At 44.0% G+C, this 108,854-nt stretch overlaps 3 protein-coding genes across 4 annotated transcripts; 2 read left to right on the top strand and 1 right to left on the bottom strand.

Moving 5' to 3' along the window:
* The first annotated feature begins 1,295 nt into the window (after window positions 1–1,295).
* Window positions 1,296–41,538, top strand: Cse1l (chromosome segregation 1 like). Of its 2 annotated transcripts, none has more exons than XM_051186068.1 (25): window positions 1,296–1,437; window positions 7,580–7,674; window positions 12,163–12,305; window positions 16,726–16,827; window positions 16,914–17,059; window positions 17,353–17,443; window positions 20,140–20,247; window positions 22,266–22,358; window positions 23,019–23,186; window positions 23,291–23,420; window positions 24,355–24,420; window positions 24,931–25,133; window positions 26,074–26,158; window positions 27,126–27,187; window positions 30,732–30,868; window positions 32,458–32,561; window positions 33,928–34,025; window positions 35,888–36,038; window positions 36,155–36,363; window positions 36,889–36,986; window positions 37,080–37,165; window positions 37,516–37,597; window positions 38,632–38,778; window positions 39,387–39,618; window positions 41,018–41,538. In XM_051186068.1, the coding sequence occupies exons 2-25, from the start codon at window positions 7,590–7,592 to the stop codon at window positions 41,105–41,107; spliced, it is 2,916 nt and encodes a 971-aa protein (XP_051042025.1). In that variant the 5' UTR covers window positions 1,296–1,437; window positions 7,580–7,589; the 3' UTR covers window positions 41,108–41,538. The 2 variants fall into 2 exon arrangements, with proteins under 2 accessions (XP_051042025.1, XP_051042033.1); XM_051186076.1 differs by lacking the exon at window positions 1,296–1,437 and adding an exon at window positions 1,736–1,788.
* A 4,060-nt stretch (window positions 41,539–45,598) lies between these two features.
* Stau1 (staufen double-stranded RNA binding protein 1) lies at window positions 45,599–80,949 on the bottom strand. The gene is given in 15 exon segments (XM_051186057.1): window positions 45,599–46,890; window positions 47,460–47,545; window positions 48,133–48,255; window positions 48,729–49,048; window positions 49,226–49,301; window positions 50,294–50,440; window positions 51,094–51,237; window positions 51,649–51,861; window positions 55,484–55,582; window positions 58,357–58,522; window positions 59,851–59,982; window positions 60,579–60,585; window positions 80,649–80,746; window positions 80,748–80,821; window positions 80,824–80,949. Coding segments are annotated over 15 exon segments (1,812 nt in total). The 5' UTR covers window positions 80,935–80,949; the 3' UTR covers window positions 45,599–46,874.
* A 10,142-nt stretch (window positions 80,950–91,091) lies between these two features.
* Window positions 91,092–108,290, top strand: Ddx27 (DEAD-box helicase 27). Its single transcript, XM_051185981.1, is given in 22 exon segments — window positions 91,092–91,130; window positions 91,132–91,269; window positions 93,296–93,442; window positions 94,913–94,972; window positions 95,175–95,331; window positions 95,822–95,862; window positions 95,954–96,040; window positions 96,811–96,916; window positions 98,529–98,702; window positions 100,061–100,211; window positions 101,558–101,657; window positions 101,759–101,900; window positions 102,149–102,302; window positions 103,449–103,530; window positions 103,625–103,802; window positions 105,040–105,146; window positions 105,256–105,358; window positions 106,983–107,077; window positions 107,158–107,281; window positions 107,457–107,544; window positions 107,952–108,023; window positions 108,139–108,290. Coding segments are annotated over 22 exon segments (2,364 nt in total). The 3' UTR covers window positions 108,158–108,290.
* Window positions 108,291–108,854: the final 564 nt, after the last annotated feature.

Raw genomic sequence — 108,854 nt, 5'->3', positions numbered from 1 at the left:
AAAAAAGATACAGAATGCCCAGTTCAATGGGAAACTTACATAAACAATGCATGCTCTTCCAGTGTAATATCTATTGAATAAGTGTTTGTTTCCTGAAATTTGTGTCAAATTGGGCAGCCTGCCTTTTACTGGCTAAATAAATGGTGTACTGTTGAGTTAAAGTTAAGGTGGAGTAGGCAATTTCAGAGAGTGGTAAAGCATCCCTGAGGAGCTATCATTGTTCTGCAACCAAACGCAAAGGGAGCCAGCCATTATTAGATGTAGAAGAGCATCCAGTCAGAGGTAGGAGCAAGTATCAACGCTGTGAAGTGAAGTAAGCTTGGAGATGGAACAGAGAAAGCAAGCTGAGCTGGCTGCTGAGGCCCCTCAAGTAGCCCCGGTCTTCTCTTACTACATTTCACTAGCTCCACCTGGTTTCCAAGCCTTCACCATTTTCCCCAATGCTTGCCAGCTGTCTCCTGGCTTTTGAAAAGGTAAGTTGTCTCTTGTTCAGGGTCCTCCCCTGTTCATCCCAGTTATCTTCAAGTTGCTACCGGTTTACATCATCTGAAAAAAAAAAAAAAAAAAAAAAAAAAAAAAAAAAAAGGCATTTTGAGAAAGGATCTCAGTCCCTAGCTCTGACAGGCCTCAGATGTGGTGAATCTCCTGCCTCTGCCACCTACAGGCCAAGTGATAGGATAATAAGCGTGTGCTATCATTTCCAGCTCCTGCAAACTTTTATAGGCTTCGTGTGTGTGTGTGTGTGTGTGTGTGTCTGTCTGTCTGTCTGTCTGTCTGTCTTCCTCAGTTCCTCCCTACCTTAGTTTTTGAAGCAGGATCTCTCATGGAAACAGGCGCTCACCGATTGACTACACTGGCTGGCCATCTGGCCCCAGGGATCTTCCTGTACCTGCCTTCCCAGATACGGGATTACAGTCAGGCAGCCCAGGAGGACTTTTATTTGACTTCTGGGGGTTCGAACTCATATCTTCTTAATTTCATGGCTATCCCTTAACCAACCAAGCTATCCCTCAGCTTGAAAGTCTTACTCATGCGGTTATTCTGCTTGTCCTAGAATGGACTGTCTCTCCCTTCTCTGACGGAAACGAGCATAGTCCATCCCACAGTTGAAAGTCTCTAACAGCCACTTGCAGAACATGCCTTGGTCTGAGCAAAGAAATCCAAACCAGCGGCCTGCGTCAAAGGACGCGGTCTCTTGCGTCGACACAGCAGAACAGAGCGGGGTTCCGATTGGCCCTTCCAGCCGGGGTGGAGCCAAAAGCATCCGTGGCCCCGCCCCTTGCCTCGGCCTCTCTCGCACATGCGCTGTGGCCGCCACCTTCGGCGCCGCGCCATTTTGCCGGGGTTTGAATGTGAGGCGGAGCAGCGGTAGGAGTGGGTAGCGTCGGCTGCAGCTCTTGCCTGGGATTCCCTTCTCGGTCTCGGTGTCCCCACGAGGTGAGGCATGGAGTGAGCAGGGTGGCCGTGGGGACGCGGCGGAGGGAGGAGACGAGCGCTGGGAAGTGGGTCCGGGCCTCCGCTTGAGGCCGCGCTCCGGCGCCTCCCCGCACGCCGCCTCAGGGCTGGGCCTGACCGCTCCGGGAAGCGAGGGCAGCTTGAACTCGGCCTCACGCTAGCTCCTTTAGCTCCCTCCCCTTCCCTTCCGGCGCCGCGCTGATTGGTCGCGCCGCCGCCCTTCGTTCCGTGGATGTTCCCTGATTGGTCGCGCCCGCGCGTCCGTTCTCGGCGCGCCGGCCCGGCCCGCAGCGTGAGCGGTGTTCGGCGCCGAGGCCTGACTTGGCCGAGCAGGTCCGGTCCCTGGTTTTGAAGGAGGCCGGAGCTCACCACTTTGGCTTCGCGGGTCTTCGCCCTCCGCCGCAGTGGACCTGGGTCTCGGGGTCTCACGTGGCTGGATCCTTCGTGCTCCTAGGACCTAAGGGACATACAGTCAAACGGGCTTTCCCCTTCGGGGACGCGCTGGCTTTCGAGTTGGATAATCTGGCCTCTTGCATACATAGTCTCTCCCTAGGAGTGTAATCCAGGGCCAGTCGTTGTCCCCATGACAAAGTTAATGTTCCAGTAACGTGATGCTGGTCCGTGTTCTCGCACATGTTGAGCAGTCTCTTCCACTGAAGTGGAATTCCTATCCTCACCCCAAGCTTAGAGTCATTACTCGCACACTTGGTCGAGTGGCTTTAAGGTTCCCCTGGTTGTTGACTGTGCTTCCCAGTGGTCTCACCTGAACTGCCGTCCACCTCCCATCCCTCCAGAAGCATGGTAGCCATGCTGACCTGCTCCTTTTTAAGTATTCCCAGTCCCGTCCTGCCGTGGAGTCCCCGCCTTCCCGATCTTAGAAGCAGCTAGCCTCTAAGGCGAGGCTGCCTCTCTGCCTTTCAAGTTCCCCTCTTAGGCATCAGTTCTCACTTCTCCGCTTACATCATCCGGGTTTATTTGCTCCATAGCATTGGCCTTATAGGTAGTTCTTACTGCTTGTTGCTGTCTTTTTCATCTGCTCTGATGTTAGCTCTTCGAGGATAGCCTTTCTTGTCTGTTGCTGTGTCCTATGTTTTCGTGCCACATGATGAATGCGCCTGTCATTCCATGAAGACATGGAAGCCCCCCCTTAAGTTTTGAATAAAGGGTCTTGCATGGCCCAGGCTGACGAATCTTCCTACACGTGTAGGCTACCACACCCCAACTCCCTTTCACCCTCTTTCCATTTGCACATAGGAATTTTACCCCCCTCTGGCTTCTTTGATTTCTAATTGGGATTTGGGGAGCTGTTCTCTGCTAGGGATTGGATGGGTGAGAGCAATACTCTTAATTGTGGAATTGATTTATTGCTTTGGTTGTTTAATAACTTCATTCTAGTTAATCTCTGGGAATATAGTGGAGAAAAAAATGGACAAGGTTTCTCTTTGGGGTTCTTATATTCTAATTGTGGGGAGAACATGAATTAGATTTTTCAGATAGTGACAAGTGACAGAAAGGTGACAGAAGACAATTTCTCTGAATAGGTGCCATTAGAGCAGAGACTATCCAGGGGAAAGTGAGGGAACAGTATTTCAGGCAGAGGGACTAGAATGCACAATTTCAAGGACAGAAACTGACTTGGAATGTTAGGACAATTTAGGAAATCCCAGTTAGGATGTGTGAAGAAGAGAGATCATATGGGTCTTTGTAGGTAGTGTAAGGAGTTCAGATGTGATAGTGGTAGATTACCGTGATTGAGTAGAAGCGGAGAAAGGAAGTAAGTACTCAAGATACTGCCCAGCCTACTGTTTTCTTGAAGTGTTGTTAATAATTGTTCTTTTAAAAAAAAAACTAAGGATAGAGTAGGCAAGATGGATTGATAGTAAGTAGTCCTTACCTAGCCTAATAACCAGGATTTGTTCCCTGGGATCCACATCGTGGAAGGAGAGAACAGACTCCTACACGTTGTTTTCTGACTTCCACACATATGCTGTGGCACACATACATACAATAAATGCATATGATAAAAATTTTGGGGACAGGAGAGATGGCTCAGGAGTCAAAAGCATGTATTCCCCTTGCAGAGGACCAAAGGTAGGTTTCCAGTACCCACAGGTGGTTCACTATTGCCTATACTTCTAGCTCCACGGGATCTGATGGCCTTTGGCTTCCTTGGACTTCAGCTGCCAGGTATACATACATAAAGGCAGAAACATAGAGATACACACATACATATACATTTGTTAAAATTTTTAAGTTGAGTGTAGGTGTTAAGGTATGCTCTTAATATGTATTATGGGTTTTCATTTATTAGATTTCTTTCCCTCCCCCTAGATGTAAGGAAGGCCTCAGAAATGCTTATCTCAGTGCAGTAGACATATCTAAGAAAAAGGCAAACATCTTGGATCATTTTATCATTGGTGTTTGTGACAGGGCCATAGGAAACTTTATTCCCAAAATCTTCATTTGTAACTGAAGGCCTGTAGGAAGAGGCTAGACTCATTCTACTCATTCTAGTTTAAAAAAGATGTATTCAGTGTGTGTGTGTGCAGTGTGTACCTGATGCCTGAGGAAACCAGAAGAGGGCATCATTCCCTGGAACTGGAGTTGCAAATGGTTATGAGTTGCACTGTGGGTACTGGTAACTAGTCAAGGTCCTCCTCTTATAGCAGTTTGTTCCTTGACTAAGCAAGAGTCATCTAGGAAGAAGGAACATTAGTTGATGGATTGTCTCCATCAGGTTACCTGTAGTCAAGTCTTTGGGATTATTATTATTATTAATTGATTACTGGTTAATATAGGAAGGCTTAGCCCACTATTTGTGATACCACTCCTGAGCATGTGGTTCTAGGTGGTATAAAAAAAGCAAGTTGAAATCCCAGCACTTGGGAGGCAGAGTCAGACAGATCTCTTTGAGTTTGAGCGCAGGCTGGTCTACAAAGCAAATTCCAGGATAGGCTCCCAGAGATTGATCTTCTCTGCCTCCCAGATCCTGGGATTAAAGGCATGTACCACCACTGCTCAGTTTTGAACATGGTATTTATCATAGCAATAGAAAGCATACTAAAGCAAGCAGCAAATGCTCTTAACTGCTGAACCATCTCCCAACCCCAAGATTTTTGGGAGAAGAGCAAACATGAAGACTAGAACTCAAATCCCAAGCACTTACTTAAAGTCAGGTGGAACATGAATGCCTATAAGCCCTGCATTGTGGGTGGGAAACAAGCGATCCCAAGATTGTATCAAACATGTGCTCCCAAGTTACGTTTGGTTACCCATCCTGAAGCTCAGTATTGACTCACCTTGGGATAAGCCCTTTTATAGCTAAGGGAAAAGGACTTCCGGTAAGAATACAGCTAGCATAGTTTTGGGGTTTTGTTTGTTTGTTTGAAGATCTTGGTTTCTGGCTTTTGGTCCATGCCCTGCCAAGGCACATTAGGGAGTAGTCCTTGCCTTCACTTTTTCTGAGTGTGTAATCCCAGCAAGGAAGATTGTTCAAGGCCAGTTTGTGAGACCTTGTCTCTGTTATTCGCTCTTTAGAATGTCTGATCATCCTCTTTAAATGCTGCTTCTTTCTCCAGCTTCTAGGCTGTCTTCTTTTTACCGCTGGGCTTTCTGTTGTGTTCTTAGTTCAGCCTTGTCATTTCCACTTAGAGGCTGCCCCGGGGAGCAGAAAAAAGTATCATGAATCAGGCAGGTTTATTTGAATAAGACCTGTCTCTATCGACATGGGCTTGCAGATGAACCACAGAGTTCTCTTATTGTTGTTTGAAATGAATGGTGCCCAGGGGTGGTACACGCTTTTAATCCAAATGCTTGGGGGTATGTAGAGGCAGGTGGATCTCTGAGTTCAAGACCAGTCTGGTCTATACATTGAGTTCCAGGACAGCCAGGACTACACAGAGAAACCCTGTCTCAAAAAACAAACAAAAAATTTTTTTTTGTTATGTGCACATCCATGCATGTGCCATGACATTTGTGGGGAAATAGGACAGGTTGAGGGTGTTGGTTCCCTTCTTGTACTGTGTTGGTCTGGTCATTAAAACTTAGGTTATCAAGCTTAGTAGAAAAAGTGCCTTAACTCATGAAGCTATTTCACTGGTCCTTGTAAATACATATTTGGGGGAATCACATACTATGACACATGTGGGTATCAAAAGATAATTTTGTTTTGTTTTCACCTTTATATGAGTTCCAGGGATCAAACCTAGATTCCCCCAACCTTCTTGTTGACCTATACATGTGTTTGCTTGTTTGAGCTTTATTTATTTATTTATCTTGTTATTTTGGGACAGGATTTCTCTAGCTTTGGAGCCTGTCATGGAACTGGCTAAGTAGACCAGGCTGGGCTGAAGCTCACAGAAATACAGCTGTCTCTGCCTCCTGAGTGCTGGGATTAAAGCTGTGCACTACCACTGCCCAGCTTTCATTTTATGTTTAATTAATAAAATAGTTGTGTGTGTGCCAGAAGAAGGTATCAGATCCATTGGAGCTGGAATTACAGGTAGTTGTGAGCTGCCTGATGTGTGTGCTGGGAACTGAACTCACATCTTCTGCAGTAGTATAGATATCTCAACTGCTGAGCTATCTACCCAGGCCATTTTTAATTTTTACAGCATATTGTTGGTGTGTGTGTGTGTTTGCATCTCTTTTTTGGTTATTAATATTTCAGGCAATAAGATTAATTTTGTTTAAAGTTTTAAGATCCACTAGGGAGGGGGCAGAGGCAGGGGATCCCTGTGAGTTGAAGGCCATCCTGGTCTACAGCGGATGTTTCAGGACAGCTAGGGCTACACAGACATTGTCTCGAGAAGCCAAAAAAAGAAAGAAAATGGCTTTCAGACCATACTCCCAACTACCAAGAATTACTTCCTTAAATGCAAATTTTGAATGTGTAGTTTATAGTAAATACTTAGCAATGTGTGTTCTGCATGAAGGAATTCTACTTTAATCAGGAGTTTTTGTTGTTTTTCTTTGATGGGGTCCCATGTAGCATAGGCTGACCCAGAAATTCTTTATGTGGCTAAGGATGACCTGGAACTCCTGATCTTGCCTCTACTACAGTTTTTGGTTTTCTAAATATTTATTTACTATGTTTACAGTGTTCTGCCTGCACACCAGCCACCAGCAAAGGGAACCAGATCTCATTATAAATGGTTGTGAGCTACCACCATGTGGTTGCTGGGAATTGAACTCGGAACCTCTGGAGAACAGCCAGTGCTCTTAACCTCTGAGCCATCTTTCCAGCCCTGTTTTTGTTTTTTGAGACAGGATTTCTCAGTATATATCTCTGGCGATCCTGGAATTCAACTCTGTAGAGATCCTCCTGTATTAGGCTTTTTAAAAATAGCATTTAATTTTCTAAAAATTTTATTTTGTATGTGTATGATTCAGGGAATGCATATACCATACTACTTGTGGCTTCTGGGAATCAATCTCTCTAGTCACCAGGCTTTGCTAGAAGTGCCTTTACCTCCTGAGCTGTCTCAATAGCCTTATGTTTTTGTTTTTACATTTTACTTTTTTAAAATTTTTATGTTATTTTAGTTTTTCAAGACAGGGTTTCTCTGTGTAACAGCTGCAAGAGCTGTCCTGGAACTCCCTCTGTAGACCAGGCTGGCCTAAACTCAGAGATTCACCTGCCTCTGCTTCCAGATTGTTGGGATTAAAGGTGTGTGCCACCACTGCCAGGCTTACATTTTACTTTTATGAATACACAAAATAATAACATTTTTAAAAAGGGTTGGGATTGTTATCAGCTAAACACCTATTTCAGGGATAGACTAAGCTATATGAATCCATCTCAAAAAGCTCCTGCTCCCACTATCTCAAAGAACAAAAAAAAAAAAAAAAACCCAACAAACTACTTCAATTGTATAAATAGGGTTGTAATACAAAAGTATTCATAGTTGGGTTTGCTGATGCATGCTTGTAATCTCAATACTTTACAGAGCAGGATTATGGTACAAGTTCAAGACCACCCTATCTGTCTAAAGAGTTTTGGGCTGGCCAGCTAATAGTGAGACTGCCCTTTAAAGCAAAATAGAAGAAAACAGAAACAAAAAGATTCATTTGTGTTGTTTACTTTCTCCTCAAGAGATAATTATTCAGACTCTTTTATTTTTAGATTCAGAGCAATGGAGCTCAGCGATGCAAATTTGCAGACACTGACAGAGTATTTGAAGAAAACCTTGGATCCAGATCCTGCTGTTAGACGTCCAGGTAAAGATGCCTTTGTTCTTTGATTGATTCATTCTTTGACACATGACGGAAATCTTTTGTGCAATCTGCCTGGTTGTAAATAATAATTTTTTAAAAATCCAACATACATGTAACATGGTTGGCTGCTTATAGTAGCTATAACACATGATGGAGTATTTGTTGTGTGTAAAATAGCTTTTATTTGACATCTTCTGGAGTAAAAATACTAGTGTGTTTAGAAAGCTTTGTCTCATGAACTTTCTGAAAAAAATCACATTTAAACTTTATGAGCACAATAATTAAGGCATCAAACTAGACGTAATTCCCAAGAGGTGATTAAGTGAATGAATTCAAGTAATAAAATTATTCCCCTGGTAGCTTCATTTTATTAATATGGTCAAAGACCTATTATAAACTTGGAATTTCAACCTCAGATGCTCCTAAGAGTCAGATGTGAAAGTAAATGAAAGAATTCTAGCCAGGTGGAAATTAGTGGTCTGTAAAGATGTGTGCTTGTTAAGGGTGGGTAAATGTTTGGATTTTTTGTTGTGATGGTTTTGTTTTTATTTTTCAAGGCAGTTTTCTGTGTGTATGCTTGGCTGTCTTGGAATTTGCTCTGTAGACCAGGCTGACCTCAAACTCACAGAGATCCACCTGCCTCTGCCTTCTGAGTACTGGGATTAAAGGTGTATGCCAAAACCTCCTGGCTTTTTGATTTTTAAGACAGGATTTCTCTCTATGTAGCCCTGGCTGTCCTGGAAAGTCTCTCTGTAGACCAGTCTGGCCTCAAAATTCAGAAGTCCACCTGCCTATGGCTCCTGAGTGGTGGGATTAAAGGAGTGTGCCATCACCACCTGCCTTGTTTGGAATATATTAACTATAAGGATGATGCAAGCCAGTTTTTATGTGGTCAAATTTGCAACTTTGCTTGAAAAATAAAAAGATACCAATATGAAGTACCCATATTTTTGAATGATGATAACCAGCTTCAAAAGACTGGAAATGTGGGGGTCAGAAAGTTCTTATGAAGAGACAGTTGGTGATTCTTGATACCAGTGTCTGTGTGAACCAGAAAAACCCTAATCATCTTTAGGATGGAGAGGATTTATCTTCAGAGGATCTGAAGGCACAACTGTTAGAGGGAAAAGTTGTATACAATAAATAGAATTGCAACTGTGTGGGTGGTTTGTGTCCATGCCATCCCCCCAACCTGCATTCTTTTGTTTGCTGGGTAAGAAATCCAGTACCAGGAACTACTTCTGAGTAACTTCTGAGTTATAGCCCTAGCTTCATCCTATTCTAGAGAAGTCTGCATGATTTCTTTTTCTAGTTATTATACAGTGTTATTAAAGCCATTTCAAGCCAGTTTTACAATGTACTTTGAGCATATGCTCCCCCATTGACTACCCTCTTTATTATCCCCATCCTGTGTGATATCTATGTGTGTATATGTATGTGTGCATGCACATGCAGAAACCAAAGATAATTGTTGGCTATCTTTTTTAAAATTTATTTTATGTGTGCGGCTGTTTTACGTGTGTGTGTGTGTGTGTGTGTGTGTGTGTGTATGTATGTGTGTGTATATGCACTGAGTGTGTGTATATATACCTTGTGTGTTCTTGGTGCCCAAGGAGGCTAAAAGAGGGAATTTTATCTCGTGGAGCTAGAATTACAGATGGTTTTAAGTTGCCTCATGAATGTTGGGAACTGAACTTGGGACTTATGGAAGAGTGTCAAGGGCTCTCTGACCCCTCCCCATAATATTTTTTCAGACAGGGTCTGTGAAACAGGAGTTCACTGATGTGGTTAGACTGGGTGGCCAGCAGTCTCCAGGGATCCACCTACCCTGAGATTACAACTATGCTCTCCTATACCCCATTTTTATGTGGGTAATGGGGATGGAACTCAGGTCCACATGCTTGAGTGACTAATCACTTCCCTGGCCCAATCTTTTTCTGAGAGGTCACACTGATGTCCTGATGTGTTCCTGGGTATAGGAAAATTAATTGCTCTAATCTTCTTAGAATTTCCCAGAAAGCCTGTACCAATACTTTTAAAAATTTTTTTAAACATGTCCTTAAAATTCAAGGATGCTAAAGCTTTATAACCCCAGGAGAAAGTGTAGAAATAAATTGCCTTTTTCACAGAATCAGTTTGTATGTATCTGACTAGACTTACTACCACCCTGTCTCAGTGCTGAGGATGGAACCCAGGACCCCATACTTGCTAGACTATCCTCATCTTTATGATGTGATAGAGACAAATTATGTGCTGGATCCCTGCTTTGATAGAGATGTAACAATTGCATGGATGTACATAGATAATTGAAAAACATAGCTGGGCGGTGGTGGCACGTGGGAGGCAGAGGCAGGCTGATCTCTGTGAGTTTGAGGCCACTTGGTCTACTGATGGAGTTCCATCCAGGCCAGCCTCCAAAGCTACAGATAAACCCTGTCTGGAAAAGACCAAAAAAAGAGACTGTGTGTGTGTGGATGTGAGAGATCAGTATCATATTTCTCCCTCTGTCATGCCACCTTGTTAATTTTTTGAGACAGGGTTTCTCTGTGTAGTCCTAGCTATACTGGAATTTGCTCTGTAGACCAAGCTGGACTTAAACTCACTGCGATCCACCTGCTTCTGCTCCAGAGGGCTGGAATTAAAGGCATGTACCACTACTTATTTTTTGAGACTCTTTTGAACCTAGCTTACCCATTGACTAGACTTGCTTCCCATGAAGCCCCCACAGATCCTCATGTCAGTCTTTCAAACACCATAATTACAGGAGGAACTCTGGCCATCACCATGCTTACTGCTGTACTGACAGAACCATCTCCCCCGCCTGGAATTGGAAGGCTTTTGAGGTTCTTTGACTATGTAGATACAGGTCAACATGGAAAACTTTTAATTAAGTTAATTAATTTAGAGGGGGTAGATAAGATAATGTTGCAGTGCTTGTGGCAGAGGACAGCTTTGTAGAGCTGGTTCTTTCTCCCTGCCTTTACCTGATTCCCAGGGTTGTTAGGCTTCTGCAGACATGTATGATAAGTGCCTTTATTGTATAGGTTAAAGTAAACACAAAAATGTTGATTTAAACTTTTGAGAAGAATGCTTGAGAGCTAAGGATGGATATAGATAGAGTGCTTATCTAGCATGCTTGAACCTGGAGATTCAATCCTTAGCATTGTATAATTAGGGCATGGTAGCCCATCCTTGCAATCCTAGTCTTTGGGAGGGGAACACAGCCTGATCAGATACTCAGGTTCATCCTTGGCTACATAGTGAATTAGAGGAAACATGAGACCCTGTCTGTGAATGAATGAAGGTAGATGAGGTAGGTGGCTTAGTGGGTAAAAGTGCTTGCTACTAAGCTGGATGACTTGGGTTCGATCTCTGGAACTAACATGGTAGAAGAAGATATCATCACACAAAAGCTGGGCAAACAGATACACGGCTTAAAAGTAAACAAATAAATAACAAATTTTTAAAAATCACATAAGTACATGTCTTTTCCTGAAAACTTCTCAATTCAGCAGTCTGAATTCTTCATGAAGGACATGGTAGATGCAAAACAAGGTTAGGGGAAGCCAGTGTGGTTACTGCATTCACATATATATATACATGAGAGGAAGGAAAATACTTATACTCATTAAACAAACAAAAAAATCTTTTTTATTTTCCTCCTAAACGTGTCTCCCCCTCCCTTTGTTTGCTTGTGTGAGACAGGGTCTCAGTATGTAGACCAGGCTCGCCTGGCACTTACAGTGTTAATCAAGTTGGCATGAATCTCAAAGAGGTCCACCTGCTTCTGCCTCCCAAGTTCTGGGATCAAAGTTTTGTGCCACCAAGCCTGGAACATAAGTCTTCTTTAAAGGATTATAGTAGAAGTCTTTTGTCTTTTGTGATCTTAGATGAGCTAATGGCAGGCTTTATGGGTGATAGTGACAACTTAGCTCATGGGTAACAGCTGTTCACATAAATGAACTCATTGGTACTCCTAATAATCTTTGTGGAAGGAGTTAGGGTATGTAACTTACAGTAACATCTGCTACATTCCTGGGAAGCACTGACTTTGGCTGCGCAATCATCTGAGTAGGCTATCCAGAGATGTGGGAGAATTGAGTGAGGTCATTTGAAAACTGTAGGTTTTGTATACATTTCATCTAATATTATGTGTAAGCCATTTAATCGATAAAGCAAATGTCCTGTAGGAAAAATGTTCTAATCTTTGCATTGGTTAGAGTTGGTTGGTTGGTTGGTTGGTTGGTTGGTTGGTTGATTTCAATGTATCCATCTGGGTTGTTTGTCTCCAGTTGGCCTAAAGTTCAGTTTCTAGCCTGGGTTGCCTTAGACCCTTTTACAGGTGTTCAGATTAAATCCCAAACCATCATTTGTCATGTTCTCTTTCCTGGTTTTGTATTTTTATGCTTTTAAATTTAGACACAGTTCATTATAAGTATGTAGTATAAATGTTTCTATTATAACAAGTCTAACATTAAAATTCTTTCACAGCTGAGAAATTTCTCGAATCTGTAGAAGGAAATCAGAATTACCCACTGTTGCTTTTAACATTACTGGAAAAGTCACAAGACAATGTCATTAAAGTATGTGCTTCAGTAACCTTTAAGAACTACATTAAAAGGAACTGGAGAATTGTAAGTATTATGGGAATACATAATTAAATACTCTGTATATTTGTATGGTTTATATACACTCCCTTGGTATATTTAGATATAGATTAATGATAAATAGTTCTTTCTCCACAACTTCTGTTATTTCATTTAAATTCCACATAACATTTTTGGTTTTTTGAGACAGGGTTTCCCTGTGTAATAGTTCTGGCTGTCCTGGAACTCAATCTTTAGAGCAGAATGGCCTCGAAGTCACAGTGATCCACCTGCCTCTGCCTCCTGAGTGCTGGGATTAAAGGTGTGCACCGCTACTACCTGGGCCACATAATTTTCTGTGTTTTAAAAGTCAAATACTTATTTGCAATCTTTTTTTGTTGACATAAAAGTGTATAAAAACAAGTTTGTAGAAGACAGGTGTTGGTGGCACACACCTTTAATCCCAGCACTCAGGAGGCAGAGGCAGGTGGATCTCTGAGTTTGCAATCAGCTTGGTCTACAGAGCTAGTTCCAGGACAGGCTCCAAAACTACACAGAGAAACCCTGTCTTAAAAAACAGACAAAAAAGAAAGACATTTGCAGTGTTTTTAGCCCATTAATGTTTGGCAAATTGGAAGAAAATACTCCATTATTTATTGGGTGAGTCCAAAGTTTTGTACCTGATTTATTTTCTATCAAAACTCCACAAAACTATAACTCTCCAATCATCAGCTCCATCAGAGATCCAAGAAGGCCATAGTATTACCCTCTTAAACATGAAGTGCAAAGTAAACAACTTCCAAAAGTATAGAAATGGCAGGTGCACCTGGGTGCCTGGACAGTCACCCAAGGTTCCTCTGCAACATTGGGGCATCCATTGGCCTTCAGGCCTAGAATGTCTGACAGACTTTTCTATGAAGACTGTCCTAACTTGTCTTGGCAAAGTTCCGCATTCACTTTCTTTTGTGTCCTGCTCTTCCAATTTGGACAGCATATTGTCAGCAGTTGAGGCAAGGGCAGTTTCTTGCCCGTTGGCTAACTTTGCCACACCAAAAGCATGTGGAGTAAATTGGAACTATCAGGAGCAGAAGTATCTCATCATACAAAGCCTGAGGTTATTAAAACATCTTAAATACCATATTCTGTAGGTCTCTGGAATGTTTGAAGATTACCTGTCTATCTAAAATATTTCTCTGTTTAACCTTGAAAACATGCCCTAACTACAAGTGTTTGTGTGCTTGGTACTTTTTTTTTAAGCTTTCTCGGGTCCCATGTGGAAATAATGTCACCACTTTGGGTGCCATTAAAGTTTATATTAATTATTAAATATTCTATGTGTGAAGAAATAACTTTAAATCTTAGAATGTCCATCTTGTTTACAGGCATGCTCTTTTCTGTAGGCTTGGAGGGATGGAAGGGCTTTTTGAGGCAGTCTGTTTTTGTAGCTTAGGCAGTCTTCCAAACTTAGGAGCAGTCCTCCTGCCTCAGCATCCTGAGTGTTTATCTCTATCTTTATGATAAACAAAACCAGAATGAGTCTATAGTACCTGTAAGAAGTGTGTCTCAGGGTGTGCTCTTAACTAATACCAGACAAGAAGTTTTCATAGGGTAGATCTTTAACGTGAGAATCAAGTTGAAACTTAAAGATGACTGATTGGACAACCATGATGGCATGTGCCTTTTATTTCAGCCTCGGGAGGCGGAGGCAGGTAAAACTCGAGTTCAAGGCCAACCAGAGCTACATAGAGAGACCCTGTCCCAGAAACAAACAACCCTCACACACACATAGACACAAAAGACGTCTGATTAACATGCATTGATAGATCTATAGATTTTAACCTCATGCTAATTAGTTTACGTAGAGAACTGAAATCTCCCTCCTTCCCTCCATCCCTTCCTTCTTCCCTACCTCCTTTTTGGTGTACTAGAAATCAAAAACAAGGTTTTAAGCATCCTAGCCAAGTGTTTTCCAGAATATACCTATAGTCCAGACTTCAGATTCTTTTCTAGTTGCTTCTTTCCTTTTTGTTCTTGGTTTTTGAAATAGGGTTTCTCTATGTAGATAGCATTGGTTGTCCTGGAAATTGCTTTGTAGACCAATCTGGCCTCAAATTCATGAGATTCACCTGCTTCTGCCTCCCATGTGCTGGGATTAAAGGCGAGTGCTAATATTGCCCACCTGGATACTAAATTTTTAAAATAGTTTAAGGGTGACAAACTTTTTCTTTTCTCTTTTTGATGTACCTTTTTGTTATATAGACTAGGCAGGCCTTGAGCTCAAAGATTACCAGCCTGGCCTCATGGTACTGAGATTAAAGACATGCTAAAAATTTCTTTATAGATGCATGATCTTAATTATGCTCTGAAAATTATTTGAATTTATAAGAAGTAATGGAGTAGGTGGGGCATGATGGTTTGCACCTTTAATGCCAGCAGGCAGAGGCAGGTGTGTCTCTAAGTTTTAGGCTAGCTAGGATTGCATAGTGAGACCCTTTCTCTTAAAAAGTGAGCTAGTACTTTTTTAGTTTCAGTTTTTCGAGATAGGGTTTCTCTGTGTAGCCTTGCTATAGACCAGGCTGGCCTGGAACTTGAGATCCATCTGCCTCTGTCTCCTGAATGCTGAGATTAAAGGTATGTGCCACCACCACCTTGCTCTTTTCTTTTTTAAAAAAATGACAGGGTCTCTTGTATGTAGCCTAGAGTGGCCTCAAAATATGCCATGGCCCTGAGAATGACCCTAAACTCCTAATCTGTCTTCCTGTACTTCCTCAGAGCTAGGATTATAGGAAATTAGGCATCACCATGCCTAATTTATTCAGTATTTGAGACTCAACCTAGGACTTTTTATTTGCTATGTAAGCATTCTACCCATTATCTGTGCCCTCAGTCCTCTGTGTGTGTTCATGTGCTATGGGCTCAAGCATGCACATGCAAGCATACCCATGCACTTATGTATAAGTGCATGTGCAAGAGTGCCATGATTCACATTTGGAGGTCAGGACTACATCTGAGTTTGGTCCTTACCTTCCATGTTGTTTGAAACATGTTCATTTTGTCATTTTTCTTCTATGTGTTCTACTGGCTCTAGGCTTCTATGGCTTCTGTCTCTGCCTCCCATCTCAATGTAGTGCAAAGATTACAGGTCTTCATGCTACAGGTCTGGCTTTTGTGTGGATTCTGGGGATTTGCTTGGACTGAAGTCCTCACAATTGCCTGGCGAGCACTTATATCTACTGAACCATCTCCATCCATCCATCCATTCACTTATTTAGGGACAATATAGCCCTTAAACTCACTCTTCTGTGTAGCAGGCGCTATTATTTTTTAATGTACTGGAACAGGTATCAGTCTCCATGCTTCACCTAAGAACTAAAACTTTTTTTTTTAAATATATTTGGATGTTTTGCCTACATGTGTGTCTGCATATAACTTGGTACCCAAGGAGACCAGAAGTGAGCATCAGATCCCTGGAACTAAATTTATAGATGGTTGTAAACTACTACTATGTGTGTTGGGAACCAAGCCTGAGACCTGTGAAAGAGTAGTACATACTCTTACCTGCTAAACCATCTCCAGCCCAGAACCAATATTCTTTTGTTTCGTTTTGTTTCTTCAAGACAGGGTTTCTGTGTAACCCTGTCTGTCCTGAACTCACTCTGTAGACCAGTCTGGCCTTGAACTCACTGAGATCTCCTTGCCTCTGCCTCCCAAGTTATGGGATTAAAGGGATGTACTACCATGCCTTGCAAGAACCAAAGTTTTTTGTTTTTTGTTTTTTTTTTTTTCTTTCTTTCTTTCTTAAAGATTTATGTATTTATTATGCAAACAATGTTCTGCTGGTATGTATGCCTACATGCCAGAAGAAGGCACTAAATCTCATTATAGATGGTTGTGAGCCACCATGTGGTTGCTGGGAATTAAACTTTGTCTTAATGACATCAGGGAGTAAGAATTAGAACCCCAGTGGTTTTTATGTCATATATTACATTTAGAAGGGAATATACATTTCTTTTTCTTTACTTTTGATGCAGAATTTCTTTTAACATATTTTGCACCAGGTGGTGGTGGAAACACATGCCTTTAACCCAAATATTTGGGAGGCAAAGGCAGGCAGGTCTCTGAGTTCAAGGCCATCTGGTCTATATAGATAGTTCCAGGGTAACCAGGACAGAGACACCTGTCCAGTCCCATCTCCCTGGTGTGTCCCCCTCAACTTCCCCTCTACACCCACCAGCCAAAAAAAAAAAAAAAAAAAAAAAAAAAAAAGATATTTTAATCCTGAACATTAACTTTTTTATATCACCAAATACACATGTTGTTATTCCTGTAGGAGGAGACTGAGGAGTGGCAACTTCCTCCATTTTCCTTGGTAATCTGAGATAATAAAATTAGTTGTATTTCATCTGTGAACCCAGATAGATGTGAAAGTGGACCCTATGTCACTTGCTCATTGATGCTTCTCTTTTAGGTTGAAGATGAACCAAACAAAATTTGTGAAGCTGATCGAGTGGCTATTAAAGCCAATATAGTGCATCTGATGCTGAGCAGCCCAGAGCAGATTCAGAAGCAGGTAATGTTCCCTACTTCTGAGCTAGGCCCAGGGAGGTGGGTGCTCCTTTGTGAGGCTCTCTGCTAATTAAACCTTTACTTCCCTAGCTGAGTGATGCTATTAGCATCATAGGCAGAGAAGATTTCCCTCAGAAATGGCCTGACTTGTTGACAGAAATGGTGAATCGCTTTCAGAGTGGAGATTTCCATGTTATTAATGGGGTCCTTCGTACAGCACATTCACTTTTTAAAAGGTATTAATATACAACTTTGTCTTTAGTATGCTTTTTCTGTTACATTAGTGTAACTTACTGCTGTGTAACTTCTTACTTCTTTGAGTATGAACATCCTTGAGTGACAGATTATTATTGTGTTTGCTTCTTCTCGGTAAGAACTTTCATTTCACACTGCCCTCTTTTCTGTGAGGCAGTTAGTTACTTGTACTTAGACTTTAGAAGGCTGTCTGGTTGAAGGTGTCTACTTATCCGTCCTTGATCATCTAAATTAGCAGAAAGTTGTACTCCTGTACTTCCTTTCTGTTTTCTAGATATCGTCATGAGTTTAAGTCAAACGAGTTATGGACTGAGATTAAACTTGTTTTGGATGCCTTTGCTTTGCCTTTGACTAATCTGTTTAAGGTATGGTATGTCTTGAAAATTACCTAGTATTTTACATTACTTAAATATGTATATAAATTTGTTTGTTTGTTTTTTGAGACAGGGTTACTCTGTGTAGTTCTAGCTGTCCTAGAATTCGCTGTGTAGACCAGGCTTGACTAGAACTCACAATGATCTGCTTGCCTCTGCCTCCCAAGTGCTGGGATTTAAAGGCACACACAGCACCACCACCTAGCAAGATATTTTTTTAAAAACTTGTTTGATAGTGCAGCATTTCTTTTAGAAGAATTGCAACCCTGTGCAGAAATGGACATGGTGAATTTTTTTTTTTTTTTTTTTTTTTTTCAGTTAGGTTATAGAATAAAGTTGGAGAAGGTGGCAGGGTGGTGTCTCGTGGGAGAGCATAGCAGGTTTCATGTCAGGAGAGGGTAACCTTTGTGGAGGAAATAACACGCCAGGCAGCAGAGCGTAAGTGAGAAGTTAATTTAGAAGAGGAGTTTATTTAGGAGGAGGAATGAGGGAAAAGAGACATGGAGACACCGGGAACAGAAGGGAAGTGAGGCGAAGAGCCAGAAAGACAGCAAGGAGCAAAGAAAGCAAATAGAGCATAAGTGGGCGGGGTCTATCTTTTGAGAGTCCTTTGCATGCAGACTAGTACTCATAGAACCCTGGGCTGACCAGAGAGTACTGCCTGAGTGCATTCTGCCAGGTGACAGGGGCAGGCCAGCATAATGCCTGAATCCTTACATTCCTACCTTTACTTATTATTAAAAAGGTAAGGAGTTAAGGAGAACATTAATCATCTTTGGGGGACCTGAGAAAGCCTAGGTACTGCCACATCCTGGCAGTAGCTGGTTGTTTCATCTCAGTCCAGGCTGTGTGGAACTCTTTGAGACCTAGCAAGATGTTGACAGAGTAGAGGACAAGGTTAAATTTAGAAAAAAAAGTTTTTTCTAAGGTGCTGGTACTTAAGGGGGGAATTGTAAGATGAGGAAGGGCTCCCAAGGGGGTCCCAAGATAAGGGAAGGAAGTCACAGGACCAGGAAGAGGTTGAGTAATATTTGTTTGGAATGAATCTGATCTGTTTAGGTGGGTAAAATTTGGCTCCCTGGAACTTACAAGAATCCTTTATCCTTTGAGTTTGTGAAAACATAAATATTAGGCACATTAGCAGCACACTCGTGTCAGAAATGACTTGACTGAAAGAATTAACATTTTAAAAACTGACAGATATCTTTAGCACAATGATCGTATAGTATGAACACCTCCCAGTCAGTTTGGTTTCTATGGTGAAACTGTCTGGAGAAGAAAAAAATCTTTATCCAGATATAGTGAATGAAATGAACATACTATTCTAAATATTCTGTTAAAAATGCCGCCTTTCTTGGTGGTGGCAGTTCATTGAGAAAACTTTAATATTTTTAATTCTAAATTCCAGAATAAAGCAAGTAACATTTACTTACATAGTAGGTGTGCAAAGTACAGGAGTTTTTAGTATATAAAAATCCTGTTTGTGGCCAGGTGTTGGTGGTGCATGCCTTTGATCTCAGCACTCTGGAAGCAGAGGCAGGCAGATCTCTGTGAGTTCGAGGCCAGCCTGGTCTACAGAGCTAGTTCCAGAACAGGCTCCAAAGCAAAACAAAGAAACCCTGCCTTGAAAAGAAAGAATCCTGTTTGCTACTTACATTCTGCATAATAGGCATTCTTTTGGGAATTTTAAGACAGGGTATCTTTTTAACATTTATTTATTTTGCTTTATGTATACAAATGTTTTGCCTGTGTGCATGTATATGCACCATGTATAAGCCTGCTGGGTTACCTGGAACTGTAGGTTCTTAGCCTCTGTAATCCTTTTAACCACTGAGTCATCTATATAGCCCTTCTCTATGTATGTACCTCTAGCTAGCCTGAAATTCACTCTGTAGGCCAAGCTGGCCTCAAACAAAAGAGATCCACCAGCCTTTGAGTACAGGAATTAGAAGTTAGGTGCCACCACATTTTTCCTCCCAGGATCTCACTATGCTCTGGCAGGTCTAGAATTTAGCATGTAGACCAAATTGGCCTTGAACTCAGTGACCCACGTGTACTCTGAGTGCTGGCATTAAAGGTGTGAGATATGCTATACCTGGCTCTTGTTTATTTTTAAGATAGTCTCTAATAGTTCAGGCTATCCTTGAAGTTACATTGTGTACATAAATGCATTGCTACCATTAGGGTAATGCTCAGTTGGAAATTATCTCAGTACCAAACAGTAGAAGACTTGTTTGGTTTTTTGAGACAGCGTTTCTCTGTAGCTTTGGAGCCTGTTCTGGAACTCGCTCTATAGACTAGGCTGGCCTCAAACTCACAGAGATCCGCCTGCCTCTGCCTCCCAAGTGCTGGGACTAAAGGTGTGGGTGGCCGCCGCCACCCAGCAAGACTTTCTTAATGAGAGAGTGTGGTAACTCTTTTTGTGTAGCATTTATATATGTACACATAGGTGATGGATAGATGTTCAGAGGGTTAAAATTTGGATTCTTTAGCAGCGCTGTTACAGTCAAATTAAAAATACATTAACTTATTTTTCAGAATCTCTTAAGCAAATATATGCTACTATTTAAAGGCCTCATTTGGAGAAGAAATTTGAGCAGTCTCAGCATAGTGCAAGGCTATTTCACTAAGTTCAGCATGCTGGCTTTATGACCTACTAAAACCATGTTCCTAAATTCCTTCCCAAGGCTACCATTGAACTGTGCAGCACCCATGCAAATGATGCCTCTGCCCTGAGGATTCTTTTTTCTTCTCTGATCTTGATCTCAAAATTGTTCTACAGTTTAAACTTTCAGGTAGGTTTCATTTGATTTCTTGATTTTGGTTTTCTTTCTTTGTGTCTCTTGTAACTTTAAATAGACAGTCTACCTGACAAGACTGCTTTTCCTAAGCCTTCTTTCATGTTTTGTAGGGATTTTTTTCCCCCTCTCTATTCTTTACACATCCACAGGGTTGTATTTTGGTAGTTCTTGGAGGCAGTAGTAATGGGGGGGGGAAGGCTACTAGTAAAGCTGCTGTCAGACCCTTTTCTCTGTTGTGGGTCTACAATGAAAACTACTTTGAACAAGCTATAAAAATAATACTAAGAAACTGAAGTTTAAGGAAGATGTCAAATGTAACATTGTTTTAAAATTAGGGGTTGGAGAGATGGTTGACATCAGAACTAGAATTATAGGCAGTTGTGAGTTGCTTTGAGTATTGGGAACCGAAAATCACTTTGTGATCCCTTTAGCATCTCCTCTCCCCCACCCCTGCCCCAATTTTTAAAAAAGTATTACAGAATTAGATTTCTGAAGGCCAGTAAGGTATCTCAGCATGTAAAGGTGCTTCACTGAATTTTATGCCCAGGATACAAGTGGTGGAAGGAGAAATCCAGCTCCCAAACATGTCTAACCTCTGTGTATCTGCTGTGCCCTATGTATTTACACAAGTGCACACTGAGACAAAAATTAAAAAATAAATACAGGTTTTAACTTTTAAAAGGTTTTGTGTGTGTGCATGCTCTGATTGGTTGATTGATTGATTGATATATGCTATGGGGGGGGTGCCTGTGGAGGCCAGAAGTCGGCTGGAGTTACAGGTGCTAGGGACCAGACTGGGGTACTCTGGAAAAGCAGCAGGTGCTCTTTTTGGTTTTTTTGCAGACAGGATTTCTCTGTGTGGTTTTGTAGGCCAGTCTGGCCTCGAACACACAGAGATCCGCCTACCTCTGCCTCCCGAGCGCTGTGTTTAAAGGTGTGTGCTACCACATCTTATGTTGTTAACAAGATACTATCTCTAGTTATTCTTTATGCTCTTTTAAAAAATTACTTTTTTTTTTTTTTAAATTTATTTATTTATGTGTAGTGTTCTGTCTGCATGTGTGTCTGCAGGCCAGAAGAGGGCATTAGATCTCATTACAGATTGTTGCTGGGAATTTGACTCAGGACCTCTGAAAGAGCAGCCATTGTTCTTAACTCTGACCCTTCTAAGAGCAACATGTTCTCTTAACCTCTGAGTGTCTCTTCAGCTTTTTTAATTTAAATTTATTTTTCTGTGTGTGTGCATGCACAAGCTATGTATCTTGTTCTCAATTCAAAGATTATTGATTCAGCGCTTTAAGACAAGGAGGGGATGTGGTTATTACCTGATGCACAGTCATGTACCAACATAGAGGAACTGCATTTGGCTTTTGATCTGTATAGTCTGTGCCTGTTCTTATATTCAGAGCATGTTAGTATTTGCCGTGGTTGGGAAAGCCTTAACCAAAGGAAATTATTTAGGTGAAGGTGACAAATCTCCAAATAATAGACCCCATGTATGTGTTGAACTGACTAGCAAAGTCCTTAAGTGTGTACTGCTGTGTTTCGTTGTTGTCATTTTGTTTTGATTTTTTTTTTTTATCTGAAACTTCAGGAAAAAATAAGCTCGTGTCACAGCTAGGAAGCCAGTGCATCAGAAGATAGCACTGTATAATAAATCAGTCTGCACTGGTGGTCATCTTATAATAAGCTCAGTAGTTGGGAGGGAAGGGGGATGTATTGGTAATGAGTATGCTTTGTAAACGTGGGCTTCATGCCAATCCTCACTGAACCCTTAAGGAATAAATAGATGTAGACTGAGGCAACATGGTGGGATTTTCACTATGAATGCAAGACAGACATCGGACTGTCAGACCAATTCTTCAGCTGTCACAGTCACAGATGAAGCAAAATTATCACGGACTAAAGTCTACACTTGAGCCTATAGGCATGGGCAAATGTTTGTCATAGTGGGAAGATTGGTTAATATAGTCATTTTAATCAAAAGTCTCAAGTCCATGATTATCCTTCAGGATCTCCCTGAATTCTTCGAAGATAATATGGAAACTTGGATGAACAATTTTCATACCCTCTTGACATTGGATAATAAGCTCCTACAAACTGATGTAAGTATTTAAAATAGTGTCTAAGTTTTTAAGAATTATTTTTGCTATATAGATAAAATGCAGTGTTGAAATGTTTGTTTAGAATGAGTGGGCTTTGGGTTCAAAACAGCACCCAAAAAAAAATTTTTTTTTTTTTTTTTTTAGTCTGAAGACTTTCCTTGGATTGTTTTTTGTTTGTTTTTGAGACAGGGTTTCTCTGTATTGCTTTGGAGCCTGTCCTGGAACTAACTCTGTATATCAGGTTGGCCTCAAACTCAAAGAGATCCACCTGCCTCTACCTCCTGAGTGCTGGGATTAAAGGTGACCAGGCACCATCACTCAGCAAGGCTGTTAAGGGAGAACAGGCAGTATTGGCACACGCCTTTAGGGGGCAGATGCAGGCATATCTCTATGAGTTAGAGACCAACCTGGTGTAAAGAGCTACCTTGTCTTGAAAAACTGTAAGGTGTGAGGGGTGGGGGAAGTTGAGAGTTACTGTCAGTGATTAATAAGTAATGATTTTGTCACTTGTTTATTTGAAAACCTTGCATTAATTATTAATTGATGGTAGCACAAATGCAGTGGTTTGGATTTAAATTTGAAAGGTGCTTCCTTTCTTCTTTTGTAGCAACTTAAAAGTTGTATGCTGTATGTTGAGTTTTGTCTTTTCTCTCATGTGAGGATGAAGAGGAAGCAGGCTTATTGGAGCTTTTAAAATCTCAGATTTGTGACAATGCTGCTCTGTATGCACAAAAGTACGATGAAGAATTTCAGCGGTACCTCCCTCGTTTTGTTACAGCCATCTGGAATTTACTAGTTACAACAGGTCAAGAGGTTAAATATGATTTGGTAAGATGATGGTAGAGACAGGATATATTCGTTTCCTGTTTATTTCATAACAATAAAATTAGTTTTGTTTTTAAATATGTACCTATTTTTGCGTTTTGTTTCAGTTGGTAAGTAATGCAATTCAATTTCTGGCTTCAGTTTGCGAAAGACCTCATTATAAGAACCTGTTTGAGGACCAGAACACACTGACAAGTATCTGTGAAAAGGTTATTGTGCCTAACATGGAATTTAGAGGTAATTATGCCAAAGTGGAAAGGGTCTTCAGGGGAGTAAAAGCTGTTCTTTAAAGTGTACAAACTGGGTAAATGGACGTGAAATCCACACCTCTCCTGTTTTAAAGGTGTTTAATGTAAATAAGATGTAACAGCTGTGAAACTATTGTTCCTATGATTTGTGTTTGTTGTTTATTTATAAAAATAGAAATAGTTTCAAATTCATGAAATTGTTTAATTTTAGTATTGTAACTACTTTTGATGTTTCACTAAGATAAGTAAGGAGTTCCCAAAACAGTTTTCCTTGTCTGTTTAAAGTGGAGCCTGTGTTTACCTCTTCGTTAGGAAGGTACATCACCCAGGCACCCAGTATTTCTCAGGTGTCAGTTGCAAAAGCAAGAAAGCTGAGGACAGTATAATGTGGGACTTTATTTCATTTGTGAGTTTTCAAGCCACATCTGAAAGCAGATCTTTATTCTGGTAATGTCTGCTTTACAAATGAAATGGTTTTTATTTCGTTTGTTTTTTTTCTAGACAGGGTTTCTCTGTGTAGCTTTGGAGCCTGTGCTGGCACTTGCTCTGTAGACCAGGCTGACCTTAAACTCACATATATCTACCTGCCTCTGCCTTCCGAGTGCTGGATTGAAAGGCATGGGCCACCACCGCCCAGCATTCGGAGATATGTTTTACCAAATAATAGTGAATACAGTTATGTTTTGTTTTGGCAAAATAGAATGTATTCTTAGAATGAAGCTAAACTTTTGACTGATGTTGGTGAAAGTGAATTTTAGGAACCTTTTTCTTTATTACAATCATGATTTGCCTAATATTAACTTTGTGGAGTGTTCACTAAGTCATAGTAGAAGAATACTTGTAAGAAGCAGTTCTGATGCTCTGGTGTAGAGTATGGTGACTTGTGTTCTCTGGGCTATCTCAAATTATAATTTTCTCTGTAGCTGCTGATGAAGAAGCATTTGAAGATAATTCTGAGGAGTACATAAGGAGGGATTTGGAAGGCTCTGGTATGTATGGGGTGTTAAGTTGAAAGTCACCTAACAAGTCAATTTTAAGTCTTTTTTTCTATTAAATGTGGGAAGTGGCTAATAGTATAGTTTCTGGTATTATTATGAATGTTTTCTCTAACCACCACCCTTGTGTGTGTCTCCTTCATCTCTTGCCTCCTCTTCCTCTTTCATACTCATATAAATGCAAATAATTTTTTCTTTGTTTTTTTGGCTTTTTGAGACAGTATTTCTTTATGTAACTTTGTAGACCAGGCCTGCCTCTCCCTCCCAAGTGCTGGAACTGAAGGCATGCACCACCACCGCCTGGCTCACACAAATAAACCTTTTGTCTTTTCAAGATATTCTTTGTAGGATTTATGATATTATGACCACTTTAGTTTCACTCTCATTTTTTGTTTTATAGAGGAAAAAAGTGGGTTCTTTTTGTTGTGTTGCTGATAGTGTCTTATTAGAAATTTGACTGGTTGCTTCTTTTTCCCAAGATATATTTTTCTTTTGATTTTATAGATATTGATACTAGACGCAGGGCTGCTTGTGATCTTGTACGAGGATTATGCAAATTTTTTGAAGGTCCTGTGACAGGAATCTTCTCTGGTTATGTTAATTCTATGCTCCAGGAATATGCAAAAAATCCATCTGTCAACTGGAAACACAAAGATGCAGCCATTTACCTTGTCACATCTTTGGCATCAAAAGCCCAAACACAGAAGGTAAATTTTTTCTTGACGGTTTTACTTCTGAAACACTTTGACAACCACAGGACTCAAAAAGGAATAATGTATTTCTGCTTATGCAGTCTGTTTCTTAATATACTCCTCCATAAAGCTTCATGTGGATGAACAGAGTACTCACGTCTTGATCCATTTTTGCCTCGTTACCTTAGCAGAGACAATGTAAAACACAATTAACTAAGCTAATCTTAGTTGTAAGACAGTTTTTTTTTTTTTTTTTTTTTTTTTTTTTTTTTTTATCTAAGAACTTGGGTATTGAAATGTTTATCTCTGGGCTGAAGAGATAATACCAGCACTCAAGAGACTAAAGAGGAATCGTGAGCTCAAGACCATCAGGGCTACATAGTGAGACCCTAGCTCAAAAAAGAAAAAGGAGAAATAGAATGGAGAGATGGCTTTGTGGTTAAGTGCACTGGCTATTTTTCCAGAGGACTTGGGTTCAAATCTAGTACCTACATAGTTTGGGTTCACAACCATTTATTACTCTAGTTGCATGGGACCAGATACCCTCTTCTAACCTCATGTATCTGAAAATACATCTGGGGCATAGACATACATGAAGGCAAGCATTCATACTTAAAAACAAAAATAGAGGGTTTTTTGTTTTGTTTTGTTTTTTACAAAGTACTCATCTCTACTTTTGATGTGGTTTTCTTTCTTTCTTTTGGGGGGCTTTATTTATTGTTTTTTGGGACAGGATTTCTCTGTGTAGTTTTAAAGCCTTTCCTGGAATTCACTGTGTAGACTGGGCTGTCCTCACACTCAGAGAAATCTGCCAGCCTCTGCCTTTCCCAAGTGTTGAGATTAAAAGCGTATGCTACCACTGCCTGGCCTTGATGTGGTTTTCTAAAATTGCTTAAGTTTTTGATATGATATGCAGATATTTTGTGTTATTTTAATGGTATATATTTCCTTTCAGCATGGAATCACACAAGCCAATGAACTTGTAAACCTAACTGAATTTTTTGTGAATCACATACTTCCTGATTTAAAGTCAAATAATGGTGAGTTCTGTGAAATTGTTTCTTTTCTGTAACTTATAATGTTATGCCTTCACTTTTTTGCTGCAGTGATGTGGCAGAAGTCAAGAGCTCTGTGTCACTGCAGCCTTCAGAGAGGCAGTGATGATGTGTTTGTTTCCTCAGCTCCTGTCTAAGGAAAATTGACTTGACAATACATTTGTTTTTCTTTTTCTAAGGAGAAAGTAGGGATAAGGAGACAAATTAAAGCTCAGCCTTGTTATCCTGGTATATTTTATTTTTATGTTTTCATATAGGAAGGAAAAGAAAGTAAAATAAAGGTAAATTGAGAGTTTTAAGTTTGGCATGGTGATGAACATCTAATCTCAGCACACATTTAAATGCAGGCAAACACATTAAATAAAAATTTTAGCCAGTCAGTGGTGGTATGTGCCTTTAATCTCAACACATGAGGCACCAGGTCTCTGCGTTCAGTCATTGCCCAGGTATGGTGGCATATTTCTACAATCCCAGCATTTTCAAAGCTGAGGTAGGAAAACAGTTGGTGGACATATAAAGGAACAGGACAAGTTTAAGGCCAGATGGGGATGGATCATATTCTGTCTCAATAAAAAAAAAAAATCGTAGAAATCAAGTTTAGTTTCAAAGTATGTGAAATTGATAAGGAAGGTTTTTTATGTTTATGAGTGTGCTGTTATAAATTGAAATAATTCCTTAAATTGTTTTGATAAAGGGTATGTATATAGGCATGGTGGAACATAATGTTTGTGGGTTTTTTTTTTTTTTTTTTTTTTTTTTTTGTGGCATCAGTGTTTTTGGAGGATGATGTGAGTTCAGAACAGCTTAGTTTTTGGGACACTTGACATACATTGCACAGCAGCCAAACTCTAGTCACTTGACCAGTAGTAGCTACATTGTTTAAGCTCTGATGTCACTGGTTTGTGAGTAATCTTATATAATTGTGTTTTTCTTTTTTTTTTTTTTTTTATAGTGAATGAGTTTCCTGTTCTTAAAGCTGATGGTATCAAATATATTATGATTTTTAGGAATCAAGTAAGTAGAGCTTTTCCCCCACTTGGCACTTAACAGTTTTATACAGTGGCTTCTCCAGTCTACTGTGTAATCACTATTTGACATCTGCATCTAATCAAAAAAAAAAACTTTTAATAACCTGTTATTCCAGATGATGCTTAATTTCCTTTAAATGTCTTGTCCTTTTCTTCTTCCTATTCTGAATTGAACCCATGGACTCACTTGAGCTAAGTAGGCATTCTTTTTGTTTTGTTTTGTTTATTTCAAGACAGTGTCTCTATATTGTTTTGGGGCCTTCCCTGAAACTAGCTCTTGTAGACCAAGCTGGTCTCAAACTAACAGAGATTTGCCTGTCCCTGCCTCCTTAGTGCAGGGATTAAAGGTGTGCACCACCACTGCCTGGTTTAAGCAAATGTTCTTATGTGTTATCTTGTAATTTTAAAAAATGGACTTGAGAAAGATGCCATGCCACAGAGTTCAAGTCAAGGGATTATGGAAAGGGGATTGGGGAGACCGGCCTCCAGGAACAGAAGCATTGGGGAAGAGGGACCAGGTATGGACATGACTGACTGACTGACTGACTGACTGACTCACAGGCAGGCAGGCAGAGAGAGTGAGAGGTATGGGAGGTGGGCAGGGCCTTTTCACAAGGGAACATAATGAATTGGCACAGGTGGTGCTCTTAGTGGCAGCTGCTGAGGGTGTATCCTGTTAGAACTCCAAAGTCAGGCCAGTATAAATGCCTAAATACTAACATCTCTATAACCCACCTCAGTATCTAGTGTTTTTAGAACAGTTTTATTAAAAATTGGATCAGGCGGTGGTGGTGCATGCTTTTAATTATAGTACTTGGGAGGCAGAGGCAGGCTTATTTCTGTGAGTTGAAGGTCAGCCTGGTCCACAGAGTGAGTTCCAGGATAGCCAGGACTACACAGAGAAACCCTGTTTTGAAACGAAAAAAAAAAAAAAAAAAAAAAAGACCCAAACTATGCCCATATGTTGCTTGTAGTTGTCGAGTCTGATGTGTCCTACTTTGTAACAAAGCTTGCTCTATTTACCTTATTTGTCAGAGAATAGTCACTGAAATTGCAGAGTGTATGTCACACATTCTGCTTTTTTGCTGATTGCATCCTCATGGTAGTATCTTGTTCCTCTAGTCTCTGTATTTCTGTTTTGAATAATGAATTTACTTGGTAGATGGGTATGCCACAGCACAAATACAGAAGTCTGAGGATAGCTGACCTGAGTGGTCCTCTCCTGCCACGTGGATAAAATACTAGGCATGGCTACAAGCACCTTTACCCAAGAGTTGATCTGTAACTTGATCTTATTGGCGCTGGTAGCTGGATTGGATGTGGCCTCCCAAAAGAGGAGAAATACATTATAGATCTATTTTGTTTTATTCCATCAGAACAGGCACACAGCAGCTGTCCACTTTTAGAAACAGCATGTTATCAGTGAGTTCAGGTGAAGAAAAATTGCTAACATCAATCATTTTTTAATAGTATTTTATCTTTTGAGATATGGTTTGAATAATTTTAATTTACTCTTATACCCTCATGATTTTTACTGTATTTTAACATCACCATTATTGTATCCGTGGGTAACATAATTAGGGTTACACGGGAAGCCTTTACAGTGTTTTTGCTGCCGGTTTTTGGCTAACAGGCCTCTGCCATGTAGGTTTTTGTTAGCCTTTGAGGATTTTTCTCAAATGACAAGATGTTCCAGGTTCATCTTGTACATTTCCTGGCTAGACTTGATTACCCCTTCTCAAAGGTGGAACTTTTATTTAAAGACCACCATCTTAAGCCAGGAATGGTTACCTATATCTATAATTCCAGCACTAAGGTCTGTGAGGCAAAAACAGATTTGGTCTCCATGAGCAAGGCCCATACCAGCTAAGACTCCTTAAGGATATTCTGTCTCAAACAACAACTTTGAGAAGACCACCAAATGGCTCCAGGGATACTGACACCAATGAGGTGTCATTGGGGCTAGGCTTTTTTGCAGGGAGAATTGGAAAGGAAATGAATAGATCCACCATAAGACAATTTTTCCCCTTGTTTTGGGCTTTTGTTTTTGTTTATTTTTGCTTTGCTGTTACAACAGTGTTGGACTATTTGCCCAGACTGTCCTGGGACTTACTGTGAGACCAGGCTGGCCTTAAATTCCTGATACTTCCTCCAGAAATTATAAATATGCATCATTATACTCAGCTTTTTGTTTTAAAAAAATTATTTATTATGTATATATAGTGTTCTGCCTGTATGTATTCCTGCAGGCCAGAAGGGGCACCAGATCTCATTACAGATGGTAGTTAGTATTCAGGCATCTGTACTGGCCTGTCCCTGGGGTGCTGATAGGATACGCCCTCAGCTGCAGCCACTAAGAGCACCACCTGTGTTACCACTATGTTATGTTTCAAAAGGGCCCTGCCCACCTCCCATCCTTCTCTTTTTATCCCTATCTGCCTCTCCCCCTTCTCCCTTTCTGCCCCTCTTTCCTCTCTCCTGCTGCTCCTGTCCCCAGAAGCTGGTCTTCTCTTCCCCTTTCCCCTTTTTATGATCACTTTCCCTAATAATAAACCACTCTGCTTGAACCTTGTTGAATGGCATCTTTCTCTTTTGTGCTGTTTTTTTAAAATTACAACAGTAGTGAGCCACCCTTGTGATGACTAGGAATTGAACTCTAGACCTCTGGAAGAGCAGCCAGTGTCTTAACCTCTGAGCCATCTCTCCAGCCCTATACTCCACTTTTACATAATTTTAATGATAATTCTATTTATACTTCTTAACTATACCCTAAAATATACGTATATGGCTTCAAAATAACTGCCAGTGTTCTCATTAAAGTAAGACAAGTGAATACAGCTTATTTGTGGTCTTCAAAAAAAAGATGTCTTTAGATGTATTTTGCTATTTTATGTGTATGAGTTTTTTCCTATATGAATGTATAGACCACATGTGTGCCTGGTACTCTTGGCAGTCAGAAGTAGGGCATGAGATCTAATACCAGTGTTAAAGATAATTTTGAACCACCATGTAGATGCTGGAAATTAAACCCAGGTCCTCTAGAAGAGTAGCTAGTTCTCTTAACTGCTGAGCCATATTTTTAGCCCTTATCTGTGGCGTTTATACCCTTAGCATATTATTAGTTACTTCAAGGATAAAGGTACCTGTGGCCAAGCCAGGCCACCTGAGATCGGTCAATTCTAAAAGTCCGAATAGAAGTGTGCTGCCTCCTGCAAGTTGTCCTGTCACTTCCACATGCCATCACACACACAAAAATAAAAGATTTAAATCACCATCTTTAAAATAACCCTGAATTATCTTAAAGTATGGTTTTTAAAATTGTTGAAAGCTGTTTTTCCATATTTTGATGTATAGCTCCAGTTCCCAGAGATCTCCCTCCATCTTCTGACATGCATGCTATACATACTCATATACGTGCATTAATTTATTTAGCTGGGCACTATTTTGTTTAATGTCAGTATACACGATTTTTCCATTGCCTTTTATGAAAAAATAATGTTGGATTTAGAAGATGTTAATGTGTTTTTCAGGTACCAAAAGAGCACCTTTTAGTCTCTATCCCTCTCTTGATTAGTCATCTGCAGGCTGAGAGTATTGTTGTCCACACTTACGCTGCACACGCTCTCGAAAGGCTGTTTACTATGAGAGGGCCAAACAACGCTACTCTGTAAGTATTGATTTCCGATTCGTCCCTGTACTTTTTATCTTAGGGTAGACAGAGGGTACACTTTACTGGCTTGAGATGTCTCTGGACACTTGTGTTTAGAAAAATTCAAATCTGTAATTTTTATTAATTTATTTTCTCTTGTTCCAAAAGCATGTAAGGTGACTTATCAAATAGACTCATTGTGATAATGAATTAGAGCAAAAGAAGATAACAGTAAGGTTAATGAAAACTGGTATGTCAGAAGAGGCTGCAGGTTTTATTTGGAGTCTTATAGAGCCAATGGTGAGAGGGAAACATGGAGAGGAGTGTTTTGTGTCCTCAAGATTGACAGTAAAGCAGAGGGCAGCTCAGTGTGTGTAGTAGCTGTCTTTGCAGTGTCTCTTGACCATTTCTTTCCAATTTGGGGGTGGGAGTGGGGAGAGGACACGTGTTATCTATTACAACATAAATAAAGGGAATTTCCCAGTCTACATTTTTTTTCAAGAAAGATACAAAAAAAAAATGCACCAAACATTGTTCAAAAAATAATAAAAATAAAAATTTAAGCTTACGTCTTAAGAGACAGATGAAGAATGGTGAAGGGGGAATCTCCAAACACATCCAGACAATAAATAAATAGAGATGGGTCAGAAATCAGGTATCCTTTTCGGTTTAGTCGGATATACAAAACCGATGTGGAGGGACAACAACCCAGAAAACCGAAAAATAAAAACCAAGCACAAAATGTTTCTTTCCCCATTGCCAGTGTGTACATATCTCACATATTTACATGGTTCCCACCTCACCCCAAATTTGAAGAATTTCTCTCCAGGGCTCCCCCAGCATCCTGAAGGGCTGGAAAGAGAGCAGGGGGAAGCAGCAGGGAATCAGGTGGAAGGTTCTTGGGGAAATGGTTTATTTTTACAACTGGTTAAAGACCAGTTCTAACTTTCCCAAATTTTGTTGGTTAAAGCCAAGTAGGAGTAAGGGGCCCAGAGAGGAATCCTGACATCTTCTTTCTGTTCTCAACTCAGACATACGGTTTGCTTGAGTGAGTCATTCTTTAGGTACCAAAAAAGTAGTTTTTGTGGCCGGATGAGGATGAAATGCCAAGGAGAGGTCTGTGTTCTTTTCAGGCCATTTTTCAGTGTTATTTATTGGAACCAAGCTCTAGGTGAGACATGGAACACAATCACCCAGCCTTGAGCACAGATGCTCTCAGTGGTCCCTCAGGATGAAAGGATGTCCTGGGAGGTGCCTTCAGGCCCAGAGGTAAATGCAGAGAGTATGTGCTGCACCTCCAAGAAAAGAAGGTCTCTGAAACCCTCCTGATTCTGTGCGCTTTTGTCTGTGTGGTACATAGGAACCAAGAAGACTTCAGGTTGAGATGATACTGAGTTTACCTGGTGTGTTATGCTTGACCCCAGTGTGTCTAATTAGGAATTTAATGTGTTCACATGTAAACAGTTATTTACCAGTGTTGCCCACAAGTTCTCAATGGTGAGAGAAGCTCATTTTATGCCAAGAAGTGTGCTGCAATAGGTACCCAGGGCTCCCTAGTGAAAAGCTCAACAGTTGGCAGTGACTGAAAGCTGTTTTTTCATCTATAGTTTTACAGCTGCAGAAATCGCACCGTTTGTTGAGATTCTGCTAACAAACCTTTTCAAAGCTCTCACACTTCCTGGCTCTTCAGAAAATGAATATATTATGAAAGGTAGGCCGTTTCCCTGGTGTACAGACTATAACTAAGTATCTAACCTCAGATTGTAAGGAAAACACTCCTTAGTGACACATCAGGTTCCATACTTCAAGAACCAGGTACTGTTTGTCAAAAAAAAAAAAATTTTTTTTTCTGTTATTGTTTTTAAGTAAGACAAATGATTCTTTGTTAACTAACAACTTCTCAAAAGTGTTTTACTTTAGGTTGGTGGAGTACTACTTCTTGTCTAAAAAAAGTGTAGCAAAATTTAATTTTTCCTTTCCTAGAGTTACTTTCAGAGGGCAAAAATCAGCTTAGCTATAATAGCCTCTGTAGCTGTGTTCTGCCTGGTGGAAAAGCATAGGTCCTGCTTCGTGCCTTTTCCTAGGGATGCTGGCATCAATAGTGATCTGCCATGTGCTACCTTAGGAGAGTGCCAGCTTTAGTATACCTTTTCTCATTGTCACATCTCAAAGGTCTCACTGTTTTCTGAATCATGACATATACTTATCCAAGGAACTCCCTGATCTTCCAGCTCCAATCAGGGCTTTTGAGGCTGTATAATGTACCTTTAAATTAAGCTGTAGATTTGTGGGTTTTAGCACCATGAGGACAGCAGAGTGAGAGGTGGTCTTTGTTATTGTGTTTCTTGTGTGCAATACATACTGCATACTGTTACACCCTCTGACTGCCTTAACTCAGCTGTGTTGATGAGAGTCTTTGTTTGGGTTAAAGAAACACCTTGCGCACATCTTGGAGTCAACAGACAAGATTTCTGTTGTTTGGAACTAACGTGGTATCAGGGGCTTTTTAGTAAATGCTGACTCAGGAAGTGAATCTATATCATGATAATAATCATATTTAGCTTACCAGTACATACTTGCCTCTCCTATGCCACATGTTTTTAGGCACCTGTTGATGTGCAAAGTTTTTACAGTATGGATTCTGTATGTTGAGTTTTTTAATGTTTTTAAGGAGATAATGGCTGGTGTTTTCTTTTAGTTTCCTGTGAGCTGAGAACTGTTAGATCTTGGGTAAGAGTTCTGCCAGAGGTCAGTTCCCCCAAGTGCTCTAGTTCAATGTCCTTGACACTCAGTGTTCATTCCTCCTCCTTTGTCTGCTCCTTTACTATCTAGTAATGTTCGATTGTTCCTTTTTGAATTCCTTAACCCTTGATCTTACAGAAATGCTTTTGTATTCTTCACGTATATTTTGCCACCCTTTATTTAGCCTGATAGAAAAGATATTTTTAAGTGGAGGAAAGCATGTAGGGGATATTTGAGCATCTTAAATTTTTATTTGATGAATTAGTAACCCTTCCCTCCAATCACTTCTATTTTAATGATTAACTAAACTGTTTGTGCTATTTTATATTTTACAGCTATCATGAGAAGTTTCTCCCTCCTGCAAGAAGCCATAATCCCCTACATCCCTACTCTGATCACTCAACTCACCCAGAAGCTGTTGGCAGTTAGTAAGGTAAGTGTGAGCTTACATTTTAATGATATTGAAAATGTTTATGTATGTGTATGTGGGCTCACTCATACTTTGACGTGTGTGGAGGTGAGAGGACAACTTGCAGGAGTTCTCTCCTTACATGATGTTGATTCCAGGGATTAAAGTCATTGTCAGGCATGTCAGCAAGAGCCCTTATCCGGCTGAACTACCTCAACAGCCCATGGCATTGCTTTTTAGCTTCCTGTCAACTGTTCGGGCTCAGAGCCCCTTGGCACCAGGCCAGGTGTTGTGGAGGTCTGGGTATTCTTCTGGCCTCGTGTTAGCATGCTTTTGTAGAAAGAAGTAGTACATGAATGAGGTAGAAATGTACTGCCTATCATTTTAAGTGTAGGTAGGTGCATGATTCTGCTCTTTTAAGTAAGAGAGACTTGGCACTAATGGACATCAAAGGCTTTGGGCTTAGAAAAAAGACAATTGGGCCTGGATAGATAGCTCAGTAGTTAAGAACACTGGTGCTCTTCCAGAGACATGGGTTCAAGTCCTAGCACCCACTTGGCATGTCTGAAACTCCTGTTTCAGGGGATCTGACACCCTCACATAAACATTCATGCATGCAAAACACCAATGTACATAAAATAAAAATAAATTCTTTGAAAAGAACATGACAGAGTTCTGTGTCTGTTCTTCCTTGCCTTTATTTCCATTAAATAAAGTTCTTTAGCCAGAAAATTTAGTTTCCATACATAAACATTGATACTAATTTTGGTTGGTTGGTTGGTTGGCTGGCTGGCTGGCTGGTTTGCTTGTTTTTGTTTTTCAGAAGGGTTTTCTGTAGCATTGGAGCCTGTCCTGGAACTCAATCTGTATACCAGGCTGGCCTCAAAGTCACAGAGATGTGCCTACCTCTGCCTCTGGAGTGCTGGGTTGAAAGGCATGTGCCACCACTGCCTGGTTCTACCTGTGTTCTTGGTATAAAACTGCTTTGGGACTTGGGGAATGTGGGGAGAACAAAGCAAGGTTGAGTGACACCACACACAAACACACCATGTGCGTGCTATGCTCCCTTTTACTCTAGCCAGCTCATGCTAGCTTTCCAAGACCTTTTGAGAAAAAAGGAAGACTGTTGTTCTTAAGGGTCAAGAGCTTGTGCACACAGCTGTCAAGGCTGGGCAGAGCCAGAAAGTGCTGTTTTCACTGCCTACAGTGTGGCTTTCCTAGGACATGTGGGTTTAATACAGTTCTTAAAGATCTGGGGCTGGGGCTTGCGTAATCCAAATGGAACTGTAAAGACCCAGCTAGATAAGTAGTAGAGTACTTCTTCAGAATGTAATGAAGCCCTGAGTCTCTTCCCATCACTACTACTTTCAAATAAATAAAAAATAAACAAGCGCTGGTTTAATTTTTTTTTTCTTTCTTCATGGTGATTTACTGGTTTTTATGTGTATGAGGGTTTGTGCATTTGTGTGTATGCACTGTGTGCATACCTGGTACCTGCCAACGTCAAAAGAAGCGGGTGTCAAGATTCCCTAGAATTGAAGTTCACAGATGGGTGTGAGACACCACATGGATGCTCCACTATAGGAGCAGCCAGTGTTCTTAACCACTGAACCATAGGTCTAGCCCTCCCATGTTTTAATTTAATTTTGTTAAGACAGGGTCTCATTATGTAGCCCTGGCTGCCCTGGAACTATCTATGTCAACCTGGTTTGCTTCCCTAGTACTAGGATTAAAGGTGTTCCACCATGCCCAGCTTTTATGCTATTTTAAAAGGAGCTGACATCTATTTTACCCGTTTTTAGGAGGGTCGAGTGTGTTCTGTTCTAGGTGACATATATAGTCACTCTGATTATTGAGATGGTATTTTGTTGGTTTTATTATTTCAGAATCCCAGCAAACCTCATTTTAATCACTATATGTTTGAAGCAATATGCTTGTCTATAAGAATAACCTGCAAAGCTAACCCTGCTGCTGTTGTGAATTTTGAGGAGGCTCTGTTCCTCGTGTTCACTGAAATCTTACAGAATGATGTGCAAGGTAAGCTTGTGGAAGTCTACCCTTCTGTGATGAGACTGGGTGGTTATAAAATGCTGCCTTTCAGACCAAAGCCCTGCATGCTGCCAGTAACATCCCTCTTTTAATTTCATCTACAGAATTTATCCCCTACGTTTTTCAAGTGATGTCTTTGCTTCTGGAAACACACAAAAATGATATCCCATCTTCATATATGGCCTTGTTTCCTCACCTCCTTCAGCCAGTGCTCTGGGAAAGAACGGGAAACATCCCTGCTCTAGTGAGGCTGCTTCAGGCATTCTTAGAACGAGGCTCAAGTACAATAGCAAGTGCTGCAGCTGACAAAATTGTGAGTCACGGTTATTTTTAAATAACTAATTATTGAAGATCATTTGCTAAAACAAGGGGTGGCAGGGTTTTTAGATTTGCTCCATAAAATAATTAAGTTCCATAAAATAAGATGGTTAATAGGAATGGTAATGTATACTTTATTGATACCAGCTTTTATTTGCTTATTATGTTTATAGTGGAAAAATGAGAGCCAATAGGTTAATTTCAATGATTTAACTTCAATAGCTTATTATAGTAATAGGGTATGTCATCTTCAACCCTTTTACAGTTCAGAAATAAGAGCTAGAAAAGGCTGGGCATGGTTGCATGCACACAGATATAATCCTAGCATTTGGGTATTGGAGGCAAAGTCATCTTTGGCTCCTTGTAGCTTCTGCCAAATAATTCTCAGTCCACCAGTAAGAGCAAGAGAGTAAGGCTGTTAAGTAGTGGGCAGTTTTCATACTAGCAGCCTGTTAAGCCTGTATAGTAGTCAATCCCTCTGCCTCTTGGAATGCTCATTGTTTGATCTGGTTTGTTGCAGCCTGGGTTACTGGGTGTCTTCCAGAAGCTAATTGCATCCAAAGCAAATGATCACCAAGGCTTCTATCTTCTCAACAGCATAATAGAGCACATGCCTCCGTGAGTCACATTAACCTCTGTGTATTGAAGCATGGATTATGTTTTATGCTCATAAAAGCCTGGCTTGATGTGTGCTTCTCTTCTGTTCTTTAGTGAGTCAGTTGACCAATACAGGAAGCAGATCTTCATTCTACTGTTCCAGAGACTGCAGAACTCTAAGACCACCAAGTTTATCAAGAGTAAGTGTTTCGTTTGGAAATGCTTTGAGAGTCTAGTGGTGGGCAAACTTTTTATCAGCCATAATGTTACATATAAAATATCTGAAAAAATGTATGTGCCCCAAGTACTAAGTTTGAAATGCATTATGTTCCAAAGTTTGGTTTATGTCAGTTTAGGGAGAGAAACACGTTTCAGTAGAAACAGTACTGTGGAAGTGTGTAGCTAATACAGACAAGGGGACCTCTGTCTCTGGAGGTTTGGGAGGCAAGTGTTAAACTGATGATACATCGATTTCCCCTGGCAGATTTCAAGAGAAATCCCTTATAATTTCAGTGAAGTCCACTATTAATACTTTGCCTTCTTTCCACAGGTTTCTTAGTATTTATCAACTTATATTGCATTAAGTATGGGGCATTAGCATTACAAGAAATATTTGATGGCATACAACCAAAGTAAGTTGTGGCTTTGTTTATAAGCAGATTATTTGACCACTTTTATATAAACCAGTGTGGGTGTAGGTATGGGGGTGGCTTTGTTGTTCTGGTTTGGGGATCCTTTTTGGTGGCTTTAGAAGCGTTCCTGCTCATAGAAAAACTGATCACGTCCTCATTTCCAAAGTCTCCTGGCATTCTGCACAAAGCTCATCATCTACACAAGACTCTCTCAGAAATAGTAGCTCATTGGATGAATGTGCAAGGGCAGCAGTATGACCCTGATGAGAGAGTCTGTAGTGTTCGTGCAAAGAACGTGTTTAGTGGTGTGACCTTTAGGGCAGTGGGAGACTAACAGAGAAGAGATAGAGGACAGCTATTAGAGGGAGAATCATGTGAGAAAATATCCCAAAACAGTACAGATTGACTTTAAATATCAATTATCTTGTAAAGTAGTACAAGAAAATACAATTCCTAGTAGTATGGGTTGTGGGGCACTGCAAAGCCTGTACTATTGGTGCAAGGCAGTGAAGGCCCCACCTTTGATCCACTTTCTGTACATAAAGAATAAGGATTTTGCATCACTTAGAACATGAGTTTTTACTTCCAGGCTGTTGTTAATAACTCATATGCAGGAAGTGGTCAAATGCACTGTTAGCGTTTATGTGCTTACAGATGTTTAAGAAAGATGCAAGCTCCTAATCAAGAGCTCTCACACTGGTCTATGTCAGTGGCAGGTGCTCTGGCTTTTGTATCTTAGCTCTGTTAATTTTTCAAAAATTTCTTGAACAGCCTTTTCAAAAAATTATTTTTTAACATTTTTTTAATAACATTTTAAACGTATAATTCTTCTTTCTTCTGCCCTGCCCCCAAAAAGCTGCAAAGGTTTTCTTATAGAAGGCTTACAGTAACAAAGCAGTGTTAATCAAGATCCTATAGCAGTTGGATGAGACAGTCGTACTTTATTTCACTCATACAAAATCACTGACTAGAAATAACATCTAATTACTTCACTTGTCTGATAGTGAGTAGATTTGTTTTGCTTTTATTAATAGGATGTTTGGAATGGTTTTGGAAAAAATCATTATTCCAGAGATTCAAAAGGTATCTGGAAATGTGGAGAAAAAAATCTGTGCAGTTGGCATAACCAAATTACTCACTGAATGTCCGCCAATGATGGACACTGAGTACACCAAACTATGGTGAGTAATCCCTTCTGAGAATGTGGGAACAGTATCCTTCTATGGCTGCAGAACTGACCAGGTATCTCTTGGTGGATGGGGCTAGGCCTTGATTCTTAATTTAAAGGGAGAAAGTGCTTATAGATCCTTGGAGAGTCTGATCTAGGGGATCTCTGAGTCTGTGATATAGACTTCTGTTCCTCCTGCCTCTTCCTTCTGAGTAATCCAGTTGCAATTACAGACTTACACTGCTATACAGTTTATGTTTCATAGGGGTTTCTCTTTGGTTTTGTCTTGCTATGTGCTCGTGTGGCCATATACCCGTCTGGTTTCATTTGCACATCCTGAGTTGACCTCTTTATTGAGGCTTTGTCTCTTGGTAAACCTGAAGCTGCTGATCCCACCCAGGTTCCCATACTGCCTATCTTTTTTTTATGGATACTAGGAATCCCTTGTGCTCAGCCTTGTACAACAAGCAGCTTATTTGATAATGTGTTTTCCTAGCCATTGTATTCTGGGACAGATTATTACTGAGTTCTGGGATTTGGGGCATAAGCCACCATGCCAGACTGTTTGTTTGACTCTTAAAAAATAATTTCCTGTGTTTTTCTCTCATTTGTCCAATCCAGGACTCCTTTGTTACAGTCTCTCATTGGCCTTTTTGAGTTACCTGAAGATGACACTATTCCTGATGAAGAGCATTTTATTGACATAGAAGATACACCAGGGTACCAGACTGCCTTCTCACAACTAGCATTTGCTGGTAAAAAAGAACATGACCCTGTAGGGCAGATGGTGAACAACCCGAAAATCCACCTGGCACAGTCACTTCACAAACTGTCTACTGCCTGTCCTGGAAGGGTAAGTGTCCGTGCCTTCACGGACTCTGATTCTTGGGGTTGACATTGGACAGTTATAAGATAAGAATGAACTTTAAAAACTGTAACATGCTATATGTGGTTGATTACACCCTTAGCACTCGAAGGCAGAGGCAGGTGGATCTCTTGAGTTCAAGGTCAACTTGGTCTACATAGCGAGTTCCAGGACAGCCAAGGCTACGCAGAGTCCTGTCTTGAAAAATAACAAAACAAACAAAACAAAACAAACAAAAAAAAAAAACCCTGTAAAATACTCAGAAGTTAAATAATAGTTCATGGATTCAGTCTAATACTGGCCATTTACTTGCATTTAGCTAGTCTTGCAGAGTCTTTGTACTATATGTTGTTTTTTGTTTTGTTTTGTTTTTCCACGCATAGAAACCGTATAACAAACCCTGGTGTATGCTGATAATTACCAACATTTTGTCAATTACTATTTTATTTGTTCACTGTAGTGAGTTTTAGAATCAGTATACATAAAGCCTGGAGATAGTGCTGAGCGGTTGAGAGCACTTCCAGAGGTGCCGAGTTCAATTCCCAGCACCACATGGTGGTAATGAGATCTAGTGCTCTCTTCTAGCCTGCAGGGATACATGCCAGCAGAACACTGTATACTAAATTAAAAAAAAAAAAAAAAAAAAAAAAAAGCACATATAAGTATTTAATTGGGGTTTGCCAACCAGTAAAAATTCTTCTTTTGACACACGAATAGTAGGTGTGCCCTTGTAATCCCAGCTGAGATGGGTGGGTAGCTGTCAGTTCGAGGCTAACCTTGGATATGTAACAAGAATCTTGTCCATAAACTAAAAGAACATAAAAACTCTTTATCCACTCAGGAGGCAGCGGCAGGTAGATCTCTGTGAATTGGAGGCCAGCCTGGTCTTTATGTGAGTCGCAGGACAGCCAGAGAACACACTGTTAGAGAGAAACCCTATTTAAACAGACAATAAGAAATAATAATCTTTAACAACCATAATACCCCTAATAGTAATTTTTTTTATGGGTCTACTGTGTATGTGCGTGAGTACATCCGTGCATGCATGTGTAGGCCATATGGATTTTTTCAGAGGCCATCTACCTTCTTTTTTGAGACATTTGTAGAGGTCTTGGGACTGTTAGTTTTCTCCTTCCACTGAATGAGTCCTGGGGATGAGACTTAGGTGATCATGCTTGGTGGCAAGTGTACCTCTGCCCACACAAGTACCTTTTACTCACCTATCCCAAACCTAGCCATTCTCAAAGTATGAGGTCCCTTGAGTTATTTCCTCCTCCTGTGGATGGTAACAGGGACTGGCTGCCCTCCCCCACGTGGTGGAAGCATTAAATCAGACCCTTTTGTGTGTGCATAGGAGTCTCCAACTCCTTATGTTTTCTGTCTACAGGTTCCCTCGATGGTGAGCACAAGCCTCAACGCAGAAGCATTGCAGTACCTTCAGGGCTACCTGCAGGCAGCCAGCGTGACTCTGCTATGAACGGCTTCTTCCTGACCCCATGGGCCCAGGATGGTTCTACGAACCATGTGGACTCTCGAGCATAGCTCTGCTCAAACATTACAGTCACAAACTCCATCTTACAGAGGATAGTAAATACTGCTGTATGCAAATGAGGTGTTTGTGTTGATCATCAACATAACTGGTAACTTGTCTCTTTGTGGCTTCATGGGACAAGTATTTGCAATGCCATGTTATGGCCATGGTCTGTGTTGAGCATTTGCACGGTTTGGACTTTGACTGTGGAGACTTACTGCTGTTTCTAAGTCTTTTGTTTTGAAGCTCATATTTCTCTCGTCCTTTGTACTGTTGTTTCTTTAAGCTTTTATTGGAAATGTGTCGGTTCTCCAAGCAGTGCACATTTCATAGTTAAAGTCTGTAATCAGCAATAAAAACCCAAAATGTGTATCTAAGAGCATCTGCAGGACAGGATTTTGGTGCTTTGATAAAATGAAGATTTTCCTGAAGTCTTTTCCACTTTGCCCTCCATAAAATTCCTAATTTTTTAATGATTTATACTTAGGTTGGTGGTTTGGTTTTTTTTTTTGTTTGGTTGGTGGTTGGTTTTTTTTTTGTTTGTTTGTTTGTTTTTTTCTCCCATAAGCAAAGCAGCTATCCATACAAAATTGAGGCTTGTCTACAAAAGTTTGTTAGTGATTGTCACTGTGTTGCTATTGGGTCTTGGAGCACAGATTGCATAGGTGCAACAGCAATGTTGTGGGAGACAGTGGGTTCCACTCAGAACTGCCTGATAAAATTCAGTTTTTCCTTACTCAGTTTATCTTTGTAAACAGAGCAAGTGTGATTTCGGGTTGTTGGCAACAGGGAGACTGCTGCTTTCTTTGACTCTTGGTTACCAGCTACCTTGTCTATTTTGTGTGCTATTCCTTGGAGCGCCTATGGAGGTCAGAAGGCAGCTTAGGGGACTGTGCCACCCACTTTTTATGCCAGATCCAATGATGAAACTCATGTCCCAGAGTTGCAGCAAGTGTTTTTCCATACTGTGCCATGTTCATTTGTATATTCATTGCGCTTCATTTGTAGCACATGTGTGTGAGCACATGGGCATCACGGCACTTGTGTAGTTCTCTCCTAATGTCGAAGTACCAAGAGTCAACTCATGTTATCAGGCGTGGCTCCAAGTGCCTTAACCCATTAGGCTGATGGTACTCAGCTGGATGGTTCTCAACGCCTTTCATGATCAAATATCAGATATTTGCATTTTGGGTTCATAACAGTAGCAAGATTAAGAGTTGTGACATAGCAACAAAGTAATTTTATGGTTGGGGGTCACCACAGCAGAAGGAACTATTTTGGGATGGCATTAGGCCATCCAATTTTCCCATGTTGTTTTGATAACATTCTGTTATGCCATTCTCAATACAGTTTTTAAATCCTGGTTTTAAAGATATGGCAAAGCAATGGTAGGTAGGGCTTAGGGTTATTATACCTCAGTGGTAGAGCATTTACGAAGCCTGCACAAGGCCCTGCCTTGCTTCTTCCCTAGCATGGCAGGGATTGGGGAACAACACAGACAAATATGTTAGTGGTGGTTTGGGTTAAGTCTACACCGGCTATCAACTCTAACGGGTGACTTGGCCTCTTGATTGTGCTTTCCTGGCAAAGGCTAAAAGACGACTATCTTGATTGTGCTTTCCTGGCAAAGGCTAAAAGACGACTAATGCACACAAGAGCTCTGGAAGCAGAGAAGCTGTGGGGAAGCAGCACTGAAAGCTGCTGGTCCTTCCTTGGCGTGTATGTTGGTGGAGGCCGGGGCCAGGCTCTGAGTAGAGGCTCACCACTTACTGACCACTACCACCCCATGTTTCTGATGCCATGGCCCCCACCTGGCCAACATGCCCAAGCCAGGGCCTTACTATACAGAGTAAAGTCAGTGTCCCTCATAGTATCTTTTTAGCAAGAAGACTTTGTTTTTTGAGAAAGGGTTTCTCTGTAGCTTTGACTGTCATAGAACTAGCTCTGTAGACCAAACTAGCCTTGAATTCACAAATCCACCTGCCTCTGCCTCCCGAGTGCTGGGATTACAGGAGTGCCCCACCAACGCTCGGCACAAAGGAACTTTTTTCTTTCCCCCCTCCTATCTGCTCCACAGAGGGAAAGCTCCCCCTCCCCCAAAAGTCTACTAAGTCTCTCCCATCATCTAGTTGAGGCAGGACAAAGGCACCTGTCTACCCCCACACTCCTGTACAAACAGACTTTTAAATAATTTCAAAAGTATTTTCTTTGAAAAAAATGTCCTGAAGCAATTTCCCACTAAACCTAGAGTTGGTCATTTTCTGTGTGACTGGCTGAACCTGTGATCGTGTCTCCACCCCCATTTTGGGGGCTGTAATTGTTTTACCCCCAGAGACAGCTTCCTACCCTGATAATTTTGCACTTTGCTATATTTTTCTCCTAGACACCAGATAGTCAAGCAGCTCACCTGTCAGCGCCATGATGTCATCATTCAGATAAGGCAACGCCCATAGCACTTCCATCAAGTGCACACAGCCAATAGCCAGCGATGCCCTTGCCCTAGACCAATAGCATAGCCCAGGACTTCCACACTAGGGCATCCTAAGCCTTACTTCAGCAGCATTCTTACACTTGGTCCTCTCCATTTCCTGAAGGTGGAATTACTCCAGTTCCCTGATCTTAACCCTACACTCATGGCATTCTTTCATCGACGTTTTTTGGTTGTTGTTCATTGGTTGGTTCTTGTCTTTTGTTTTATGCTGCTAAAAGTCAAACTCAGAAACTTTCACACTTTTTTTTTTTTTGCTGTTTTGGTAAAGGAAAATGATGAGTATTCATGTTACAGATCATATGCTTAGCGCATAGTGCAAACCATTTCATGTGTGCAGTGAAGTTGCCCTATCTCCACATTCTACAAGCATTTCCAACTTTGCTTCCCTTACATCTTCCTCACTACTACATTCTTTACTTTTTATTTACATCTATGGGCAGGGATATGTGTGGTGGCACCTGTATGGGGGCTAGAAAACAACTTGTGGAATCCAATCTGTCCATCCACCATATGTATCCTAAGCATTGAACTCAAGTCATCTGAGTTGGCATCAAACACCTCTATCAACCGTGCCATCTTGTGAGCAGTCTGTAAACTTCTGCTTTGGAAACAAGGATTTAGTCCAAAATCTACTTCCTGTTTTATCTTGACAGGCCTGTCACTATATACCTTACTGGAGAGGAGAGACAAGAGAATCACCAGGGGGTCCAAGGCCAGCTAGAGATAGAAAGCAAGACCCTGACTCAAATAATGGGGTTCCTTTGTTGTTTTTTGGCTTTGTTTTTAAGAAAGGATTTCTCTGTATAGTTGTGGATGTCCTGAAACTCACTCTGCAGACCAGGTAGGTAAGCTTCAAACTCAGGATATCTGCCTGCCTCTGTAAAGGCTTGTGCTGACACCACCCTGTAAATATGTTAATCATTATGCTGGTCAGTCCTATCACAGAAAACCCTGTCTCAAAAAAAGGGGGGGGGAATATATATATATACACACACACAAAGATAAATTTGTGTGGAGAATGTATAGTGTCCTTAGAAGCCAGATAAAATCCTCTGGTACTGGAGTTATAGACAGGTAAATCACTATATATGTGATGGGAACTGAACCTAGGTTCCCCTCCACCTCTGCCCCTCCCTCTATACACATGCATCAGGTACTTTGCTCCATGCCCCACTGGAGTGCAAACATACATAATGGCAAATCTTTTTTTAAAAATGTAATCTCAAATGCTCTCTAGCTTATCTGGAACCATGAAACACATCTGCAGCAGAAGCAGGAGGTTGTAAGCCCTGAAGGAGAGGGATATGCTAAAGTGGCCTTTTCTGAAATGGTATTGCTGCAGAAGATGGACCTGCCACTTAGGAGGAAAGGCTCTAAAGGCTCCACCCACCACTCCCTGAGGATCTATAGGCAGGTAATAGTTACTTGGGGGAAGGATTAGATTTTCTTCAGGTGGCAATGCACCTGTGTTCCTGTAAGCCCTGTTTGTTTGAATTAGAATGGCCCCTGCATGCTCCTGTATTGGGATACTTGGTCCACAGTAATAATCTGTGTGCACTCAAAGAGGAACTACTGGTTTGTGGCAGGTTTTTTTGTTTTTTTGAAGGTTAACACATCTCATTTCACTTCATGTTGAACACTTGCCATTACATTTTGCATGCATTCCACAGCCAAGTGTACATGCAGCCTTTAAAGGTAAATTCTCTGTCATCATGGTGGTGAGCAATTTTAATCCCAGCACTCAGAAGGCAGGCGGATCTCTCCTGGTCTACAAAGCAAGTTGCATGACAGCAAACTAAGGCTGTTACACAGTGAAACCCTGTCTCAATAACCACGCACACACACACAAAGTACACTCCTATTTTAATCTTCAGCCACTGTCAGCCTGACTCCCCAGGCTGCCCCAGCCCTTCCCTCACTCAGTTACTGCTCAGCTGGAAAAAGACTTTCTTGGTAGCTGTTTATTGATCAATAGTTTAATATAAAGAAATTTTTAGATCTTCAGATTTTGCCCAGAGAGAATCACAAGCATTACAAATATTTAAGGGGGGTGGGGAGGTTTGATGAACCAGAAGGTATTGATCTAGAAGCAGTGGTACTTGAAAATAAATTAACAAAAAAAAAAAAAAAAAATTTTTTTTTAGTATCACCATTTATTATTGACAATGACTTAGTTTACTTACATTCCGTGGGTGAAAAGGTTCCAGCTAAACCAAGAGTGGAAGCGGTGCCAATGCTTCCACCAGGGCTAGCTGCTTCCTGTGTCTGTACACACCTGCACAGCACCAGGAAACCTGTCACCTTTCCCTTCAAGGAGGTTGGAATTGACTGCATTACGCACTCCAGGGACACCAGCCTGCAGGCACCCACAGGTGATGTCCTGTAGTGTGATCAAAAGCTACCTCCTTAAGAGACACATTAAATGTTGGGGCTCATTTTTAAGTCTAATGCTTAAAAATAAAAAGGACCAAATCTTTTTGATCACCTAAAGTTTAAATTTCCTAAGCTGTCCAATTTATACAAGGGGAAGGGGTATCAAGGATTCTGGTAAGTCTAGAACTGTCTAGCCAAGCCAGGGGCTCAGATGCATCACCAAACAGGGCTGTGATCTTTGCCAGTTATAAGACTGATAGCATCTGTCTTGGACAAGTTTCTAAACTGCTAGATAAGTAGATGCAACTGAGAAACTGAAATGAAAATTATATAGTGTCATATCAACCAAAGGAAATAATGAAACTAAACTAACAGCATCACTGTTGAGAAAGCAGTGGTTAGAGTAGGTGGGTGCTACGTGTGGCAGGCTGAGAATGCCGCGTCAGTTGTGTGGGGCAGGAAGCACTGGCTTTTCTCTGGTGCTTTTAGCTCCAGGGCCACTCTAAGGCCTCTCTGGCATGGCTGTCCAGGGTTGTCCAAAGTATCTGAATGAGCCAGCATGAGAGTTGGCAATGCTTTCTGTTTCTCTTTTATCACAATATAAAAATTGGAGGTGATGGGTGGGGCTGGTCTCTCTTGCTGGATGGCAGAGCACAGCATTGTCACTAGCAGTCCAGCACAACCAAGGCCACCACCTGGAGTCTCTTGTCTTCGTAACTACCGCTGCCACATTCTTATCCACCATGTTTCGGACCACTGGAGTTATCAGAAATTCCAAATTTTCAAAGCAGTTCTCAGTATTTTCAGTATATATGTTGGGTTTTATAGTGATTCGTGGCCAGGAAAAGTTCAGCACCTCCCACACCTTCAAGGGGGGGGGGGGAGAAAGGCAAGAACATTAAAATGAGGGCTAAAGCTAACTAAATGCAGCTTGCAAACTTACAGTCCCTTTTGTGGGAACTGATACTAGTCATCCCAGAACATACTGGTAATGAGAAAGTGATGAAAGAATTTTACATGTATTCTGTGTCTGACAAAGGAAGAAAACGACAGTGGGTTGGGGACACGGCTTAATGGCAGACCACTTGCCCTGGCCTAAACCCAAGGGCCCTGGGTTTAGTCCCCCAGCATCACCATTAAGCATTTGGAAAGAGTTATTTCCATAAACAAAGGATAGGCTGCAGTTCTTTCAGTGGTCAAGAGAAGAGTGGGCACTGAATAAGGGCAAGATGTACTATCATATCATTAAAATAATGTGAATATTTTCCTTATTCTCAAACCTACATCAAGGAGGGGCTCTTCAGGGGTTAAAACCAGATTGCAGTTCAGGAAAATGCTATCTCAAAGTAGACCAATAATGGTGGCATTTGCTGCACATGTTCACTCTCTGACACTGCTGCCTTCCGTGAACTGACACTACATATGCCCACTTACGCTGACACTGGTCCATTTCCTGTTCTTGGCATCTCTGTGCTCTGTTGGTCCAACTCTGACAGCAACTTTAAAATGTTGAGTGCAGCCTAGAAGGGTAGAAGGAAGGAAGTCAGCTACAGAGAACGATCGAAGACTGCTAGTGAGAAACATCAGCAAATGGATAGCGACTTTTTTCCTCCCAATGTTTGAATCCCCTGTCCCCACCTCAACCAAGACAGGGTTCTGCATTGCCCTGGCTATCCTAGAACTCACTCTGTAGACCAGGCATGCCTCTGCCTCTCCAGTGCCGGAATTAAAGGCATGCACCGCCACCACCAAGCTAAAATGTAAACTGCAACTTTCCTCAGGTAGTACATAATTCCTTTCGTCTTTTCACTTCTCACAAAACTCCTGTTTCCCCATAACTCAGAGGTGTCACCTCTATGTGGCATTATGTTCCATCCAGTGACAAAGTTCATGTGTACAGACTCCTCTTTTGGGGTTTAACTTTACCTGAACAGACTGGCATGGGAGGGGCTTTCTACAGCTGCCAGAATAGGGGCTGAATTTAGACTCATTCACAAGGTTACATACAGGAGAGCTGCGCCCCTCTTCCTGAGACCACTAACAATCTGTACAAGGCAATGTGCAGGGACCCAGACAGCTTCTCTCAGCAACCTTGGGGCCCACATACCATATCATGACAGGACTCCACATCCTTGCCAATGCCGTGGCTGACAAGGGGTGGCTGTGAAGAGCAGTTGATGAGAGACACACACTCGTTCTTGTTGTTCTTGGGGAAGTCTTTGTATTCAACCTAAGGGAGAAGAGCACAGCCCCCCCACCAGCCATGTGGACCTCAGCCCAGAATCCTCCGAGTGTCTTCTCTCCCTATACACCTGTCATAGCTCTTACTCTACTCACACCCTAGGTGTGTGTGTGGCACATGGTATGCTGTGTGTGGAGGTAAAGAAAAACAACTTGCTGTAGTTCTCTTTCCACCAACAACCAAATTCAAGGTTGCTGGGTTTGATGATAATGAACTTTCATGCAATGATGCAATGAGCCACCTTGTCACACCCCAGACCTGTCCTTGTCTTTCTCGCTTCCTGCACTGAGCCACACTACTATACATCCAATCTCTTAGACAAAGCATATGATCTCACTTTTTCTGGTTTCTGTAGGACTGGGGATAGAACCTGGGTTCTTGCATGTATTAAAAAAGTGATTCTGTGCAGAAAGAACCTGACTTAAAGGCCCAGAGATGACCATACAAAGGCAAACAGTTACCTGGAATCCCTGGGCTCTGGAAAGGTAGTACAGCTGCTCAGAGGGTCTTGTGCGAGGTCCATGGGGTACGTGGCCTGAAGAGATGTTACTCTTTAAAATGGTCTCGGCTGTGGGCGAGGTGCCCCCGTACAACAACTCTCGAGCTATCATGGCAGTTACCGTGGCCTTGGCAGGATTCAGAGCTGCCCTGGTGAAATCTTTGGTGTGGTGTCCTTGACTAACCCCAACAGCCTGGGCAACTTCTGGCACCATGGGGAGGATTCCAGCTGGCAGCTGCTGATGGCTAAGATAAGGCATCCTGAAGTCATCCTCTTTATTACCTGTAAGGAACATACAGGTCACCACAGCCACCCAACCACCTAAGTAAGAAGCTACAGTGCCGCTCTTTTCACCATCCAAGCACATACAAGCTCTTAGAAGGCAGTGGCTAGTGGTGCTTCAGGCACAGAAGAACCATGCAAAGCCAGACAACACTGGATCAAGAGTGTCTCACTTACTAGTTGCATTTTCATCCCCAGGGTTAGGTTCAAAAAACGTTACTTTCCTTCCGTCTCCTGGTTTCTTTACCGGGGTCTTAAGAAAGAAAAATGGCAGTGAGTATGGACAAGCACTGGGGACTGTGTGCATTCTATCACCGCACCCACCACACCACATAAGCTCTCATGCCTGACCATGATGGCATTTACACGGTGCAGATCATGAATGGAGAGCTGGCTCTGTGCCAAGGACCAGGAAATGCTGGCTTGAAAGTGTTCAGACCAGTGGGAGAATAGGGTCTGCACTGGTGCTGAGAGGTGCCTTCCATTACCTAGAACTAATATCCAGAAATGATACTTCCACAAAGAACAAAGAGGCATTTAGTGCATAATCATCAGACACAAGGCAAGTGTGATTACAAGTTCTACAGGGTTACCCAACAGGAAATCTGAAAGCCAAACCCAGGTTTATGTAAATTCCATATGGAACATCTGGGTCCCAGCTACTGACTTTGCAGGCACAGTGGGAGCTGTTTCTTAGTCATGAAATGGCAAAGCTCAGAAGAGACTCAGTCCTACTTTAGTGTACCCCAACAAGACAATGACTGGAGTCACCAATAGTAGCTGATATTCTCCTGGAATCCTGTTGACCACTCTGCAGAGTAATATTCAACTAACAATTCACAGGAGAATTCTCAATCTGTACTATATAGAGATTTAGCCTTTTATTAACAATGCTATCTTGTCCCAGAAAAGCCAAAGCCAGATCCATAAGAGCAAAAACTACGTCATGCACACCCCTTTGAAGCACAGATGATAGTCATATGTATTGATGCCAATCCCAACTACTTATCAGGAGAGAACAGGACATCCTGCAGAAATGCACATCCAGCCCACAGTGACACTAAAAACTTAACCAAACCACTCGTGGGACACGGTGAACTGGACAGGAAACTTCCCTCCTGCAAACACTATCAAATGGACGAACCCCAGGGGGCAGGCTGCTTACTGCAGGGAAGATGAAGCCTTGCCCCAGGCTTGCCCATGCAGGGAGCTAGGCCACCTGGCAGTGAGAGTCCCAGCAGTCACCTTCTCTTCTGATTTGAGTGCTGGCTTGGCAGGCTGCGCCTGGGGAACTTTGAACCCCAAGATCTCCAGCATGTTTTCAGCAGCATTGCGCTTGGCCACCTTCTTATTGGTACCCGCTCCTTCTGCAGTGTGATTCCCAACCTTTACCTGCAGAAAACAACAAAGACCTGTGACTGAACATCTAAGACAGAACAGGAACTGGTTGGTATGCTGCCAAAAGCCCCAGGGATGACTTTGCTATATGGGATGGTAAAAAGTGTTTTGCATAGCCTGATTCTGAAACCATTGCTGTGATGGCCACATTCAAGTTAGAAATATCTAAAATCTACAATAAAGAATACTGTATGGAAAATAAAGACAGGGATCTAACCACAATGATCCCTCCTCCCACACCACTCTGAGTGCTGGCTGTTGGACAAGTTCCAGCATACTCCATTAAAGCTGTTCTGACCACAGATGTCTGGCTGCTAAAATCAAAATCCGTGCCAAAAAACTGAAAGGGTTAGCAGGACTCCTTCCCTGGCCTAGGCAAATTGCAGGTTTCAACTTCCTCTTAGAAAACAAGCCTTGTTTCTTGCCTTTGTTTCTGTGTTTGGGTTTTAAGACAGTCTCACTATGTAGACCAGGCTGGCCTCAAACTCAGAGGGATACACCTACCTCTTGCCTCTGCCTCAAGAGTACTGAGAAGTAAATGCATATACCACCCAGTGAACTGCAACATCACCTCACCTTAATGACCAGTGGACCATGAGACACTGACATGGCTGGGGAAGGGCTACCCACTGCTACATCCAACCCACCTGCATCACAAACTCCCTACGACGTGGAAGGCCTCGCTCTGTGAGGAGCACGTACTCTGGCTCCTTTTCCTTTTTGGCCTGCTGGATCTGTGCCAGTCTGCTAATAGGATTCATCCCCTGGCCATAATCCGGGGCTGTCTGTAGCTGAAGAGCAAACAGTGCAGAAATGTCAGCAGATGACAGGAGACAAACAGTGCTGGTATAAGGGCTCAGAATCAAATCTTGTAAAAAGTGAACATGCTTTATGATCATGCTGAGATGATTTCTGTGTCTTAGAAAACTGCCCTCAGCATTTCACTGTGAGGGGAAAACACCAAAGTAATGTCTTCACAGTAAATGAAGAGACAACACACACACACACACACACAGCCCCACCCATTCCAAAGAGACTGGCAGGCTATGATGCCCACCCCATAGGAACCTGACACTTGGATGTGTTTCTTCTCATCTTTACTCAAGCTGTAAAGCATCCACTGCCCCTGTGTGGTACTGGGCAGCAACCAGGCTTCTAACCCAGCCACGGCAACACTGCAACCCTGTCATACAGGCGCTCACCTTACAAGTGGGCTGACTTTTCCTCTTGATTCTGGGTTTCACTCGCTCCACAGCAGGCAGAGGCGGCAGCCTCCTCAGCTGCTCCAGCACGGCCCTTGCTGCATTCTTCTTGGAGATCTTCTTGCTTTTCCCTTCTCCTTCCCCTACAAACTCCCCGACTGAAACCCTGGTCACAAAGTTCTTCATGTGGGGTGGGCCACTCTCCCGGGCCACCTGTGTCAGAGGGAAAGACTGAGTGAAAGCGTGACAGACACTTGTTAAAAGTGGTAAGGCACACTGCTTTGCACACATGCTTCAAAGTAATGCATGTGAACACAGGTGCAGAATATCAAGGGGAGAGGAAAAGATAGGTTTTATTTACAATAGAGCAGAGGCTTGGAAATTCAGGTGACTGTCAGTGATTCCCACCCCCACAGATGACACTGGTAATCTCACTAACTCCCACACCCTGGGAACAAGGGTACAAGCTTGAAGGGTCTCCCAAAAGGTCCTGCGTCCCAAGGGAAGAAAGACTCCCTTTGAGGATCATATCCATTGTAGAACCCTAAACCAATGTAGAGCCCTACACAAAGTGGAACAGACAACACCCCACCCCAGACAGTGGTGTTGCAGGATGCTCTGAGGACCCCACCAAAAGATACACATCCTGAATCTAGTCCCTCAGAATGAGAGCCATTCAACTAGCCTTCTAACACACCAAGCTCAAAAAAACAAAGTTTAAAAAAAAATGTTCAGGAAACAAAGTTTGTCAAAGAAATAGCTAGGGGTTGGGGGGCAGAGGTGCTCACATCCTCAGACCAAATACGAATGCTGTTGGCTCACTCTGACCTCACAGCCCACCTGGCCCCTCTATACTCAAAATCTGACTAGAAATTAACTGCTATTGTTCATTTATTTAGCAATACGTTCTGAGAATCCAGCATGGACCAGGCAATCTGCCACATGCAACAGAAAAGGCAGGCCATGCTCAATCTACCAGTGGATGTGGCTGTGACCTTTCTGACTCGGACAGTTACTCCATAGAAATCCTTCAATGACACCATCTACAGATGTACCACAATGGTCCCACATTACCACTCGTGTGCTGATTTCAATGAAAATATCTCCACAGTCCCAGGCACTAGAATACCCTTGGTCCCCAGTTGGTGGCACTGTCTGGGGAGGTCAAGGAGGTACTAAGTACAGATCACTGTGAGCAAGCACTGAGAGAACCAAACCTCACCCTATCTCCAGTTCACTCTTGTTCATGTTTGCCGAGGAGATGTGAACTCTCGGCACCCTGCTCTTTGAGCCCCATCTACCCATTTGCTGCATAGTGGACTCCTACTCCTCTGCAAGCATAAGTTGAAACAAACTCTTCTTGCCTTGGTTATGGTGTTTTTATCACAGAAAGAGAAAAGTCATACAAGACCACCGCTAGAGGGCACCCTGACGATTTCTCTTTGGTGGCTACTTGACTTGTCTCTGGAATGCTACCTATTCCTAAAGGCAAGTGTGATTGTGGAGGAGGGAGGGAAGTAATCTAATCCCCAGATGCCACCACAATAAAAGGCTCCAAAAAGCTCTGAGATTTAGGCAGGGCAGTGACTAGTACAAATAGCTGACTAGCTTAACAGGAATCCAGGGCTGCCTGAGCAGAGATTCGGGGAACCAGACACCCTCTCCTAAAATTGTGGTCACCTGCTCCTCCTGTCTACAGCTGCATTTTCACGCCTTACTATTCTGAAGAAAGGGCATGTTTCCTTTTTCCTACAAGGATAGCTCAGGGAGTCTGGGATCCAGTTCCCACCTAGCTTCCACCCAGCAACTAGCCCTGTTGTTCTGGGCAATATCTCCTTCCCACTCCAGCCACATGGTGCCTCCCCAATAGAAGACAGGAGGCTCTAGTTTCTAAACCAGGCAACAGGACAGTTCTCACACAGGCTGGTCTGGGAGGAAAGCCCCATGGTGGGAAAGTGAGCCCCACCAGGCCATAGGACAGTCACCCAATCTGTCTATGGGATGAAAGAGAAGACATGCATTTCATGAAATAAAATGAGGGGATCACTGTAAATGCAGAATTAAAATAGTCTACAAGATAGCAGCTTCACATGGAAAACAAACTCTAGAGGCTAAGGAGGTGAAGGGCAGCCACAAAAGGAAACCCTGTGTCTAACCCAGCACTCAGACAGAAAACCAGGCTGTGTGTCACTTAGGATCACAGTAATGGTGTGTGTGTGTGTGTGTGTGTGTGCGTGTGTGCGCGCGCGTGTGCGTGTGTGTGTGTGTGTAGACAGGATCACTGGGGCTCATCAGCCAGCCTGCCTAGCTAAACTGGTCCCAGGGATACCATTAAGAGACCTTGCTTTGGAAAAGGAGGGTAGGTCACTTAGATGCTTGGTGGATAAAGCACTTGCTGGGCAAGTGTGAGCACGTGTCTGATCTAGGAGGTGAAAACTGCTACAAAGCTGTCCTGACTCACACATGTGTGCCGTGGCACACTTATACACATACAATAATTCATTAAGAAACAAAGTTTATGTTTTTGGGGTCTGGCAAAACACTTTCATGGTTAAAGGTTCTTGCTACCTATCATGTAACAAAGGAAATACCATTTCCCCAAATTCTGGTAGTTAGCCAAAAGCCAGCATTCACCAGGGACTTGTGAAGCCAGCTCCTCTCTAACACAAGGAGCCATTCCCTATCACTGGCAGGAGAGACAAATGGCTTCCTGTGGTGCCTATTAGCACACTTGCTGGCTCCCAGGCTCCCTCGGTATCACAGTGCCTGTTATAAACTTCTCCACCTCACGGGCTTCTCTGTCCCCAGCTGTTCCTTTCTCCTATAGTCCCGCTATAGCTATATCGCTTCTGTTTTCCTCTCTCTCCCTTCCAGGCCAGGCCCAGTCTGCCAGCCATGTTCAGTCTACTGCTTTCTCTCCCTGCTCTGGAATCTTCCAGGTGACTCTGGCTGTTCTCTCCCTCATATCTAGAAAAACCTTCCCTTTAGCCTGGCAGTGGTGGCACATGCCTTTAATCCCAGCACTTTGGAGGCAGAGACAGGCAGATGGATCTCTGGAGGGGTGTGAGGCCAGCCTGGTCTACAGAGTTTCAGAGTAGGATCCAAAGCTACACAGAGAAACCCTGTCTCAAAAGGCAAACTCAACCCCCCCCCCAAAAAAAAGAAAAAAAAATCAATCAAACATACAAAATAAAAAAGTCTCCCTCCTCTTTGCTACTGTATTAGGGCTAGTCTGCAACAGAAATGTACTAAAATATACTTTATTTTCTATTTTGAGAAACAACCTATTACTTTTTTTTTTAGAACATCAGATTTCGTCAGGTGGTGGTGCACACCTTTAACCCCAGCATTTGGGAGGCAGAGGCAGGTGGATCTCTGTGGGTTCGACTAGCCTGATCAATAAAGCAAGTTCTAGGTCAGCCAGCGCTGTTAAACAGAGAAACTCTTGTGACAAAAAATAAATCCAACCAGCCCTCCTGGCTCCTCTTGGGTATTTGTCACAGCAATTCTGACTGACCCATACCTAGAGAGACATACTATTTGGGAGGTGAAGTTGCTCTGCAGAGCAAGGGAAGGGACGGGACCTGAGTGCTATGGTGTAGACGTGAAGACAACCATGGCACATTTCACTTCCCTAGGTTCAAATAGACCCTCAGACACTTCAGGGTAAGGAGCTCAAGGAGGAGATAGTAATTACTGCCCTCCTGAGCACAACGTCTGCGCCATCAGTGTGAAGAGTCATGAGTGCTACTCCAATATTAAGAAAAAGTTGATCCAATTATGAATGCTGACAGGATTTGGTAAAAACAATGTAGTACATGTGAAATAGGCTTACCTCAAAATTCACAGGCAAATTCCGCTTCAGTGCAATCTCAAACACCTGGCTTATTTCTGATTTATTGAGGTTTTCTTCTTCTAATTCTCTTCCATTCATCTACAGAAGAATTGTTATGAGTCAACTCTGAGGAGCCAGGTATGGTGGTACACACTTTTAATCTGAGTCAGAGGAGTCAGAGGAAGGAGTCTGAGTTCAAGGCCAGCCTGGTCTACAGAGTAAATTCCAGGACAGCCAACGCTACCCAGTGACAAAAAAATTAAAGGGGGGGAGCCAACTTTTGGTCAAGCCACCTACAGTCACTGAACCTCAGCTCTAGAGTTAACAATGGATTAGAGATGGAGGCCACATCAAATTGAATCTTAAGCCTCATGTCAAACACTGTCCAAATGCAGCTAGTAAACTTACTGTAATAAGCCATAACAGCACCAGAGCCAGTCGGAGGGAGACCCCTCTTGTGGTAGGTGTAAGGCATACATACTGTAGAGGCCCTGGAAATCACGTTCGTAAACAATGCAGTGGAACAGAGTGCCCCAAGCGCAGGCAAACAAACGATGCAGCAGGCAAAAGGCCGAGGCACAAACCAATAGTTTCCTAAACCAGGGCAGAGGCAGAGTCCACCCTGGTACCAGTCCTCCAGGAGGGTCAGGGCCCAAGCCACCTCTCTTTGAGCTGATTACATGGATTCTACAGAGTTCAGCAGACATTCTGGAAGCTGGAGGGGCTATCCCAACACAGCACCAGCAGACCTGGACCTGGCCAGAGCTGCTAGCTTCACAATGCTGCTTTCTTTTGCCAAATTTATCAACTTGTCCTTCCAGGATCAGCCCTAACAGGACTCCTGGCTGAACTTGCTAACAGGCCGTGGCAGGGCTAGCCAGGCTTTACAGTAAGCTTAGTTCATCCAGAAGACCCACCCACAAGGGAGCTGCACAAACCCATAAAGGTCAAGTAGGTAGGCAAAGCTCCTGGCACTAACCTACGGATGCCGTCCAGGCACACTCCAGAACCACACACCCGTTTCTTCTGGGTCTACAAGCAGTGCTCCCCTCCTCCCCCCACAATGTGCTTCCTTCCCACACAGGGCTCTTTGCATTGTGCCTCATCAGCATCATGTGCCCAGTGCTCTGATGGTTCCTTACTCCAGAACAGGAAGAGCCCTGGTCTTCCTTTCCACTGAACTCAAACTTAAGGATTCAAAAGACACTCCCTAATCAGCTGGGAGCAGAGTGGCACAAGACTCTCTGGCCCTTGTGTCTGCTTCTTAGAGCCTAGTTCTTGAAACCTGTTTTCCTACAAAGTGCCTTAGGAAGCTGAAATTTAACTGCGTGTGAGGAAGCCAGACCTCAGATGTCTCTCACTGGCATGGTCAAGTAGCTACTGACAGACAACTACAGCTGGGCGGTGGTGGTGCACACCTTTACTCCCAGCACTCGGGAGGCAGAAGCAGGTGGGATCTCTGAGTTCCAGACTATAGAGAGAGACCCTATCTCAAAAAAAAAAAAAAAAAATCTATCATGGTAGTTTTAAATCACAGCCAGGCTAATAGCATAGCTCAGCATGTGATTAGCATTAACCTTCAGCAACAGGAAAAGAAGACAAAGAAAGGCCCCAATTCATAAACACTCCTCTCTTCAAGAAGCAGGCTTCTCCACACTGAATGCCCTAGAAGCTGTTGGATTATTCTACATGTACAAGAGTTAAGCTGATGAGTTTTTCTAAAGTGACCTTTAATAAAAACAAAATAAAAACGTGAGCTTCCCTGTCTCCCTCCTTTGGCTCTGGGCCCACCTAGCCTATAAAACAAGGCAGAAGCCAGCCTGTGATTGCTGGGAATGGGCCTTAAGAACCAGTCTCTACCAGCCAGGTGTTGGTGGCACACACCTTTAATCCCAGCACTCAGGAGACAGAGGCAGGCAGTTCTCTGTGAGTTCACGCCAATCTGATCTACAGAGTGAGTTCCAGGACAGCCAGGGCTGAGAAACCCTGTCTCAAAAAACAACAACAAAACAAAACAAAAAAGAACCACTCTCCACTTTCTATCTTCGAGGACACTCATTCTATTATTTTTTGGTTTCTTTTATTTTATGTGCACTGGTATTCTGCCTGTATGTATGTCTGGGAGGGTATGAGGTCTCCTGGAACTGGAGTTACAGGCAGCTGTGAGCTGCCATGTGGGTGCTGGGAACTAAAACCTGGGTCATCTGGAAGAACAGTCTTAACACTGAGGCATCTCTCCAGCCCAAGGACATTCACTCTTCACAAATCGTCACCAAACTGTGAGGAAATGCAAACAGTCCCTGCAGAGGGCCACTAAATAGGAACCAAAGGGAGCCATTTTACCACTAGGTCCTCCAAGTCCTGGTGAAGGCAGACAAGCTGCCACACGTAGCCCTGCCCAAGCTGCAGGAGGCAACACATGCACCATGTTCTAGTATGCTAGCAAAGACAGCAGGTTTCTACAGAGACTCTCTTAATTCAGCTGGGTGTGGTGTTCACAGCTCTGATCTCAGCACTCAGGAGGCAGAGGCAGGCAGACCTCTATGAGTTCGAGCCCAGCCTGATCTAACAGTGCCAGCTAGAGCTACACAGTGAAAGGAGCATAGGACAGGGGACAGGACAGGACACGTCAGCAGCTCCAACAGCAAGGGTGTTAGCACTGAGAAAGAGTCCCCACCCTCCCATGCAAGTCACTCAAACCATGCATGTCACTCACACTGCCACAAGGAGAAAGGAAAGGCTGCTCAGCCTTCCTGCTGAGACATTAGGGAGAAACTTGCTCTCCAGGCTACAGAATCTTAATGGCTCTCGCCCAGTAACTATAAGCAGGGTCAGCAGTAGTGTGGGTGTGGCCCAGGTCTGTGCCCACCTACCTCCAGCCTCTCCGGTGCAGGCTCATTCTGCAGGGTCCTCAGTGCTCGGGCAGTGGCATCGTGTTTCACAGCTTGTCTTGTCTTTCCTTTCCCGTTAAACTGCTGTCCTCCCACAGAAAGCTCAACTTGGTAGAGTAACGGTGGAACTGGAAATGGGTAAAAGTACCTACAAATACAGGGTGGGGCTTGAGTCTCAGACTGTTAAGTCACCTATGCCTTCTTCACCAAATCCCACATTTCCTGTACTACGGTTATAAGGACTCAGGCATTACGCTGGCCTGCCCGTCACCTGGAAGAATGCGCTCAGGCAGTACTCTGGTCAGCCCAGGGTTCCACGAGTACCAGTCTGCAGGCAGGGGTAAAGGACCCCTTTAAAAGTCAGACCCCTGCCCACTTATGCACATTTTGCTTTCTCTTTTGCGTTCTCTCTCTCCCTCCCTTTTTCTCCCCCCTTCTTGCTTTGGTTGGCCACCAGCTATCCCCCCCTCCTCCCCCATCTCTCTCCCCCTCTCTCCTCTTCTGTTCCCGGTGTCTCTGTCTCTTCCCTTCTCCCTCACTCCCCTTTCTAAATAAACTCCTCGTTTAAGCTCTGTCTGCCCGGTGTGTTATTCCCTCCCGCCTGGGTCACCCTCACCTGCGGCTGTGCAACCTGCTATGCTCTCCCACATGGTCCTTTACTGGACCCTCACCCCGACCACCCCTCCCCCCCTTCTCCAGCCTTTTATTCTTATAACTGTAGCAAAAGAACAACGGTCTCATCACTGTGTTTGCAGCTACAAACACCTGCTCAGCATGAACAAGCACAGAGTCACACTGACATCAAGTTCACAGCTGACAAGTGTGTGCATCTGACTCTCCAGGCCAGGCTGTGCTGCCAGGGTCCAGGATGGGCTGGGCGCTAGCTCAGGAAAACTTAGCTCACTTTACTTTCAAGCCTTCAATTTGCACTTGCGTGTTTCTAAACGTGACCTTTTTTTAGAAAGGACCCTCATCCCTGACATCTCAGCAGCACCAAGTCCAAGAGTCTGCTTCCTTCCACTTCAAAGTCCGTACTTTTGAGGCTTTGCCCTTCCCCACTCCTGACAGCCTCTCACAAAGGCTGCTCTGCAGCAATCCTCCTGCCTCCAACTCCGGAGTGCTGGGATTACAGGCACTCTGCAACCACACTAGGTTCTGGCACTTCTCCATGTTAATAAGTCTTATTAGTCTACCAAGTGCAAAAGTAGAAAAGAGCATCAGAAAGCCTCCCATGCTCACAAACATGCACTGCAGGGTCCCCGGAAGCAAAGGGAACAATGTGGCCAGACGTGGGTGAGTGCAGCTGCTCCCAAGGAACCTGCTCAGGCCTTCGCAAAGGAGTAACTTAAACAGAGGTTGCCAAGACAGCACCAAAGACACACCTTAACCCAGGTGATGAGCCTCAGTCAGACCTAATCATGATTCATGTCACAATTTACAGACATAGCTTTAGCGATCTCCACCCCAAGCACATACCTGGGGGGATAGGCACCTCCACGCATGCCGTAGCTGTAGGTGGACTGCATCCGGGAGTGGGGGTCCACAGGCTTATACATTGGTTTTCTTTCCAGTTTCACACAAAGTGCATTGAGCTCAGTGGTATACTTTCTGCAACACAAAAATCACACTAAGAACAGTTTCAGTCCCTGGACATTAAAAAAGCATGTACTGCAAACAGCCAAGTACACTAGCTACCCCTGTATGTTCATCAGGAAACCCAACTTCACACAGTGTACAGAACCACAGGAAAAACCTGGGAAGGGTGGGGCAAGTAGATTGTCTGGAGAAGGCAGATAAAGACCAGAGCACATCCAGATATGTGTGCCTTGATATTAGCGTGGCTGCACTACGGTCACAGATGACAGGAAATCCCATTTTGTTTTCATGTACATCAAGAGGGAGCTTTTACCTCAAAATCATCGACATGAGAAAATACAGACTAAGGCTAGAGACAGGGTTCAGCACTAAGCCGCCAATCACAAGACCAGTTCAGATCCCGGCACTGATGTTAAGAAGCCTGGGCTCCATGCACACCTGTGACCCCAGCTCTGACAGGATTGCTGGCTTCCAACCTAGCTGAGAACATGAGCTGGGGTTTTAGGGATAGGTCCCATCTCTAAGAAATAGGCAGAAAGTGACATGAGAATTGCCTGTTGCTATCTTCTGAACTCCACACATAGCACACAATCCACACACATATGCACATACTCTCTCACAGAAATAAACAAGACATATACTACTAGCCTTTCAATTTGCTCGCCTAGGTCACTCAATTCATGAATTTTCACAAACCATTAAAACAGCTGAAAAGATTACTGTCATTGCACACGTCACATTTTTAAAAATGACACTGTTGAGTGGGAGTGGACCAGACAGATGGCTCAGCCATCAGCACTAGCTGCCCTTCCAGGACCCAGGTTTAATTCTTTGCATCCACAAGAGGTCTCACAACTCTAACTCCAGTCCCAAAGGATCTAACACCCTCTGCTGGCCTCTGGAAGCACCAGACAACAGTGGTATGCAGGTAAACACCAATATATATATAAATCAATTAATTAAAAGTAGGAAAACGTCCCTTTTAGACTTTGGAGATGACACAGTAGGTTAAGGAACTTGTTGTCCAGCCTGAAACTCTAAATATATAGTAGATGAAAAGCAATGCTAGCAAGTGATGGGAGATGTCATTCTGTAAATATGTTTCTCTTATTGGTTAAAGCACTGTTGGCAAACAGGAAAGCAAGATAGGCGGGACTAGGCCACAAGGAGAATTCTGGGAGATGTAGTAGTAGATTCAAGACGTAGAGACTTTAGGGCGGAACTCCAGACCCTCTCTCTGGTAAGATAAGACCGAGTGGAAACACTTAGGTTAAAAGAAATGGGTTAATATTTAAGACAGAGCTAGCCAATAAGAAATGCTAGTAACAGGCCAACAGAATTATATCAAATACAGCCTCTCTGTGTGTTATTTGGGACTGATGCAGCTGTGAGACTGAGCTGGCAGGAAAACTGCTCATAACAAGCAAGTTGTCCCCTACTTCCACAAAGCACTGTTATACAAATACCCACACACATACACAATAAACAAATCTTTAAAACAAGGCCAAGTGATAAGGACTTATAATCTCAGCACTAGGAAGGCTAAGGCATGATTGTAAATTTGATACCTACCTAAGCTGCCTATCTCAAAAACAAACCAACACAATAAACACAGAACAACACTAGCAAGCTTGAATAATGTCCATGAAACCCTACATTTAGGGGCAAGAGAGATGGTGTACAGTGGTTAAAAGCACTGGCTGCTCTTCCAGAGGACCCAGGCCTAATTCCTAGCACCACATGGTGGCGCACAACTACCTGTAACTCCAGTTTCAGGGGATCTAAGATCCTTTCCTGGCCTCCAAAAGCACCAAGCACAGAGACGTACATTCAGGCAAAATAGTGATACACATAAAAATAAATAATCTTTTAAAAAAAGAAGCTGGGTGGTGGCGCACACCTTTAATCCCAGCACTCGGGAGGCAGAGGCAGGAGGATCTCTGTGAGTTCGAGGCCAGCCTGGTCTAAAGAGCAAATTCTAGGACTAGCTCCATACCTTCTGAGAAATCCTGTCTCAGAGGGGGGAAAAAAAAAAAGTATCATTGCACTTGCACAATCAGAAGGTCAAATGAGTCACTATTCTTCCTCATTAACAAAATTCTCTCTCTCTCTCTGTGTGTGTGTGTGTGTGTGTGTGTGTGTGTGTGTGTGAGAGAGAGAGAGAGAGAGAGAGAGAGAGAGAGAGAGAGAGAGAGAGAGAATTGCAGTTTAAGAAAACCTCAACTATTGGGTGATGAGTTCCAGGTCTACAAAACAAGAAACTCTCAATCACTTTGAGTAGCTGTGACCCACAGAATCTATCTAGAGTAGAGAAAGACCACCACAGAGAAATCAAAGGCAAAAAGAAAGGTTCACCTGAGATGGTCACAATTCACTACTAACTGTCAAGGACTGGGGACTGTATCTAGACCCCACCAGCCACAGCTCCAGCAAGGGCCTCCCAAATACATCCCTAGGTTCCTAATTTGCTTTGGGCCCTTGTTTGCAGCACTATGACCTACTAGCTTGTATTCAGGCAGTATTTTCTCACTGTTGTTAATCATCAGGAGACATAGAAACAACACTGTTGACTGACAGATTATAAACAATACTGACATACTGACTTGACATGATTCTACTAAAAACCTACGCTCTCAACAGGTACACAGCCTTACCCAGGTAAAAGGAATTTTCATTATGTTTTTCCTCAATCTTAAAAACTGTATGGGGACAGTATCTCCCCATGACTCCTCTGCAGACCACCGAGTCAGGGACTGCAGACTGGGATGGTGAGGAGAAATCTGTCACTCACCATGTAGGACCTAAGCTTAGGAAGCCATCACGCAGCATCAAGACACACTTTTGAAAGGAGACTGTCTTGGCCCTGATAAACTGCCAGATCCCTCCCTTCTTGTGCTTTGAGGAAATCCCTTTCTTACCCACTGTGGCAGCAGCTGTGTCCTAAGCACAAAAGTGCCTCCCTGCAGAGCTCAGGTGAGCGGCCTGCTGCTGATGGTTGCCCCACTTGGACCTTGGGCACCGTTAACAGGTATGGATTTAAAAGACTGCTAATCACTGTAGAAAGGTATTTCTTCACTTTTCCTTGTTTTGAGACAATCTCACTATATTGTTCAGGCACCAACACAAAGAGACACTTCAAATATAATTATGTTTGTTTATAAATACTTTTTATTTTATGTGTATGGGTGTTTTGTTTTGTTTTGTTTGTTTTTACAGGGTTTCTTTGTATTGCTGTGGAGTCCGTCCTGGAACCCGTTCTGTAGACCAGGCTGGTCTCGAACTTACTGAGATCCACATGCCTCTACCTCCCGAGTGCTGGGATTAAAGGCATGCACCACCAACACCCGGCTGTGTATGTGTGTTTTGCATCCATTCATACCACATGTGTGCCTGATGTCCAAGGAGACCAAAGAATGTGGAGGATCCCCTAACTGGAGTTACAAACAGTAGAGAGCTGCCATATAGTGCTGGGAACTGAGCCCATGTCCCCTGGAAGAACAGTGACTCTCTTAACTACTGAGCCATCACTCTAGCTCCCAATTAGACTTTTATAAGATACCAAATAGATTGAAAAGACTAAACTCGGTGACAATTCAAATTAACATCTGCTGGCGTTATGCTGTTAATCCCAGCACTCAAGAGACGGGGATAAGCAGATCTTTGTGAGTTTGAGTCCAGTCTAGTCTACAAAGCTAGTTCCAGGACAGTTAAGGTTATCTGTTACACAGAGAAACCCTGTCTTGAATAACAAAAACAAAACCCATAAAACAAAACAAAAATATATAACAACTGTTTCACATAATATTGTCTTTTATTCTCCAAGGTTGAAAAAGATAACTGAAAAGGCCCACTCTTCCTTAGACACAAAAGTCCACCACGTTCCATCAGCCCCTCACCCAGATTGCTGACAAGTAGCCTCACTGACTTCCCAACTCCTCTACTTCCCCAAACAAGCAGGAAAGAGCCTGAGGAAGGCTGCAGACAGCAGGAGATCCCAGAGCCTCCAACTCATGGGAAATCAATCATAGCACTTGGGGATTGTCTATCCACTCCAAATCCTACAAAATTTCTTATGACTTGAAGTTTTAAAAGCCAAATACTCCAAAGAAAGTAGGTCCTTTCCCCAAGGGTAAAAGTAGAGGCAATTCTCAGTGAGCCAGGTATAGTGTTGCACATTAGGGAGGCAGAGGCAGACAGGTCAGGGAGTTCAAGACCAGCCTGGTACAGGACAGGACAGTCAGGGCTACACAGAGAAAATTTGCCTCAATAAACCAAAAGAAATAAAAGTAAAAGCAATTCCCTAAGATTTGCAGTTGTACCCTTATTCTTAACAACAGTTTGAAAATGTATATTTTGAATCACACAGTCCCATGTTCAGCAGTACAGAAACCAGAAAGTCTTCTCTGTACAAGCCATCAGGGAAGGATGAACAGTAGTCACTTACCCCAGAGCTAGGCCTTGCTCAGGCAGAAACTTGACTCAGGCTGAACCCTGCTGACAGCTGATTCATTCACAAGGCAAATTTGAATTTTTCCCCTTGGAACTGAAAAGCAACCAAATTCATGGACATCAACAGCAGTTATGACTTCTAGTCTCCCAGGGATGGAAACATGCCAGGAGTGTTTGCTTAGAGAAGACACAACCAGAATCATGCCTGAACCATCTGGAATAGGGGTTAGGGATGTCATTTACTGAAACAGTGAGTTCCAGGACAGCCAAAACTGTTACACAGAGAAACCCTGTCTTGACAAGGCAACAATGTTTTTTAAAGGACAGATTTTTTTTTTCTTTTTTTTTGAGACAGGATTTCTCTGTGTAGTTTTGGAGCTTGTCCATGCTCTATAGACCAAGCTGGCCTCTAATTCATAGAGATCCACCTGCCTCTGCCTCCCAAATGCTGGGATTAAAGCAACTGTGCTGGAGGATGTGATGCAAGACTGAGGGCAGGTCTAACTAACCGCAGGTGTGGAGAGCAGGCAGCTAGCAGAAAGACTGAGTGAAGACACTCATCCTTGTTCAGTGTCTGACTCCCAGAGAGAGCAGCAAATGCAATCTGAATTTGTACTCAACCAAAATTTGTACTCTCACCAAAATTAACAACTTGGAGACGTACAGTGTTCAGTAAAGCTAAGTCAGTATTACCAAAGTTCTACATGACAGTAGCCAGGGAAAGACAATAAAAAGCTAAATTATAGAGGGGGAAAGTAATTGCTGAAATCCAGTTAACCCTGGCATTACCTCAGTTACAAGAACAACCCAGGCAGCATGTAGCTATGCTGATCGCTGACAAGTCTGCACTCCTCCACATGCTGCCTTGCCCTGGCTTGCATTTCCTGCAGTGATTTAAGAGGATTTACCATTCCCATGCAGTATGTAGTCATTTTGCAAGGAGAGTCAGCGCTGTGTAGTGCTTAGTAATTAGAGGACATGGTAAAGGCCTCTGGTCTCAAACCTGTGAGAAGCTGAAAACAACCTGGGTAGTGACACTAGCAGGCCACTATGAACTGCTGTCAAGGGCAGCAGCTTAATGGACAGAAACCTTTCCCTTCATTTGTTGCTGGTTTTCTTTATTGGCATAAAAGATGGATCTGTTTGAGTAAAAGGTTTACTAGAAGGTTCATCTAATTACAGACTCTAAGGCAGGAAACGACTGCACCAACCTTGAAGCTCACAATCCTGGAGTGACTTGAATAGACCCAGAGCTCCCTGTGACCACTGCAGGTGTGAGTGAAGAGACTGCAGGGTGGCAAAGCACTCACTAGTCTCCTATTTAGTTTTTAAGTTAGAAGGAACTACAGAGCCAAATTTCTTCACAAGTCAAAAGTGGGAGGGAGTGGGAGGGTGGGCTGAACTGTGGCTCGGCAGATAAGAGCACTGATTGCTCTTGCTTAGGACCCAGGTTCTATTCCCAGCACCCACATGGTGGCTCACCACCACTATAATTCCAGTTCCAGGAAACCTAACATCTCCTTCTGGTCTCCACAGGCACCAGGCACAAAATGGGTTGCACAGACATCAATCTATATAGGCAAAATATTGATGGTGTACACCTTTAATCCCAGCACTTGGGAGGCAGAGGCAGGTAGATAGATCTCCATGAGTTTGAGGCCAGCCTGGTCTACAGAGTGAATTCCAGGATAGCCAAGACTGTTTCACGGAGAAACCCTACCTCGAAAAACCAACCAAGCAAGCAAACAAACAAATAATTTGAGAGTAAAGAAATCCTATACACACTTATGGTCATTTTTCAAAAAGCAGAAGAAGTTTTAAGGGAGCTAAAAGTATTTTAAATAAAAAAGCATCAATGAAGACTAGAAATTTTATTTTCTAGTGTTTTATGGAAACAGGCAACCAGGCAGGCCTCCAGCACATACCAGCTAGTTAAACTAGCTGTTCCCTGGCAGAATAACCCCACAATGACTTTTACCGCCAGGCCTTTCCCACCAATAAGACAGAGCAAGCAAACCCCCAAAGAAGTGCTTGAATGACCTCACTTGTCCCAGTCCCCAGTGTGGCATTGCACCACCTTGTTTACTTTGGGAGTGGAACAAAAAACAGACGGCATTCATCCAAGATGCAGAACTGTTCTGAGCAGACAAGCTGCCAGTGTGGACACACAAGCCAGAGGTCACAGGCAAAAAATAATAAAACAAAGCCCATCCCAGCAGGACCAATCCAACCTGTAGTAGAACTTAAGGCTGCATGAATGCCTAAAATTAGAAAGGGTGGGCCCAAAGGAATCCTTTTTGGCTCCTACTATATAAAGCAGGCCCACTGACATTTCCAAACCCCGTCATAAATACGGGAGGGTTTTAGAAGCTCAGAACAAAACAGGCTTTCAATGAGACTGCCCCCTAAATGCTAGTTTCAAATACACCTCAAAGAGATGGCGAGCAGTGGTGGTGCATGCTTTTAATCCCAGCACTTGGGAAGCAGAGACAGGCGGATCTCTCTGAATTCGAGGCCAGCCTGGTCTATAGAGTTGAGTGTCAGGATAGGTTCCAAAACCTATGTCGTCAAAAAAAAAAAAAAAAAAAAAAAAAAAAAAAAAGAGCTAACAACTGGTTGAAATAAGTAAATAAGTAGCTAAAAACGAGACTGGCTCAGTGAGCAGTGTTTGCTATGAAACATGAGGACCTGAATTTGATTCCCAGCTCTCACAAAAAGACAAGAACAGTGACAGAACACAGCCTATCATCCCAGTGCTAGGGAGGTAAAGGCAGGAGGAACCCTGAGGTTTGCAGGCCAGATGGTCTAGCCAAATGAGCAACTTTCAGATTCAAAAAAAGAGAGCCTGCCTCAATGAATGAGTGAGTACAAGAGGAAGACAAGTGTCACGCTCGGGCCTGGCCACCACTGCTCCTCCATGACACATGGGAGAGAGGGCAGTTAAAACATAATGTACAATACTTGATAAGCTTTAAAGTCCCATGTAAGTCGCACTAAAATTCACCAGGCAGAAGGCTGGGGGTGGAGGGGAGTGACGATGCACTTGCTGAGCACAGAGAGGACTCTAGAGCCAGTCAGAAAGATAAAAAATTAAAATAATAAAAGACACCAAGCATACTCATTTGTCAGGCACTCTTTAATTACTAGCCTTGGGCAGCATGTTTAAGCCTAAAGAGAGAGACTAGGAGACACTGGTTGTCAAGAGAAAACAATTCTGTTCCTCCAGGCAATGGTTGGCTATTTTTGGTTGTTACAACTGATCAATGCAAAAGGACCTTATATATCTAGAGGGCAGAGGAAGGGGGGGGGGGTATGTACCGTGTAGTCAGTCACTCAGAGAACAAAGTTCTCCACTGTGTCAAGTTCAAGGGAGTCCTGGGAACCATGGAATTCCAACTGCTATGTCTTCCAATCTCCATTGTTGCAACTGAAACCCTCCACAGAAACAGACTCCCTTTAAACCTGCCCTTCAGGGTTGTTTCCTACCAGGTACGTGAGGGCCTCACGAAAGATCAAATTGTCACTCAGAGAAAGCTTTGAACACCGGTAACCTCAGGCCTCATGAACACCTCCACTCTCCTGCATCGTCTTGTATTCCTTTCAGGCACCTCAGCACAGAGGAAAGGTATGAAGGAGCTTAAGCATTCTTTCTAAAGATCTGCTCCTGTGCTGACACAAAGCATCATAAAAGCTGCCAGACGTGGTGGCGCTCACACCTTTAATCTGAGCACTGGGGCGGCAGATACAAGTGCATCTCTGTTCAAGGCCAGCCTGGTCTAAATATGATGGACTTCTAGGCCAGACAGAGCTACAGAGAGAATCTGTCTCAAACAAACAAACAAAAAGTCTCATACAGTCTGATTGAGGAAAATGACATACATCCATACTCTCAGCACTTAGCTGAAATAAGAAAACACATTTGAGCATCCATACTCTCAGCACTTAGCTGAAATAAGAAAACACATTTGAGGACAACCTGGACTACACAGTGAGGTCTTACCTAAAAATAAATAAAATTATACACACACACATACATAAAAAAACAGACACACACACCTTGATTGACAAATATCATTTACAAGTGTAAGCATTTTCTGGATGTGGAGAAACAGGAGCATGTAAACCTCACAAAAACCTTTTTTTTTTTTTTTTTTAATTGCACATGATGTGCTACACAAAGTGGCTAGGTATAAATGTGTTCCTTGCTTAACAGTAAATCCAGAACCACCTTTTGACACTGAGCACACAGGAACCATTTAATACATAAGGAACAGGTCAGAAGAGGCTGCCAGAATTATCTGCAATAGCTATCAGTCTTGCCAACTTTCAAATACACTTTTCGACTTGGTTTGGGTTTTTTTTGTTTTTTGGGGTTTTTTTTGTTTTTTGGTTTTTTTTGTTTTTGTTTTTGTTTTTTTGTTTTGTTTTGTTTTGTTTTGTTTTTTGAAACAAGGACTCACTACCTAGTCCAGGCTGGCTTCATGGCGATCATCCTGCCTTTACCTCTCCAGTGCTGAGAATCACGGGCACCAAGCTCAATTAAAAAAATTGGTGGTGGTGGTGGTGGTGTGTGCGCGTGCACCTGAGTGCACGTGCACTCGCACATGTGGACATTTGCACCTGAGTGTGGGTGATTATTAAGGCCAAAGACGGCATCAGATCCCGTGAAGAAAAGCAGGGGGTGAACGAACAACCTGGGGATGATTGGAAGTAAAGTCAGGTCTTCTGGAAGCATAGGAAGAACTCACAAGATTTCTCAAGTGTAACCTTGGCTGTCCTGGAACTGGCTTAGTAAACAAAGCTGGTCTCGAACTCACAGAAAATTGCCTGCCTCTGCCTCTAGGATTAAAGGTAAGCACCAACACCATCCAACAGGAAGAACTCTTAACCACTAAACCATCATTCCCGCATAAGACCCTAATCTGAGACTTTTTTTTTCCTAATTGCAATTCAGTTGTTTCCTGAGAGTAAAACTCACCTCCCTTCCCAGGAAACAATCCACAAACTCCAGTATCATCTAAACACTGGTAGCAAGGAAAACCATGAGCACAGATGCATGTCAGTCATTAGTATCCTACACAATCATTTTCAAAAGAATTGCTTTGAGATCAATGTCAAGCCAGTGTTCCACCACAGTCCTAGATCCATAAATAGTTGCATAAGAAAAAAATATAACCAACTATAAAACATTCCACTATTAGCCAGCTGCTGGTGGCACACACCTTTAATCAGGAGACAGAGACAGGTGGATTTCTGAGTTCCAGGCCAGCCTGGTTTACACAAGTGTCAGGAGAGGCTACAAAGCTACAGAGAAACCCTGTCTTGAAAATTTAAAAAAGAAATTCCACTATTACCTGATACTCAAGAGAAACAAAGGCAGGATAGGACAGTTAGCTTAAAAAGTCCCACTCTCACTCACTTTAACAACAAAACTATCTACAACTGATGCCTGAAAACGCATGACTACTCAGGATCTTTCAACACAGTTCAAGCCTTGAATATGGTCCCTTATCACATCTGCCAGAGTCAAGTAGGCATGGGAGGATTGTTCTGCACAAAAGGGTAACTGCTACAAACAAAAAAAATCTTCCTAGGGTCTAGAGCTGTGGTTCTCTACCTCTAGGAAGATTGGGACCCTTTAATACAGTACAGTTCCTCATGCTGTGATGAGCCCCCAACCACAAAATTATTTTCATTGCTACTTTATAACTGTAATTTTGCTACTGGTATGAATCATAAGGTTAATATTTGTGTTTTCGGATGGTCTTAGGCTACCTCTGTGAAAGGGTCATTGGACCTCCCCCAAAGAGGGGGAGAGCCACTGGGCTAGAGAGATGGCTCAGTAGTTTAGATCACTTGTTGCTCTTACAGAGGACCTGTTAGACCTTTAGTATCCACTTGGTGTCTCACAACCACCCATAGCTCTTTTAAAGAGATCAAGCATCATCTTCTGGCCTCCATAAACACCAAGCAAGCAAGCAATGCATGCATATGCAACCAGGCCAATTCATAGATATAAAATAAATACATCTAAGTAAAAACACACTTCCTAAATGAAAACCCATCATTAACTGTTCCTCCCAGAAAGTTTTACACCACACAAAAGTTAAAAAATTTTAATTCCAAGGCCAAACATCACCAGTGGTACACATCTTTAATCCAGTACTCAGGAGGCAGATGCAGAAGGATCTCTTTGAGTTCTAGGACTACCAAGACTACACAGAGACCCTGTCTTTAAAAAAAGAAAAGAAAGAAAGAGTTTAATCCCACCAACTTTCCCATTCATAAATTTCATTTTCTTTTCTATCCCAAAAACTTAACCAGGCTCTTATTTTCCTCTTCCCTACAAGTTTTTACAAATAAATTCAACAGTCCTGGAAGGTGCTATGCAAGCTGTCAAGAAAGGGAAGAAATCAATTATTCTATCCAGCTGTGAAGTCTAAGAACTACAATAATCAGCATGGCAAGCTATTCCTGAAGGTGTAACAGAAGCATTCATACCTTGGAGGTAACCAAGTTTAATTGGACTTAAGACTTTGAAACAGAGAGATCATGCCTGGTCCTGGAAACTTAGCTACCTACCCAGCACTAACAGGGTTCATGGATCTTGGAAGGGAACTTAACACTGCCACTTACTAGACCAGCATAATTCCTAACTGCATTCCAACTACTTATCTCTGGTGCTGGAGAGATGGCTCAGCAGTTAAAAGCACTGGCTGCTCTTCCAGAGGCTCTGAGTTCAATACCCAGCAACCATCACATGGTGGCTCACAACCATCTGTAATGAGATCTGGTGCCCTTTTCTGGCCTGCAGACATACATACAGGCAGAACACTGTATATATAATAATAAATAAATCTTTAAAAAAAAAAGTATCATCCTCATACATACAGTAAGTGTAGTAACAATCCTCACCAAAGAAACTTCTGAAAAACAGACCATAAAAGAAAATCACAATTGGTGAAAGTGCAGAAAACAACTAGTCACGGGTATCCAGCCCAGCTGACGAATGAATCTACAACATAACTCCTGCACCTAATGCTCAGGGAACATCACAGTGGAGGGGAATGTAAAGATTTTTAAAAGCACGTTATATTTAATAAAATGAATTCACAGCAGGCATGGTGATCACACCTTTAATCTCAGCATCTGGGAGGCAGACTGTGAGTTAGTTCTAGGCCAGCCTTGTCTACACAGTGAGATCCTGCCTCAAAAGGAGTGGGAGGGAGACGCAATGTGAATTAGAGGGCAGAAACAACAGCTCTCAGAAGGAGAGCAGGGCAGGGTTAGGATGGGGCATACAGACAAGTACAACGGAATACATATGTACGAAAAGTGGCACAGCGAAACCCAGTAGTTTGTGCACTGATTTTTCTTTTTCCTTTTTAAAGGGAGGGGAAAGTAGCAATATCAGCTAGCACTCCTTACCTTGCGATTCTGTGTTTTCTACAGTTTTGGCTCATTTCAGTCTACCGTTATGTCAGCTTCATAAACAAAAGAAAATTGCTATTTACTGATAATTCCACAAGTCAAATTAATTAAAAGTTTGCTGCTTTCCTCCACCTCTATCTTTACAGCCCAAGTTCTACCTCTAAATAGTAAATTATGAACAATTCTAGTCTGGAAATACAAAATGTTCTCAAGAGGTTCCAGTCACGGGGCTACAGAGCTAAGAACTTAGATCTTGGGGCTGCAGAGATGGCTCAGAGATTAAGAGCACTGGCTGCACTTCCAGAGGTCCTGAGTTTTGATTCCCAGCAACCACAGAGTGGCTCACAACCATCTATAACGAGATCTGGTGCCCTCTTCTGGTATGCAGGCATGCATGCCAGCAGAACATTGTATACATAATAAATAAATGAATCTTTAAAAAAAAAAAAAATCTTAGATCTTTCCTAGATTATGTGTGAGAAGCCATCATTTTGCTTTCAATTTACTAAGCAGAAAACATCCTGGAAATAGCACACTTTCGTCCCTGTAGAGCAGCACTAGCTGAGTGTGGTGGCATGTCCTTGCACTGCGCTCAGCTTCTTGTAGATACTAAGCCAGAGATGACTGGAATATGAATTCAGGCTCAAATACTACGACCTCATTGCCTTCTCTGTCACAATAGACAAAACTGATTTACATCTGCTTTGTTTTAAAAGTTCTTAGTTTTATCTAAAGATTTCAATCAAGTATTTTAAAGCAATGAATACATACATATTTTCAAAAGGGATGGATGGAGCTCAAAGTAACTAAATTTCATCCAGAAGTAGTGAATGCCTGTAATTCCATCATTCAGGAATGTAGAGATGAGGACCACTGATTAACAGCCAGTCTGAACTACACAGCAAGTGCAATATATGCTTATTTATTTGCTTTTTGAAGACAAAGTCTCACTAGGTAGACCAGGCTGGCCATGAACCCACAGAGATTCGTCTGCTTCTGATTCCCAAGAATGAGATTAAAGGCATGCACCACCATACCCAGCTCTTTTTGGAGAGGTGGAGTCTTCTTATGTATCTCAAGCTGTCTTCAAACTCATAGCAATCCTCCTGCCTTAATGCTAAGTAAGATAGGCCATCACATCCAGTCACAGCAGTATTTACTTTTAACACTACCTGGTTACTGAAAGAGACACATGGCAACAGAAAAGTTCTCTTGGCTGTGCACTACTGGCCTAGGGTGAGGGCTAAAGACAGGCAACAAGGCTAAAAAGGAAGAGAGGCCTATGCTATAACCTTTCTTGAAGAACAGCAGCTATCTCCCAAACTATAAACTGTCACTGGACTTTATTAAAAGTGATACTGGTTACACAGTAAGTTAAGACAGCCAGGACCCAGTCTCAAAATAAATAGATAAATAAATACAAAAAATAAAAAATACATTCTTTTTGAATTATAATATTTTTTATTTGAAAAAAGCATTAGCTAAGACTCCAATTATATTTTTTTTGGTTTTTTGAGACAGGGTTTTCTCTGTGTAACTTTGGAGCCTGTCCCGTCCTGACTCCAATTAACTTCTGACACTTTTTTTTTGTTTTTTTGTTTGTTTGTTTGTTTGTTTTAATTTGTGGTGGTACTGAGGAATGAATTCCAATTAATTTTTTGGGGGGGTCACCAATACCAGTGAATTCCCCAGGGTCAGTATCTGCCACTCTCTTTTCCACCTGTCCCTAAGAGCCTGGCTACTTGAGTAGTTTAGTGTTCCACATAAGCTGCTTTTTGAACCACTTCTACTTCCTCTGAATTTCTCCTCTCGTCTCCCCTTCTGATCATTACTCCCTTGTGGGGTCCTAAGAGGCTGACCAGTGACACCCACCGCCTTTGTCCTCATGCTGCCCCTGAGGTGGTGTGTGCTGGGTGACTTTCTGTAGGCTACTGTGAAATCAGATGCAATGAGTGTGGCTCATCCTACAGAAGGGTGTTCTGTTCTGGGATGAAGTGGATAATACTGCTTAGGTTATTAATTACTTCCCTCAGGAACAGGCCTGTCTCAGATCTTGCCTAATTTTTCTATGTCATTTTTTAAGGGGTATAGCTACACAGTTCTCGTGGAGCATGGAACAATCTCATATTTGGTTATGTGGTCAAAGCTGGCCTTGAACTCCTGATGTTTCTGTCTCCACCTTTCAGGTGCTAGGATTACAGGCTTAGGGATTACTTGGCCTGAAATCTATGCTTTCCATAAGCAAAGTAAAATTAACTGAAGCATAAATTTTATTTATGCTTTGTTTTTGTTTTTTTCCAGACAGGGTTTCTCTGTTGCTTCGGAGCCTGTCCTGGTACTTGCTCTGAAGACCAGGCTGGCCTTGAACTCACAGAGATCAGCCTCCCTCTATACACAAGTCTTTTTAACTTTTTTTTTTTTTTTAATGTGTATTTGAGGTCAGATCCCAAGGAATTAAGAGTTACAGACAGTTGTGAGCTGCCATGTGGGTGCCGGGAAGTGACTCTGGGTCCTCTGGAAAAGCAGCCAGTGCTCCTGATCACTGGGCCAGCTCCCCAGCTCATGTACAGTCTTTTTAAGGTGGCTTTTTTCTTAATTTACTTGTATGACTTATGATGAATGCAAGGCAACACTAATGTGGCACCGCTATTAACAGCTAACTCACCCAGGAATCACTTGACAAACGAGTGGGCTAGTCGTATGAAACTGGTAGTGGGAACTCCATTTTATATGTGACAAGACTGAAGACTACACATGTGACATGCCTGGTGTACTACACTGTCACTGGGCCAAAAGGCCCCCAAAAAAACATGTATTACCTAAACATTTTCATTCAAACTGGCCTGAAGCTCTAATGAACAAAACCCATCCTAGGGAGAAAAGCAATGTAAATACAGAGAAGCACACCGCTCTGTGGCAAAGAATGTCTGGGCTAAAGAGATGACACACCATCAGGAGCCAGGCTCATGAACAAAAACAAGAGCCTTAGCCTTAGAGCCAGGCCAGTCAGTGCTGCCCAGGGACCTGAGTCCAAGGGCTTTCCTATCCTCAGCTCTGATCCTTACACTGGAGGTGACAGAAATCTTACATCAAGTCTACAGTCATCCCAGATCTCTTCTGATTGCCAAAGCTAAGTGGGGTCAGCCCGTTAGTACTTGGCAGGGAGGAATCCAACATAAAGGATCTACTTCAACCCTTGGTCTAAAAGAGTTCATGACAGGCAGCTTTTATTCCTTACATAAATGTGACCTCTTGGATTCTTTTCTTCATCAAATAACCCTACTCTGTAATTCTTTTTTATTTATTTAGGGGAGGAGTGGTAAAACAAGAGTCTGTCTCTGTATCCCTGGCTGTCCACCAAGCTGGCCTGGAACTCACAAGAGATCTTCCTACCTCTGTCTCTGCCTCCCAAGTGCTGGGATAAATGTGTGCCACCATGCCTGGCAGAAGACTAAGTTTTAGTGAGAAGCAAATGCCTCCCACCTTTGCTTTCAGAGTGCACTCTTATTAAGCAAAGGACATGTAACACCAAGGTTTTCTTTTTCTCTTACAAGGTGACATCAGTTTTAAACCAACTGTCATAAATAAATAGGTGGATGGATGGATAAATAAATAAATAAATAATTAGACCTATCACTAGTGTATGAATGAAAATATTAAAAAATAGCCAGCAGAGATGGCTCAGCGGTTAAGAGCACTGGTTGCTCTTCTAGAGGTCTCAAGTTCAATACCCAGCAACCACATGGTGGCTCACAACCATCTGAAATGAGATCTGGTGCCCTCTTTTGGTATAAAGTCATACATACAGATAGAGCACTCATATATTCATTAAATAAATAAATAAATAAATAAATAAATAAATAAATAAATAAAATAGCCAGTTGGTGGTGGTGAATGCCTTTTATCCCAGAAGTTGGGAGGCAGGAGCAGGTGGATCTCTGTGAGCTCGAGGCTATCCTGGTCTACAGGGTGAGTGCCAGGACAGGCTCCAAAACTGCAGAGAAACCATCTGTGTGTGTGTGTGTGTGTGTGTGTGTGTAATAACACAAAGTACTGGCAGTAATTTCATTAACTCCCTTGAAAACAGTTCAGTGTGGATTTTAGTTCAGAGCACTGAGCTGCCAGCATGACATACAGCCAAGGCATCATCTGGACCCTCTGACAAGCCCCCACGGAGCTACTTCTAACCCTACCATTTTCTCTGTATGTAAGAGCAAAAGATTTAGTCAACATTATCCTGATGCAAAAGTTCAAAAAACAATTAGCTTTAAAAGCAGAGATTTTTCAGTCAAACCCTAACTGGAAGTAAAAATCAACAAAGCTCTTTAAAAAAAAAAAAAAAAAAAAAAAAAAAAAAGATTTGGACTGGGCATGGTTGTACATGCCTTTTAATCAGGAGGCAGAGGCAGGTGGATGCCTATATGAGTTAGATCCAGGACAACCACGGCTACAAAGCAAGACCCTATCTCAAAAAGAAAAAAAACTTAAAAATAAGTAAAATAAAATCAATCTTAACAGCTGGAGACATAGATTAGCTGTAGGGCATTCGGCTATTTTAAGCAAGGTCCTAGGCCCACCCTCAGCACAGCAAAACAAGTAACAAACCCTAGCAAAACATCACGTGAAGCAGCATTTCCTGTGGTGCTGTGGCAACTGTAAAATGCATCAAAATCTAGATTAATGACTGCCAGACAAGCATGTTAGTGCAGTTTGGGTCAGTGATAATGGTAGAGTAGGTGGTACTTACAGGGCCAGGACTAACATTTCAGAAACTTTGGCATGTGCTGGAAACTTTGTAATGAAATGTTGGGAGGAAGTAACCATAGCAACTCACAGGTCTTCTCATGTTCAGTCCTTCAGCTTGCAATTTCTATATTTTGCAGCATAAACACTACAGCTTTGATTCTAGTAAGGAGTTTTTGCTTTTGTGTTAAAAAAAAAAAAGAAAGAAAAGAAAAACCATGGGAAAATTACACACACATTATCCATCACAAGTCTGCTGTGAAACAAGTCATGAAAATCCTTAAGTCTCTAAGACTCCAGGCTAAGAGAATGCTTTGCAAGCAACTCCAAAAGCTGTCAACTGAAGGGAGCAGCATATCTCTTAAGATGACCCAGTATGGAGGTCACAGTACCCCATCTGGGATTAACCAGTGAGGAGAGCAGTCAGACTGCATGCAGCGTACACAAATTGTACACAAAAAGAAGAAAACAAATTAAAATTCTATGTTTCCCAAAACCCCACAGCTGGAAAACTGAGCACGTCAACTCTGAAAACACCTTGTTCCCCCAAGTCTGAGTAAAGAGCCTCCAAGAGAGGTGCTCACACTAGGTTCCTGCTGTCTGACCTGCCATGATTACAGCAGGTTTACACTAGTTCATGCTTAAACTTAAAATAACTTGTATATAAATGAGTTTTCTTTCTTTCTTTCTTTTTTTTTTTTTTTTTTTTTTTTTTTTTTTTTTGTTGTTGTTTTTATTTTTTGTTTTTCCAGACAGGGTTTCTCTGTAGCTTTGGAGCCTGTCCTGGAACTAGCTCTCCTAGACCAGGCTGGTCTCTAACTCACAGAGATCAGACTGCCTCTGCCTCCCAAGCACTGGGATTAAAGGTGTGTGCCACCACAGTCCAGCTGTTTATTCCTTAGACATGGAATTCTGGGATTAAGAACAGGCTTCTAAATTAATGTAAAGAGGCAGCCACTCCTCACCACCCAGGCTGTAACAACTGAGACAGCAGGAGCTCTGGCACTGTTCTGATACAGACCTGTAGCACAGAAATGCCAAAGCTACAGAGAAGATTGAGTAATAACAGCAAACACAACGTGCTGGTCAACCTCATCTGAAAGAGATCTTTGCTTTAGACAAGGGAGATACCAACAATCCCTAACCTGGGGTTGCACACTGTTCAGCTAAGGATCTAAACACTCAACCAATGTGCTGTTTGTAAACACTGCAGGGGCCCTTCAGACAGCAATTCAACAACACGTCTTGGGAGTTTTGAAGTACTAGAGAGGAAACCTGGAGCTCTGTGCATGCTAGGCAAGTATCCCACCACTGATCTATAGCCCCATAGCCCTTTTCTTTGTACTTTTGAGACAGGGTCTCTGCCTGCATTAGTCTCCTGAGTGCTGGGGTCAATGGCTTTCGTCACCGCTCCATTTTCCAATTAGCCATTAATAGTTCGGGAACAACTGACTCAGTTCATAAGGAGAAAGACTGAAACCTGGGCTCTTCCTTAAGAAGGGGAATCCACTAACTCTGCAGCTGTTTTCCTGCTTCGTATTAATCACAGGTCAACAAAGAAGCCAGACCAAAAAGAAAAAGAAAAGAACTGTCAGTCAACCTGAGATAATCTGGATAAAGTCAAAATGACTAAGATTATGATAGGTTTAGGGTTTGTTTCAAAACAAGCTAGTTTAGAGTCAGGTGGTGACGGCACATGCCTTTAATCCCAGCAGAGGCAGGCAGAGTTCAAGTCCAGCCTGGTCTACCAATCTAGTTCCAGGACAGACTCCAAAGCTACAGAGAAACTCTGTCTCAAAAAACAAACAAACAAAAAAATCCAAAAAATAAGCTAGCTTAAAGGGAGTTCAAGAAACAATACTGACCTTAGCTAGGAGTTAATAATTGCCAAAGCTGGGCAACCAATACACAGTGCCCTCTACAGTATTTAACTTTCATACTTAAAAATAACTTCAGAAGCCAGGCATGACAGCTCACACCTGTAATCTCTGCACCTCAGTAAGACAGGACTGATAGAGGAGTTTCAAGGTCAGCCTAAACTAGAGATACTATCAAAAACAAAAAGCAAAGCAAAACAAAACAAAACAAAACAAAAAAAACACTAAAAGAATTAACTTCAGGTTCTCCACCACAGCATTAAAATACAACTTCCCTGAAATAATTTTCGATGTGCCAAATATACTTGGTGATGCTCACAGAATCGTTTGTTTGGGGGCTGTTAAAAAGCCATTATACTCAACAATTTATGACAGAAAGTATTTCCTGTCTGTTACAAATTTTAGGAAGATAGTAAAAACAATAATGCTTTGCATTATTGAGATGAGTGTGATATAAACATTATCCACTTATTAAGCAAATACTGACCAAAACAATTTGGTGATCACGGGCTGAAATTTGGGTAGGTGGGGGGAAGCATCCTGCTCAGAGACTGTCTCAGAAAATAAAGTAGAGAGTCATCAAGGAAGAGCAAGACAGGTTGACCTCTGACCTCCACAGGCATACAAGGACATGCACATGTGTACAGGCCCACACAAACAAAAGGACACACACACAAATGCTAAGGCACAGAAGAGTCCGTCGTTGGGCAGAGCTAACACACTATATTATTCTTGTGAATCTGAGTTTGTGTGTCTTTAAGGAAGGGGACATCTATGTCACTAAGCACAGACTTAAAAGACACAAACCAATACACTTTGAGTCAGCTCAGCTTGTGAAGCACTTGCAGCCTGATCACCTTTGAATTCCAAAAGTAGTCTTTCCACTTCCCCAACAGCTGCTGCTGGTGTAACACTCAAAAATAAAAACAAATGAACTTAATCTTAAGAGAGAGAGAAAGGCTGAGTCAGAATAGAAAGGGAGCTCTTCTAAAAGCTCACTAGAATGGCCGAGACTTTTTAGCTTTTACTTCAACAAGTAGCGATGTAATTTATATTTGATAAGCACGGATGCCTAAAAGACTAGTTTAAATCTCTTCTAACATCATCTCAAGAAGTACAGCTACAAGCAGATGAAGTGTGACCTTAAAAAAGGCCCCCACATCACGACGGGCAAAACAAAATAAAGTTTCCACACCAGCAATATTGCCACGGGAGGAGGAGAGGCGGTCAGGGTTTCGGGTAATTGCTAACCAGGACCCCGGAGTGAAAGAAAAATTCAGCCGAAGATTGCAGCAGACGTGGACCGGCAAAGCAGAGTTTCACATCTTTGCATACTCGACCTCCAGAGCCCGACACATAGGAGGGGAGCTTGTGCCAGAAACTTTCCCAGAAAAAGGAATGACAATAAGGTTCTGGATGGTGGCAGGGAAACATGGGACAGGTTGCTGAGCCCGAGGGAGCCGGGGTGAAGTCCCCGCAGCGGGTTCTACAGAAAGGATGGCTGTGTCTTTGCACTCATACTTTGCCTGCTACAGTGTCCCCATTAAGCGCGCGCCCCTTTCTGATGCTAAGCAAACACAATGCCCAGGGCTGGGAGTGGGCACGCGGGTTCCTTTGCCTCGGAAGAAACCCGAATGGGAAGGTAGGTCAACTTCTGTCCAGTCTTCACCCTAAATTATACCTTCATATCACGCTAATAAATTATGCAAACCGTTTATTGGGACATGATGTGGGTCTGGCACGCTGATAAGCACTTTACACGCCCCCATTTCATTGCACCTTCACAGTCCGAAGAGGCAGGATTGGGACAGGATTAGTCTTCTACCTCCCTCCCTTCCCCTCACAACAGAGACACAAAGAGTATGAAGTGACTTGCGAAGGGGCAGAGCCGGGAATTGGCACCTCGTCCCACGGCTCGGCAGTGGCCGCGGCACTGTGCAGAGCGCCGAGACCTGGGGGGCTCCCGACCGGCCCAGCCCCTGCCCGCGCCCCCGCCTAACTCGGGCACCGAGCCCACGAGCGGCGCGGAGGGCCCGCCTCCTCCGGGAAGGCCCCGCGGGCGGAGACGGGCCTGGGCCGCAGGTCGCGCGCCCGCGAGGCCTAGACCACCCGCCGCCCACCTCCCGCTGCCGCCGCGCCTACGAGGGCCCTACCGAGGCCCGGGCCCGGCCGCCTCACCTGCCTGCTTCCCCGGAGCTCGTCCACGGGTCGGCGGTCCCGGGCGGCGGCGAGGAGGGGAAGGAGCAAGGAAAGAAGGCGAGGAAGAAGGGACCGGGGAGGGAAGAGGCGGTGTGGCCGCGGAGGAGGCGGGCGCCGCCGGGCCGGGGAACAGAAGAAGGGGGGGAGACGACACAGACGCGACGACCGCCAGCGCAAACGCTGAAGAGCGGCTCCGGCGCCCGCAGCCCGGCAGGAAGTGACGGGGGAGGGGCCGCGCCCGCCCCCGGCCCCCGCCCGCCTCCATGCCGGCCCCACCCCCATCGCGGATGGGACCACAAGTCCCGGCGGGCGCCGCAGCCTGCCTGCGCCCTCTAAACACGCTAGGGCGTCAGGGGCCGGGCATGATTCCGTTGTGTCGGAGCATGCTGGGAGTTGTAGTTTCCCAGGAGCTCAAACTGGGCCCGGAAAGCAGGCCTATCGTCCTTTCTTTCTAGGCTTTATGTTTGCTGCTGCGCAGTCACTCCTCTAAGTCAGCGTTTGTTAACCTGCTGCTATGTGCTAGCTAGGTCAGAAGCTGAAAAAACGGCGACAATGCACAAGTCTTTGCCCTCATGACGTTTACATTCTAGTGTGAAGTCTGAGCCTGAAACAAACAGGCAAAAGTGTTTAGAGTATGGCTCTGTGGACAAGAGGCTGGTTTGTTTGATGGGGTCCCGGGGATTGAACTATAAACTTCTACCACCAAGCTCCATCTCCCACTCATCCTGTAGTTTTTTAGTTGACATCTTGGGTCTTGTTGTTTTAATTTTTTTTTTTTAAGTGTGTATGCATATGTGTGTTTAGGTCACTTGAAGTATGTGCTACATAAGGGGAGCAAGATTGAAAAGCACTTCTGAGTTCAGATAAACCATTCCCAAACTGACTGGAAAATTGTTACACTGGTCTACCTCTAAATGTTAGAGGGTCAGTAGCAAGAAGATACCATAGAAAAAAGCACGCTTAGAAAGCAGTGGAAGCCCCGATGGGAGGCAGAGGCAGACGAGTCTCTGTGATTACGAGGCCAGCCCAAACCCTGTCGAAAAACCAAAAAAAAAAAAAAAAAAAAAAAAAAAAAAAAAAAAAGAAAGAAAGAAAGAAAAAGAAAGAGAGAGAGAGAGAAGAAAACAATGGAAAGCAGAACATCGTACCTTGCACCTCAAATTCCAGCACTTGGGAGGCTAGGCAGGATAAGTATGAGTTCAAGGCCAGCCTGGTATACAAAGTAAGTTTAAAGACAGCCAGAGAAGAGACTATTGCCAGATGGTGGTGGCATGCACCTTTAATGACAGCACTTAGGAGGCAGAGGCATGTGGAACTCTGTTAATTGACTACCAGCTGGTCTACAAAAAGAGTTCCAGGACAGCCAGCACTTACACAGAGAAACCCTGTCACAGGGAAACAAAACAAAACAAAAAGACTGAGCATGATGGACACACATATACACACCTTTAATCAAAGCACTCTGGAGATGGATCTCTGTGAGTTCAATGCCAGCCTGGTCTACAAAGCTACATAGAGAAATCCTGTCTCAAACAACAAAAACAAAAATAAATAAGAATTTAAAACGACATCTCAAAGGGGAGAAGAAAGTATGGATTTCTTTCAATAAATAGGGGAAACATGTTGGAACAAAAGCTATTTCCCCTTGATGGGGAAAAGTTAAACCCATGTTTCTTTCCGCATAATAAGAAATGTACCAAACAAACCAACATTTTTTAAAAATTTTATTTAGTTATTGAATGTGTGGGGGTGTTTTGTTTGTCTGAATGTGTGTCTGTGCACCATGGGTACAGTGCCTCAGGTCAGAATAGGGGTCAGATGCCCTGGGATTGAAGGATGTGAGCCCCTGTGTGGGTGCTAGGAATCAATCCCAGACCATTTGCAAGAGCAATGGGTGCTTTCAATCACTGGGCCATCCCTCTAGACCCCAAGAATTTAATTTTCAGTAGTCTCTTTTTAACATATTTTTATTTATGTGTAAGAGTGTTTTCCCTGCATGTATTTTATGTGGTGTAAACAGGCCAGAAGGTGTTGGATCCCCTGGAAAAAAGGATTAAAGAATGTTGCTAACTGACACAAAGGTGATGGGCTTCAAAGTCAGGTCCTTCGGGTGAGCCCCCGCCTGCTCTCTTACCCTTGTACAATCACTCTGAGCCCCTAGATTATTCTACTATAATTACTATCATCATTAGTAGTAGTATTGAGACAGGGTCTCTCTACATAGCCCCAACTCTCCTGAAATCACTCTGTAGACCAGGCTGGCCTTGAACTCAGAAATCCACCTGCCTCTGCCTCCTGAGAGCTGAGATTAAAGCGTGCTCCACCACACCTGGACTGATTTCATTATAATTTTTTGTTAGTTTGAGCCAGGGTTTCTCTGTGTGGCTTTGGAGACTGTACTGGAACTACCTTTGTAGACCAGGCTGGCCTGGAGCTTCAGAGATCCACCTGTCTCTGCCTCCTGAGTGCTGGGATTAAAGGTGTATGCCACCACCAGCCTTGTTTCTTATAGAACCCAGGCTCACAAGCCCAGGGAGGGTACCACAGTGAGGTAGGGCCTCACCCATCAATCACTAATGAAGAAAATGCCTTGCAGCTGGGGTTTTTTGCTTGGTTTTGCTTTTGGTTTTTCAAGAGTTAGAGAACAGCTTGGTCTACAGAGTGAGTTCTAGGACAGCCAAGACTACAAAGAGAAACAAAAAACAACATGAAAGAAAATTGCTGGACTAAGACTGCCTGGGGCCAGTTGTGGTGGCACATGATGGTAGGATTTGCTGAAGGAGGCAGAGGCAGGAGTTCGAGGCCAGCTTGGGCTATACATTTTTAAAACTGGGCCTTTAGTCCCAGCACTCGGGAGGTAGAGGCAGGCAGATTTCTATGAGTTCAAGGCCAGCCTGGTCTACAGAGCAAGTTCCAGGACAGGCTCCAAAACAATACAGAGAAACCATGTCTCAAAAAAACAAAACACGAAACAAAACAAAAACAAAGACTGCCTGGGACAGTCCGTCCAGTAATCAAGAGAATTTGTTTTGTTTTGTATTTGTTTGTGATAGGATTTCTCAGTACAGTCCTTGATGTCCTGAAACTCATTATGTAAACCAGACTGGCCCCAAATTCACAGACTCCCTCCTGTCTCTCACTCTCAAGTTCTGGGATGAAAGTCCTGTGCCACTGTAACTGCCCTAATTGTCATGTGATGGCATTCTGTAAATATGTTTCTCTTATTGGTTAATGAATAAAGCACTGTTGGCAAATAGGAAGGCAAGTTAGGCGGGACTAGGAGACAAGAATTCTGGAACATGTAGGGGGAGAGTCAAGATGTAGGGACTTGAGAAGGTGCGGACCCTCTCTCCAGTTAAGATAAGACCACGTAGAAACACTTAGATTAATAGAAATGAATTAATATTTAAGACAGAGCTAGCCAATAAGAAATGCTAGTAACAGGCCAACAGCTTTATATCTAATACATCGTCTCTGTGTGCTATTTGGGGCTGATGTGGCTGTGGGACCAGGCTGGTGGGACCAGGCTATGGGACCAGGTTGTAACAAAATGGTATCTACAACATGGGGCCCGAAAACTTTCACTTAAAACTTGACAAAATCTTAAAAAGGGGCAACAAAACACAATTGTCTACTCACCTCAGTTAAGGAATCCACCACAGAGCAAAGTAAGGATACTACCAAATCCAGCTTGGTGAAACAATGAGTTTTATTCAGGTTACTTACAGCAGAAATGACTCAAACAAGCTTACCCCAACATGAGTGATAACTCACAAGTCTGGGAACCTGGAGCACACTGTACAGCCTTCAGGCAGCTCCACAAGCTGGAGAGTGTCCTTTCCAGGTGCCTCAGTTAGTCTAACCCTCTTCCAGCAGATTAACTGGTTTCTGCTTCTTTCAGAGAGCTGATCTGGTCTGAATCTTTGCAGCTTTGCTTGTCTGAGACTTTCCTTGCAGCTCTTATTGCTTACCCAGGCAGGGCAGGACCTTGTGGATCTGCTCAGTTTCAGGGACTTCCTGAACCTATGAGTTGTTCACCCTCCTGCTTAAGTAGCTTTCCTGCAGGATAGAATGTTTCAATCTCAGCAGAAACTGTTACACAACACCCATCAAGAGAATATAATACCTGGTGATGACTATAAATGTCCTGTGTCCCCAACTACCTTCCAGGACCTGGGGAAAGAATGTCTTCACAAAGACAAAGCAACTGCTTACTGTGGAACAATTCTCTTGCACACTGTAAAGACTGGCCAAATGCTGATTGGCCAGTAGCCAGGCAGGAAGTATAGGAGGGAGGACCAAACTAAGGATAATGAGAAGGGCAGAGTCAGGAATTGCCAGCCAGAAGTAGGAGGAGAAGGAGATGAACGTGACATGCTAATAAAAGTACCATTACATGGCAGAGCATAAATGAGGAATAAGGATAACTTAAAATGTAAGAGTTAGCTAGTAACAAGTCTGAGCCATCAGCCGAGGATTTATAGTTTATATACAGTCTCATAATTTATATTCAGTCTCCGAGTCAATTATTTGGGAAGCAGCTGCTGGGTATTTGGGAACAGGCAGATGGGACAGGGAACATTCATTTACAATTGCTGTTGTGGGTTATTTGTACTCTGTATGACGATGTATTGCTGGTATAATAAAGAGCTGAATGTCCAATAGCTAGGCAGGAGGTATAGGTAGACTTCCAAGGCAAAGAGGACTCTGGGAAGAAGAAAGGCACAGATGCCAGGAGACACAGAGCAAGTAGGATGTGCAGAAGAGAGGTAATAGCCACAAGCCACATGCCAGAATGTAGATTAATATAAATGGGTTAATTAAGTTATAAGAGCTAGTTGAGAAGAAGCCTAAGTTAAAGGCAGAACTTTTATAAGAAGGGTCTGTCATTATTGGGAGCTAGTGGGACAGAGAAAGACTTGTTACAAACTGCCAAGAATAAAGAATAAACTTTGGGATTGGAGAGATGGCTCAGGGCTAAAGAACACTGTCTGCTCTTCCAGAGGACCTGGGTTCAATTCTCAGCACCCACATGGCAGCTCACAACTGTCTATAGGTCCTGTTCCTGGGGATCTGATATCCTCACACAGACATACATGCAGGCAAAACACCAATGCTCATAAAAAACAAAAACAAAAACCTGATTTTCAAGAAGTTTAAAAAGAAAAAAAGAATATCTACTGACTTTGAAAAAAAAAGAATAAACTTTGTATCTATGAATAAACCTCTTCTGTCCCCCCAGTGCATGGGGCCCATGTATTCATCAAATTGGCTACACTTAATTGCCCAATGTATAGTGTCCTACTACAAAATCCTAGAACAAAATGGACAAACTCTGTTAAAAGAGTAAAAACAGGTAACCTGTAAACATGTTTTCTGTTGCCGTTGATGACGGTGATGACACCATTATTTTCTTTTGCTTGTTGTTGCTGTTTTGAGCTTTTGAGACTGTAGGCCAGACTGAACACAGAAACAAAATTGTTTCTAGTTGCAGCAGGCAAAATAACTGTGTCACACATGGGCAATCCTGGTGCAGGGACCTGGGGGAGCTGGAGAGCTCTGTTCTAAGCAGCAGATTGCCAAGTGGGGGTGACAATCAGAAATCCTGGCTGATTGTCAGATCAGGGTGGGGGACACCACTGACATCTATTGGTAGAGAGTACTGTAAGTACCTTACAACAGCCAAAATGTCAAAAGTGCTAAGATGGAAAAAAATCTTTATTGTGATTATTTTTAGATTTCTTTAAGTGTATGGATGTTTTGCCTGCAGGCAGGTACATGTTCCATGCACATGCCTGTGTAAAGCGTGGTAAATAAGAATATGGGAAACGATAGGCTCGTGGATGTTTATTCAGGGAGAAATCACTTACACCAAAAACAGATGACCACTGCAGGTTCCTGTCCCAAAGATGCCTCCGATGCTCTTGGACATGCGGGGACTAGGTCTGAGTCCCAGACCCCAGCTTGCTCTACTTCCTGGTCAGAAACAGAGAGCAGGCTGGGGTCTGGGTCCCCAGACCTAGTGTCCACAGGTCACGCCCACACCTGTCCCCACGCCCCAATGGGCGTGGTCAGTGCAACAGGTGCGGTGGGGGGGGGTATCTCACTACACCTGTGCCCTCAGAATTCAGAAGACGGTGTTGAATCCCATGGAACTGGCATTACAGATAATTGTGATCCAGGTCTGGGAGCTGGAAACCAAACCCAGCCTTTTCCAAGAGCATTCAGTTGCTAACCCTAGTCACCAAATCCTATTATTTATTTGGGGGGGCTTTTTTTTTCAGACAGGGTTTCTCTGTGTAACAGCCCTGGTCTTTTTGGTTTTTAGAGACAAGTTTTCTTTGTGTAGCCTTGTCTGTCCTGGAACTAGTTCCATAGACTAGGCTGGCCTTGAACTCACAGATTTTCCTGTCCTGCCTCTCTCTGGAGTGCTGGGATTAAAGGTGTGTGCTACCACCTACTCCTGACATATTATTTTTGTTGTGGTGTGTATGTGTATATGTGTATCTATTTCTCTTTTTTCTTTCTTTTCTTTTGTTGTTGTTGTTGTTGTTGTTTTTCGAAACAGGGTTTCTCTGTGTAGCTTTGGAGCCTATCCTCGAACTCACTCTGTAGCCCAGGCTGGCCTCGATCTCACAGAGATCTGCCTGCTTCTGCCTCCTGAGGGCTGCCAGAAGGTGCGTGTGCTTCTATGTGTGTATGTGTGTGCAAGGGTATGTGAAAAAAAGAGTGACTTATTCCCTTGCTCACCTATTTTTTGAAGCAGGATCTCTCATAAAACCCAGGCTCTCTGGTAGTCTGAACTGCATGGATGGCCAGGGAGCACCACTCATCCATCTGCCTTTCTCTGCCCTGCTTCTTCCCCAGCTACATACATCACTCCATCTCCATGTCTGGCTTCTTCCCCAGCTACATACATCACTCCATCTCCATGTCTGGCATTTTTTTTTTTGTGGATCTGGATCATAACCCACATATAATGTACATATACAAATGCTCAGAGGACACCACCTCAAGGAGGTGTCATTGGGATACAGTCAGTACCATGAAAAAGAGCCAGTCATATATTAAGCATTGGAAACAGTATTTTAGAAAGAGGGAACAGGTTTGGGGAAGAATAAGACTGGTTTGTGTGAATGTAGTGGACATGCATAAGAGGCAGAAGTTAAAGCTAGAAGGGCAGGTGGGTAAATCCTGCTGCCTAAACTGGGATTCTGTTCTAAGTATAGTGTGTTGTTTAAGCAGGGGCCATGACACTATAATTCAGTGTTTTTCTTTCATTTATACACATTGTGGTGTGTGTGTGTGTGTGTGTGTGTGTGTGTACATATGAATGTGTTTATGCATGTTCACATGGGTCTTGGTCACTGTCTTAGTTAGGATTTCTTATTTATTTATTTATATTTTATTGGTGTTTTGCCTGTGGGAGGGTGTTGAATCCTGGAGTTAGACAGTTGTGAGCTGTCATGTGGGTGCTGGGAATTCAACCCCAGTACTCTGGAAGAGCAGTCAGTGCTCTTAACCACTGAGCCATCTCTTCAGCCTCATTAGGATTTCTATTGCTGTGAAGAGACACCATGACTCTTATATAGCAACTATTATGAAGAAAAACATGTTTTACCCCCTGAGACAGGGTTTCTCTGTGGCTTTGGAGGCTGTCCTGGAACTAGCCCTTGTAGACCAGGTTGGTCTAGAACTCACAGAGATCAGCCTGCCTCTGCGTTCTGAGTGCTGGGATTAAAGGCATGGGCCACCACCACCCAGCTAAATATTGGGGTTCAAGCTTCAAGCTGACGATCAGAAAAGCAAAGCAGCTGACCACTAGCTCTTACCTCTACCTATGCTCAGACCAAAGGGGTGACCCTCAAACTGCTCCCGACTTCACTGCTCCTCAGATTCACTCAGACTGCTATGCTCTCCTCAACATGGCTAGTAATCTCATGACTCTGAGATTACTGAATGGCTCTACCTTTTATATCTCTCAAATCCTGGGATTAAAGAAGAGAGCTCTGATTCACTCTCTGGTAGCCCAGCATTGTCTTGGACTCAGTAATCTGTGTACATATTAATACTGATAAAAAATGTGTACCACCACCACCTGGCTTCTATGGCTAACTAGTATGGCTGCTTTGCTATTTTGATCTCCAGTGATTTTAATAAATCATAAACAACATATCACCAAACACTATGACCACAGCAGCTCTTATAAAGGAAAGCATTTAATTGAGGCTGGCTGACAGCTTCAGAGGTTTTGTCTATTATTGTATGGTGGGAACCAGGCAGACATTGATGTTGGAGGAGGAGCTGAGAGTCCTACATCCGGATCTACTGGCAGTAGAAAGAGATAGACTCTGGGCTTGGCTTGGGTCCTTTAAACCTCAAAGCCCACCCCCGAGTGACTTACTTCCTCCAACAAGGCCATACCTACCCAACAAAGCCACACCTCCTAATCCTTTAAAATTGTGCCATTCCCTGATGAACAAGCATTCAAATATATGAGCCTAAGGGGGTCATTCCTATTCAGACCACCACAGGGGGTGATGTGTGTGACCGATACAGGTTGACCCTGGGCGCCATCCTGGATTGTTCTCCACCTTGTATATTGCAGCAGAGTCTCACACCGAACCTAGCACTTGCAGATTCTGACTAGTCAATCAGCTTGGACCCTGGATCCCATGTTTCTGTCTCCCAAGTGTTGAGACTACAGGTGGCTTTTATGCCTGGTCAAATTCTAGATGGATTCTGCCCCTCGCCATTGAGGGATGAGTGAAAACACTAGAACTTTTATCTACTGAAGCATCCCTGCAAGGCCTGGTTCTTTTGTTGTTAGATATGGTCTCATATAGCCCAGGCTGGCTTTGAATTCCGTAGAGGTGAGCCTTGAACTTCCTATCTTCTTGCCTTACCTCCTAAGTGCTGGGGTTACAGGTATGCACTAACACATGCTGTGATTCTGAGAACTGAACCTAGGGCTTCATGCTAGGCAAGCAGCTTACCAACTGAGGCCAAGCAGGCCTCTAATGTGTGTGAACACTCTGCCCTTATGTGTGTACAGAGGTCCACATCAGGTGTCTTTTCCTCTCTTTCTCCACCTTATAGCTTGAGACTGTTTCTCATTGAACCAGGAGCCTTGAGGATCCTCCTGTCTCTGAGTGTGGATTAGAGGTGCTTAATCCCCTGGTTCAGATTTTTAAAAACTACAATAGCTCATTCTATGGAATGAACTAAAGGTATCAGGGCTTGGTAGTATATGCTTTTAATCCCAGTACTCAGCAGGCAGAGATGGATTTCTGAGAGTTCTTGGCCAGCCTGGTCCAGGAGAGCCTAGCTTATGTAGAGAGACCTTGTTTCAAAACAAAAACTAAATAAGGCTTGCTGGTATATAGGCCTTTAATCCAATTGAAAGCAGAGGTAGAAGGATCTCAGTGAGTTCCAGGGTAGCCTGGTCTACGTAGGAAGCATGAGGCCACACAATGTGACCCTATCTCAAAAATAATGACAACAACAACAACAAAACCCAAAACAATAGAAAAAACAAAGTGGTAGCGCCTCACGTCCTTAATCTCAGCATTTGGGAAGCAGAGGCAGTAGGATCTCTTTGAGTTCGATGACAGCCTGGTCTACAGAGTGAGTTCCAGGATAAACAAGAGCTACACAGAGAAAACTCTGTCCAGGAAAAACAATTAATTAATTTCCGGGTGTCATACCTTTAATCCCAGCACGTGGGAAGCAGAGTTAGGCAGATTTCTGTGAGTTCGAGGCAGGCCTGGTCTACAGAGCAAGTTCCAGGACAAACTCCAAAGCAATACAGAGAAACCCTGTCTTGAAAAACCACAAACAAATAAAATAAATAAAAACATTTAATGTGTATGTGTATTTTGCCTGCATGTATGCCTGTGTGCATTCAGTGCCCATGGAGGTCAGAAGGGGCGTCAGCTCTGGAGTTACAGACCGCTGGGAGCCTCCATGTGCGTGCTGGGAATCGAGCCCTGGTCCTTTGCAAGAACAGCCAGGTGCTCGTCTTCTTCTCCCCCTCCTCCTCCTCATTATTATTATTATTATTGTGCGTGTAAAGAGCACTTGGACAGGACGTAGATCTGAGAACAACTCTGTGGACTTTGGTGGTCTTCTACCTGGTAGCTGGTAGCTCAAACTCAGGTCCCCAGCAAACGACTTTAGCATTCTGAGGCATCTCGGAAGCCGTTGCTAACATTTTTTGTTGTTATTGTTTTGTTCCCAAATGTACATACTTCCAATTTTCCCTTCACCCTTGCACACACTCAGATTTCATTTCTTCCCGAAAACTATGTAGTTACCTAATTTTAAAAAGCCTCACCCACCTGATGTCATCACTGGGAACCACACCCCAAAACGCCAACAGCGTTCTCTGAGCGTCCCGAGAGCGGAACTGACGTAACGCACATGCGCCTGACGGTGAGGCGAGCGCGGAAAGGGCCGGTCGCGTCGGTGCGCCGCAGTCGCTTCCGGAAGTGGCGGCTTCTTGAGCATGCTGGCTGAGCTCGGTTTCATCGGGACCATCGGCGAAGATGACGAGGTGCCGGTGGAGCCCGAGTCGGACTCCGGGGACGACGAGGAGGAGGTGGGAGCCTGCGGAGGGGAACGGCGGGGGAAGGAGCCGTGGGTGGGAGCGGCCGGGAACGAGCTGCGGGCCCCAGGCCCTCCTAAGCGTGCTAAAGTGTCCCCATGCAGCCGTTTCACCCAGGCTGTGCAGAGTCGCCCTCCGCAGGCGACGTCAGTCTTGCTTCCTGCCCAGTCGGGGACACCATGCTCCCTTCTATCCATCATCCACCCCCAGGCTGTAATCGTGAAGTTGGGCGGTCTCGAGGTAGTCTCGAGCAAGTAAGTGGCTGTAGCATGAGTGGCGAGGAAAAAAAGAAAGAAAGAAAAAAAAAAAGCCTCACACTGCCATCTGCCTGCCTGACATGACCCTTCGGATGGCCCCTGGCCTCTGTAGTCCAATTCCGAGAAAGCTAAACTCTAAGGCTCCCTGCAGTGTTTGCATCTCAGGATGGACCGGTGAGGCCGTTTTTGACGGTTTGCCCTCCTCCATCTGGTGGTCTGCAGGCCAGTTTAGGAGTCTGTCCAAGACTTCTGCCCTCCGACCAGCCACACTATTCTTTATTCCTCCCACTGCCGAGTCACACCGGACACCTGCAGCCCTCACTTCGTTTCTCCTTTTGTCCCGTCCCTATTCTAGTAGTCCCTTCACCTAGCAACAGAGTGGTCTTCCCATGATGTGGACCCCGTGGAACTGCCCCTTGCTCCCAACCCTGTAGCTGCTTTCCCGTGGCTTTCCGTGTGGGTCAGGCATTGTGCTTTCCACTGTTTGACGCTCACAGCCCTGGTCATGACTGTCCCCACCCCTGGTGTGGTGTGGAGTGGTGTGGTGTGGTGTGTGTGTGTGTGCATACATACACTGTTGGCAGGCCAGAGGTTAGTGAACACCAAGTGTCATTCCTTAGGAGCTGTCCACTTTGTTCCTGGAGACAGATCTCTTACTGTATTAAAGCACCAGTTAGGCAAAGCTGGGCTGGCTAGTCAGCTCCTGGGGGTTTGTCTTTCTCTGCCCTCCCAGAGGCTTTGGAGCCATGGTTTCTCTGTGTAGGCTGGGCTGTCCTGGAACTCCTCTGTACACCAAACTGGCCTCAGACTCAGAGATCCACCTGTCTCTGCCGGGATTAAGGTGCTGAGATTGTGTGTGTTGCCACTGTCCTGCCAGATGATGATTATCTGTAGCATCTGGTGTGGAACCTGTGCAAATATTACTGAGCCAGGGTCTTTCTGCATAGCCCTGGCTGTCCTGGAGCTCATATGTAACCCAGCCTGGCTTCAAATTCAGAGATTCACCTGCTTCTGCCTCTGAGTACTGGGATTAAAAGTGTGTGCCACCATGCCCAGCCTAATATATATATTGGAGACCATACATAGAAAATGAAGTTAGTCTTTGTTTGTTTTTTCTTTTGGTGGTATTAGGAATTGAACCTAGGGCAAATGCTCTTTCACTGAACTGCATTTCCCAGCCCATGTATCTTAGTAAGGTTTCTGTTGCTGTGATGAAACACCATGGAGAGGAAAGGGTTTATGTCAGCTAATAGTTCCACATCACAGTGCACCATCATAGGATGTCAGGGCAGGAACCTCGAATTGGGCACTGAAGTAGAAGCCATGGAGAGATCTTACAGCTTGCTCAGCCGGCTTCCTTGTACAAATCAGGACCACCTGCCCAGGAGTGGCACCTCCCATGGTGGGCTGGACCCACCCAGATCAATCTAGACAGACTTTTTGGATGGAAGCCTGTTAGGTGTTTGATCATATTTTCTATGGACTCACTTTTGGCCTTTATGACTACTGACTGCCCATTTAGAGGTGTGTTAAAACCTCCAGGTCACTTCCTTATTGTCTGACCACATTTGCCTCGTATGTTCCTTTTGTTTTCTGTGTGTTGATTTGAACCCAGGACCTCATACGTGCTAGGTAGGCTATCCCTGCTGATCCATGCTCCCAGCTGTGGGTTTCTCCTTTTAGGCCCTCTCCCTTCCCCTTCCCTCTTCATGTTCTGCTGTTCCTCCATCTCAGCCTGTCACTTTTTCCTCTCCTGTTTGCAGGGGCCCATTGTGCTGGGCCGCAAGCAGAAGGCCTTGCAGAAGAGCCGCAGTGCCGATTTCAACCCTGACTTCGTTTTCACGGAGAAGGAGGGCATGTATGATGGCAGCTGGGCCCTGGCTGATGTCATGAGCCAGCTCAAGAAGAAGGTGAGACTGACAGCAGATGCATTAAGGTTGGACCGTAAGTGGGTATTAGGATAAACTCTTACCTCATGACTTTTACCTTTATCTTATATTCAGCAGCTTTTGGAAGCCTTTGAAAATGAGCTGTGTAGGTTTGATGGTGTAGGGAGAGGAGGCTACAAGTACCCCACAGTCCTCATGAATTTCCGGTCATGGGAAGCACTATAAAGTGGTCCTCTTGTAGGTTATAGTCAGAAACATATTAATTTGTGTACAGCTGACATTTAGAAGTAACAGAGGTATCTTGTTCCAGTTGGTGAGATGGTAAGGGCACTTGTAAGCTGCTGGCTTAACCCTGGTTCCCTGGGGCCCACATGGCAGAAGGGGAGAACTAAGTCCCACGGGTTGTCCTCCGACCTCCACATGCTCTCTGTGGCTCTTGTGTGCCATGCCTGCTTCAGTATAAGTAAATGTATTTTTTTATTAAATGCCCATACCTGGGCATGGTGGCATATGCTGTAATCCTAGCACAACAGAGGTTGAAGGATATACATAAGTATATATGCACGCAGTGCCCATGGAGTCTAGAAGAGGGTGTCAGATCCTCTAGAACTGGAGTTACACATTTGTGAGCTGCCCTGCGGGTGCTGGGAATAAAACCCAGGCCCTCCAAAAGGACAGTTGTATTCTTAACTGAGCTGAACTATCTCTCACACAAGATTTTATTCTTTTTGTGTGTGTGTGTGTGTGTGTGTGTGTGTATCTGTCAGGTGTGTACTGTGAGGTGTGTATGAAGGCTAGAGCAGGGAGGTGGACCCTTTGAAGCTGAAGTCAAAGATGTCTGTGGGCTGCCCAGCATGGCTATTGGAAATAGAACTCAGGCTCTTTAGTTTGAGCAACAAGTGATCTTAACTGCTGAGCCATCTCTCCAGCCTCTAAAATAGAGTCTTAAAAAAAAAAAAAAAGTGTTTGTATTGGCTCTTAGCAATCTAGCTTTCAAAGATTTCTTGGTAGTCTTGGCTGTTCTGGAACTCGCTCTGTAGACTAGATTGGTCTCTGACTTATAGAGATCCACCTGCCTCTGCCTCCTGAGTACTGGGATTAAAGGCATGTGCCTTTTATTTGTATTTGATACCTTCTTTTTTAAAAATGTAATGTTCATATATGCATGTACTTTGTTTGGATCAAATCCTGTTTTGATTGTCAACAGTGTGCATATTCACAGGGTTGTCTAATAGCCTTGATGACCTTAGGTGTGTGTTTGGGGGGTGACATTCTGCAGGCCAGGCCTGAACTCTCTTCATAGCCAAGACTGCCTTTGACTTCATGACCTTTTGCCCCAGTCTCCCAAATGCTGGATTGCAGGCGTGAGCCAGCAAGCTTAGCTCAGCACGCCTTTTGTGTACTGACATTTGAGGCCTGACCCTGTGACATACCTGTTTGCTGTCCTTTGTTCATGTACGTTTCTTTTTCCTATGTTGATTTTATGTGCAGAGGGCAGCCACCACCCTAGATGAGAAGATTGAGAAAGTGCGGAAGAAAAGGAAAGCAGAGGTAGGAATGAAGTCCGGCTGGTGGTCTGGCGGTGGTTGCAGATGTGCACAGGCTGTCTGAGAGTGGCCGGTGGCAGGGGCAGGCGCTCCAGCCTAGGCCTAGTTCGTTACCCTCACTGCCAGCCTGTCCTGTTTTGAAGTACAGCTTCTCTTAGGTTCAGAATGTCCAGGTGTTGATAGTCACCGCCTTTATTTTGCCCCAGGATAAGGAAGCCAAGTCTGGGAAGGTGGAGAAGGAAGGCAGCGCAGGCTGTGACCCGAAGGGGCAGGAGAATCTGGGAGGGAATGAGGCTGACTCCAAGGACGAAGACTCTGAGACTGATTACTCCTCTGGGGATGAGGAGGTCCTCACTAAAGCGGGTAGGCCGGTGCTGAACTTTGGAAATGGGAAAGCGGGTGGGATGCATGCACCTTGGCTCTGTAGGAGCTGTGCTGTCTCCCTGCGGTGACGGGATGCACACCTTCGGTTCTCTCTCCCTTGCCCATTTGTCAGGTGCTCATTCTGTGCAGGCAGCTGCTTTTTTCTTCCTTAGCTCCATATGGTGTGGGTTCATCTACAGCTCACCTACTTGGGGCGATTCTCCCATGCATTGGGGGCTTCAGTGGTAGAATTCACTAACGTCAATGTTGAGTTGTGATGAGAACCTACTGTCTACATTGTACTTGCCGGGCTGGGGTCCTGTCTGTATTTAGTGGAGAAGTTTTGCAACATGACCACACCGTGTTTTTATCTGTGAGAGGAGGTAGGAGAGCAGCCTCCCCGGACTCTCTGGACAGCACTGAGGACATGGGAAGCAGAGGCAGGTGCTGGGTACAAAGGGCCATGCTCAGCACTGTGTTTTTCCCATAGACACACTGAAAGTGAAGGAGAAGAAGAAGAAGAAGGGCCAGGTGAGCCTGGGTGTGAGGTGGCGGGGCAGCTCTCGCTCGCATGCAGGCTCGGGTTGCTTTGCTGAGTTTTCTGTCGTCTGATCTGGTGCAGGAAGCAGGAGGATTCTTTGAAGATGCTTCTGAGTATGACCAAAGCCTCTCCTTCCAGGACATGAATCTGTCCCGGCCTCTCCTGAAGGTAATAGCTTTGACAGCAGGGGGTTGATTTTTTTTTGATTGATTTAATTCTCTCCGTGTGCATGGGCTTATGTGAAATGCGGATGTTTGTGTGCTGGGGCCTGTGCAAGCAAGAAAGGGCATTGGAGTTCCTGGAGCTAGAGTCACAAGTAAACAGACTTCTTTCTCATCTGGGGTTTTGTTTGGGTGGGTTTTTTTTTTTGGGGGGGGGAGACTTTTTGAGACAGGGTTTCTATGTGTAGCTTTGTAGACCAGGCTGGCCTTGAACTCAGCAGAGAGCCCCCTGCCTCTGCCTCCCGAGGGCCGGGCTTACAGGCGTGCGCCACCAGCGCCCGGCTCTCTTCTGGCTCCTTTGAGGACACTTGTAGCACTTTCTCCCTTGCACTTTCTGTTCCCTCTGCTTGAAAGACTCTTCTTCCAGAAATCTATTGGGGTGTCTTTCACCCCTCAGGGTTCAGTGAGCCACTCCCTGACATCCCTGTTGTGACTTGCACTTCCTCTCTGGTTGTCTCCAGCTTCTATGTAGCCTCATTTATTTATCTCTGTGGAATGGACGCTCTTCTGCTGGTCTGTTTCTTTCTGTCGGTTCCCAAAGCAAGGCTTTTGTTTTTTTCTCCTGCTGTCCTGGGTGCCGCTGGTGCCTTAGGCTCTGGAGGGAAGGCACTCAGGAAGCTGTCTATCCCTGGAAGGCTCGCTTGGTGTAGCTCTCTTATTGTTTGCCGTGACTGCCTCCCTGTCCATCTACCCTGTCTGACTAACTTTTCTCCTCAGGCCATTACAGCCATGGGCTTCAAGCAGCCCACCCCAATCCAGAAGGCATGCATCCCTGTGGGTCTGCTGGGAAAAGACATCTGCGCCTGTGCAGCCACTGGGACAGGTGAAAGGGTAGGCGGGGCAGGAGGCAGAACATTCTAGGGCTCTTGGTTACTAAGTACACTTGGCTTTTTAAATATTTATTTATTTTATTAATGTGTATGAGTATTTTGCTTTCATGTATGTTCATGTACCATGTGCGTTCAGGCATGTGGAGGCTAGAAGAGGGTGTTGTATACCCTGTAACTGGGGTTGTAGACTGTAAACTGCCATGTGGGTGCTGGGAAACCAACCCAAGTCTTCTGCAAGAGCAAAGAGTTCTTTTAACCTCGGAGTCAACTCTGCGGCCTTTCCCTTCACTTGCCTTTTTGAACTATAGGAAAAGGTTATAAAGCCAGATGTGGTGATATAGTCCTAATTCCAGAACTGAGATAGAAGATAGTAAATTTTTGCCTAGCCTGGGCAAAGACTATCTTAAAAAGAAAGAATCTGGCTGGGTGATGGTGGCGCTCACCTTTAATCCCAGCACTTGGGAGGCAGAGGCAGGTGAATCTCTGTGATTTGGAGCCCAGCCTGGTCTACAAAGTGAGTTCCAGGACAGCCAGTGACAGACAGAGAGTTCCAGGACAGACAGAGAAACACTGTCTCAAAAAGAAAAGAAAAAGAAAAAAAAAAAAAAACAACAGAAAAAAGATGTGTTTTTAATTAAGTGTATATGTGTTCATCTGTGTATGAGTGTCTGTACATGTGGGTGCAGGTGTCCACAGAGTACAGGAAAGGTCCTCTAAAGGTAGAGTTACAGGCAGTTGGGAGCTGCCTGGAGTGGGTGCTGGGGATTGCACTTCCCCTTTAGAAGAGCAGCATTCACTTTTAGCCACGATTCCAGCCCCTCCACTGGTAATTTTAGCAACCTTTAAAGTTGTGGGGATGCCAATTTATCTTCATAGACTCATGCTATAGAACGTTGAACTTTGGGACTGGAGAGATGGCTAAGAAGTAAAGAGCGTGGGCTACTTTTGCAGAGGATCAAAGTTTGATTCCCAGCACCCATTTGGCAGCTTACCAACCGTCTATGACTGCAGTTGCTTGGGATCAGACACCTGATCTCTACTGGCCACCATGAGCACCAGGCATACATACATACATCAGGCAAAATGTTCACACATATAAAACATTAAAAATAAGTAAGTCTTGGGTCTGAAGAGAGAGCTTAATGGTTAAGAGCACTGGCTGTTCTTCCAGGGGACCTGGGTTCAATTCTCAACCCCCACATAGCAGTTCATAGCTGTCTTTTACTGTAATTCAGAGGATTCAACACCCCTGTTTGTTCTCTGTGGGCACATACATGTGGCGTGCATTCACAGGCATACACGTTAATAAACAAATTTCTAAAATAATGAAGTCTCTATGAATGTTGAGCTTTGTTTCTGGCGTCCACTGGTCTTGGGGTGGGGGTAGGATGCCAGCGGGTCCTCTGGAGAGCACCCAGCCTGGTAACAGTTATTCTTTTCATGTTTTTCTCTTAAGTTTACATTGACCTCGTTTTGACAGCAGGAAAACAATTCTGTGCATAAGGCTCATGTTTCCATAGGCAGAGATGAGGGGTCCTGTATTGTGGAACGAAAGCATGGAAGGTGCTTGCTAACCTGCTGTCTGCTCTCTTATTCTCCCTCTAGGCAAAACCGCAGCCTTTGCATTGCCTGTCCTGGAGCGTCTGATCTACAAGCCCCGCCAGGCTGCAGTCACTCGAGTGCTGGTGCTGGTCCCGACCAGAGAGCTGGGCATCCAGGTGCACGCTGTCACCAAGCAGCTGGCCCAGTTCTGCAGCATCACTACCTGCCTGGCTGTGGGTAAGTGAGGGCTGGGCTTTGGGAGATAAGCTGTGATAGACACCGCCAGGTGTGATAGCATCCCCAGGTGCTGATTGGATCCACCTAATAATCAGTTGACATATTTTCATAGTGGACATAGAGACAAGGGAAGACATTTTATTAAGACTTAACTCTTTTTTGTTTAGTTTTATATTTTTGAGGTAAGGTTTCACTCTGTAGCCCAGGTTGGCTTAGAACTATGTAGGTCAGGTTGGCCTCAAACACAGCAATCCTCCTGACTTACCTTCCTGCTACTAAGTGAGATTATAGGTTGAGCCACCATTCTCGGCGGGACTTGAGTTTGTGGTGCTGCGAATTGGATCTGGGACCTTTTTGCATGATACTGTGTCACTGAACTGCATTCCTACTTAGAAAACTTAACCTTGGGGCTGGAGAGTTGGTTTAGTGATTCATCACACTTGCTGTTCTCTTGTAACACAGGACCTGGGTTTCAGTTCCCAACATCCACCTGGTAACTCACAACTGTCTGTAACTTAAGTTCTAAGGGGTCTGACGTTTTCTTCTGACCTCTTAGGGCATCAGCACCAGACGTGCACATAGTGTACATAACACATGCAGACAAAAGACTCGTGCACATAGTAAAATGAAACAGACCTATAAAATAAAAGCCTGCTCTGTGATGCATGCCTTTAGTCCCAGTACTCGGGAGGCAGAGGGAGGCCCATCTTTTTGAGTTGGAGGCCAGTCTGGTCTACAGAGAAAGTTCCAGTGAGACTCTGTCCACAAACTCAAAGATAACCTTGAGAAAGAAAATTGATGGTTGGGGGTGGAGTTCTGCCGTAGTGGGCTTGTGTAATTTCTGCTAGTCTCTGGGTTCCTAGTAGCACACAGACGGTATCATTTTCCATAAAATCTTGGGTAATTCTCATACTTGGGAGGATGAGGTGGGGTCACTGTCAGCCTGGGCTACAGAGTGAGACCCTGTCTCAAACTGAAGAAAGAATGATGAGGCTTCAGACTTTTTCTTGATACTGAATCAGTTCAGGAAAAAAATGTGTGCTTATTGTAAATAAGTGTTTGGGAGGACGTTCCCTGGTGAGGGTCAAGTGTCATCTAGTCTCTTACCCTCTGTGTAGTTGGAAGTCAGGGATGATCTTGGTCTGTGCAGCTGATCCCCTCAGACACTATGTAGCTTTAGTCATTCAATCCTGAAGTGCTGTTTCGATGTCTGCCTTCAGCCTGAATGTAATGAATGCATCTGCTTCATCGAGAAATCTTGTCTTGTTCCTTGTGTGTTCTACATATGGCCTGAGCCCTAGAAGGTAGCACTGATGCGTGACTGGCAAGACCATCCCCTGGGGGTCTGCTCTCTGCAGGTGGCCTGGATGTGAAGTCTCAGGAAGCTGCTCTTCGGGCAGCACCAGACATCCTCATCGCCACACCTGGCCGGCTCATCGATCACCTGCACAACTGCCCTTCCTTCCACCTGAGCAGCATTGAAGTGCTCATCCTGGATGAGGCTGACAGGTATGCCTGAGTGCAGGCCTGGGGACCCTTCACTGTTACCCCGTGTGCTCACCAAGGCTCTTAGTCAATGGCGTGTCACACCATTCAACCTCACACTTCATCTCTGTCCAGATTTAGGTCGATTCCCTGGGTATGCTTGTGCGCTCTCCCTCACCCCTTCCCCCTCCTTCCCTCTCTGGAGTGAGCTGTTTAAGAGGCAGGAGAAGTCGTTCAGGAACAGAGCTGTGTGTCTGCAATCCCAGCACTTGAAGTGGGAGGCTGAGGCAGGAAGGCTGTCAAGAGTTTGAGCCAAGCTCAGGACACAGCAAGTTTCAGACCAGCCTGGATACAGAGTGAGAACTTGTCCCCCAAAAAGGTCAAATAATGTGAGCTCTACCCTTTCCCAGTGTTGGAGAGTGTGACTGAGATCCTCAGAACAAATCTTTTTCTTGTCTGTACATGGGAATAAGCACAGCATTCACGCAGGACACTATAGAAAGTAATGCAGGCAAGGGAGTATGGCCTCCACAGACCATCTCCAGGACTGCTGGCTCCATGCCTCCCTGCCCTCCACACTTCTGCCCCTTCCACTCCACCCCTTCTGTCTTGTTCATTTGCTTGCTGGTTCATGCATGTTCCAATTGGACCAGCGTTAGAAGTCGGTTGGGAGGATGGTTCACCCTCACTGTGGATCCCTCACATAGGCCTCTCCTCAGCTCAGCTAATGGCAGTGCAGTCCGTCCAGTTGTTCAGCTCTGTGTTTCACATCTGTGGTGAACGCAAATCCTGTTGGCACCCACTGTGGGGCACTTTCTCAGCACAGCACCATCTCCTTAACCTGCTTCAAGCTTCTGTAAGCCCTAGCCTAGCAGCCTTGTCCCAAGGATGGCTCATTAGTCCAGTCACCAGGGCACAACTAGGCAGATGCCCAGAGAGTAAGCTGAGGGGATATTCTAGATGGAGACTAAGGAGGTGTGGCTACCAGTTGCAACACAGAAGCATTTGGGGCAATAGTGGAGGAGGTTTGGTTTGTCCGAACACTCAAATGTTTGGGATGAGCTGTCATGATCTCAGTGCTTTGCAGAATAGAAGGGCCAAGATAATAATGATCACAAGGTAAACATGAGTTCGAATACAACCTTGGCCTGTGTGATACCATGACTCTTACTCTTGACTGAAGAGTTTATTGGGGGGGGGGTTCTCACAGGGTTTCTATGTGTAGCCCTTGGCTGTCCTGGAATTTACTCTGTAGACCAGGCTGGCCTCAAACTCAGAGATCCACCTGCCTCTGCCTCCCGAGTGTCGGGCTTAAAGGCGTGCGCCTGGCCAGAGAGCACTTCTTCAGCATGTCTGTCCCCTCCTCCCAGGATGCTGGATGAGTATTTTGAGGAGCAGATGAAGGAGATTATCCGAATGTGTTCCCACCACCGCCAGACCATGCTCTTCTCAGCCACCATGACCGATGAGGTGGGTGTCCCTGGTGGCATGCAGAGGGACCCAGCTGGGCATGCCCTCGTTTTTGTCCTCCATCTTTGTGAGCTGAGCAGCTCTGACTCTGTACTTGGCAGGTGAAAGATCTGGCTTCGGTCTCCTTAAAGAATCCTGTGCGGATATTTGTGAACAGCAACACAGATGTAGCTCCCTTCCTTCGGCAAGAGTTCATACGGATCCGGCCTAACAGGGAAGGGGACAGGGAAGCCATTGTGGCAGGTGAAGGCCCGGGGCTGGACTTTCTCATTTGTTTGTTTGTTTGTTTTGGCCTCTAGCCATGTCATCCATTCTCCCCGGCTCAAGCAGTAGCATTGCTCGTCAGCCATCCCAAGTCCTCTGTTTGCGGAGGCCAGCAATTCTGCTGTCTCCCATTTTCCCCACTCCATGGCGTTGACCACCCTTGGGAGCTGGCCCTGTCTTTGCCTTGGCTTGCGACCCCCAGTGCTGACTCACCCTTCTCCCTCCAGCTCTACTGATGAGAACCTTCACTGACCACGTCATGCTGTTCACCCAGACCAAGAAGCAGGCCCACCGCATGCACATTCTGCTGGGGCTGCTGGGGCTGCAGGTGGGCGAGCTCCATGGTAACTTGTCACAGACACAACGGCTGGAGGCCCTCCGGTAATACTCAGGGTGCTACCCTCCTGGGCGGGCCTGGGGGAACTAGTTTGGAGAGAACTAGGACCCTGGGGGTTGTTTGAGAGCAGTGGCAGGGAACACAAACAGTACAGTGCCGGCTTGAGACAGTTGACCTAAAGCAGTGACTGCTACCACACATGTGGTCCCAGCGTCTTGGAGAGTGGGGAGGGAATCACGGATGTCTCAGGAAACCTTGAGTTTTAAGCTTACAATGTAATTAGAACTCGCCTGACCTTTGAGCAGGTTGCCCTCATTTCTCTCCTGTGGATCCACAGCAGGAAACACATGGTCTGTGTGTGGCTTTTCCCAGAAGCTCACACATCAATTGATGCCGACACACTTGGGCAGCAGTCACTGTGCTGCAGAGGAGAGCTACAGGAAGGGGGTCCTTCAGAACGCCCCTCACTCCTGCATGTTCATCACAGGCTGAGAGGAAGCTCCGCCCACCGAGGCTCTGGCCTCTGCTCTCTGCTGTAGTTAGATAGATGTTCCCAAGTTTGAGTGTGATGGGAATTGCTGCCTGAGACAGTGTACACCTGACCTGATGTGCTTAACTAATGGTGGTTAAGGTTGAGTGTAGGGTGCCCATGGGCTGGTAGAAGGCTTGCACAAGATTCCCATCTTCTTTTCCTTGTTCCATCTACCGCCCCATAAATTAAATATATAAACACTATGATGAGCCACACCCTGTTGCGTGGGCCTAGGAGGATTTATGGTGGCTTTATTATTTGTTTGAATTAATTTATTTTTGGTTTCAAAACAGCATTTCTTTGTGTAGCTTTGGCTATCCTGGAACTAACTCACTGTGTAGACGTGGCTAGCCTCAAACTGCCTGTCTTTGTCTCCTAAGTGCTGGGATTAAAGGTGTGCATCACCACCTTACCAACTTCATTATTTTCATTCCATGTTTTATTTGTTTGTTTGTTTTTGTGCTTGGATGTGTATCATGGTGTGTGTGTGGAGGTCAGAAATTACTTGGAGGAATCAGTTCTCTTCTTCCATCATGTGGGTCCCAGGGATTGAACTCAGGTCCTCAGGCTTGGTAGCAAGTACCTTTATCTGCTGAGCCATCTAGTGGTGTTGGCCTGAGGTAGCTTATTGAACACCCTACCCTATGGCTCTTTCTAGGCGCTTTAAGGATGAACAGATTGACATCCTGGTGGCCACAGATGTGGCAGCCCGTGGGCTTGACATCGAAGGAGTGAAGACAGTGAGTCTCCCGTTGCTTGCTGTTGGTGGGTTGGTGGTGGTTGCCTCCTTGTGCCTGCCTACCACGCCTCCCTGATGCATGGTCTGATCTCCAGGTGATCAACTTCACCATGCCCAATACCATCAAACACTATGTGCACCGGGTGGGGCGAACTGCACGAGCTGGCAGGGCTGGGCGCTCTGTCTCCCTGGTGGGAGAAGAGGAGCGGAAGATGCTCAAGGAGATCGTGAAGGCTGCCAAGGCTCCAGTGAAGGCTCGGATCCTCCCCCAGGGTAAGCAGCACAAGGTGCTGGGCTCAGGCAGAGGATGATACCAAGAGCTGTGCAGTCAGGCAGCCCGGGTTCCCTGGACAGGCCTCCACCTCCCTGGGTGTCAGGCGGTGTACCAAGGGATGATGATACAATGGTAGATGTAGGGTCAGCTCATCGGAACTTCCTTAGAAGTTACGAGAGGCCTCTGCCTCATCAACTCCCCCTTCCTATTGGTGGACAAGGTGGGTTGGCACTCATTCATTTTTATTTTTTTATTTTGTTTTTTAAATTCATTTATTATGTATATAGTGTTCTGCATGTCTTTGTGTATTCCTGCAGGCCCTAAGAGGGAGCCAGACCTGATTACAGATGGTTGTGAGCCACCATGTAGTTGCTGGGGATTGGACCCAGGGACCTCTGGAAGAGCAGCCAGTGCTCCTCCAGCCCCTTATTTTCTGTTTTCATTTTAGGGTGTCAGTTAGGGAATAGCTGTGTGCTATAGTCTCAGTGCTGCTGTCCTAGGAGCCGGGGATTGAGCCGGGAGCAGACAGCTGATGCTCTGTTGTGAGAGTGAGTTAATGTTACTGAGTGACAGGAGAGGAGCCAGTGTAGAAAAGCTGCTCAGAGCTTGGTATGTAGTTGATGCCTTACTCCCAGTGCTTAGGAGGTGTAGGCACAAGATCAGGACTTCAAAGCTATTCTCGATGGGTGGCGGTGGTGGCGCACACCTTTAATCCCAGCACTTATGAGGCAAAGGCAGATCTCAGTGAGTTCAAGGCCAGCCTGGTCTACAGAGCAACTTCCAGACAGCCAGAACTGTTACATAGAGAAACACTTCTCAACTACATGATTAGTGTCTTTAAAAGACAAACAAACAAACAAAACAAAACAAAGAAAAAAAAAACCAAGACAGCTGTTTTTACTTCCCGTCTGGCTATAGGAGCAACTGGGATCACACATATGTACTGTTGTGCCTAGCTTTATATGAGTCCTGGAGATCTGAACTTGTGTCTTCATCCTTGTGTGGCATCTCCCCAGGCCTTTTCTGTTCACTTTTGAGATGAGTTCTGGCTCCGTTGTGTTCAGGCTGGCCCCAGACTCCGGGGCCCAAGCAGACCTCCCTGCTTCCCCAGAGTAAGGAGGGCTATAGGCTGCGTCACAGGGAGGAAGTTCTGTGTCCCTAAGAGGCTGTCTGCATCAATTTCACTGGGTGCCTAGTAGTCCCGCTCGGTTTTATTCTGTATTCGTTTCCTGTAAGATGTTATCCTCAAATTCCGGGACAAGATTGAGAAAATGGAGAAAGATGTGTATGCCGTGCTGCAGCTGGAGGCGGAGGAAAAAGAGATGCAGCAGTCAGAGGCCCAGGTAGGCTATGTGGCTGTCCCCACCCTGCTGCTCAGTGGTGGTGGCTGCACCGCTCACCTGGCAGTGGCTGCCGCAGCTCCACCAGAGTGTGCTTGTGCCAACCCCACAGATAGACACGGCAAAGCGGCTCCTGCAGAAGGGGAAGGAGACCGCAGAGCAGGAGCCTGAGAGGAGCTGGTTCCAGACCAAAGAAGAGAGGAAGAAGGAGAAAAGTAAGTGAACATTGGTGGGCAGCGCTTGTCATGCAGGTCTAAGGACCCAAGGCCAAGCCTCTAAACCCGCCTCACAGCTTTAAAGAACAAAATGCAACATGCGTCCTTGTCATCTGAGTAGATATGTATTTATTTATTTACTTACTTTTTTAGAGACAGTGTTTCTCTATGGCTTTGGAGGCTGTCCTGGAATTAGCTCTTGTAGACTAAACTGGTCTCAAACTCACAGAGATCCACCTGCCTCTGCCTCCCAAGTGCTGGGATTAAAGGCCTGCACCACCACCACCGGCCTGTCGATTGTAATGTAACTTTTCTCTATTAAGGGATATTGAATGTTTTTTGGCTTTTTGCCATGGGGATGACACAAGAAACTTTGACCATACGCCCCTTAGTCAAGCAATCATTTTGCTTTATAGGATAAACTCCAGAAGGTAGAGAAGAGGTATGCATATTTCTAATTCTAGTGTTGATATCAAAATTATCTCCCGTATCTGCCCCGTTTGATGGGACAGACAGGAAGGGTGAGTGTTGGGCTTCTGTGGTGTAATTGGGGCTGTGATTATTGGTGGAAGGTGCTGAGTACTAGATAAGGCCTGACTTCATCCTTGGTGGCAGGACTAAGAGGCAGTGAGCATCTGCAGTGTAATGAGGCAGCGGGGTGGGGATGGAGGTAACCCGTGGAGTGTGGAGGAGAGAGGAAACCTCTGTCGTCATTCTCTAGTGTCATGTATCATCCATTCGGTTTTAGTTTTGAGACAGGGTCTCTCATAGCCTAGAAACTCAGCAGATAGGCTAGTCTGGCTGCCAAGAACCCTTGCCTTTTCCACCCAAATACTTCCACTTTTTGTTTTGTTTTTTTCAAGACAAGGTTTCTCTGTGAAACCGTCCTGGATATCCTGGAGACCAGGCTGGCGTTGAACTCACAGAGGTCTGCCTGTCTCCACTTCCCAAGTGCTGGAATTAAAGGCATGTGCCACCACCACCCAGCATCTATTCATCTTTGTTTTTTTTTTTTTTTTTTTTTTTTTTTGTTAAAGTGGGTTCTAGGTGCCTGGGTTTATCTTTAATCTTAGCATTTGTGGATGGGTCTCTGTGAGTTCAAGGTCTAGTTTACTTAGTGGGTTCCAGGCAAGCTCAGACTACATAGACCATGTGTCAAAAAGCCAGTTTAAGAAAGTTGGTTGTAGGTATCAACTTCAGATCCTTGTTCTTTAAAAAATGTGTGTATTTACTGTGTCACAGTTTCATTGTGTATTAGTATATTTGGATCATACACACACACACACACACACACACACACACACACACACACACCCGCCATGCTATCCCCTCCCCCTCTGCTCTGAGCCTTTTCCCAGCAAGTCCCCTCCTGCTTTGAAGTCTGTTTTCCATGGCTGCTGCATTTAATTAGGTCACTGACAAGAGCATGGGTGGGGTTATTTCCCTGAATGGGGACAACTTGCTAGTGGCTGCAGCGGAGGAATGTGATTCCCTCTCCCTGGACACCCATTCTTACCTGACAGGCACTTTTCTAAGCAAGTATCACCCCCCCACACACACCTAGTTACTTTTCATCCTAAGCTTTGAAGATGTAGTAACGAAACATGCTTCATTCTCGCTCCAGTTGCCAAGGCTCTGCAGGAGTTTGACTTGGCCTTAAGAGGAAAGAAGAAAAGAAAGAAGTTTATGAAGGATGCCAAGAAGAAGGGAGAGATGACGGTGAGTGGCCTCCCTCTGGCCTTAGGTCCCACGAGGCATTCATTGGTCTGTTCTGCGCTCATCCCTCACTGTGCCCCCAGGCAGAGGAGAGGTCCCAGTTTGAAATCCTCAAGGCACAGATGTTTGCAGAGCGGCTGGCCAAGAGGAACCGAAGAACCAAGCGAGCACGGGCAATGCCGGAGGAAGAGCCTGCAGCAGGCCGTGGTAAGAGATGAGTTCGCCCTGGCACCCAACTACAGCAGGAGTTGGTGGGGGTGGCGGTGGCCAGACTTTGGAGGAAATGGTATGTGCCAGTCTATATGGCCTTCTGCTGGCTTTGAAATCCTCATGTAGACCTTTGAAAGACTTAACAGCCTCTGACCCATGTTTCTCTGTGCAGCCAAGCAGCAAAAGCATCAGAAGAAGTCTGTGTTTGATGAAGAACTCACCAACACAAGCAAGAAGGCCCTGAAACAGTACCGAGCTGGGTAGGTTTGGAATGCTCCTCAGCCCTTGGTGTGCTAGAAGCTGAGGTGTCTACATTCTTGCCCGCTCCTAACTCTTAACTAGGGCCTCATAATCCTGTGACTCAGGGCACTTCTCTATTGCGAGGGCCTGATGTGCAAGAGCAGGAGAGGTGTTGTGTGTTCCTTGTACGAGTTCCCTCATCTAGACATCTGTCTAGGCTGGTTGGGAAAGGCCTCTTCCTGCTGATCTTAAAGCTGGCTTCTAGAAATATGTATTGTTTTGTAAAATCCCACAGGGGCCAGGTCCCAGGCCCTGAAACTCACATGGCTGTACCCATTCCACATATGCCGTCCTTTCTGTGAAGCCAGGATTGGGTATGTCACTCACATGGTCCACAGCCTCCCCGTCTCACATTTCATTTTTACAGCCCTTCCTTTGAAGAGAGGAAACAGTTAGGTCTGTCCCGCCAGAGAAGAGGGAACTTCAAATCTAAGTCCAGGTGATACTGCGCTGTGGAGGGCAGAGGTGGTGCCCTGGGGCTGAAGAAGCAAGCTGTCTTGGGAGGCAGCACTGTTCCTCCCCTCTGGCTTTAATTGTGTTGTTTTTCTTACTAGGTATAAGAGAAAGAAGTAACCAAGTGGCGTGAAGAAGTTGATGGGACAATTTTATATCCCTTCCCCGTGGGAAGTCATCTTGTCTTGGTCTGTTTTCTTTCCATTTGTAAAAGCAGTAACGACAACAAAAACAATCTCTTGAACAAGCCTGCTATTTGTATATTTGTGTTTTTTTTGTTTTTGTTTTTGTTTTTTGAGCTGATGTTGGGAGAGTCTGTGTCTAGGAGCTGTTTCTTAGTTTCTCACTCAGGCTTCTTTTTTAAATTTTGAAACAGTCTCACTGTATAGCCCAGGTAACTTGGAACCTACTGGTCAGCCTCAAACTTGAGGCTCTCTAGATTTCTGGAATTATAGTTATATACTGCTGTGCCTGACTGCGGACCCCTTCCTGATCAGCTTTCCTATGACATATTAAATGCAAGATGTCAATTTTGAGTTCAAATTCCTTCTCCTGAATGTGAAAACAACCAGTTCTCTGGCCGCACACACCTTGGACTTAAAGTCTTAAAGACTCATACTTGTCAACACAGGGTTCTGTTTAGAAAAATCAAGACTTGCCTGGTACTGGACCATCATTCAGACCAGACTATGTCTTTGGAAGAAAAATCCCCATGTTAAAATTAGGTGCAGGAGACAAGAAGGCTCAGTCAGTAAAAGCAAGACTGATGGCCTGAGCTGGGGACCCACACAGTAGAAGGAGAAAACCAACTCCTTCC

This window comes from Phodopus roborovskii, unplaced genomic scaffold (genome assembly GCF_943737965.1).
Source record: "Phodopus roborovskii unplaced genomic scaffold, PHOROB, whole genome shotgun sequence".
NCBI lineage: Eukaryota > Metazoa > Chordata > Mammalia > Rodentia > Cricetidae > Phodopus > Phodopus roborovskii.
This window is presented reverse-complemented; position numbering and strand designations above follow the sequence as displayed.

Coding starts and splice junctions, on each gene's coding strand:
- Cse1l (XM_051186068.1), top strand. CDS start 7,590: ATGGAGCTCAGCGATGCAAATTTGCAGACACTGACAGAGTATTTGAAG. Junction 26,159..27,125: donor TGATTTAAAGTCAAATAATG/GTGAGTTCTGTG, acceptor TTTTTTTTATAG/TGAATGAGTTTCCTGTTCTT. Junction 36,364..36,888: donor GTGCTGCAGCTGACAAAATT/GTGAGTCACGGT, acceptor GGTTTGTTGCAG/CCTGGGTTACTGGGTGTCTT.